The sequence below is a fragment of the Spinacia oleracea genome, chromosome 6 (assembly GCF_020520425.1).
Source record: "Spinacia oleracea cultivar Varoflay chromosome 6, BTI_SOV_V1, whole genome shotgun sequence".
Taxonomy (NCBI): Eukaryota; Viridiplantae; Streptophyta; class Magnoliopsida; order Caryophyllales; family Amaranthaceae; genus Spinacia; species Spinacia oleracea.
The window spans coordinates 128,060,942-128,203,906 of record NC_079492.1 but is presented as its reverse complement, the minus strand read 5'-3'; the positions used below and the strand labels follow the sequence as shown (position 1 = coordinate 128,203,906).

Sequence of the window (142,965 nt, the reverse complement as noted above, 5' to 3'; positions counted from 1 at the left end):
TTGTGTTTTTGAAGATTTCATTTTCGAAAACTGAGGACCTGCGCGGTTAGTGACGCAGACCCCGCCCGCTGAAGGTGGGCGAGCCTGTCCGCTAAGGGTGGACGCCCCGTCCGATAGAAGTGGACGAATCTGTTTTGTTCTTGAAGATTTCTTTTTCGAAAACTGAGGACTTGCGCGGTTAGTGACGCAGACCCCGCCGGCTGAAGATGGCGAGCTTGTTTTTGTTGTTTTTTTTTTTTGAAGAATTTTATTTTCTTTCGAGGGATGCTCGGATTTAGTTGCAACCTGAATGTGGGTTGACAACGTGCTTAGACGGACCATTGTCTCGTGGTCATCATCTTTCATGGTTTTGAGCTAGTCTTTACGGCTCAATTTTGCCACTACTCGGGTCCTTGATTAGGGGACTATGTATAAGTATCAACGGCGACCTTTGTCTGGAGGTCGTAATCCGGTTTTATCTTTTGAGATTACACGGGACTTCGTACAACGTAGTCTGGGAATATTATTTTAACTTTGCATACTCTCTTTTGAAATATATATTTTCTTTCGAGCCCCCAAGCACTCATGCTTGACGGTCATTTCTTGTCAAAGAGGTTCCTTGGGGATACGGATTTTGTAATGTCCTTGATCGTGTTTGGGATCGTGCTCGTAAGTGCGAGCGATCTTTGTAGTGGTATGCTACTTTGATGAAGCCGTGAGGTGCGACTTTCAGTAAAGAAACCGGCAATTTTCGAGTTGAATGGATACGGCAGGGCCCTATAGAAGTCAGGGTTTCTTTTGGCCTTGGCTCATTTTCGGCGCCCAGGCCTGGGCGTTAGAAATAATTCACGCCCATGTGGGGCGTTGAAAATATTGCTTGGGCCGGTCTTTTGATGACACAGTTGGCCTCTTGTTCGTTCATTTTTTTTTCACTTGGAAATTCTACGTATTCTCTTCTCTTTTGTTTTTCTTTATTTTTGAAAGTAGAATTTTATTGGAGATCACAATGAGTTGAGCGACCGTGATGATTTTCTCGAGAAGCCGTAGCCGATTGGTGGACTACGGTGTTTGTCGCTTTGGGGCGATTATTTAAAGGAACTGTTGCTCTTAAGGTGTACAGTTATTGCAATAGTTGGGCGAGTCTATATGGCCCGAGGAACATACCTTGACGCGTAAGACTTTGATCGCTCTTGTTGTTATTTTGAACGTATATTTTTTTTTTTCTTTTGAACGTGTTCGTGAATGTTCGATACTTAGAATGTACGTGCGAACGAACATTCATAGAATGGCCGTTGCGTGCGGTCCATTAATCAGTTCGCTTGAATCATTTTTTTTTTGAGCAATGACTGATGTTGAATAGTTTGCTTAGAAGCTTGATAGGGTTCATGCCTATTCATGAAGTGGGCTCAGGCATCGTGCCCTTTTGATTGTTCAAACATTTGCTTTGAGACTTTTTTTTTATTTTGCTATGGTCGTTTCGTAGCTTGGAGCCCCCAAGCATGCATGTTGGGATGCTTCCTTTTGGCGTACGATTTTTGTAGGTTCTTTCGAGAAAGATGCCTTGGGGTTCCGCTCGTGTAGGTGCGAGCTATCCCTTCTGTGGTAGGTAATATTTTGCTACCTTTAATCCTTAATGTAGAAATCGTGTGGCTTGCATTTTGAATTTGGGCGATAAGTAGTATTTGCCTCTTTTACACATGCTCTTGGTCGTGCCCGTATTAGTGCAATATGCCTTTTTTTTAGACTTGTACCGTGGGATGGTTGAACTTATGGTGCGACGTAGGCTTGTGTGGCCTAACAACGTGTCTTAGAACATTCTTCCAGGTGTTGGGATATCATTATTATTTTTTGCATTGGAGTACTTCATCACGCCTCGTTCAGGTGTTCGAACAAGTGTAGCACCTTCTGTGTGGGTGTGCACGGCTTATTACTTCGTTTGATGCGAGGATTTATAGATGTTTTTTTTTATCCTTGATTTTTCTTTCGCTTTTGCTTTGGAACGACGTAGACTGTGTAACGGGCGCTTGTAGGGCGAGCGTTATGTGCAGTAGTTTGATCGGAGTTTTGGTGACTCGCGATTTTCAGTTACCCTTGTTAGTGGGGTGACTTTATATATTCTAAGTAGCGCTTAGAATTTGGGAGGGGTTGTAGCCATTCTAAGGTTCGTTTTACACGATCAAACCTTATGATTGTGCCCCTATGACGTGTGTATAGCATTAGTGTCGAGAATTTGCGATAAAATCGTCATTTCGAGCATTTTTAGAGTGTTTTTCTCAAGCCCCCAATTGTAGCTACGGGATTGGCTTGGTGCTATAATGCTTGGCATACGTTTTTATGCATTCATGGTGACATGGATCATGAATAGTTTGAACCAGACTCGTTTAGTGCGAGGTACGTTCGAGTAGTGATTTGCTACTTCTCTTGTAAATGTCGTATTGTGCGACATTGCCATGGTCAAGGTAGTCACATGTTGAAGTGTGCCTTGACCAAAAACTAGGTGCCTTTCTTTACCCATAATCATATTTAGAAATCTTTTTGACTCTCTTGCAACATCGAGATAAATGCATACTTAGCTTAAACCAACAACACTTTATTATGTTCAAAGAAGTCTTTGAAAATTATTTGAAATCCGAGTCCTACTGTGTACAATCCGAGGTGTCCTAAGTAAGTTGACTTTTAGAAGGGTTCGTACAAGATTACATGAGTGAATCAAAATACTGTTACGATTTTCGGAATGCTGTCTAAGGATTTGCTGGAAGCCAGGGTGCAGGCGTCAAGATATTACTTGTGCCCGTGTGGCACATGCTTTTAGGCTTTTAGGGCCGTCATTTCCAGAACTGCAGGAATATAAACCGTTTTCAAATTGACTTAGATTTACTTGGTGTATGTCTGCACAAAAGGTCAAGGTATACTTAGTTCTTTTCCCTAGCTCTTTCATTTCAATTTTTAGCTCCCAGTTGCTATTATGTCTTCTCATTAATGATGCTTTCAAATTTCGATTTTAGATGCCCGTGTCATATGTCTGAGTAGGGTGAGCCATGGTTAAGTGTCAAGTCCTATTGACAATGTCTGATTTCTTCAAAGGGGATTCGCAAGCATTTGAATTACCATGAACGGGTGCCCTGAGTTCGAAGGAACGATGGGGCGATGCCGTAGAACAATCCTCTTTATTGCAAGCTTACTGCCTCTACTACTTGTTGGCGATTATGATTGTGTCTAGTGGTGAAAGAAGATCTTTAAGTGAGTTACTTTGCTTTAGGGAGGGTTAAGTCGAGTACTTTAGAGGTCATGGACGCTCGCGTTAGCCCCCATTCAATTGAGGCAAAGCGATCTTTTGAGTATTGGCTAAGTGCCTAGGAGTGTGAGTGCTCCTTTTGGCAAGGTTACGTGCCCTTATTATTTTTCGATGTGTGCTTATTTTGGCATCTTGATGACTCGGATTCTTCTTTTGACTTAAATTTTTCTTTCAGCTTGGATTTCAATAAGGGACTCTATTCTTTATTCTTGTTATTCTATAGGTTTTAATATTTTTGCAAATTGGTTGGACCGAATCATGGATTGCCTACGTATCCGCCTTAAATAGATTTAATTTGGAATCAGGTCTTGCGTAGTTCTTAGCCAGAAAATGGTTTCTTAGAATGCCGATTTTAAACAAGTACGTCCGAGTGGAATCGTAATGTTTGAAATAGGGTGAAATAAGTGTACGAAAATTTTGGAGCGCGCATATTTTGCGTATTTTATACGATCTTCTGCCCCCCAAGTGTTCGTTATTCTTCCGCATGTATATAGGAAAATATACGAACACTTTTAGGAATTGGGAGTTGAAAGGGATAAGCAAGAACGGCGCCCAGAGCTGGGCGTTATTATTTTTGGCGCCCATGCCTGGGCGTTGAAAACGTGTTCTAGGCTGCTTTTTTGCGCTGCTCCTTTTCGTTTTGTGCCAAATATTTGCGAATCTTTTTTGTGCGCTAAATGCTCTTTTTTTTAGACGTATTTTAAAGGCGCTTTGCAAAGTTTTTTTTTTTTTTTTTTTAACGTTAAACGTAGAATGTTCTTTTCATTTGTCTTTTTTTTTATTCGTGACTCAAGACGGCTTGAAAGATGGGTTGAATGAGATAGGATAATTTGTATAGGTATTAGTCAAGCATGAGGACCGGAAAGGGTAGAAGATCGTAGAACTTCATGTAGTTTTTGTGGTATGATTTGGATTGGTTGACTCAATTCTTTTCCTTCGTTTACTTGGGTAAATTTCGCACTTCGGGAGGTACGGGCTAAGTATTTCATGGCTCGCTCTTTTCGCTCTCCCTTTTCTCTTTCTCTTTTTTCTCTTCTTTTTTTTTTGCTTGGGATTTCTCCCCCTTTTTATTTGGGCTAAAAGGTAGATGGTTGTGGTCTTTGAGTCACGAGGCGAGACTGAGTGAGCCTCGTTTGGTAGGCCTATAGTGGACCTTTAAATTTTCTTACTCTGCAAGCGTATTTAGTAGTTTCTTAAAATGTGCGAATAGCGTAGATTCAAAATGTTGTTTTTACTTTATTGAAATTTAACGAAAGAATTACATCGAAAATAATTTTTTTTGCTTCTTTTCAGATTCCAGTCTCCGAGATTTAATTGGAAGTTGTGATTTAGACTCGAACTTTCATTAATTTTTCGGATTATAACCCGTGTATGAATACAAGGAGGTGGCCTAAACTCAAAATAATGACGTGGCGTAAGCCTATAATACTTGACCAAGCGACTCTCAGACTTAGGCTAATTGGACCATAACTTTCGTTGGTTGACACTTTAGATTTTAACCCTTGGGTGTTCATTTTTCATGCGCCATTTTGCTTAATGTTGGCAAGGTAGTTAGTTGGGGAGATCGAATTTTCATTTCTGCAAGACTAGAATCATTAGTGCGGCTTCCCTCTTAGTGTGTATTGCTTTACCCCGATGGTAGCCCTATGGCATGCCGATTTGGGTATTTTCATGGTTCGTCATGTTGCATTCATGGAAAATCTTTTAGCCTGTACTTGGGAGTACTTCAAGGAGCGAGTGGCTCGAGAGGACTATGATAGTCGTGACCCAATGTGATCATAAGCCTTGAGGCCATTAATTTTTTTTTATGCCAATGGTATTGACACCTTAGGCTCACTTTGGGGGTTGTGCGACTATGGGGGAATGATTTTCAGAATGTGACTGTTTCCATTTTGCAAATACTTGAATTACATAATATATTCTTTTTGTTGGTGAGAGGGAGATTGAGGCCGTAGATTCTTAGCAAGGGATGACAATTATATATGGGTGCTTATTGATTTCTTTTAAATGTTAGGAAGGGAGACTCAATATGGTTTAACCTTTTAACTTGCAGAACGACACCAAGCATTAGGACCGATTCTATGTATAAGACAACTAAGACTTAGGATTTAGATTGTACTTTGGCATAGCCTAGTCTAGACTCGGATTTATTTATTTTTTATTCGAACATTATTTTTCTTTGAAAACTTTATTTGAACATCATTTTTTGAATATTTTTCCCATGTGACATTCAAGGTCATTTAATCAGCGTGCTCGGTTTTGGTGCCGAACATTGTCGTCATAGGAGGCCTAATGACGACACAAGGAGTTGTTTATTTTATAAGTCGTTCTTAGAACCCAATGCCTTTTTCCATACGTCCTCGTAGCAAATTTGTTACGAATTTTTTTTATTGCTACGTATACTTTATGCGTGGGCACCGAGGCTGCTGTGCCTGACCAAAAGGCCAAGCAGCAACTTTAGCACCCAGCTCTGGGCGTTGAAAATGATTGGCGCCCAGCCAGGGGCGCTGAAAATGCGTCCCTGACTGGTACTCGTATTCTGTTCGCGTATCCTTTTTTCGTATATACGACTTAATTTTGCGTGCTCGCCTAATAACGTCCTTTACGCGTTGTGCATCGTTGTGGGATCTGTCACAGGCTGTCCTGGGCGTCGCTTATTTTCGTGGCGATCGCCCGGGGCTACGGAGCACGTATTTTGGTATAACTCCTTGGCCAATTGGTGTTTATGAATGTTTGGGAAATTTTTAGGGTCGTCGGTTTTCTAGTATTATTTGCCACACACAATCACAACACAATCACATAATTCGCTACACATAACTAGCATTACAACATGAAGAAAAAAATAATATGTCACGTAGTTTATGATAGGCTTCTATGGGTAATATTTGCGCCCGCTTGGTACCGCTTCTATCGTAGATCCAACACATGCCCCGGTCGTGGTAGTGCATTCAACAGACGAATTTCGTCCCAAGAGGCCAATCACGATGTAAGCCAAGGGGGCATGCACCAATGAGAGGGACCTAGTGGGCGAGCGATTGGGTTTGGGACAGGTGTACTACTAGCGAAAGTGCCGAGTGGACAACATTCGAAGCGTATGCACCCCCGAGTGGCGATGGGTATCCTTAGTCCCAACTCCCGAGATGAAACACACCAAGGGAGCCAAGATTCGTTATGCGGTTCTGTCCGTTCACATTAATATGCTGATTTTCAGGTCGTCCCAACTTGATAAGGAAATAAACACGGAGTAGGATCGTTTCACCCTTCGGCTATTTTGATTACCTACGAGCACGAGTATTTCATTAACGTTTCCCAGCGGAGTCGCCACTGTGAGGGGGTCGAAAAAGCACGAGGCTAATGCGTGACCTCGTCCCTCGTGGGCGTGACGTTGTCAGATCAAGTGTAATTGGATTTCCTGTGAGTTTACACCCAATCGACTAGTAATATAGGAGTCGCCATTCAGTTTTTAACGACAATGAGAAAAACTGACAAAACCCGGTTATCGTGACATAAAGGGAGTGCAATTATGTTCGACCATGATGAATCATATTTATATAGGGTATTTTAGGCTCATTTAGGTTGCATTTCTAGGCATTTCTCTCATTTTTGTTGCATTTAGAGTCATTATTGCATAAGTCGTCGTTATCGTACTCTATTACGCTCCGTTTGTGTTTTCTTTGATATTTCAGGTGATTTTACAATCATTTGGATGTTTCTGGAGATTTAGAGGTGGGTCGAATGGCTATCGGATGGTTCGTATTGAAAACGTCGTGTTTGATCGGAAAATGAAGTTTTCGGAAATGATTTGCGGAAGTTCCGGTTCACTTAGCTTGAGTTATTCGGCCATCGAGGCAATTCGTTATTTTGGATGACATGAAGCTAGTTTCTGATGCTCGCCATAAAATCTTGGTAATGTGGGAAGCATCATCGCAACATCGTACTTGAATCGTGCAATGTGGCCACATCGAAGTGCTTTATGCCCATATCTAGAGCTTTGTGGCCGCACCCAGCCCGCAGCACCCCGTCGCTTCACTAAACATCGTCTGCCATGCTCACAGCGAAGTGCTGCGCCCACAGCGAAGTGCTGCGCCCACAGCAAGAAGTGCTGCGCCCACAGCAAGGGTTGCTACGCCCACATCTCACTCACGCTTCACTAAGCAGTTGCTGGCTTGCCCACAACGAAGTGCTGCGCCCACAGTGCGTCCAGGCCGACGAATCCATATTGTGTATGTCTTTCATGCCATCGACCAATCGTTGACGACTTCTATTTTTATTTTCTCATTTATTTATTTATTATTATTTCAGAAATAGGAAACCTATAAATATTGAAGGGAATTATATTCCTAGGGCTCTTATGTTATTTTTCTTAGAATTCCTTGAACGTTTATTTTTATTGTCGAACGCTTTTCTGAATTCATTCATTCATCAATCTAAGGTAATTTCATAATTTCTTTTTCTCTAATTCAAATTTATTATTTTTCGTTCCTTAGATTAATTCGTTCGTTGATTATGAATTCCATTATTATTATTCGTTTCATGATTGTTAAATTAATTATGAGCGAGTAGTCTTTTTCTAGGGCTAAGTAAGGGAAGCCATGTTTATACCATAATCGTTATGCATTAAAGTTCGTTAATTTATAGATTATGATTGAGTAATTCCAATTGATTTGTTCTTAATCGTTGATTCATGTTATCGGCCAATTTCATTGATTAATTATCTAGCTAATAGGAATTAGAATCGAAAGATCGTGTTTTTAGAGGCTTTGTACAATTGGCAATTCTGATTATGTTAGCGATCGTACTGCATATGTTGAATTGAAAGTGTTAAGACCCGATCGTAGGATTAGCATGTACTTTAATTACTCGGCCTAGTTTATTCGTTGTCGAATTGAATTGTGTTATTGGATTGGCATAAGCATGGTGAACCGAACAGACGCCCTAGACCTTTAATTCATTGATAAATTACACATTTTTATTATTGCTTTAGCTTTAGTAGTTAATACTCAAACTCAACTTTCGTTATTGAAATAGTTCGTATAATTGGGCAAAAACTAATAGAACTTGTCTCCCTGTGGGATCGACCCGTATTTGCTAAGTATCTGCTAACAACAGACACCGTGCACTTGCAGTATCACTTTTTAACTCATCAGACCACGACGGCCATAAGTTCCCTTGTGATCCCTGGTGTGGGGATCACTCAACGTACACCCGCAGGGCAGAGATTGAGAGTTCGGGGGACTGTAACTACCGAGAGGAGTGCTCATCGATAACTCCAGAGGCAGGTTATCCTTACTAGCTCAGCATAAATAATTGAAGGGACATGCGTTAAACTATTAAACTATTCTGAATTGATTTTAGCAATATGCAACACATAACACTAAATCGATCGTGATTATCTTATTTAGATTGATTTAAGGTACCTAGCATGATAATTCAATTGTCCAAGGTATTATCTTATTAGGCGTGATAGATCAATCAAGTTAATAGTTCGACAATTTTATAAAAGGGTGATGAAAGCGATTAAATCATATGAGGGACACATTACAACGCATCCTTGAGAGGTGCGTTACGGTTCTCAGAAAACTTAACCACTTGGCTTTGCTATTTCTCCTTTTATTTAACGAATCTCGGGTTTCCAAGCAATGTTCCAGTATTTAGGCTTAATTCATCAGCTACAAGGGGCAGGATGCGTTCTGTTCGACTTTTGGGTCGATTGCGACAGAACGCCGGATCAATTTTCCAGCGTGAGGTTAGGCTTAAGGCTAGAGTCAATACTCAGGTTATGGAATTGTGTGTCCTCTTCACGTCGGTTTTGAGTGCGCTACACAATCAGATAGGGAGGGCGCTTCTATCAAATCCGATCCATTCAACTCCTTCCTCACACACCAATACACCATAAGGGGCCATAACAATGTTTCTCATAACACTGCTGGTAACGTGATTGGATTTTGAAAAGGAAAACTTTACAAAAATTAGAATAGTCTTCTCTCAAGATTATAATTTAATTTATCTAAATTAAGAAATAAAATATGAAAATTTACTATCTACATATGGGTCTATAACTTAATTGGTGTACATTTGACCGCAACATAGTCTGATGCATGCATGGTTAGCTTCTCGATAGACATGAAGTGATTTATAATTTTCAAAAGCGTAAGCAGTTGTTTGACATCATCCATAAGCAGTTGGATTTTCCACGGACATCGTGCATTATTGTACAAAACATGAGTAATTAGTAAACTATCTCCCTTAATAATATGTCTAGTATTATTTCAATTGCTAATAGTAGTCCATTGCGGAGGTCTAAAGTTTATGCAGGAAAATGGGGAAAGGTTTGTAGATTATAGGAGCTACTAGCTATATTATTTCCTAGGTGATGTCTGATAACTCCCTCTGTTGACCCAAGTTATGACGAACAAAGCCATCAAAATTAAGGTTTAGGATACAGGGGGCCGGGGGTGTCCAAGTAACAAGAATACAACATTGTCCCCTTTCCAGGTGTATTAGTAATTGGACGCATGTCTAAAGAGTCCAAACAAGTACGAATATTCCATTCATTGAATATTTTAAGAACTCTTATAATAGAGATAGGACTTTGTTTAAAAACTGTTGCATTTTTTGTTTTTCATATGTTCCAAAAGAAGTAATAATTTTCTTAATTGGCGAGTCAACATTATTTCGCATGCGACAAATTAGTAGTACGCAACCACCGTTGCAGGGCTAGGTTCCCAGTATTGTTTAGTGACTAGGTAGTGTAAAAACAAATGATATTGAGTTTCATTCTCAGTGGTGCAGAAAGCGCATCCGCTACTACGTTCACCAAATTTAGGTAGGCAATAAACATTTGTTAAATAGGGGTTCCCAAGGGAGGGGTGGGTGAAGCTGAACACCGACGGGGCAGCTAAGGGGAATCCAGGTATAGCTGGTGTAGGAGGTCTGATAAGGGGGCATAGAGGGGAAGTCCATGAGGCATTTGCATTCAATTATGGGAAACGTACATGTACAACGGCAAAGTTAATGTCAGTGTTGAAGGGGCTGATGGTTGCGTGAGATTGTACTCAAAGAAACGTGGAGGTATCTTTGGACTCGAAAGTATTTGTTCGTATGTAGGTAGGAGAAACATGTACCAACTCTCCATATGTTCATATAATTTGAAACTGTAAGGCTCTCATAGCTAGAAGAGGGAGGGAGGTTACCATGGTACGCTATTATAGGGAAGCTAACGGATGACAAATTGGGTAGCCAACTATGGCGTACATTCAGATAAAAAACTACTCATGTTCAAGGCGATCCCAAAGGATCTTCATACTATTTTATTGGAGGACCTAAGTGGGGCGACGTGACCAATGTTAGTTCCGGCGAAGTCTCGTGGTCTTGACTAAGCTGCACCTTAGTTTGACTCTAGTTGCTTTAATTTCGTTTATTTTCATTTCACATTGTTGTACTTTTTTTTGAGGCTTTGCCCCCTTTTAACCCAAAAAAAAAAAAAAAAAAAAAAAATATTGAGCAAAAGTTGCTACTGAAACTTTAAATTTGGGAAAATATCCAATATCTAAATTCAGTTTAACTCCCATTTTATATTTTTATAGGAGAAGTGACAAGAGATTGTAAATTTAATCGTTTATAAGGTGATCGGATAAATCGAAAACACAAGGTTCGCACATATCCGATTTGACCATATGCAATGCAACCACAATGTGAATACACCAAATGGCCAAATTAGTTGTAGGGTGTTCATTCCCCAAGCCGTCGCTACCACTACGGCTCTACAAGTCACGATCCCTGGCACGAGTCGCACGCCCATGAGTAGCAAAACCAACCTAATAATCTAAGCAAAAGATTCTAAAGAGTCACACCCACGCGCAACAAAGACGCGTGGCTAAGTATGGGGGTTGGCCCTTTCAACATTGTTTATGGAAAGATCAGCCAATAAGCCAAAAACTAAGGCCAAAACCCACCCTCGACCGTTCACTTCTCGACGCCGGTGATCCATTACCACCCCAAATTCAACCTATTCTTCATTATTATTGCTATTTCGTCACCTTAATCTCGTCCATTTTTCTGGGGTTCCTTCCAATTGTAAGGTATGTTTTTCTAACCTATTTAATTTAATTTAATTATTTATGTATAATTTCATGTAGCTCAAATGAGCTAAAAATTTGGTTAAGAATATGATTTTTTTATTAAATTGATTTGATTTTCTCTAATTTAATGTGGGCAATGAGATATTATGCAATTTGATTGATCTGGATTTGTTTCGTCATCTGGGGTTTTGGGATTGAGCTTGTGTACGACTTTCTGGTGACCTCCGGTAAAGGATTTAGTAATTGTTCTGAGTTTTTTGTGAAATTTCTTTTACAAGACGAATTTACCTGATAGTTTGTTTTGATTATGCATGTTATTACTGATTTTGTGAATGTTTTAGGTTATGAGGAAGGATGTTTTTGTTATTTTGTGAGTTTTATTGTAAAAACCATTCCAGCTGAATGTGAACATAGATAGTGTTATGACGAAGGGTTTGCCAAGTTTGGTTGAGTGTTCCGAGCAATGAGCAAATGGAATATGGTGAAGTAATCACCATGTACGACGGTTAATTTGAGAACCTATAACTGTAACTTAGTGACATGACAACTTTGAAAGGGATTAACTTTGTGTCTTCGTGTTGTTGTCGCATTAGCTGGGAGCTTCAATAGCAGAAAGTTGCTTAGGAACTTGTCATTGGAACAACCCTGAAATATGAATCATCTTAACATTTCTTTTAGGTTATCTACTGCTTAATTTATGTCTGTTTATACTATAGAACAGATCCTGTTCGTTTATGTCCGTTTATGTCCGTTTATATAAAAAGGTTAGAGTTAGTTATTTTAGTAAGCAGACAATACCCTAATTTGGTTTCCAGTTTGTTGCTGTGCAATGATAGGTTGAAGTTCAAACTTCTGGAGTAAGTTCTATTTGACTATCCATGTAACAATCTAAATTCATAGAAGTATTGGTGTTAGGAGTTTTGTTCTACCTCTGTACTATACCCATCTAAAGTCATCCGTGTCAAGAAAATATGTTGCGATTATAAAAATACGCAAGTACTAATGCTAGCTATACCACGGAATGGAATAATAAAATAATAAAAAGGTAGTAGACCACGGTCATCCTAACATATCCATAGAGAGCTAAATCCCTTGTTGGATGACATAATTAGGAAAGGGAGTGGATGATGTTGCTCCATACCCATTCTCACCGTTGTTGTTCATTCCCTTCACATTTCTATTCCCAACCGCTTTTCAATAGTACAAGTGTGTTTATTCCAACCACAAAAATATAAAAATAAATAATGTGCTAATTCTTGTGTCTCCGTATTAGTTACACGGAAAAAAGAATGAAGTGTTGCATTTTGTTTTGTTTTCTTTAACTGTTGCTCCGTAATTTCAATTCTTACTACATGATCAAGCCTACATAGTATCATCGTATAACCAATACTTGTATATGCAGAAGTATTTTAGGTTGTCTAAACAAACTTGTCACATTTTTATGAATTAGTAACCGTTTACTTAATAAATGACGAAGATAGGATTAGCATAACACCTACTATAACGTTTTTTTTTTGTTAGATCATGTCATGGGAAATTAAGATGGGACAATGTAACAACTAATATCGAATGTAGTAAATGGAATATGGTGGAGTGATCACCGTGTACGGGTGTTAATTGGAGAACCTAGGACTGTAACTTAGAGACAACTGCTTTTCAATGGGGAAAAGGGATCCACTTTGTGTCTTTATGTTGTTGTCACATTATCTGGGAGTTTCAATAGCAGAAGAAGTTGGTTAAAAATTTGTAATTGGAACAGGCCTGAAATATGACTCATATTAACATTTTCTTTTGGATTATCTCCCGTGTAGTTTATGTCCATTTCTATAAAATCATTAGAGTTTCTCCTACGATAACCACCTCTTTATTAATATGACAGGAGTGAGATTTCTTACATGTGAACCTCCTTGGACTTTGTCGATTATTGGGTTTATTAGGGTTTGTTATTAATTTTTGTTGTTCTTCAGAGTTGAATAAATAAAAGATACTACAAATGAGGTTTTATGTTGAAATTCCCTCCCAAGCTAGTAGAAGGAAAAACCATTGATGTTGGAACACCTATGTGTTACAAAACTCACATCTCAAGAACTCTAATCTGGACTCTTAAGAGTGTTTGCAATCTCACCATGTTAAGCCATGTTTTACACCCCGTACATTACAACCCCTCGTCTCAAGACTACTATCTTAATAGTGTTTGCCAGCTCTCTTCATGGTGTACATGATAAATGACGCCATCTTTATATAGAGTTGGAATCCTACTCCTCCAAGTAGACAATATTCTAGACTTTTCCAGCTCTAAAATATTAGGAAACTTACATAAGATAAGAAACTAATATCCTCAACTAAGAGCTGTAATCTGTTTTTTTGCTGTTACACGTCGTCCGTTCTGCACTTTCTGCTAGTTGCTGATTTCTAAAAGTTTTTTCTTTATTACAAAATTGAAACTTAATAAGATTTTAAGTTACTAACTAATTATATCCTAAACTAATAAACTAATAGCTATTAAATTGAAAAGAGTCTCTTAGAATCTAATACACTAAGCGTTACATAATAAGCAAGCATATTTGCATGCCTACGTCCGTAAGCTGCCCGCAACACACAAGAGTGTCGACGCGTGATGTTCGCGACAGTCCCACGCTTAGTTTTAAAAGGCGCGAGGCGCACAGTCCCTGGAGCCTAGGAGCAAGGCGAACGGGTGCGCCTTTCTTAGGCAAAGCGCCCGATTTTTTAAATTTTTTTGTGGTATTTATTTTCTGTAAAAGTAACTCAAAATAGTATTACTTGCTGTCACGATGAGGTAAAATAGTAAAATTAAAAGCCTTTTTGAGGGAAAATAAACAAAGAGGGGACAAAAGAAGGTTCAAGTAACTTTTTAGTCACTAACTCGGCGCCACTCCTTGCATAAAACAGTTACTTTAAAATAGAAAAAGGAGGAGTTTACATGACATGTCGTTGAAAGAAACGACAAAAAAAAAGAGTAATTTGTGCTTTTATCTCTCCTCTTTTCAATATAGTAAATTCTAACTGTTAGGGAGGCATTAAAGTCACGTGGTTTTGGCCACCTTTTGGAAAAAAAAATTACTTGTCAACAATTGGAGCCTTATTATCATAAGGCTCTGCACCTTGAGCCTGGGAAAGGCGCTGCACCTTGAGCCTGGGAAAGGCGCATAAGGCGCTCGCTTTTCGTGACAGTCAGGCACCAGGACTTGTGCCTTGAGACTTGGTGGCCAAAGGCACGCCTTTTAAAACTCATTCCCACGTCACACCCGTGACTTCAAGTCACATCCAAAAAAAATTGGCCATACCTATGATCCTTCACCACAACTTAAATCGTAATTCGGACCTACCTCGTATCTCCCGGGCCTACATCGGCATTGGGCTTGCAAACCAACTTAAATATTGAAAGTTTTGTTCACCATTTCTCTTTAGTGCTGTAAATGTAATAATGTTATGTGTTATGTGTCTGAATTAGTTCAAAGAGAGAAATAGAGTTATAGAGGCATGACATAATAATAATAAAATAAACCCAACTCTGTAATCTTTTTATTATTATTTTCAACTGAAGATTCTTGGATTGAATTTCGCTTGATTGTATACGGCTTTCGTTGCTTCTAAGCCAGGGAATTGCCTAACACACAAACTCAAATTTTGTTGTTCACCTTTCCTTTAAGTGCTCCTTTAGTACTGTTATGTGTTTGACTTATAAAATGATACTAGTGTATAGTATTGCATTCATCAAGTATATGGCACAGTGACCACAAGTTAGAAATGACATTTCTTGTATCATGCTGTGACTATCTCATTATGAGTCTCCTTTCAGATCTCTCGCGTGCTGTTCAATTTTACTTTATTTGTTAGCCTTTCTTTATGCCTACTATTTTGATTTGTCCTAAAAATGGAGTTTCATCTTTACAAAATCATGTCTTTTCCATGCCAAGAACTGTTTATATGCATGTAAATCAATATTATCTGAACTTCTAAAGTTTTGGTGTTTATGGTCGTATTGGTCAATTTCTCCAATACTGCAGAGAATGTTTGTGTTCACTTGTGATTAAACCATTTAGTATTAACATTCCAGCATTCTCTCCCTGGCCTTTATTTTATTCTCTCTGAACGGGTGCAGTCTTTTTTTTACAGGGGCTAAAACTGGAAGGATATCCCAGAATTTTTTAAAGGCCAAATATGGATGGACACCCTGCTATATCCTTTCAGAGATCTGCTCCAAGACAATTGGGTGCCTCTGGAGCTCTGTCTTCATCCTTGCCAGTCCTTCCCAACACCTTGGAAGAGAAGTATCCTAAATTGCCCGACTCCCAGCAGGTGTCCATGGAAAGAGAGCTTGTTACTGATCCTTTGGTCTTTCATTCAAATACATTGTCATCCAGCAGTAAAATTGCTGGTCATATATTCTCATCTTCATCAGGATACTCTACGGATGTTCATTTCTCTTCTAACTCCCATGAAAAATATTCAAGTAACTGTCCATATATTTCTCCACCTGCTAGCAACGGATCATCATTGGGTTTAGTGCCTTCTGTTCACACAGAACTTATTCATTCATCGGCTTCTAGTAATTATACTAGAGGACACAACAACCTCTCGTGGTGCTCAGATTCAGGACCAAGTTTCCCTGATTTCCCCTCCCACACCTCCATGCCGAATGGTCACATCCAGGAAAATGGTGATTGTGGCAGTAATCTTGTAACACATGAAGACCTTGTCAAGCGAAATGATTGGCAAGAATGGGCAGATCAGCTAATCACTGATGACGAATCTTTAAGTTCTAATTGGAGTGAGCTGCTTATTGATACCAGTGCTGCTGACCATGGCATGAAGGTTGGTATCCTGTATAAGATTTTCCGGTCCTTTATTTTTTGCTTATGAACTATTTCTACAAAAGAAAGCTGGTTTATTTGCATTAGTGTTTGTTAATCACTGGCCGTAACTGTGTCTTTAGATGTCAAACCAACTAGTTAATTCGACCTCAAATTTGTTGTTGCACCCAACGCAAAGTCAGCAGCAGCTTTCTGCATCTTCGGCAGAAGCAGCTGCAGTTGCTGGCCCATCTTCTGCAGCTAGTGCCTCATCCAAGGCACGGATGCGCTGGACACCAGAACTTCATGAAGCCTTTGTGGAAGCAGTCAGTAAACTGGGTGGCAGTGAAAGTCAGTCTCTTTAATGCAATTATTTTCCTTTTTTATGCAACGGATTCAGCATCTTATTTAATATAAGCACTTTGACCTGTAGGAGCTACTCCTAAAGGTGTTTTGAAGCTGATGAAGGTTGAAGGCTTAACCATCTATCACGTAAAAAGCCACCTGCAGGCATGTAGGACAGTTGTCCTTTTATTCCGAGATCAGTTCTTTCGTCTGCTATTCTCTATTTGTGGTTTCAAATGCTATCATAGTCCAATTTCTTTTCTCTATACCCTCCTATTTACTCCTTCACATAAATCCATATGCAGAAATATAGAACAGCTCGATACAGGCCAGAGCCCTCTGAAGGTGTGTCCTAGACTCCTAGAATCTCTTCTAGCTCCCCCTTCCTGGAACACTCTTGTTGTTGTTCTCCCACTTTTCTATTGAATGGAGCTACTGAATTGATTATGTAGATTATTTTTGACTGTGAAAGGTGGAATAAGCAGGGGAGGAAGGGGAGCATTACTGACTTTTTTTTAACCTTATCTTAAGTTTCCTAGTTTTGTAGCATATAGTTTTGCATAAAGAATTTGATCTACTGAGTGGCACTTACTTTGGAAAAGAGGGTCTGCTTGAAATATGAAAGATTTGTGCTTTTCAAGTTTGTTTGTTAGTACTACCTCCGTTTCAAAATGCTTGCATCATTTCTTTTTTTCACGTATTCCAAGTTCCAACACGCTTCTTTAGACATTAATATCTCTAATTGCATATAAGTAAAAATTATAAAAAGTTGACATTTGGAATCCTCGCATAGTCGCATTGATACAAATTTAACAAGATCTCACTTGACTATGTTTTTTCTTACATAATGGTGATTTTGTTTTTGTCAAAGTTGGTTGATAAATAGTGCCCAAATGAGAACCGATGCAAATATTGCGAAACGGAGGTAGTGATATTTTTTTTGGGATCAGTTTAAGTGTTTCTGGATAGTGGAAATGATGGGTTTTGTTATCATATGAAATAAAGAGTTTTATTTTTAGGACTTAGCTGTGTTTAGAAAGTTAGAAGTCAGACACACGACTTTTTCATGGTCCAGTGTCTCTGGCATATCCTTCAAAGGGGGGTTTACATAGAAATGATATCTTCTAGCAAATAGCAATCTGAGTACCGTTTTCTGCTTTTATGTTTCTGAACCAATTCTGCATGAATTTTGGTCATGATGCCATTATATTAACCTCTGGTCCCTTAGCATTCTTTCATTCTTAAACTCTCAGCCTAGGTGCTCACTGAGTATGTGGGGTTCTGTCATCTGTTTGCAGGATCGTCTGAGAATTTGTCAACTCCTCTTGCGGACTTGTCATCCCTAGACTTGAAAGCGTAAGTTGTATTCATTTTATCCTTCTACATGTGTCTCTTTACTTGTCTTCCTGCTGGTGACAATGTTGTTTTTTAAACATATTTGTTGCAAAGTATGTTTTGACTTTTTCTATATTTGGTATTAAAAAAAGCCAAAGAATGGTTGGTACAGCAAATTTAACTGATCTATCAATATGAAGCAATTTTTGTTCCTTTTGTATGTGATATCTTGTATGAATGTATGATTGTTTAAAGCAATTTTTGTTTAAAACTGGGGAACTTGGCATGTCTTTGGAGATGATAAGATGTACATAGCTGGTTCTATTAGTGGATTATTATCTTAATTGTGCCTTCTGGTATTGGTTTGTCACTCTCTCAGATGACAGATTAGTAGTGGATATGGTTCTTGTATGATGAACGTGCAATTCAAGATTTTGAAAGTAGGTTCACTACCTCACAATTGGAAATTTGTGTGGGAAAGTAACCGTATTATCTAAGTTAATTTTTTAAAGAAAAACCGGATAGCAGAATCTTCCCTGATTGATGAATTAAGGCTCCTTTCAGCCAATGTTGACATTAGGTCAACTGCCACTGCTCCTGCAAACTGGAAAGATTGCTCAATTCCCCTATTGTTGTAAGACTTGTAACAACACTGTATTAACTCAGGACATATGCTGTAATGTGACTATCATAACCACTTGCCTTTGTGCTGTATGAAAACAAGAATGCCAAAGAACCCATTCAAGTCATGGAAAAAAATGTCACTTAACATCACATCGTTTGAAATTGCTATATTGTCTCCAATACATTTCCTGCATGAAAAATAAGAAAATGTTAAAATTTGCTTCCAAAATCTTTCTCTAACTAATTCAACATAACTTCTTTTGTTTTAATTTGAAAGAAATCATCATATTAACTTCATATTAAAAATTTATAGATCTAAAAATTCTTTATTCTGGGAGTATGGTTACCCACAAATGGGACCTTGATGTCTGTATAGGATGAGTGTATCGTTTAGGGACTTAAGTAATATGAATGCCTCTTGACTTACGGGAAAAATTGGGATGCAATCATAGGAGGTAAGGTGGTTTACATGGATCAAAGCAACATAGGATGAGTGAAGAGCAATATGAGGTATTCATAATATTTTGTGATTCATGGCCTTTGGTCCATATTGTGATCATAGAACTTTTGAGTTGAGCTTTAAAGCATTCCTTAGCGACTTATGAGAGTTCCAGTGAACAAGGTTAACCTTGAAGAGCTCTATCTTATTTCATAGTCATTGTCGAAAGGAAAGTGGAAACTCATTTGAAAATGGAATTTGGGATATGTCTTTCCAAAGAATGGCTATGTGCTTCATTTGATTAGTTATGGAAAGACACCTGAGTTGTTGAGTGGCAGAAGCTAAACATGGGAAGAGGTTTCTAAGATAAAAGATACGATGATTTTGATAATTAACAATGCTTTGTTGAGTTAATTTTGTGAAAATTAATCCTGCTTCTACCTTTAATTGTTTTTTCTGTTGTCGTTTTCTGACTGTGGATCAAGTTTCATACCGTGTTTGGTGTCACAACAGGGGTATGGATCTCACAGAAGCATTAAGGCTACAGATGGAAGTTCAGAAGCGCTTGCATGAGCAACTCGAGGTATAGTATTGCCTCAATGTCTTGGTGTTTTTTGTATAATTTTTTAATTTTTTACTTTATGATATGGATTATGTAATACTTCCTTTGTTTTTATTTAGATGATACACTTCATTTTGGCACAAGAATTAAGGAGTGAAAAAGAAAGTCCAAAGACAATAATGCCCCTAATATACCTACCTAAAATACTCACTTTTAAAAAGTAATGTGGGATAAGGGTATAATTGAAATAGCATCTTACAAAACATTCCCAAAAGAGAAACATGTCAACTGAAAAAACATCCCAAAAGGAAAAAATGTCAACTAAAACAAAACGGAGGAAGTATCTAATTGGAAATTGACACTATCAGTCCCAACTATTAGAGGTCTTCTGTAAACAGTCTCAACATTCGATTTAAGGGGGTCCTAACGAAAGGGGGTTTCTTCTCTTATCGAACCTAATAAAACCGGTTTAGCAGGTAAACATGGCAAATATCAGCATCTCATTGGCTCTTAGCATTTTTTTGTTTTACTTTAGTAAAAGCTCCAACCCCTCTTCCTTTCTCCATCCTCTTCATTTATCCACTGAGCCAAGACAGGCCGTTACGACCCCACCAGTCCACCCTCACCCCATCAACTAAGCCACCACAGCCTCACCCTTTCTTGCCCCAACCCACCCAACTGCACCTTCCCTTCCCAGAATAATCCCAAACTTTCTACCTGCATCCAGTCATCCCTTTTGTCGCCCACATTTCTCCGCCATTGCCCTAAACCAAAATCCGACCTATTTCTCAATTCTCTCTCTGGAAAAACAAAGGAAACTAATGTACAAAAAGCTTAGATTACTTTAGCTCTATAGTCACAAACGAGAGAGAAAGAAGGTTGAATAGATTGGTGGTCAGTGGTGGGCGCCATAGAAAAAAAGTCACGGATGCAGTCACGTTCGTGATGTCTCGGAAACCGCTTGTAACGGATAAATAGAACGGATCGCGCCTAATGCGGTGTGAATTTTTTCTAAAAGTTCACATTAGCAGGTTTAAGCATTGTACTTTTAAGTTTAAAAGTATTATTTCAACTCGATGCAACTAAATCGTAATATGAGTGGGTAACATATTTTGCGAACAAATAATCACTCAAGTATCATATTTCATAAACTACATAGTAATTACTAAAATATTTTTTGCCAATTTGTACAAAAGAATGGTAACATACAAAAAAGTGTTTTACCACGGTGAGTCACCGTTATGTAACGCGGTTTTACGGAACGGAAAATCTAAAATCCGGCACATAACAACCGTTACGTAATGGAACGACCGAGTTTAATTCCATGGTGGGCACCGTTGATTGAGTTGACGCTGGGTGATTGGTAAAGGAGGAAGGGAGGGGAAGTGAAGAGGAAAATAGTAAAAGGTGCGTGGCGGTAGAGATGAAGAGATTGGTGATGGGGAAGTTGAAAATGAGTAAGATCATAATGAATTGAGTATGATATGAAGTATAATTATTAATAATTCACAATTTTTTTTTGGGTATGTTTGGGAAAAAATGAGGCTGAATGATGTGCCATTTAGAAGGATTGAAGAGTGGAGACGGATGGAGTCGTGATGGGTAGGGGAAGGCCAAAGCAAACATGCAAGAGGGTGATCGGGAGTGCTATGAGTTTACCGGGATTGAGGAAAAATGGCGTTAGATAGGGCGAAATGGAGGGAGATAATACATGCCGACAACTCAACAAGACTTCTTTTCCCTCTCTCTCTAGTTTCTATTTTATTTGCAAACTTCTCTCGTTTTCATATTTTTATTTTTATTATTTTTTCAAAATATATTTTGCCTCTTCATGTTTTCGTGTTACCTCTTTTTCATGCCTCGTGTTTACTCTCTTTAACATAACCTTTTATTTCTCTTACTTCACGTTCAAGTCGACGGTTCCTTATGACGGTTCATGTTAGCCGACCCCAATCATTTTGGTACTAAGGCTTGGTTGTTGTTGGACATGTTGGAAAAGATCAGTGGGAATTACTCAATTACGGGAAATTGAAGGGAGGGGGGATGGAGAGAGAAAGTGAGAGAAGGCAGAAGGGGAATTGGAAAAAGTAAATGGAGAAAAGTTAAAACAAAAAAAAAAATCAATTAACCTGTTCTGCAGGTTGTAAATTACAAAGCCTGCTTAGAGTTGACATCTTTAAAAGTTAGAACTGCTCCTAGTTAATCGAAAGTTGGGACCTTTTATAGAAGATCGTCCATAGTAGGGGTTGATAGTGTCAATTGTTCTTATCTAATAAAAATAAAAAGAAAATAGATTATTTGCAGAGTTTGCTTATATAAGAAGAGTCAGATGCTGTTGAATCAGTTTATTAACTCTGTCAAATTCTTGCTTCACTACAACAACAACAACAACCACCAAGCCTTAGTCCCAAATCGGCTATGCTGTTATAAGGAACCGTCAGCGGACATGAAATAAGAGAGAGAAAAGAAAATAAAAAGGTGACGTTAAAGAGAGTAGACACGAGGCACGAAAAAAAAGGGAACAAGAAAACAAGATAGGTCGAATTAAAAAAAGAGGGGAAAAAATGTTTTGAAAGAAATAATGGAAAATGCGAGAAGTTTGCTAAGAAAATAGAAGAAAGAGAAAGAGGTGGAAAGTTTGCTCAATCTTGTATAAAAATGTCCATGAGGTTTGTGCTTTATACCTTCTTTGGTGACAGAAGAAGGGGCTATTGTATCAATAGTTTTTTGCTTGGATGTTATATGAATGATGAACTTTTAGTCTTTTAGACAATAGATACCGGTGTTATATTAATGGTGAAATTTAGAAAATAGATACCGGTATATATTAATGGTAAAATTTAGATAATAGATACCGTGTTATATACTCACATTAATGATGAACTTTAGACAATAGAATGATTCCCTATTAGCATTTGCCTCTCTTCCAAGTCCTTTCATATTATTTTAGGAATAGAATAACCACATTTTAGATAGTAAGAAATCCAAGAAGGGCAAGAACATCATTAGACCTTAATACTTGTGATTGTTGTCATGCTTTTAAATAAGCCAGATCTTTGGAGAGTCTATCCCCACGACTTCAATCCAGCGTATAAAAAAAGACCGTGCTGCAAACTTTTATAGCAAAGCAAGTATGTTTCCATACAGGCTGTGATTTAGTATGTATGTGATTGCTGATCATCACAGTCCAACATTAATTGCATTAAAGGACATCTTAAAACAGTTCGTGTGAAAGTGCATTTAAAAGATGGATGAAATACAGGGATGCTTGGATTATTCGCTAGCTTTTGATCATTGTGAACCTTTGGTCTCCGAGGAAGACATTAAAAACAAAGAATAAAAATTCTTTTGAATAGCTTTAGAGATACAATTGTCGGCGTGGTATGAATTCTTGTTCCTTCTTTGATTTACCGCTCTCTGTGCTTGCATAAATGCTTTTTATAAGGTCATAGAATGTGTTTCAGTTGGTGGTGGTATATGGATCTGTCATATATATTGCCATTTGTTTGCAGATTCAAAGAAATCTACAGCTGCGGATAGAAGAGCAAGGGAGATACCTCCAGAAGATGCTGGAGAAGCAGTCCAAATCTAGTGCTGACAAGCTCAAGATTGGTTCTTTGACAGTGGAAGAGTCTCCATCGCAGACATCATCACCAATAACTGGGCAAGGAGAAAAAGGTCCAGAGGGTGCATCTTTTCAAGATCAAAATGACACTGGTAAGTCAACTGATGCTCCCTCAACTCCTGGTGACACTTCTGAGAAATCGGGAAGGGGAGAAGAAAAGGCACCCAGAACCATAATTGTTGAGCATCAAAACCCTTATGATAAAGAATTGTCGGATCTGCAACCATCAAAACGCAGTAAAAGGACCGAGCCAACTTTATCAGCATCTTCAAAACCCCCCGAAGACTGAAAAAACCATATCACCATTGCAGGAAATCGGTGTCTTCTGTTCGATCTTAATCTTATGTAGTGTGGTAACACGAGTTATAGTAGTAACTCTTCATTGACTTCAGTACCACTGAATACTGATGGAGTAAGATGGGAATATGCAGACGTTCCTTTCCCTAATCTACTTGGAAATTCCATCTAGATAAAAGGAAATGTGGGCAGTAGTTTTCTGTATTTTAGTTGATCATGGCACCTGATGGCTCATTTATATTTCTGAGCCTGTAATTTATACTGTCAAAGTAAATACTGAGTAATGCAGTTCAGGTGTCACCTAGCTGTTTTCTTTTGGTTTACTAGAGATTATTATTATTATTATTATATAGTAATAAAGCCGTAGCACCATATAAACAAGTTCTACGTTCCCCTGTACAGTGATTATGTTTCCCATGGAAATGAATGAGATGACTTTTTGACAGATGGTTATTGTGCTTTAATTAGTTTTCAGTATTTGGTAACAGCTCCGCGGTCTCGGCATTCTGCCACAACAACAAATAACGAGTGAAAGTAGTAGTAGTTATACTTGATCATTCTATCTTAACTTTCTACATTTACTGTCAACGAGTTTGTTGTACGATCAATGTCATCCGCCAAGTAATTTCTCCTTTTGTTAATTGTCAACAAGTGAATCTTGTTTGCTTAGATAAAGTTGATGTGGGAGGGAACCTATGGGCTAAATATGGATATTTGACCCGGTTTTTGATATAGGGTTAGTTATAACAATGGCATAACTTCCATCTTTCCCCACCCGAACCACCAGTTGACCCGTCACCACCACCCGAACCACCAGTTGACCTTCATTGACCACCGAAAGCACGCGAATTTGATTGGGAACAAGACTCACCGGGTTGTTGTGTTTCCGACGACAAGGCAGGGTGGTTGCCCTTGGAATCCGCCGGTGCTTTGGGACAAAAACCAAGGAGAAGTCAGAAGTGGAGCACATAATAATAAGTACTTGTACTTTAATGAGGAAAAAGTGATATAGAAAACGGAGGTTAGAACAAAAAGGGAAGAGTTTGGAAAATGGCGCCAACCTTTGGACATACTTTGAGCCTAAGTTATGAATAGCAAGCAAGCCTCTCTAATAGTATTTGTTATTTCAGAAACAAACTCACTCATCTAACTTCTCTTTGAATCAAACCAACGACCTCCCAACTATCAGTTTGGTAGAAAATTACACTCCATCTTCCTTAGCTTTCTATACTTCACTTGTTATTTTCCATTAGATATCATCACTTTCACCTTCTTTAAAGCCCATCATCTCTTCCTCCTTTCCCCCCTCACCACCTCTTCTCCATCCACTGCTCCGCCTTTGCCGTGGTCTCTTTTGCCATGGCTGGCCTCATTTCTGGTCCTTTCTCTGGCACCGATGAGGTATTAACCTCCCTTTTCGTCTCTTCTTTGGTATCCTTTCGAGTTTTTATTTTTTGGTTTAAAAAACTTTAAACTTTGGCCAAGAACAATCCCTTTTATGTATGACTCTTCAAAATTTTGATATGGTTTTCACCCAATTGAAATTATAACTTTTAGCTGCAACAATTCATTCAAAAGTTTAGAATCAATATTTTGCAAATATGGGAAGTGATTTTGGCATTCCCGTTATGAGAGCCAAGTTTCTTGTGCTCTACTTGGAAGGAGGTGTACCGCAATTAATTTCCAGCAAATATTGATAGTTGGATAAAAGTTACCAATTGTTTCAAACGGTTCAAAAACTACCTTAAGCGCGTTATAATCCATATCAGCAATTTAATCTAGGAGTTAATTTCGTGTAGTGGTGGTACATACAAATGTAACCACCATATGAATCTAATAAGGTGTCTAGAGATTGGTAAAATGTCATTTTACCTAATCTCAAGTACTCATAACCAGGAAAAATGTTATTAACATTGATATTTGTTGATCATTACCTTCAACTAAGATCTTACAATAGTTATATATTGTTTATTTTTGATAGCAGAATCATCCTCCAACCCGGCAATCAGGAGGAAGAATATGCAGGGTTTGTGGTGATGGTGTAGAAATAAAACAAGACGGAGAACCTTTTGTAGCATGTCATGAATGTAGGTTTCCTGTCTGCAGGCCCTGCTATGAGTATGAAAGAAGTGAAGGCACTCAATGCTGTCCTCAGTGTAACACTCGCTATAAGCGTCACAGAGGTTACTTTAACCAATCTTCTTCTTAGTCATTTAATCTTGGCTTGATCATAAGAGGATTATGTTAAATCGGACTTTGGTTTAATTTTATGTATTAGGCTCCCCAAGAGTCGAAGGTGATGAGGAAGAAAGTTTTGATGTTGATGACTTAGATGATGAGTTTGAGAATAAGATTAACCAACACCATCCTACCATTCAATCTGTGAGTTAAACTTTGTAAACAAATATCATTGAGTATTTTAATTCCTATATGTACATGATTAATGGAATATACTGTACTAATCAAATGGAAGCTATTTTTTTGTAGGAAAATGGGGAGTATAATAAACAGCATTGGCAAGCTAATGGCCATCCTTTTTCTAGTTCTGTTGCTGGAAGTGGTAAAGAGCTTCGGTTTTTCCTGTTTCTTGTATAAGCAAAGCACTCTGATCATCCATAGATTTTCTTGTGCTGTTTCTAATAAAACATTTTGTTTTATGGTGGTTGATTTGTGTTACAGTTACTGGAAAGGATTTTGATGGAGAAAAGGAGGTGAATGGAAAGGATTTTGAAGGAGAAAAGGAGATTTATGGTAACAGTGATGAATGGAAAGAGAGAGTAGAGAAGTGGAAAATCAGGCAAGAAAAGAAAGGTTTAGTTAGCACCCATGAAGCCGAAAATGATCAGGCTGAAGAAGATGATTTCCTGTAAGCAGTACTAGTTTTACTCTTGAACTTTTCTTCTTCTTTTGAATTCTTGCTTTATTAATACGCGAATTCATCTTAGGATCATCACTACTGACTGCAAGCCTTTTGTTCCTTATGTTTCACAATTTACAGCACATTTATAGTATGCTAAGGGTGTTAAACAAAGCTAATAATTTGAATACTTGTAAAAATTTGCATTCAGCTATAACTTGGACCTGACAGTTTTCATCAGGGATAAAATAGAATTAATTATAATGGACCATGGTAATTTACTCAGCAGTCAGACTTAATCTACCGAGAAATTTGTGTTAATTTGTCATAGCTTGAACTCTAGCAAATTATTTGATCATCAGAAATAATTATTTGTCAGTTTGCACATCTAAACTTAAGCAATTCATCCATTTTTCAGCATCTGAACTTCTGTACTGATTAATGTGATTTGTACTGTTAAATCTGTAAAATTGTGACAGACAACGGGAAAACATAAAAGATACATCACTAACTTGCATTTGTTACTATCATCATTACTGTCTAGTTGTATAACAAGAAATAAGCATTAACAAGTTTCCATTTCCCAGGATTGCTGAAGCAAGACAACCACTATGGAGAAAAATCCCTATCTCATCTAGCAGAATCAACCCTTACAGGATTGTAATAATCTTGCGGCTTGTTATTCTTGGCTTTTTCCTCAGGTTCCGAATATTAACTCCAGCAGAAGATGCCTACCCTTTGTGGCTCATCTCTGTTATTTGTGAGACTTGGTTTGCTTTTTCTTGGATACTTGATCAGTTCCCCAAATGGTTTCCTATCAACCGAGAAACTTACTTAGACCGGCTTTCATTGAGATTTGAACGTGAGGGAGAGCCTAACCGTTTAGCCCCGGTTGATTTCTTTGTCAGTACAGTGGACCCTCTTAAAGAGCCACCCATCATTACTGCAAACACTGTGCTATCCATCTTGTCTGTTGATTATCCAGTTGAAAAAGTCAGCTGCTATGTATCAGATGATGGTGCTTCAATGCTTCTGTTTGACACACTGTCTGAAACTTCTGAGTTTGCGAGGAGGTGGGTCCCCTTTTGTAAGAAGTATAGCATAGAGCCTAGGGCTCCTGAGTTTTACTTCTCTCAGAAAATGGATTATTTGAAGGATAAGGTTCAAGCTACATTTGTCAAGGATCGGAGAGCCATGAAAGTAAGCAAGCAAGAAACACTATAATTTTTCTTGTATTTTTTGCTGTAAAGAAGCCTTGACAAATTTTAGTTTTATTTTATTGATTAATAGAGAGAATATGAAGAGTTCAAAATCAGACTTAACGCATTAGTGGCAAAAGCAGTAAAAAAACCAGAAGAAGGGTGGGTTATGCAAGATGGAAATCCATGGCCAGGGAATAACACACGTGATCATCCTGGGATGATTCAGGTTTAGTAATTTGCTCATATATATTCTAAGATTTTTGTAAATAAATTATGTTATGTTGTGTAAGTGCGTACTAAGAACCATGCATGTGTTCAGGTTTATCTAGGAAGTGAGGGAGCACTAGATGTGGAAGGTAAGGAGTTGCCGAAGCTAGTTTATGTCTCACGTGAGAAAAGACCTGGATACAATCACCACAAGAAAGCCGGTGCTATGAATGCAATGGTTAGATCCTTCAATTTTCAATATGAAACATTTTCACAGTAATTTGCAATCAACTGAACTAACCTGCTTGCAATATTATCTGCTGTTGGTTTACAGGTTCGTGTTTCAGCAGTACTTACAAATGCACCATTCATATTGAATCTTGATTGTGATCACTATGTCAATAATAGTAAGGCTGTAAGAGAAGCTATGTGCTTCTTAATGGATCCTCAGTTTGGAAAGAAGCTATGTTATGTCCAGTTTCCTCAGAGGTTTGATGGTATTGACAGACATGATAGATATGCTAATCGGAATATTGTGTTTTTCGATGTAAGTTCAACTTGTTATTCAAGGAAAATACAACAACGTAACTATATATATCCTGAACTGTTGTAAAAGCCTTACTCTTTTTTTCTGTGGTGCAGATTAATATGAGAGGGTTAGATGGGATTCAAGGGCCAGTTTATGTAGGAACAGGATGTGTATTTAACAGACAGGCATTATATGGATATGACCCTCCAGCATCAGAAAAGAAGTCGAAGATGACATGTGACTGTTTTCCTTCATGGTGCTGCTGTTGCTGTGGTAGGAGGAAAAAGGCCAAATCAAAGAATAAGAAAGGAATTAAAAGCTTGCTGAGTAGGTTATACAGCAAGAAGAAGAAGACGATTATGGGGAAGAAGTACACGAGAAAGGCATCCACGCCTATCTTTGATCTGGAGGACATTGAAGAAGGACTTGAAGGGTATGAAGAATTGGAGAAATCATCCCTCATGTCTCAAAAGAACTTTGAGAAAAGGTTTGGTCAATCACCAGTTTTCATTACTTCTACACTTATGGAAGATGGAGGTCTTCCTGAGGGAACAAACTCTACTGTTTTGATTAAGGAAGCCATTCATGTTATTAGCTGTGGGTATGAAGAAAAGACTGACTGGGGAAAAGAGGTAAATTAAACACACAGTCACTTATTTATAATCTGGTGAATGTTATACTACATGTTAACATAAGATCTGAAATTACTGGTGATTTTTTGTCTGCTGGTTTGCAGATTGGATGGATTTATGGGTCGATAACAGAAGATATTTTAACCGGTTTCAAGATGCACTGCAGAGGATGGAAATCAGTGTACTGCATGCCAAAGAGACCAGCTTTTAAGGGATCTGCACCGATCAATCTGTCAGATCGGTTGCACCAAGTTCTGAGGTGGGCTTTAGGATCAGTTGAAATATTCCTAAGCCGACATTGTCCTTTGTGGTATGCATGGGGAGGAAAGCTCAAGTTACTAGAGAGGCTTGCTTATATTAACACCATTGTTTACCCTTTTACCTCTATTCCTCTGCTTGCTTATTGTACCATACCAGCAGTCTGTCTTCTTACAGGGAAATTCATCATTCCAACAGTAAGTATTCTTCACCATTGGATGATCATACAAAGGCTCCGTTCTATTGGACTTATTTTGTCTGAACTTATCTGAACTTATTTTGTCTGAAATAAGTCGAACAAAACAGACCAATACTCCACATGAAGTGTCTTTTATGACTGATGGTTGTTCCTGTGTTTTTCCTTACAGCTGACAAACTTGGCAAGTGTATGGTTCTTGGCTCTATTTCTGTCCATCATAATAACGGGAGTCCTCGAGTTAAGGTGGAGTGAAGTGAGCATAGAAGACTGGTGGAGAAACGAGCAATTTTGGGTGATCGGTGGTGTATCAGCTCACTTGTTTGCAGTATTCCAAGGCCTGCTAAAGGTACTAGCAGGGGTAGACACCAACTTTACAGTGACTACAAAAGCAGCTGAAGATCTCGAGTTTGGAGAACTGTACCTTTTCAAATGGACTACACTATTGATCCCACCTACCACCTTGATCATACTCAACATGGTTGGTGTTGTAGCTGGTGTATCTGATGCCATTAACAAAGGGAACAACTCGTGGGGCCCGTTATTCGGAAAGCTATTCTTCTCCTTTTGGGTGATTGTTCATTTATATCCTTTCCTGAAAGGTTTGATGGGAAGACAAAACAGGACACCAACTATTGTGGTGTTATGGTCTGTTCTTCTTGCATCAATCTTCTCCCTATTGTGGGTTAGGATTGATCCTTTCTTGCCTAAGCAAACGGGGCCAATTCTCAAACAATGTGGCGTAGAGTGTTAGCCAAGTCATGCTCCTTAATTTGCTACCTGTTTTTACTTTTTACTTATACACACTGCAAGAAAATTATATCTGTTTTTTGTATCAAACTACAGTTATATTTTTTGGTTATCCTGATAAAAGAGCTAGAACAATTCTTTTCTACTTAATTTGCTTCGTACATTTGAAATTTGAATAGTCAAACAATTAGGTTAGTACTCGTGTGATGCATTGAACATGTTTCTAATTCAGATAATTAGGGTGAAATGGTTGTATTGGAACTTGTTAATGTTTTGGTTACAACTCACTCCATCCATAAAATATTGTCTCATATTTCTTTTTCAGGCTTCCCTATTTGTTATACCTTATTTTAGTACTCCGTCCGTCCCTAAGAGATTGACCTATTTGACTTTTCACGATCTCCAAGGCACAACTTAAAACGTAAATATCTCTAATTCTACATGCGTAAAAGTTAAATAAATTTACATTTCAAAAATATATATTGAAAAGAATATAATAAGACTATTATTTACTATAGGGTAATGGAAATTCATGGTAAAAGTTTTCAATATGAGCCAAAAAATTGTAATGGGACAATCTTTTAGGAACAGAAGGAGTAACCTTTTTCACTTATTTCCTTTTTATCTCTCTCCTCAAAGACCAACTTCACCAATCCTTGCACACCTTTATAAAGTAAAAGTTGCTTTACGGGACAATCTTTTAGGGATAGGGGGATTACAATCTTAGATAGTTCCAATAATTAGAAGTCACATGTTTAGTAATAAACGGTATGTTGATAAATATTACTATTATACTGTATTAAATTATTATAATATCATCATTCTTTTTATAAAATGTACGTATTTATAGGACAGTGAATACTCAGTACAGAACAGTTCTGTTTTTGGTCAAAAAACAATCCATTATAATTTTATAACAAGTGAACATGTGAAAAACTAGGGATGTCAATGAGCCGATACGCTCGTGAACAGCTCGTGAACAAGCTCGGTCAAATCTCGGTCAAAGCTCGTACATTATTAAATAAACGAGCTTGAACAAAAAATTTAAGCTCGTTTAATAAATGATACTAGCTCGAACAACCTAGTGTTCGGCTCGTTTAGGCTCGCGAACAACTCGTTCATGTTCGTTTCCAAGCTCGTTTAAAAGCTCGTTTAAGCTAGTTTATATTAAATTTCTAAAAATATATATTTATAGTAAATATAATAAAGTATTAAGAAACAATATATTAATGATATTATTCATATAATTATGCTAAAATTAAGGGTAAGAAATCAACTACATACTAGCATACTACCAAAACTACCAAAACCATATATGCAGGGGCGGACCCATGTAGACCTCAAGGGGTCCACAGGGGCCCCCATTATTTTAAAATAAAAAACAGAAAGTAAAGACAAAATTAAAATCGCAGCTAAATATCTGGAATTCTGGATTAATACTACAGAGTACTGTATTGTGCATAGGGAGAAGGTAAAGTAGGAAACAACCCAAAAAGCACATTGCACGTGAAACTGTGAAAGTGGAAAGAATAAATAAAATATACTGTATATATTTACTTACAATCAAGGGTATATTAAAATTCTTAAAGGTCAAAACTCAAAAACCCTAAGTTTATGTTTTTAGTATTTATAATTTTTTAAAATCGTTCTTATTTGTTATTAAGGCTCTTTTGTTAAAGGCTCGTTTGTTAATAGTTCGGCTTGGCTCGAGCTTGAACTTAAACAAGCTACTCGTGAGATAAGCTCGAACAACGAAAAAACTTAAACGAGCCAAGCTCGTACAGGAAAAATGATAGCTAGGTTAAGCTCGGCTTGAGCTTGAGCTCGAAAATTTCTTATCAAACCTAGCTCGAACAGCCAAATACTCGTCTCGTTGACATCCTATGAAAAACTTCTGAACATCAATTCTTTGATCTCAAAGGCTCCATACTCCACAGCCCAACTATACCAAAGTAAGGTATTTTAAGATTAATTCTTTTACAACTTTTGTCCTAGCATATTAGCTACGAACTTATTTGATGCAGCTGAAAGATAAGGCGTTTTAAATTAATCTCATGGACATAATCCGTATCAGACAGCGTTTCACATATGAACTGTATTGTTATTACTAAAATTCCATTACAACAAGTCAACAACTTGAACCCGCAACCTGCCAATTTTAACAGTATTTGCTGCTCGCTAACTAACTAAGTCTAAGAAACCATGATAGATATTGTTACAAAATTTTGAGGCAAGGAATCAAATGAATCATCAAAACCCATAAATACAATATCTCTTGCATCCTGGCACCTTGATTAAATAGTCAAAATTGAATAGATTTTACAAGATGCAGTAGACAGACACACATCCTACGATGTAAGCTTGAACGATTGCAAAGCAACCCCATTTCTAGCTGTAGGTATACGATCCCACCTTCCAAGACGTGGTTCCTGCGTTCAAGTGGACAGACGAATTACAGGAACCATAATTTAAAAGATATGGTTTCAATTTATTAAAATAGCACGCCATAATGTTAACAAGACAACGACACAAATACGACTTAAACCTAATGCAACAGAGTCAGTATGCAGAACAAGCAGCTAGAAAGAAAAGTCAGTATTCACTCCGGTGTTCACATAGTTGTCACTTGGGAAAATACAGCTTTAAAAGACATGATCAGCAACCTGGGCAAGTCAAGTAAGGCTCACAGATGCAACAAATGTGCAGTAAAGCAAAACTTCACCCAGCCAAGTAATTCATCCTCACAGCATTATCCTATATTCCTATTTGTTGTACTTGCTCATTCTTCTACTTTTTATACTAGGTTACTGCTCTTACTGATTAACACTGTCTTTTACAGAGTACTAGATAATATTTCTTCCATGCCACTTTAATAAACATAATTAGAGATCATTTTTAAGGAATCTGCTTGAAATTATTACAATTTCCATTACTATCTCCTTCTACGTTTTTTGCTCTACCCCTTCTACTTGGTTCCATTTCTTTCATCTCTCTTACCTTATCCATCTACTTTTACATCCACCCGATTTTAAAAAATTTACTGGATTGTGAATATACAGTGAGTAGAACTAAAAAAACGAAGGGAAGACAATTGTGGTAATCTTGTAAATATAGTAATATACTTGCGCATTCCATCCTAAGAGTAGTAAGAGTACTGTGAGAAAAATCATAATATAATTTATTCGATATGGAGAGTGGTCAATATTGGGATGTACCAAAACAGAAATGTAGTCTATTAACTTGGGAGAAAGGGAGTTTTTTCAGAAGCATAAGAAGTATAGTGGCTTAATGGTAACTGGTAAGCACTAAAAGTAAACATTATCAAACTAACACTTGTAGTATATCACTTCTTCTTACTCAAAAGACTGCAATAGACAGCTAACAGAACAGAACGACAATGCCCTTGTATCGGACTAACGGTTTTTCTGCAGACGAGGGCAAGAAGCAGAGCAATGTATAAAAAGGCTCAAGGCGCAACAAGGCGATTTAGAGTTCCCAGCGCCTTAGGCGCGCCTCGGTGCGCCTTGTTGAAGTGAGGCGCCCTAATAAAAAGTTAAAAAAAAGTGAAAAATGGTGTGTCTCTTGGTAGGTACGCCTTTTTTGCACCTCAAAGTGCGCCTTTGTGCGCCTTTTTGCGCCTCATTGAAATCGCCTCGCCTAGACAATAAAAGGCGCAGGCTCCAATCGCCTCGCGCCTCAGAGCCTAGGCGCGCCTTTTTATACACTGAAGCAGAGTCGCAGACAATTCACTTAAATTCTACAAGATGAAGAGGATGGGCTTAAAAATATACTTTCTACCATCAAAGATCCTCTTGATACAATGAGGCAAAAGAAATTTCCCCATATCTCTTTTCACCTTACTGAGAGCAACTCTAATGGTTGTAGCTAGGGAGTAGGGACTTGCTTGCAATTTGAAAAAGTCTCAAGCTACTAGCTTAACCATTGGAGTGATTTTGATAAATTAGCTTGGCCAAACAAATTAGCCTTTGCAAGCTAATTTGCTTGGGAAAAAACTGTCCAATTGGGAGGTGAGTTATAATTAAAATAAAAATAAAAATTATGTAAAAGTAGAACCCATTAAATAGCAAGCTAGTTTGGTAAATTAGCTTGTCATTGGGTTACATATTAGCTAGAAAGTAAATTAGCTTAAAATCTTAGGTGCCATGACAAGCTAATTTGACAATTAGCTTGCCATTAGCTCTAAGCTAGGTAGCACCGATACGGATACGGGAACGGATACGGGGACGGAAAACGGCAAAACCAAAATTTCTAAAAACGGGTACGGCATGGATTCGGCAAAAAAAATAATAATATATATATATATATATATTTAAGGTAACATATATATATTACCTTAAATATATTACTAATGATATATTACTAGTAATTACTCCGTATAAAATTTCTACTAAAATGGTGGTGGGCCCCAACGAATAAAAAGCTACTCCTAGAATATACAAAGTATTTAAAATTAGTTTAAATAATAATAAATAAAAAAGATGAGTGGACTTTTTGACCTACTTTCTTTAATTCACTCACCTTCTTTTCTCTCTCTCCTCCTTCAATCAACCGACCACCTTCTTTCTTTTCTCTCTCTCCTCCTTCAATCAACCGACCAAATCCTTTCTCTCTCACCTCCTTCAGCCATCGACCAGTCGACCACCTTCTTTTCTCTCTCTCGGCGGCTGCGACTCGAACTCTCGAAGCCTCGAAGGATCCGAGAGTTGAAGAAGAAGACCGGCAAGGAGAAACGGCCGGCGGCGACGAACACCAGCTACCCAAGTCGCCAACGGTCGAGATGGGAGAGAATTTGCCCCAATTTGGGGATTTTGAAAAATAAACCCTAATTTATGAATTTAGGCTAACATAATACTCTGGGTACGTGATTTCAAGCCCGAATACGTATCCACCCGTCCCCAAAAACGAATTCAACCGTACCCATTTCCCACCCGCGTACCCACTATTTAGATTTGGCCCGGGGACGTATTTGGGGCGTACCCGTCCCGTACTCGTACCGTACCCGGTACGGGATTCGGCAACCGGGCAACGTACCCGTGCTTCAAGCTCTAAGGCAGCCATACATGTTCGGAGCACTCCCTCGCAAATCATTATCATACACTGTAACGAAGTAGTTTGCATCCTACTGAACAGGTAAAAAGACACAAGCATAACACTATAATTAATTGTTTCAAAAATCACCTGCCCAACTCCAGCAACCAGAAACCTGCCAGATTTAGCGATAGCCAAAGAATTCACATACCCCACCTGCGTCAAAAGAAACAAAAGGACAATATGCAATCAACAAAAATATTCAGAAAGCATAAAAATTAAAAATAGGAACTACTTTAAGCAATATTTTGTCTCTGACGTACAGTATTCTTCTTAATAGGAGAAATATCCCAGAAATATGTGGAAGAGGGAAAGGTCAAGAAAAAATTAAACCTTTCAAATGAAGAGTTACATTAATGTGAATGACAGTTTTAATAAGTAAAGTGGTAACCAATCCCAGAAATCTTGCATCATTTAGCTAGCCAAAACCCCAGAAAGAGTAGGATTAACCCAAACAAGATAATAGGTTCAAAATCCCCCAACCACAAATTCATCATCTTGAAAACTTGTTAACAAAAGTTGGATTCATGCTCTAAAGCCTAACAAACATCCTTTGTCTCCCAGAAATTCCAAAGGACCTAAGCCAAATGAAAGATCATGCAATACCCATAAGCACATCCCTAAACTCCTGTCATAATATGTGAAGGACCGTAATAACCTTATCTAACTCCTCCCTAAAAGCATGAACATACTCTTTCCAAAAGAGGTCTCCTTACCCAATCATTACCTTCATGGAACTTGGACTTCAACCCCAAAACATTAAATTCGGATAAATACAAACGTCGCAGAAGCGTACACCACATCTTATTTACAGTAAAGTTGACGCTTCTCAGAAAGAAGGTTATTGGCTTGCTTCATCGCTAAAATGGATGCCCTAAATAGTACTCCCTCTGTCCCAATTTAGTGTGTTCAATTACTTGGGCATACAATTTTGAAAGGTAAGCTGGCATTGGTTAAGTAGAGGAGATAAGAGATGTTTTTAGCCTGTTGGGAGTCTTGGGACAGGGGCAGAGGAGAAAGGTAATAAACAACAGTGGATTGTAACCAAAAACAGAAACGGGCATACCAAAATGGGAAACATAAAAAAAGGAAGTCAAAAACTAAATTAGAACAGACGAAAATATTGCCTCCGGTTTTTGGTTTGTAGTTGTCTTTTTGTTCTACTCAATGTAATTTATTCCATTTTTGGCATACCATCTCTACCCTCTTACTCTCTAACTTTACAATATTACACATTTACACCTTTTCACACACACTCTCCTACTTTATCTAATACCTATCCACATTTTTCTTACACATGCCCACCTTTTTACCCTCCTACTTTATCTTACACCCACTCATGCTTTCCACAATTTTCCAAAGCTTTGTATCTACAATGAGTAGAACAAAAATAAACAGAGGTAGTACAAATCTTGTTCATTGTTTCATCTCCATTTTTTCTTTGTATGACATGGTATGAGAAAGAATAGTCTATACAACTTCGTCTGGTTTTTTTATTGTTCCACTTTGACTTGGTACCTATGTTACTTGGACTCTTCATTTTACCTCAAGTACCCATGTCGGATCCTCGACACTCGGCATGAGTATGAACATTGAACTTCATTTTGGACCAAAGTCGTGAATTCGGACATGGGTACCCGAGTCCGAGTAACATAGCTTGGCACAAACACTCAAGTTTGACCGTTATTATCTTTAATTATCAATTACTAGTGTTTATACACGTTATGTGTGCGTGATATTTCATATAAATATAGTAATTTTATACAATTAAGTAATGGAAGACTAAATATTCTTTAAAATAAGATTTGGTATGTGTTTATATACTTATTAAAAAATTTAAGTTAACGGACGTAGTATAGTTACTTCGCAAGGGGGACATCAAAAAGCCAATATTAGGTGTTCCCTTATGGGATAGAGATTAAAAATCGTATACTTCACAAGGGGGACACCAAAAGGTCAACCTTAGGTTTCCCTTGTGGAATAGAGATTAAAAATCATACTTTCCCCGTTTTTTTTATTAATTGCACCATTTGCCTTGTTTTGAAGTTGCATATTATTGCACCATTTCCTTTTACGGTATGAGTTCATACTCCCTCCGAGATTTTCTATGTCCAATACTCTTGTTTCGAGGAATATTGATTGAGTGTAAGAAAAAAGTGGAAAAAGTGAGAGAGATGTGATAGATTAATGGGCAATAGTGGGTAAAGTAAGAGAAAGGTGATGAAAAGGTGTAATTATTATGGAAAAAGGGGGTAAGTTGGTAAAAATTTATTGCCAAATTAGAATAAAGTAAAAGTTGATACATCAAATAAAAACAACTTTTTTTGGAAAGTGGATATATTAAAAGAAAACGGAGGGAGTATGGTTTTGGGTGTGGCAGTTCAAACACCAATTACGAACTTACCTATTTTTTCCTTTATGCATTATTTTATATTTACTCTTGTTACCTAACATATTTTCTACCCCTCAAAAAAAAACCAACATCTTTCCTCTTTTTTGTTTGTTATCATATGGGTATTCTAGACATATGCTTCATTTCTTAATATTTATGCCCAACCAAAATGGTGCAATTAATAAAAAGAAAAAGGAAGTATCGATTATTAAAAATCAAAAAAATGTTGATATTTATAAGATATGCATTGGACAAATACACTAAAATCATACATAAAAACATTTTTTAATAAGGAGTATATTACTAAAAACAATATGGGACAGGGTGAGATATGTGAAGGTTCAAAAAGTGAAGGTGGAACGACTATAAAAACGAAGTAAAATATCCGACAGTTGTCATACGGTTCATGATAAGCAAGAAAACTCACAGTAAACATTATTAGAGAACTCTCAAATTTAAACTCAAATCATTAACTCACCAAAGGAACATCAAATAAGGGCGAAATGGCTTTGGTCTCACTATTGATTTGCCATAATCGAACACACCCATCTCCAGCACCAGATGCAGCAAGGTCGCTATTCCTGCATACAGTAACAGAGCCGACCCAGGATTGTGCACTGGAGCTTGGATTATTTGCTTTGATTTCGCTACTTTCTGCACAATTGGAAAGAAAAAAAAGTCCGTTCTTCAGCAAAGAAATGGAGTTCACCAAAAATTATGTTTAACGAGAAGAAAAGGAAAAAAAAAAAAAAAGGCAAGGTGGCCAAACAAGAATACATCCGGTTTTTATCAATTATCAATTAGACTAGGGTTGACAATCCCTGATATGACAGAGCAACACATGTATACACAGTCTGAACCAGACAATTCTAATTACATAATGTGATTTATGTACTGTTTAGTGTTTACATAATATTTGTACAAATGAAGCCCAATCAGAAACTAACCATGAAGCCAAGCCTATTTACTGAGGCTACACCCATACACAACAAATACTGGCACATATATATATATATATATTATGAAGCTTCAAGTTTCTTTCATAACACACATGGCACCAAAATAGCTAGACAAACAGCAATCCTGACTAAATTACTACTGACATTGCATTGTTTTATTTCTTTATATTTTCCACTCTGCACTAGAACATATTTGCAGTAATGCAGTAATTTGAATATGTTCAAATGACAACCAAATATATGCTTCTAATACTTATAAATAATGAAAACCTGCAACTAATAAGAGGCTTTACTCTTTTCGCCTTTGAAATACCAAGTTTCAGAAAAAATAAATTATACTTCGTATAAAGACTTGATATATACAAGCATAGGTAAGTTAAAAAGAAGGGCTACTTAGCTCATTACACGACAAGTTCACATAAGTTCATATAAAGCATTTCAGGTGAAATTTGAAATAGGCCATGCCAACTAAACTACCATTAGAGCAAGTATATTTGGTAACCATAACTCCATATACCCAACACACATAAAGTACGAGTATGCTACATAATTCCATATACCCAATGCACACAAAGATAAGATTATTTTTACCAATATGACCATTCGACATTGTCCCGTTGTAATTTAGATCTACTTGCTTCTTCAATGCAGATAGAGTATGAGCATTTTTAACGATTGAAACTGGCTTTTTCCGCAATACGCTCCACAGCTCAATGCTTCCGTCATCAGATCCAGATAGGAATTCATCATTACCAGCTAAACAGCAGCACTCAAGAGCGGAAGTAGAAGAACGATAGACGAGACGTGACTCCTCCGGAACCTTTCACCATGATAAAGTAGGAAGCATAATTAGTAAAATACGAGGAATTAACCTCTGTACACCGAAAAGGAACTAACATTATAATAACGCTTGTACCATTCAACAAAATTGCTAGGTTTCAAAATGAAAAGCAAAAAAGTTGAGAGAATTTAAAAAGAGAAAACAATGAAGACAAGACTTTATATCAAAGGATTTTTTTCACTATTTAGCCTATCCCATGCTTTTTATCCATTAAGGATAATCTGAGGTAACATATCTATTTACAATAGCAGCTCCTTTACAGCCCAAACAACATACTTCGTATCTAATTAGTCGAGATATATGTTAGCTCATAACTAACAAGAAATTCCTCAGCCATTGAACTAATTTACTTTCCTCCCAAAATTCACAATCCAAAGAGAGCTTTTCCCATATCCCTCTGCAGAACTGGATTAATTCCAGGAAAATAATAGTATAGCTTAAGTTTAAAACAAGTCAAGAAGCATAGAACTTGCATCAATGCGTGGTTGTATGCTATTTCTCATCTTTAAATTATTAAACTCTCTTGATCAGAATTTCTCTACCCTCCTTACACCATTTCATGGGAAAGAGTTGCAGTAGGCCAGTAATTTAAACTATCCTTACGCACAAACGTGAAGGTTACATGGTGTAACATCAAAAAATGTCCTCGTTCCCCTTTAATCAGTATGGTCCCCAATGCTATTTTTTGAACGGCTATATCTTAAAATGAAGCTGGCATGTTCTTTTCTCCAAGTTTAAGATTCAGAATATGATAAAAGAAAACTTTCAATATTCAACAGAGATTTGGTAAATCAAAGTTGAGTTTGCAACAAGAAGAATAGAAAGGGTATCCTTAATACAAACACTAATAAACTTATGAGTTATAACCATATAGTGCAGTAAAACCAATTATATGCCAGTTATGTAATAGTATATAAGTATTTCACTAAGTAGAACACAATCCAACTAAGTGGGCAAGAGACAAGCATAAAATAGTGAAGAGTGGAACCATAGGAAAAGAAGCAGAAAAACTACCTTGTACAGCTGCATGGTTCGATCACGTCCAACAGTCAATACCCGTTCCTTTCTCATGCAATCAATGGTTAACACCTCACTCTGATGACCAAATAAAGTATTTATATACGCCCTATCTTCAGCATTCCAAATCCTAACAGTTCGATCAAATGAACCAGAAAATAATTCTGAAGTCCCTTGCCTAAATGTCAAACATGACACAGGCCCTCTATGTCCTGTAAAAGCCTGTCAGTAAATCAGATGGGCTGTAATGGATACCACAAAAGCCAATAGTAGCTACCACCATAGGACTGCCGCAATCAGACACAAAATTACAGATGACCTAACCATATTTGAAAATGCGGGTGTCCAAAAGAAATTTAACTCAAGGAGATGACAACCATGACAGCTATGTCAACCCACAAAATCATGATTGTTTAGCAAAGATAAGATATTTTGAAGTTACCTAATTATAATCTACAAGAAAGCATGTTGCAACTTGCCAAACTCAACTCCCCCCCCCCCCACCAAAAAAACCATAGTGAATGTTCACTTTGCTTATTTTTGGTTGTCTCGCGAAGAAAATTGATTTGAGAAAACCATTTCCAACTCAATTTATTAATTGTGAGTTGCGTCATATGATGGACCACAGAAACAACTGAACCATTCCTGAATTGAAGTCTGCATACAACAATGACAAATAAATCAACATCTACCTGAATGTGTTCCCGTGTCCGAGTATCCCATAAATGAACATGACGATCCAAACCACTTGTAGCTAGATAACGGCCATCAGAACTAACAGCCAATGCTAGGGTATGCTTACTGTGCTTAATTACTTTACCCTTTTTATTTGATTTACCCTGTGGATCTCTAACACCATGGGACTTCAAGACTTCCTCAGTGGGCCAAAGGTATTTTTCTGCTTTTCTAATTTCAACATCCCACTGGGAAATACAACCATCCTTTGAAGCTGAAAACCCTCTTCTGTCGTCATCAGATAGAGCCACAGCTGTTACAGACTGCCGATGCTTTAACAAAAACTCTGCTTCTTCCTTATCTCCTAGCTTCTGTAACCTGCACATAAATTGCTTTTAAGCATCCCCACATTATAACAAATAAACAAACCACAAAGTTTTAAATTTGATTCAATTTGCTCCCTTATAGCCAATACACTTCTCACCGAAAAAATGCAAAAATTATTATACTCCATAAGTATGTTTTTTACAAAATTAATGAGCCTAATGCCTAAAAAAGTAAGGAACAATCGACAATATCGGCTGTATTTCACCTCGAGGATATCGAGGAATCAAGCATCCCATTATCAAGCTCGAACGCGCTCGATAAGATGACACATAGAACAAAAACCAAATGGTAGAACAATGAGGCACTTGGATACAATTAACAATGCCAGCATAAAAATGGCATTGTTAAATTGTATCCAAGTTCGCCCTAAAAATGGCAACCCAGAAATTTTTTAATCCTTCAAATTCAAGCCACAAATAACACTAAAGTACTTCAAGTTTTAATCTTTCACATAAAAATCGCAACCCAGCAAAATACAAGCAAAAAAAAAATCCCAAATCATACAAAAACCTAGAAAAATAACTCAAAAAACTCACTGGGAAGCAATTAATCTACGAGTTCGCCCACTCTCTTCAAGCTGCTCCTGCTGCAAAATCTTAACAACAAGAGAATCCCTATTACCCTCTCTCTCCTCTCTATCATCATCATCACTATCTTCTTCCTCATCCTCCTTCCTCTGTTCCTCCTCGCCTTTCCTAACTTTTTCAACAAGGTCCCACGCTAGTCGCTTTCGCCGCTCTTCAACAGTTTCTTTCTCCAATTCATCCTCTGACTTATCCCTACCATTTTCATCCACGAAAAAGTCATCCCCACCATCCGACCTATCGCTCGAAATCTCTGCATCAAACCCATTTTCTTCTTCTTCGTCGCTGCTATCGAATTTGCGTCGCCTTTTCGAATTGTTCAATGAATCCTGATTTGCATAATTCTTCTTCGATTTGCTGCTGTACATTGAGGAAGGTTTTCGTTTAGGGTTTTTGCCCTTCATTTTTCTTGCGAATTTGGGTCTTTTTTTTGCTAGGGTTTAATGGAGGTTTAACAAGAAGTTGCTTTGAGAGTTTGAGCAGTTTGTGTCTGAGTCTCAACTTTGTTTTGGGCTGCTAGGCTACCACCTATGTTAACATTGTTTATGTACTTTAGGGTTCAAACTATTAAATTAAACTATTTTTTAAAGTTTTTAAAAACCAACCAATATCGATCAATAAATCTGAATCTAATCTAATATTTCCTCAGTTCTTATTTATATGACACAATTGCGTTTGTGACACTATTACACATGCTCCTTTGACTTCCTTTTGTGATTTATGCGTAAGAAAAAACATAATCGTATGAGCTCTTATTAGATTCGTCTCAATAAATATTTTCTAAATATCTAATTTTTATAATTTTTTCTTATCCATAATGGAATATATAAATGTTTGAAATCGTGCATTGGCAAACGCGCCTAAATAATTGTGTCATTTAAAAAAGAACAGAGGAAGTATATAGAGAAAAAGACTCTCGTAAAAACATTTTACTCAGTAAGAACACTTCTTACGGTAAGAACACTTTCTAGGCCGTTGGATTGTTTCTAATCTAACCGCCCAAAATGAATCGATTTTAACAAATATGGACCTTTAAATATTTTACGGTTAGGAATAAAAACATTTTTTTTTAGATTTCTTTTTCTTTCTCTCTCCATTTTCAGATTTCTTTTTCTCTCTCTTCACTTCCTCTTCTAGATTCAAATTTTTCTCTCTCCACCACCAACGGCGCTGCTCGTTCTCGCCGGTCGCCTGCCCGTATGCCGTCGGTAGCTGCTCTCCGGTCACTGCTCGCGGTGGTGGTTCCATCGTTGCCGCGAAGTCGAAATCAATTGATTTCTCAATTTGAACGAAATCGAAATCGAACCAAAATCGAACGACAATTCTCAACCGGCATTCAAACCAAAATCGAACGAAATTGATGGTGTCGGCGGTTTTCATTATTTCCGGCGCTCATTCTCTCTCTTCAATTCCTCTCTCTCTCTCCTTTTCGAACATCACCAACATCCGGCCTCGCTTGCCGCCGCCGCTACTCGACTCTCGCCGCTCGCCGCTGCTCTCTGCATTTCAATCGCCGGTCGCGATGGTTGTGATTCGCGAATCAGATTTCGATTACAAATTTTGGTGTCGGTGGTTTCAGCAATTTCGGTTATAAATTTCGTTCGCGGTGGTTGTGGTTCTTGAATCAGACTTTAATTTCGGTAAGATTCTTCGAAATCAATCGATTTCGATTTCGATTTCTTCGATTCTAAAATCAATCGATTTCGATTTTCTGAGATTCTAAAATCAATCGATTTTAAACTCAATCAATTTCTTCGATTCTAAAATCAATCAATTCTTCGATTCTTAAATCAATCGATTTCTCAATTTAAAAATAAAAATCAATTTCAATTTTGGTGGCCGCGAATCAGATCTCGTTTGAGCGTATATCAGGATTTAGAACACTATTGAATGAAGTTAGAACATGTTTGAATGAAATCTGAACACGGTTGAATAAAGTTAGTACATGCTTGAATAAATTTAGAACATATTTGATTAAAGTTAGAACATGCTTGAATAAAGTTAGAACACTGTTAAATAAATTTAAAACATGCTTGTATAAATTTATAACATGCTTGAATGGATTTAGAAATGCTTGAATAAATTTTGAACACTGTTGAATAAAGTTAGAACATGCTTGAATAAATTTTGATACATGGTTAAATAAAGTTAGAACATGGTTGAATAAATTTATAACATGTTTAATAATTTTAGAACATGCTTGAATTAATTTAGAACATGCTTGATTGGATTTAGAACATGCTTGAATAAATTTAGAACACGGTTGAATAAATTTATAACATGTTTAATAACTTTAGAACATGCTTGAATTAATTTAGAACATGAGCTTGAAATTTTAGAACATGTATATATGTATGTGTTGGCTATGTTCCATGTTCTAAATTTAGAACATTGTTGAACAAATTTAGAACATGGTTGAATAAAATTAGAACATGCTTGAATAAATTTAGAACATGAGCTTGAAAATTGAGAACATGGTTGAATAATTTTAGAACATGCTTGAATTAATTTAGAACATGAGCTTGGAAATTTAGAACATGGTTGAATAAAATTAGAACATGCTTGAATAAATTTAGTACTTGGTTGAATAAATTTAGAACATGGTTGAACAAATTTAGAACATGGTTATATAAATTTAGAACATGCATGGTTGAACAAATTTAGAACATTTTCGAATAATTTTAGAACATGGTTAACAAAATTTAGAACATGCTTGAATAAATTTAGAACATTATATTGAGAGTGTGAAAGTGTTCTTATCGTAAGAAGTGTTCTTACATAAGGAGGTGTTCTTACTAAATTATTAGAGTGCCACGTAGGAAATCTAATGATTTCGGCCAATGAAAAATAAGATTTCTAATTTATTTTTGAATTAAAAAAATCGAGTACCACGTAGATAATTAATTAGGTGTCACATAGATATTTTAATTAATTAATTACTAATATATACAACTCCATCCAAAATCAAACACTCTAATAATTAAAAATAAAATCTAAAATAAAATTCATCCAAAATTAAACACTAATCTGAAATAAAATTCAATCCAAAATCAAACACTTATCCAATAATAGAGCGCCATGTAGGAAATCTAATGGTTTCGGCCAATGAAAAATAAGATTTTAAAATTATTTTTGAATTAAAAAAGTCGATTGTAAGGTAAATAAATAATTAGGTGTCACGTAGATATTTTAATTAACTAATTACTAATATATACAACTCCATCCAAAATCAAACACTCTAATAATTAAAAAAATAAATCAAAATAAAATTCAATTCAAAATCAAACGCTAATCTAATCTAATATCTCTATTACATAAGGGAAGAGGGGAGGGGCAACAACGTAATCACACTTTTTGTGTCCCCTATAGAAAAGACTATAACACCCTTAATAATAATTCAATAAAAATAATAATTCAATAAAAACAATTGCATTAAAAAAAGTTTGAAAAAAAGAACTGATTTGAGGATTGTAATCAAATCTAATTTGTGAAGTAATTCACGTAATTCACGCACACAACAATTATTAGGGGATCCCATAGTTTAGGAAACAAAAATCTTTACAATCATGTAATCAATTCTAATTGCCAACTTATTGCTGAATATATTACGGTTAATGGAAATCAATTCCTTGAGTGTTACTGATTGACAGTCAAACGATTATATACAAGCTAGCTAATATACATAATATTCTCCTTGATTGATTCCTATAATCAAGGAGGTGATTGATCTGATTGCCAACTTATTCAAGTAAAAGAAGAAAGCCTCTTCAGGTGGTAAGAAAGAGATTGGTTATATCTCCCTTTTCCTCGAGTCTTGACAACCTAATCACAATCAAGAGATGCAAAATTAGAGGATATTTGAAGAAAACGAACATAGTTATGACGAATTAAAACGCAATGAATCAGTAAAAGGAAGGGAAAGAGGCAATATATAATTGGAGATGAAAACGATGAAATGAGATAGAGGTGTAACTGTGTACCTGACTACCAGAACACAACGGCCAAGGGTGATGGTAACTTCCGGCAAGGACATAGTTTGGAATTATAGATTTTGACTTTTGAGTGACTGTAATTTCTCAATCTGCCTACCCCGTAGGAGGGAAGAAGGAAGACTTGAGTTTTTCATATGTTAGCGGATCGGGTCAAGTGAGAGACCAGTCTTACAATCTCCCTAACTAAGCGATGAAGATGAGGTGGGTTTGGTGGACTGGTGGGTTGGGGATAGATGAAGATTAGGTGTCCATCATAAGTGATGGCACATGTATGAATTTTAAGGTGGTCTTTTTATGGTATTTGTATTTTTGTTGGAAATTAGACTAATGCACGTAATATTCTCCTTCTTTTACTAATTGCATATTGCTCAAATCGATTAGCTATTTTCCCTTTTGCAATTCAGTTAAGTTGAAGCAAAGAATTTAGAAAATTTTGTGGTATTTGTTAATTGTGATGATTTATTTTGATTTTGCAGTACATTTGTAAAAGGGGGTTAAAATAGAGTCGCTACACCGACAACGGTTGTAATTGTCTACTCTATATATCTTTGATGGATTGTTTATTTATTTTAGCTTTAAAAAAAAAGGAATAGAAAACGATTGTGTAATGTATCACAATTCTCTATTATAAAAACAAAAGAGAAATATTAAATATGGTAGTTGTTGTGTACTCCTTCATTGCCTGATTCTAGGAAGGGAATAGAGAACGGTCAAGTCAAAACTAGACATAAAACGCCCCTTTATAGGATATTGAAAAGAGAAAAGTCTAAGGTGTTTTATAAATTATCACATGTTGGGTTATATGTAATAATACAAATCTACTTTCTTATATTCGCACGCATCACGTGCATATAAGACTAGTATAAAATATAGCAGTTGTATAGGAGTTTAATTTTAACTTAACAAAAATTCGTGCATCGCACGGCCTAAAATCTAGTTTAGGATATTTTTAACTATTACGATAATTATATGAAGTACATTCTTTTTATTATTATCCAAAAATAAACAAAAATTAAGGATTTCACTAATGTGAAAATCAGATTAGGTTGTGCAAGCATTGATCTTAATAGATTTTCAAAACATTAATAAAGTTATGATATATATTATGATTTTAGAAATATTATTTATGAGAAATAAAATTACCATTGAAAATCAAATAGATAAGGAATGATAAAATTTTAGTCAAAGATATTGAATCTTTTCCATAAAAAAGTATAGGGTAAATGAAAGCTCGGTTAAGCTCGGCTCGAGCTCGGGCTCGTAAGTTTGTTATCAAGCCTAGCTCGAATAGTAAAATACTCGGCTCGACTCAGCTCGTTGACATCCCAAATAACCATTAGTGGCTAAAGTACTGCTTTATTTCAATATACTACTTCCTTTCAGATAATATGATTGCACGACTTAATTTATGAGATCTATAGTAAAAACTTAGCCTCATATTTATAAAAGTTAACCTTATTCTCCAAAAAATATCCTTATTTTCAACACCCTAAACATTTGCAAATTTTACCTAATAAAACTATTACCCTATTTTATGCGCCTCAAGTGACAACTCATAAGATGAAAATGTATCAATAAACAAAAAATTCAATTAAAATATACTTTGTAAAGTTTATTTTCAACAATAACAACTCGGTCAAGAAAATAAATCAATCACTATGCATGTTAGGTCCCGTGCCATGCACATAATTTTTCTTTTGTTCCGCGCTAATTTATTAAAAAGATTTTTTCAATGAAGTACAATAAAATTGTGTTTTGCCATGTGTTTTTGAGAAAATAAAATAAAATAAAATAATTGTTTATTCGAATTACAAAGTGATAAGTATAATTTAAGAGTATATGATTACGACAAAAAAAAATGAAGTTGGGAAAAATGATTACCATATCATTAAGTACTCGTTGCTTTTAAAATTGAATACTTCGTATATCATTGACTGTACCTGCTATCCAAATATTTGGATATGGTATTTGATCTCATAATCATATTGCTTAGAATACCCAATTTTTCTAAACAAGATATTCGACCGGGTTTCGAATATTTAGATAATTTTGTGAACCCAATTTTTTAACCTATACTCTACACAAATTAATTATAACAAAATGATGATTTATTGTTTGGTTATGAAAGCCTAGCAACCATCTTTCTTTTTCATTTTTCCTTTTTTTTTTTAAAAAAATATTGTAGTCATTCTCTAACGTCATTGAGTAGGCTAAGAATATTATGATTTTCTTTTTGTGAAAATCATAATATTTGTAATATTTTACTACTAGATTTTAGCCCGTGCGATGCACGGATTCTATTAAATTGTTATGTTTAAATAAAAATCTTATGTATATACCACTTTTATATATTAGATTAGATTAGTTTTTGATTTTGCATTGAATTTCATTTTAGATTTTTTTATTATGAAAGTGTTTGTTTTTGGATAAAATTGTATATGCGTAATATTAATAAATAATTCATAAAAAATATCAACGTGAAAGTTAATCATTTCTTTACGTGGCACTCGACTTTTTTAATTCAAAATTAATTTTGAAATCTTATTTTTCATTGGCCGAAACCATTAGATTTTTCTATGTGGCGCTCTAATATTGGATTAATGTTTGATTTTAAATTAAATTAAATTTATTTTATTTTAGATTATTGTTTGATTTTGGATGATTTTTATTTTAGATTTATTTTTTTAATTATTAGAGTGTTTGATTTTAGATGGAGTTGTATATATTAGTAATTAATTAATTAAAATATCTACATGGCACCTAATTAATTATCTACGTAGAAATCGATTCTTTTTTAATTATTAGAGTGTTTGATTTTCGATGGAGTTGTATATATTAGTAATTAATTAATTAAAATATCTACGTGGCACCTAATTAATTATCTACGTGTCACTTGATTTTTTAAATTCAAAAAGAAATTAGAAATATTATTTTTCATTGGCCGAAACCATTAGTAATCCTAGGTGACGCTCTAATATTTCAGCAAATATTCCTCCGTTGGCGGAAGCCATTAGATTTTTCTACGTGGCGCTCTAATATTGGATTAATGTTTGATTTTAAATTGAAATTTATTTATTTTATTTTAGATTATTGTTTTATTTTGGATGAATTTTATTTTAGATTTATTTTTTAATTATTAGAGTGTTTCATTTTAGACGGAGTTGTATATATTAGTAATTAATTAATTAAAATATCTACGTGGCACCTAATTAATTATCTACGTGGAAATCGATTATTTTTTTTAATTATTAGAGTGTTTGATTTTCGATGGAGTTGTATACATTAATAATTAATTAATTAAAATATCTACGTGGCACCTAATTAATTATCTACGTGGCACTTGATTTTTTTAATTCAAAAAGAAATTAAAAATCTTATTTTTCATTGGTCGAAACCATTAGTAATCCTAGGTGGCGTTCTAATCTTTAAGCAAATATGCCTCCTTTATATATGTATATTAGATTAGTACGTAACATACTATTTATAATAGAAAATCATAGTACAAAAAAGTATGATCTTCTTCATTCCAAACGTATATTCTTCAAACCAACATTAATAAGTTGTTTTAGATTCTTACTATAATACATACGTCAATATCTAAAATAAAATAATATCAATAAATAAGTGGCATACAAGTAGTACACAAATGGTGAGATAGAGAAGTAATTAAGAGATACTTAAAAAATCTCTCGAGGAAAAACTAGGGTTGGCTAGGGTTTGCCTTGTATAGCCGTTTTCTTCCTTCTCTTAATTGAGGAGTGAGACTTTCAATCGAGGATTAATTGGACTATATTCCACAATTTTATCTCATTAGTTATGGTGGAAATCCTTGTGCAAAAACTTATGGGCATGACGTTGATGGAAGAAGAGGAGATCATAGTCTGTAATGAGGAGGAAGATGAGACCATAAACGAACAAATGTTTCTTTGTCTAGTGTGGGGAAGTTGCTAACGAGTAACCCTTTCAGTTTAGAGCCGCTGAAAAATACGATGAGATCAGCTTGGAGACTTAATAAAGGGATGGTTGTATGGGAAATTGAACGTAACACCTTTATGTTCTAGTTTTTCACGCTCTCTGATAAGCTAAAGTGTTAGAGGGGTTGTGGACCTTTGATGGGGCACCACTTATATTGCAGGAGGTGGAGGGGGTGTTCAACCCTCTGAGCTAGTATTTGACACAGTCAGGGTGTGGGTGAAGGTAGAAGATGTACCCCCTAACAAGAGAACAAAGTCTATGGCGGTGTCAATGACATCGAGCATGGGAAAGTTTGTTGAGTTCGACGAGTCAGACCCTATAGACTGGAGCATATAGACTACTACGGTTTTTATATTTCTTACATTTAACTTAGTTTCTGATGAATAATTTCAACTTTTTCTCAAATAAGTTGAAAATAACAGGGTCAATTTATATTGTACGTGTGTACGAAATATAACACCGTTCTTAATTGACCAATTTGAACTAACTATGTTTTACACAAATTCAAAATTTTAATACATTGCTATTTTTAATTTGTATTTTGTATTTTCTCAATCAAACATAACAAATACAACTAATTTATTTCATATTTATAAATTAATGTTTACGAGTAATTAATAACACTCCGTAAACAAATTGGAGAGTTGATCATACACATTTTGACTTTTCAGTAGCCCGGCCATGACCCCTTTCATTGCATACTCAATTTTGCAGTAATTATACCAAATAACCAAAATGATGCAGTAATAGAAACTTACAGGGTGATCAAGAGAGTTGTTAGTGACATTATGGATAACAATAATTGTTGATGTGCACGTCATTGAAAGAACCATGATTTGCACCATCACTAAAACAATTGAACGTCTATTCCCCAACCTGTAAAACCCAACACGATAATTTAAAAAAAGAGAAAACCATAAAGCTTAACATCAAAAATCTACTTCTCGTTAGTCAATTTCTGACGATTTTCCATGAACCCCACATTAAGTTTCTTCCACCAAGAACCTTCAACCAAAAACCGGTTTCAAAGTATAATACTTAAAAAAAAAAAGTGAGAGTTAATGAAGAAACCAAAACAGCTCAAGCTTACATTTGAGAGAATGATGAGATGTAGATTGACTTTTGATCTTGTTAGGTGATGATTGGTTTTCATGACTACTTTCAAGATCCTAGTCAAGTTGACGCCATTATCTGGAGAAAAATACTTTACAACTTTTTCATCCCCATTTATGAGTGGTTTTCGTCCGCCATTCTCACTAAGAAGAAGTGTAACAACTTATTTCTGAAGAAGCTTATTTCTAAACGAATAAGAATGGAAAGTGTTAATTTTACTTTACTTATTTACGGTGGTTAACTCAGACATTAATCTTATTTATATATATTCGACCCGTTGAACCCTGATGTGTTTATCCAACCATTTAAAACCCAAACCGTTTTAACCCGCGAGATAGAAACCAAAATCTGATCCGATTATATTCAACCCGAATTCGACCCCACCCGTTAATATTGATCCGATTAAAATTCAAAATTTGATAACTGACCAATCCGTGACAATCCGAATCCGCTCAATCTGAACCGAAGCGATCTGAAACCCGTTTATGACCCGATCCGTTTCAACCTGTGAAAAGTTCATTTAATCCGATCCGTTTGTAACCCGTGATCCATGTAATCTGAACCATTTCAACTCATGACTCGTTTAATCAGAATTGTTTTGTAACTCGTATAACCCGAGTTCTTCACAACCTGTAATCCGTTTAACCCGAAACATTTACACCCATAACTCATTTACGATTGCAAGTATTTGTTTCTTATAGTCTTATTTTAAGGTATTTATTGGAATCTCGTGATAGAAAAATGAAGAAAAATCAATCTCTTCCGACAATTCAACTTTTTTTTTTCGGAAAGTAAAAATTGAAAGTGGTATCGTCTACTAAACTTATTTGAGTCGTTGTTTAAATTTACCAGTTATAAATTCACCATTATCGATTATTATTTACTTTATTAATTAATTTAATACATGCTTTATTAATACAAATTAAGTAATAATAAATTTTATTATCTAGTTATTAGTTCGTCGTTATCGATTATTAACCAAATTATACACAATATATTCACTAAATTAATTATACTATTGATCTTAAATTCTTAATAATTTAAAAAGTTAGTTATCTTCTTTGTCTTCTAACTTAGTCATCGAAATTATAATTTTAGTCATATATATTGAAATATAACTTAGATTCGAATTGACTCGAAGCGGGTCACAACCCGCTACGATTAACTCGATCCGATAAGAACGCAAAATGATAGGAACACGAACCCGTTGTAAAACTTATTTCAATCCAATTCGTTTCAGTCCTCTACGCGATTAATCCGATCCGATATGAATCCAACCCGATATTAGTTTGACCAGTGTGAACCCTAACCCGTTACAATCAGGCTAAACCCTTTAACAACCCGACACGATCCAACCCAATCTGACCAACCCAACTACAACCCGACCCGTTTATAACCCGTTCCGATTCGAACTCGTACATAAAAAATCTGACCCGATCTGATCCTTTAATTTTCAAACCTGATCCGATTTGGCCGACTTGTTAGCCAAATGAACTCATATTAACCTGATCTTTTTCAATCCAAACCCAATATGTCGATCCGTATTGACACCCTAATATATACTAGCTAGTTGTTGCGCGCATATATACTAGCTAGTTGTTTTGACACCCAAATTTGTTTTGAAAAAATGTTAAGTAAAAGACGAGTATTTACAAATTTATAGTAAATGATAGAACAACTATGCTAATGTTCCATTTGCATGCCATAGACAATATCAAACCATAAATAAATATACAAGGTAGGAGTCATTGATAGTTCAATGGTACAATAAAGCTTGCTTGCTTGTAAAAGGCATACACACACCATTAAGCACATGCTTGCAAATGACTTATTTCACACTTGTAGCTTGGGAATGAGCACACGGAAAATAGGGATGAAGAAAGCATTCATTCCTCGTTGATTTCATCATTCACGACCACTTGGACATTGCAGAGAGAGATGATGTTGGTCCAACCTTCCTATGTTAAAACCTTGAATATTATTGAAGTATTTTTTATGCACTCTTTACAAGTTTTGGGTATGCGAGTTTGACTCTTCTTTTTTAATAACTATTCGGAAACCGTTTATTTAATTTGGATATGGCAGAGTATTATACGCAGTGACAGATGTTCTATATGGCTCGGGTGGTCCCGGCCTTCCCGGCGGAAGATTTCCCGGCTAAGAATTACTGGCTTAGAAAATTCAATACAACTCCATACAAGTCTACAACTCTACAAGTATGTACAAGGCTACTCCAAAACACCTCTACTTTACCAAGTTACTAGAGTTTTAATGATGCCAACAAATCAGGCAACAATCATGGATTGCTATATTGTCCTAGACTTATAAGCATGCCAATGTTTATTGACTCGAAAGGGTCTGAAAACAGAGCTTCTTGAGTTTGGGACGATAGTTTCTGAGCCACATTTAGCATGGTTGGTCTTGACTCTGGAAAATGGCAGGTGCATCTTAATGCTGCAGAAATAACTCCCACCACCCCAGCTTCCAGTTTGGGAGGTGGTGGTGGAAGTCTTTGATCTAATATGTCCTTCAAGCACATATCCTGGATATCAAGCGATATAGCACCCGAGAAATGTGAGGATAATACCTCAGTTGGGTGTTTTCCTATCATAACTTCCAATGCCACAACCCCAAAGCTGTATACATCAGATTTCTCGGTCACCTTCATGGTGAATGCTAACTCTGTACATTAATGAATTAAGCATGTCATTGTGTCAAACAAATGGATAATATGATGGCCAAAAAGAGAATTAATGGCAATAATTAGTAAGAAAAACTACAAGTAAAGGATCTTTACCTGGAGCCATATAGCCATAAGACCCGGCAATGTTGGTCCAATTGGCTGAACCAGAGACCAATAACTTAGCAGTACCAAAATCCGAAAGCCTAGGCTCAAATTCTGCATCAAGCAACACATTGTTCATTGATATGTCACGGTGCACAATTGGTGGAGAGCAGTCATGGTGCAGGTAAGAAAGTGCATTTGCTAACCCTTGAATGATTTTTAGCCTTAAACCCCAGTCTAAAAGAGATCCTTCCTTGCCATATACTGCTCCTCTTAGGCTACCTCTTTCTGCATAGTCATAAACCAGATACAAGTTTCCACTTTTGGAGCAAGAACCATGCAGCTTAATGATGTTCCGGTGCCTGATCTGAGTGAGTGCCGCGATCTCATTATCGAAGCTCTTGAGATCAGTCAATTGGGTGTCACTGGAATCGGTTTTATTAAGTCTTTTAACTGCAAGAATTTGATCCTTTGGCAAGACAGCCTTGTATACGCTCCCGAAACCTCCTCTCCCTATACAATATTTGTCATTGAAGTTCTCGGTTGCTCTGACTAAATCTTCGAATTTGAATCTTCCTTTTGCAGATCCCCAAAGCAGCATCTCGAAGTTATCATAGTAGGAAGGAAATTCCCTGTTCTTCTGCAGTGTTGCTTCCTTTTCTTCCATCCTTTTTCTCCTTTTGTGCCAAAATAGAAACATAAATACTCCCAGAACACTTGCAAGAAGCAAGAGGAAACTGAGGACAATAGCTTCAATCAGTATCTTCCTGTTATGACTAACTGAATTCTTACTTGTACACTGAGGAAATCCTTGTTTTTCTCCACACAAACCCACGTTCCCAGTAAACGCTGTTGAAGGTGCTTTCTGGAAGACATTAATATTGGGAACTGGACCATTCAGTTTGTTGTAGGAGAAATCAACTGACTCTAAGCTGATCATGCCAGAAAAACTGCCAGGAATATTTCCTGAGAGATTATTGTGAGAGAGATTCAGATATTGCAGACTGGTGAGCGAGCTAAGACTCTCAGGTATGTTTCCTGAAAAAGCATTGCCACTAATGTCTAAGAAGTACCGTAACTCAGCCAATTCACCAAGCTCAAATGGAATTTTGTCTGATAAACCATTGCGGCTCAGATTCAAGCTTGACAGGACCTTGCAATTTGCAAGCTCAACAGGAAGTTTTCCTGTTAATCTGTTCTCTGATACGTCAAGATCCTTCAGATTACTCAAGCTCCCTATACTTCTCGGAACATTTCCTGTCAAATGATTTTCTCTTAAGCTAAGTTGTTCTAGCTGTTGCAGCTTTCCGATTTCTGTAGGAATTTTTCCACTCAGCTCATTTGAGTTCAGATTGAGAACCACCAATTTTAGCAAGTTTCCTAATGAAGCTGGTATTTCCCCAGAAATCTTATTTCCTGTCAGCTCTAATCGAGTAAGATTGGTGCAGTCTCCCCATTTAGGAGACAGTGTTCCTAAAAACTGATTGTGAGCAAGGTTCAGAAAATCAAGACTCGGATGAACCCCAAATGTCAGAGAAATATTGCCCTTAAACTGGTTTCCCTCAAGCCATACTCTATTCAGCTCCCTGCATTTCCTGATGCAATCTGGAAGAGATCCTGTGAACTTGTTGAAATGAGCTGTAAACTCAACAAGCGCAAACCCACTGCATAAGTTCTGCGGCAGCTCTCCTGAGAAACTATTGTATGCAATACGAAAGTTGTTCAAGGAGAGGCTATACTTACCAAAAGTCTTTGGGAATTCCCCCGAGAAGCTATTGTTGAACAAAGAAAGTGTTTTTAAGTTCACGAGATCAGCTACGGTATCCGGAAACTTCCCTTGCAGCCGGTTTATGCTAAGATCAAGAATTTGCAAGGATATCATGTTGCCGGTCTCAGGAGGCAAAGTGCCATTGAGACTGTTATTGAAAAGTTGCAAGATGGTAAGGGTTGTGAGATTACGAATTGATGAAGGAATAGGACCGGAAAGTTGATTACTAGAGAAGTCTAACTGATTCAAAACCTCTAAATTTCCAACTTCTGATGGAATTGAACCAGAAAATTCATTATTGTACAAGAAAAGTGTGTCGAGTTTTGTTAACAGGCCGATCTCAGGAGGAATTGTCCCACTGAACTGATTGTACTGAAGTTGCAACATGATCAACTCAGTCCAATTGGTAAAAAAGTAGGGAGACAGATTTCCTGAAAGTGAATTTTCGGAGACATCTATTTCAGATAATAGCCTAAGATTGCTCAAGGACAAAGGCAATTCCCCGGTGAAAGAATTCGAAGCCAACCCTATGTATGACAAGTTACTGCACTGGCCTAACTCAGGAGGAACAGTAGAATTCAATTTGTTCCAACGAAGATCGAGTCTTTGAAGCATTTTAAGGTTCCCTAAAGAAGAAGGTACACTCCCTTCAAATGAATTATTATACAACTCTAATATTTCAAGGCCAAAGAAATTACCAACTTCTTCAGGGATCAACCCACTAAAGCGGTTATTTCCTAAGCGAAGATCCTTAAGAAAATTAAGCTCAAAAATGTTTAATGGCAAAGCACCATGAAAATCATTTGTTGTAAGATTTAGAAACTCAAGTTTGGAAAGACTACTAAACAATGAGCTAGGCAAGAAACCTGTGAATAAATTCTGTGTTAAATCAAGGTAAGTGAGATTAGTACAAGTAGCTATAAAACTTGGGAACTCAAACTCAAGATTATTGAGATAAAGGCTAAGATGGGTGAGAAATGGCATTGGAGCAAACCTCGACCAGTCAGAAGACTCTAAGTAATTCGCGCCGAGGTCTAAGTGCCATAACTCCTGAAGATTGCTAAGTTGATATGGGACATTCCCTGCAAGACTGTTGTCACTCAAGTCTAAGGAAGTCAGGCTCGAGAGGTTGCCAATACTTGATGGTATTGAGCCATTAAGGTTGTTTTGGCTGAGATTAAGGATCTTAAGAGTGGGAAATGAAGTGAAGTTTAAATGGTTAAGTGTTCCACTAATGCTGAAGTTGGCAAGATTTATTGCTAAAATAGAATTTTGCTTCTGATCACATATGATTCCTTCCCATTTGCATAAGTTATGGGCATTGGAGAGTGTCCATGATGAGAGAGTTGGTGAAGAAAGGTGGTGTTTCCATGATAAAAGAGCTTGAATCTCTGGTTTTAGTGATAAAATGGTGTTGTTTAGGAGTAAGAAAAACAAGAAAAAGTTGAAGAAAAAGGTTGAAGGATTTGTTTGAAACGGCTTCATGACATAGGTTTAGTTTGAAAAGGATAAGATAAAGATCAAGAATATTGAATCCATATATATATAGAGAGAGAACATAATATCTTGTCCTGTTACAATGGAGGTCATTGTTTTGCTAGGAATTTGAGTCAAGCAATGATAAAAACACTTTTAGGTATTGGACATTTTTTTCGAACTCCAGGAAATATTATGATACATTGGTTAAAAACGAGAAGACATTATGGGTTTTCCTATTACCAAAAAGGACTATGGTTTTGGAAATAAAAACGCTTGTGATTGGACGTCTCGCTTTAATGCTATTGTGTGTTTTTCCACTCAAAACATATAAGGTACTCCACTCTTAGGGATAGCAATAAGACTAGGGAACAAGAATTCCCACACAAACTAAAGGCAAAAAGATGCAATCGTTTTATGATTGCTTTAAAGAAAAAGTCATGAAAAAGATTATTTCCATGTTTTTGCCTTTTGGATCACTCTTTGAATGGTCTATTCACCTTATTTGATATTATTTGATCTGGCCCTCAAAGATACTACTGTTCTAGGGTAATGAATAATGATATTTTGGTCATATTCAAGGTGTAATAGTATAAGAAATATTTTAGACTGTATGTAATTTTACTATGTTCACTATAGTGTCCCTTGATTGGCACATTTCGCCAATCATGGAGATTGTCTGGACGATGCTCTCGCTTGAGCCAACTGCCAACCGCCCTGTCCCAACTATTGTAAGTTTGCAACCACTGTCGTCGCCGTCTCACAGCACCATCCATGACCCACAAATTGAGAAGAGAAGCAACAGTTTATTGAAGTTTCTGAAAATGTTTTCCCAAAATTGAAACTAACCACGACAACAACAGGAGCAAAGGAGCAACAATTTTTTGAAATTTAAGATAACTGCAATTGAAATCGGGCTGACTGGAAACACTAGAACCGTTGCTACAAGCATTTTCAACACCAGCTTTCCGCTGTAATTTTTGGGACAATTGAACTTCAAATTACCATAGTTAATTCTAAATTCAGTTATGAACTCAAATCCTATGCCATTCTAGAAATTCGATGCTAATTGAATCCATAATACAAATTGCAGACAATTCAATTTTAGATTTTAAAAAATCCACATTTTTGCCATCACCAAAATTGTTAAACAGGAGGAGAGAGAGGGTTGTTACCTGAGAAGAGAGTGAATGGAGTCGGAGGGAGCACAAAGATGCCATTCTTCTGGGAATGGAGAAGCCAAAAGAATCACGTTCACAAATTGGAATCGACTTTAAAAGACAAAGAATAAAAAAAAAGGAGTACCACCATGAAATAAGGCAGCAAGAGCTTGAGGATGAACCATTGCGTTTTCTGGGTTTGCTTTTCTCCGGACTTTGCTGTTTCTAAGACTTGAAACTGTGAGTGATGGTTGCATCTGGGTGGTTTTGTGGGTCATCGGTGGCGCTGGGAGGCGGCAATGACGACGAAGATAGCAACAAGTGGGAAGAGGTGGCTAGCAGTGGGTTCAGGCGAGGAGGGAAATTGTTGATTCCTGAGTTTTTACACTCTACTAATTGTCGAATTAAGGATTGACAGGAGCAAGTCACTATAAGTTAGGACAAGTACGCAACAAGACAAGAAGTGAAGCAGCATGAAGATTAAGTCCAACCTCGTGGAGAATACAAGTCTAAAGAGTATGGACGAATTAAATCATGGGCCGAAAAGAATGAAGCCCAGCAAGTCAATTAGGGTCCAGAAAGGTATAAGATCAGTAGAAGCAAATATTGCTTAGTATGAGAACAAAGTATTTCAAAGAGTCCTAATTAAATCCTGAATCTAAAGAAAATCGGTTTTTGTTTTTCAAGAGATAAACATCAAAGATTAAACCTGATTTTACTATCCTACTTAAAGATATACTCTTAAAGGTTTTTAAGTTGATTTGCAACTCTCAGATTAATAAAGATAGAATTTGTCTAGAACGCGTTTTTAGAAACTGTTTGCGAAAAACTATCTTTCGAAAAGAGTCCTAACTAGTGTAGGATTAGAATCTAGGGTAAAAGCCTGGATTCTTATAAATAGACCTTAAGATCTTTACGAAACTTTTATCAGACTTATTTACATCAACCGGAAGCTTTCAGGTATCACCCTTAAAGTTTTAATCTTTATAAGAAGTCTGTTCCTGTTCCCATATAAGAGCAGTATTTGTTACGTGGTCTTGTATCTAGTATTTAGTGTTAAGTTTAATATTCTTTGATTTCAGTTAAGTGTTGAGTTTTTGTATGATAAGCCTGAGTCAGGCTTACTTGAGCAAGAGAGAAGATCTCATAAGAGATCGGTGAGGAGAAGCAGTTGAGGGACTGTTTCTGTAAGGGAAGGAACAACGAGGGGTTGTTCCTGGTCATCTGTAGTCAGAGGCGACTAACAGATTGTGGCCCGAGTAGATTAGGCTTGTAAAGAAACTGAGTTGTTTTGCCTAATTAGTGAATGTGTTTAAGTCCCCAAAAGGGGCCGTGGTTTTTTCCTCTCTATTGGGCCTAGAGAGTTTTCCACGCTAAATCTCGCTTGCATATTTTACTGTTTCTGTTCCTAGTAGTTTAATTTTTGTAAAACCGTAAAATATCAATTCACCCCCCCTCTTGAGGATCTCTGTAAAACTAACAATTGGTATCAGAGCCAGAACCCTTTAACTGCAGGTAATTCTGTCGGGAAAAACGATTCTGAAGCTATGAACACAACTGAGAAACTCGAAGAGGGATACTCAACTCAAAGACCTCCAATGTTTAGTGGCAAATACTATTCATACTGGAGAAACAGGATGGAGATCTTTATCAAAGCTGAGAACTATCAAGTATGGAGAGTCATTGAAGTTGGAGACTTCCAAGTTACCAAGCTAAACACCTATGGTGAAACCGTTCCTAAACCGATTGCTGAATTTGACAAAGCCGACTATGAAAAGCTCGAACTTAATGCCATGGCTGTCAAAATTCTTCACTGTGGACTAGGACCTAATGAGCACAATAGAGTAATGGGATGCAAAAATGCGAAGCAAATATGGGATCTGCTCCAAGTCACTCATGAAGGAACAAATGAAGTCAAAAGATCAAAGATTGATCTTTTAATGCACCAATATGAACTGTTCACCATGAAACCTTCTGAAACAATTCAAGACATGATCACCCGCTTCACTAACATCATCAATGAATTGAACTCTCTGGGCAAAATCATAACCCCTGAGGAACAAGTTAGAAAAGTTCTAAGAAGTCTTCCTCAAGATCCCTGGATGGCCAAGGTAACTGCCCTGCAGGAAACTAAAGACTTTACCAAGTTTAACCTGGAACAACTAGCTGGATCCCTCCTGACTCATGAACTGCAACTAAATGCACGACCTTCATAGAATAACAAAAATAGGGCTCTTGCTCTAAAAACTGAGAATGATGAAAACTCTGAAGAAGATGAGGAAACTGCTCTATTTGCTAGGAGATTCAGAAGAATGTTCAGGAACTATAAAGATGGAGATTACCGAGGGAAACCTAACCGGAAATTCTCCAAAACTGATACTGGATGCCATAAGTGTGGAAACTTGGAACATCGCATCAGGGAATGCCCTCTCTGGGATCAAGAACGAGGAAAAGGAAAGGAAACAACCAAAGACAGATTCAAAGAGAACAGAAACTCATTCTCCAAAACTGACGTAAGAAAGGCCATGATTGCCGCATGGGGAGACACTTCTTCGGATGAGGAACAGGAACAACCCAACGAAGAAACAGCTCACCTATGCCTTGTAGCTGAACATGAAGAAGATGGATCTGACTCAGAATCTGAAAAATTCCAGGCAAGTCTCACTCAAATTAAAAATAAACTTGAATCTCTTTCAAAATTAGAATTGTTTGATCTACTTTCCTGTCTCACTAGTGATTATGAGGATCTACTGAAAGAAAAGTTAGACTCTGATAAAGAACACCAGACCACCATAAAAGAACTTAGGAATGAGCTAGAATGGACAAAAAATACTAACATAGATATAGACAAACGGTTCTTTAACCTCTTTGATCAGAACCTCCACATAAAAGAAATCTGTGAAGCCTTACGAAGTGAAAACATCTGGCTAAAACAAGAACTAATTGATCTAGAAGTGACCAAGACTAAAAACCTTTACAAAGATGAACTAGAAAGAACTCAACTGGAACTAGTTAAGATTCACCAAGAAAAGACCAAACTAGAAGATGAACTAGCTAGAAAGACTAGACACAAAATAGAAGGAACACCTAAATGGATAGAAGAAGCTAGAACCAAACGCACAGAAGGACTAGGTTTCAACCATAAGAAACGTCAATCTAGAAAGACTAGAGTAGATCTCTATAGTGACATAATATGCTCCTTCTGTGGCCTAATTGGTCATTACAGAAACACTTGTCCCAAAAACCAACGAAGCTTGGAAAAGAACATAGAACACACCAGGACTAAATGGGTAAAGAAAAGCGATTTGATTCCAAGCAAGGAACCCAAGCTATGCTGGGTTCCTAAAAACTCTAACTAAAAATCGAATGCAGGTCGAAGTGAGGGGGAACAACACATGGTACCTAGACAGCGGTTGTTCCAAGCACATGACAGGAGACAGAAACAGATTTCTCTCACTCACGACCTATGAAGGTGGAACTGTGACTTTTGGCGATAACAAAAAAGGTAACATCATTGGGATTGGTAAGGTCGGTAAGTCAAAGTCTCACTCCATCGATAATGTATTTTTAGTTGAAGGTCTAGGACATAGCTTATTAAGCATTTCTCAATTTTGTGACAAAGGAAATTATGCTAAATTCTTCTCAAATAAATGTCTGATTATCAACAGTAACACTGATACAATGATCTTAGAGGGACAGAGGAAAGGGAACACCTATGTGGTTAACATTAACTCCGTTCCTCACTCCAATCTGACCTGTCTCAGTGTTATTGAAGATGATGCATTATTGTGGCATAAAAGACTTGGTCATGCTAGTTTCTCTCTAATGAACAAGTTAAATTCAAAAAATTTAGTCACAGGTCTTCCAAATACCAAGTTAGCAAAAATATCAGTATGTGACGCCTGTATCAAAGGAAAACAAGTGAGAACCTCTTTCAAGTCAAAGGGAATGATCAGTACAACAAGACCACTGGAGCTGATCCACATGGACTTATGTGGACCAATGAGAACTCAAAGCAGAAGTGGAAAAAGATATGTGCTTGTAATTGTAGATGATTTCTCAAGATACACATGGGTAATCTTCCTAACCAGCAAGGAAGAAACATTTGAAGAATTCATGGCATTTGCCTCTAGAGTCCAACGACAAAGCAATCACAAACTGGTCCACATCAGATCAGATCATGGTACTGAATTCCAAAACAAAAAATTTGATGACCTATGCAAAGAATCAGGAATAAGTCATAACTTCTCTGCACCTAGAACCCCTCAACAGAATGGTGTGGTAGAAAGAAAGAATCGAACTCTTGAAGATATGACAAGAACAATGCTGATTGCTAGTGGACTTCCAAAAAGTTTCTGGGCCGAAGCTCTAAACACAGCATGCTATGTACTAAATCGAGTGCTGGTTAGAGCAATCAAAAACAAAACCCCATATGAATTATATAGAGGAAGAAAACCCTCCATAACTCATCTCAGAATCTTTGGATGCAAGTGTTTCGTCCACAACAATGGAAAAGACCAACTGGGAAAATTTGATGCACGAAGTGATGAAGCTATATTCTTGGGATACGCTTCGAACAGCAAAGCATATCGAGTATTCAACAAAAGGACCATGTGCATGGAAGAAAGCATACATATTATATTTGATGAAACTGACTCCCAAAACTCTGTTGCAGGTACAACTCCTGAAGGAAATTTCGAACTAGGACTCACAAGAAAAACTGAAGACGAGGAAGTAAAGAGGACTTCTCAAATAGAAGAACAGACACAGGTTGTTGAAACACCAAAAGGAGGAACAGTTGAAGTAGAACAAACGCAAAACGAGGATCATACAGAACAAAATGCTCAAACAGAACAGCGTGCAGAAGAAGCCTCTACACCATTCCAACCCAGACCTTGGAAACATCAAAGCTCACATCCTCTTGACCAAATAATTAGTGATCTTGGACGAGGAACAACAACGAGATCACAACTTAAAAACTTTTGTGCTTTTTATGCTTATTTGTCAATGATTGAACCAAAAAATTATAAAGAAGCACTAACTGACTCTGATTGGATCATAGCCATGCAGGAAGAACTCAATGAATTCGAAAGAAACAAGGTATGGCATCTTGAGCCCACACCTTTAGCCAACAGAGTAATAGGTCTAAAGTGGGTATTCAGAAACAAACAAGACGAGCATGCAACCATCACTAGGAACAAAGCCAGATTGGTGGTTAAAGGATACAATCAGCAAGAAGGGATAGATTTTGAAGAGACATTCGCTCCAGTTGCAAGAATGGAAGCAATACGTATACTTATAGCGTTCGCCTCATACATGGGATTCAAACTCTATCAAATAGATGTAAAATGTGCGTTCCTAAACGGACATCTGAAGGAAGAAGTCTACGTGGAACAACCACCAGGGTTTGAAGATCCAGAATATCCCTCACATGTATATAAACTGGACAAAGCACTATATGGATTAAAACAAGCTCCAAGAGCATGGTATGAACGACTTTCTCACTTCCTACTAGACAATAAATTCAATCGAGGTAAGGTTGATAGAACCCTGTTCCTTAAGTCAAGAAATACAGATATACTAATAGTTCAAATTTATGTTGATGATATTATATTCGGTGCTACTAACGAAGATCTTTGCAAGGAATTCTCTGACCTAATGCAGAAAGAATTTCAAATGAGCATGATGGGAGAACTTAACTTCTTCCTAGGTCTTCAAATCAAACAAACGGAACAAGGCATCATGATACATCAACAGAAATACATAAAGGACCTCATCAAGAAATATGGAATGGAGTCGGCTAAAAGCAACCACACACCATTGGGAACAACTACAAGACTAGATGAGGATCAAGAAGGTAAGAGTGTTGATCAAACAAGATACAGAGGTATGATAGGCTCTTTACTTTATCTTACAGCAAGCAGACCAGACATTGCATTTAGTGTAGGTGTCTGTGCCCGCTTCCAATCTAATCCAAAGGAATCCCATCTCACGGCAGTCAAAAGAATTCTAAGATACCTAAAAGGAACAGATGACTTATGTCTATGGTACCCTAACTATGATCACTTTGATCTCAAAGGATATACAGATGCTGACTATGCAGGTGATTTAGTGAACAGAAAGAGTACATCAGGGACGGTGCAGTTCCTAGGAGCATGTGCAGTCTCCTGGGCTTCCAAGAAACAAAACACCGTGGCATTATCCACAACAGAAGCTGAATATGTAGCTGCAGCTTCATGTTGTTCCCAAATGCTGTGGATCAAGCAACAACTTAGAGACTTTGGTATGAAATTAAAATGCGTTCCTATCATGTGTGACAACACCAGTGCTATCTGCATATCAAAAGATCCAGTCCATCACTCAAGAGTCAAACACATTCACATTCGTCATCACTTTCTAAAAGACTATGTGGAAAAGGAACTGGTCAAACTTGAATTCTGTCCCACAGAAGATCAGATAGCTGACATCTTGACCAAACCGCTTAACAGGGACAGACACGACAAGCTAAGGTTAGAACTTGGTATGATACGAATACAATGATTACTGTTGCCCTTACTTACTTTCTAACTTCACTGGATATCAAAAAAAAAAAAAAAAAAAAAAATTATTATTATTTATATTTTAGTTACGTTTTTTTTTCTTCTTGTTTCTATTTAAAACCTTCTCTTCATGAATGGACTAACCATCAGACTCAGATTGCAAAATCCAGCTGTGTGCATTACCACAGCCACGTCTGCACACTATTAAGGTAATCGCACTTGTTTCCAATACATGCTTTCAATTCGAGGTCTAAGTGGGAAAACTAAAAATGAATGGAAAGCATTTAATTTGATTCGGTGAATCTTACGAACACGGTGCATGCATTACTATTCATTTTTGTTCACTCATACACGCTTCCCACAAATCAATTCCCAACAAAACCTTTTCAGCTCCCAAATCATTCTCCCTATAAACTTCGCCGATTATTCGCCAAACCCCAGAATTTAAAATTCAAAACCCCTCTCTCTCTCTCATTATCCACTCGCCACCCACCTCTCCTATAAATAATCATGACTCTCTACAAACTTCAATTCCCAAACCCTAGAAACTCTTCCTCTCCTTCGGAACCGATAATCACAATTATCCCTCTCCAAACAGTATACCCAGAATCCATGGCTCCAAAGCAACCCACACCAAAACCATCGGCCGCCAAGTCCACCGCCAAGCTGACCACAAAAAGGAAACTCGTTCTACATAAGGAGGTAGCTGCACCAACTCAGGGGGAACCAAACCTTCCAATGGAGAAAAAGGTAAAACTTGAATCCTCAAAATTTCATTATTTTCCCCCCGATCGCATGCTCCCTGGGTTGAGTATTGATTTTGGTTGGTGTCGTGAAGTTGGTTTTGTTGAGTTACTAGAATCTATTGAGTCACAGGGGTGGACATATCTGTTTGAGGTGTGCTCAAAAGCTTGCATGTACCCTGAGGCTATGGGAGAATTCTGTTCAAATTTTTCAAACAAAGGGGGGGTTTGTTAGTCGGAGGTAAATGGGAAGTCATTTAGTTTTGATGCTGAAAAATTGGGGAATTGGTTCAAGGTTCCTGTGCTGGGTGAGGAAGTTTACCATAAGGGGAAAGGTCCAATTGAATTGGGGGGTGCTACCATGGAAGACGTCTACTCTTATTTTGGGGGACAGGGCAAACACCCAAAAGCCCTAAATCAATCTCTTCTCACTCCCTTTCAGAAAGTCTTATTCAATGTGGTACGTCGAGGACTTGTTCCGCGTCACGATAAACGAGCCCTAGCCAGTCGTTTAGACCTCATTTACATCTTTCTTCTTGAGTCTCAACGCCAAATCAACTTTCCCATGGTCTTCATTGCTCACCTAACCCACAGCATTTCTCAAAACAACATGATTGGATACGGCTCCCTCTTGACCTTTATCATGCGCAAAGTGGGGGTTGATCTCACAAAATATACATCTGAACCACATACTCCAGCCCACATTCTAAACAAAGCCTGTCTACATGGTGTAAGTCTGAGTGTTGTTGATGGGGTTGTCTGCGTTGGGAAGCTGTTGGTTGGAGACACAGCCCAACAGGAGGAGGATGATTTAGAAGGGGTAGAAGAAGAGCTTGATGAGGGAGATGAACTGTCAGATGCGGAAGAGGAGGCACCATTTCCTTGCCAGGAGACAGAGGGTCAGACAGAGGGTGTTCCTGTTGACCTATGTCCAAAGGAGACAAGTCCAATCAAAGCCACCTCCTCTCCCAAGAACATTCCAACCACATCATCTTATCAGCCTATCCGTCGCAGTAGCCGTCTAGCCAGCTCTTCCAAAGGAATTCCTCCGGTCTACAGGGTCGAGGATTCAGATTCAGACAAAGATGGTGAAACCCAATCTGCTGCTCCCTCACCAGACGGTTCAGTGCAGCTCTTGATGGCTAAAGTGGATCAACTGCAGCTGGACAATGTGGTTCTGTTGTCAGCTGTTACTTCTTTGCAGGAGCTCATTCACAAGATGCAGCAGGACCAGGCAGAGTTCTTCAATGACATGACAGAACGTCTTGCTGACATGATCATAGAGGAGGTGGCAAATGATGATAATGCTGCTCCTGGATCACCCCATGCCTGACCTGCTTCTTATGCTACCTTACCCCACCCCATATATTTTGCTCTCTGATAAACAATTTCTTTCTTTTGGTCCTTTGAACAATTTTTTTTGGATATTTTGGATGCGCCAAGTTTATGACTAATGCTCATTAGTGCGCTTTTCCTACGTTCTGATAGTTGACCCACATTGACTTGTAAAATTGGTTGTTTGTATTGTGCTCTTTGTTGCGTTTTCCTTGTTTTGCTTGCAGGGGTGCGGTCAAACTCGTTGACCGACTTGAGCTGCATGATGACACTCTGCTTGGAAGGGTAATATAATTCACATATGTTCTTTCCTCTTCGTCGAGAAATCGTTTTTCCTAGCCCCTTTTTGATAATTCCAAAGGGGGAAGATATTAAGAGGGGCAACATGTGAAAACTGTTGGTGTCTATACATAGGTTCGACACCTCAGTAACTCTTCTGTACCTGGCTAAGATCTTGGTACTCGACTGTCAGGTTACATGTTCCATTCCTCAGTCATTCTTATATATTTTTTAAATGTTATTAATCTGTAAGGTTGTCATCATCAAAAAGGGGGAAATTGTTGATTCCTGAGTTTTGATGATGACAAGCTTACACTCTACTAATTGTCGAATTAAGGATTGACAGGAGCAAGTCACTATAAGTTAGGACAAGTACGCAACAAGACAAGAAGTGAAGCAGCATGAAGATTAAGTCCAACCTCGTGGAGAATACAAGTCTAAAGAGTATGGACGAATTAAATCATGGGCCGAAAAGAATGAAGCCCAGCAAGTCAATTAGGGTCCAGAAAGGTATAAGATCAGTAGAAGCAAATATTGCTTAGTATGGGAACAAAGTATTTCAAAGAGTCCTAATTAAATCCTGAATCTAAAGAAAATCGGTTTTTGTTTTTCAAGAGATAAACATCAAAGATTAAACCTGATTTTACTATCCTACTTAAAGATATACTCTTAAAGGTTTTTAAGTTGATTTGCAACTCTCAGATTAATAAAGATAGAATTTGTCTAGAACGCGTTTTTAGAAACTGTTTGCGAAAAACTATCTTTCGAAAAGAGTCCTAACTAGTGTAGGATTAGACTCTAGGGTAAAAGCCTGGATTCTTATAAATAGACCTTAAGATCTTTACGAAACTTTTATCAGACTTATTTACATCAACCGGAAGCTTTCAGGTATCACCCTTAAAGTTTTAATCTTTATAAGAAGTCTGTTCCTGTTCCCATATAAGAGCAGTATTTGTTACGTGGTCTTGTATCTAGTATTTAGTGTTAAGTTTAATATTCTTTGATTTCAGTTAAGTGTTGAGTTTTTGTATGATAAGCCTGAGTCAGGCTTACTTGAGCAAGAGAGAAGATCTCATAAGAGATCGGTGAGGAGAAGCAGTTGAGGGACTGTTTCTGTAAGGGAAGGAACAACGAGGGGTTGTTCCTGGTCATCTGTAGTCAGAGGCGACTAACAGATTGTGGCCCGAGTAGATTAGGCTTGTAAAGAAACTGAGTTGTTTTGCCTAATTAGTGAATGTGTTTAAGTCCCCAAAAGGGGCCGTGGTTTTTTCCTCTCTATTGGGCCTAGAGAGTTTTCCACGCTAAATCTCGCTTGCATATTTTATTGTTTCTGTTCCTAGTAGTTTAATTTTTGTAAAACCATAAAATATCAATTCACCCCCCCTCTTGAGGATCTCTGTAAAACTAACAATTAGGGACAAAGAAGGCGAAAATAGAGACACGTGCTTTATATGCAGAGGTGAACCCCGAAAAATACCAAGTCAATGCTCAAATTTCGGTGAAGGTATTTGTCAACAACCTAAATTGATTGAAGGTCCAATTTACAACAATTTTTTTCAATAGGTCAATTTGTGATATAAAATGTTATTTCTATTATGTAGTCGCGTGTAAAAATTATGAGAATTTTGTAGTTTATCACTAACTAGTTAGTACCTTTTGAGGGATAAACAAGTATACTTGTGATTTTAACCCGTATATTCTAATGAACTCCTTGATTAATATAAGCACTACACATTTGCCCCCCCAAAAAATACTTTTATATATATTATATTAAAATTTGGTGTATTTTGTTATGCGTAAAAGTTGTTATTTAGACGTTTCATGATGCTAATTGTTTAGTTTATTTGTGAGTTCATAATTATTTCAATTTACGGATGTTGGTTAAAATAATCTAAAATTATCGAGACTATTACGAGAAATTGAACGTTTGATAAATTTTAATTTGACTTTGAAACTAATGATCCATGAAGGGTGGATGTTCTTCTCACATCTCACCCAAAATAAATAAAACTATTGTTTTTTAACACACTTTTTTTTTTTTGGGGTGCGAATGAGCCACAAGGGTGGGGTTGATAATCGATCTCATGATCACCTGGAATCGGTAAAAGATACCATCTATAACTGAATCAAAGTCTTTATCAAATAAATTCGAAAGGGTAATATTTATTGAATAAATTAAGTGAATATTTCAAAAGGTTTTGAAATTAAAAATGTGAGAAATTCAAATTTATGGTAGGGAAATAAGTGTAGGTTGACCCTTAGAACGTAATTGTCAAGCTGATAATGATTTGAGTGCTATGAACATTATTCCTAATGACAAGTTACATTGTAAGCATTGTTTTTGTGGATTTTGATTGTTGCAACACACTAACTAATGAAATTATAGTGGTTTCCACACACCTATTTTTTTGATTTGATTGATGTAGTATGTTTAATGAATTTAAGATGTCATGAGAAGTGAAGTATATTAGTGTTGATATAGAAAAAGGCGGGAGACACTAAAATAAAGGTGTTGTAAAAGGAGCGATTTCCTTCAATATTGCATAAAGATCCAATAATTCCCTAAATACGTTACTTTCTAAGTTATTTCCCACCATACCGTCCACGTAAGTAAGGGAAAAAGAGAAGTAATTTTTTTTTTTCCGGTTCAGCATTGAACCGCCATATGAGATAGCAGTTTTGTTTTATGTTATAAACCGCTATTTGAGCTAGCGGTTTGCTTTAAAACAAAACCGCTATCTCAGATGGCGGTTTGCTTAGTTGTAAATTATTTTTAACATGAATTACAGTTTAAATAGAAATATAACTTAGAAATAACCTCTTGTGACATCAATTGCGTCTGTAGCTCAGTGGTGGATAGAGTGTTTCTAAGCAGAAGGTTGTGGGATCGAACCCCACCTGATGCGCTTATTTCTTTTTTACCATTTCTTAATATTAATTATAAACATTACCAAATTTAACTTATCAACATTAGCGTCTGTAGCTCAGTGGATAGAGCGTCTGTTTCCTAAGCAGAAGGTCGTAGGTTCGACCCCTACTTGACGCGCTTATTTATTTTTTACCATTTATAAATAGTGATTATAAACCGCTATTTCATATAAACCGCTATGAGATAGCGGTTTAGTGCCGCTTCGTTAAAAAAAAAAGACCGATTTTAATGCTGACGTGAACGGTATGGTGGGAATTAAGTTAAAAAGTGGCGCATTTTGGAAATTTGACGTTCTTTAAACAATATTGAAGGAAATCGCTCGTTGTAAAGGAAGAAAGGTCATAAAACAGTCTAAATTGAAAGTATTATTGCTATTTGTTTTTTTCCAAAATCATGTACGAGAATTAAGATTGATCATGGCTTTAATTTGTTGTTAAAAGAAATTTTAATTAGTTATGTTTCTATCTTGTGTGTAATGTTATACTACGTGTGTTTTTTAATTTATGTCATATTGCCATTAAGGGGTATATATAAAAGGTTCATATGGGCGACTAGAGCTGTCAAAACTGACCCAACCCAAAACTCCAACCGAACCTATAATCGACCATAACCCGAATTTTTGGTAAATAGGTAACCCGAAACCCGACCTGAAAAAATCGATAATCGATTTTAACCCGATGTTGTATGACCCGAACCCGACACCCGAACGAAAGATGACAAATAACCGAACTGACCCGACCGAACAATAATCCGAACCCGATTCGATACCCGACCCGACAATGATCTTAATCCGATTTTTACCACTTAACCTGTTAGTGACTCAACCTATAGAGTACATATTTTACGCTTAATATTTTGAGATGACCAAATTAGTTATTGACTAGATCGATCTTAACCCGTGTCGGAGAGTAACCCGACCTGAATTTTAACCGACCCAAAAATTATCCGATCCGAACTTGAACCAAATCCGAGATTAAATGCTATAAACTCGATTCAAACCCGACTGTATAAGTCCAAACCCGAAATTGAACCGACCATAACATGACCGAATCCGAACACGATTTGTACCCGAAATGGGAAAAAAATCAAATATGACCCGACCGAAAACCAACCCGAATGAAAGTGGCCCGATAAGACCCGATATGATCATAACCCGAGACCCGAGATAACCCGACCCGAATCCGACCCGACCCTAATAACCTGTTTTAATCGCTCTATGACATGACTCAAAAGTCAAAACTAAGGACTACATGACTATATCCCTAAGATAGACAAAAGGTGCACACTTAGTTTTCGCTACGTACGGAGTATATTAAGCGTTACAAGGTTAAGTCGGTTTCTTTTCCAAGCATAACTTCAAGGATAGGGATGGAAATATCTAGTGGATGATCCAATAATCCGGTCACCCGCTCTAATTAAACGGATGAAAATCCGAAATAAATGGATGGAAAACGGGTGATGGGTGAAGCGGGTGATGGATGCGGGTCGGATGCGGGTGATGTTTTTTCATCCATCACCCGACCCACCACCCGTTTATCACCCGATCCATCACCCATTTATTTTATATATATTATTTTTATTTTTGTTTTAAACATAAAAATGTGTTAGTAAATCCATTATTTATTAAAGTTAGTGTTTGTTTAATTTTTTTGGGTTACAAGTTATGCATGATGAGAAACAATTATATGTTTCGGTAGTAAATGTAGGTATATAAGATTTTTTTTTTGGGTTAATTATTATGCATATTCTTAGGTGGCGAATTTGTAGTGGTTAATAGTTTTCACCCGAATATCACCCGATCCACCCGGTTCACCCGCGGGTGATGGATGGACGGAATGCGGGTGATGAGTAAAGCGGGTGACGGATGGACCGAGTGGAGTGGATGAAAGCGGGTGATGGATGCGGGTGATGCTCCACCCAATCCAAATTCCACCCATTTTCCATCCATATTCAAGGATGTTCATTCTTTCATGAGTTATATATGTTTCATCAGTTTGATTTCTCAATATTATTGAAATAGACATTCTCTGTTTCATGTTAACTTAGATTTTTTTTTCCATATTACTGTCAGTTTTCAGTTTTTTGGTTTAGTAAATCATATAATTAAATTAAATCATGAACTAAAAAATAAACATAAAATCATGTTGTTGTTGAAAACTAACACACACAAAAAACCGAAAATTATTTTTTATGGTTTTCATATTTTGTGTTTTAGTTTGTAAAAAATAGAAAACTAAAAACAAAAAACGATACCGAACAAACCCTTAAATATTGTCAAATTCGCTTTCTATATCACTAAGCGAGGTATTCATTGGAAAGATCATCCATGATTAAGAGCATACTCCTAATGCACCATTTTCATTGCACAAGCTTATTTGCCTTTTGTATCAACATTGTGATTTACGAGTTTATGATAAAAGATGTGGGAACTTTTGTCGGTGTTGTTGTCACCCTTTCTACGGAGGTATCAGGCATGCGCTGATACTGTCTTCTTACAACCTGCAAAATAAGAATGTTTCCGAATGAATATTCCCTTCGATTCCTAAGTAAGTATTTGATAGAGAGACACTAGTAGAAAAAACCCCTGTTGCAGCCCCCTTGTTGCAGCGTACATGTATTAATACGCTTCAACAACCAGTAGGTCAACGCGGGTCAAACCCTGTAAAGGGTTATTGCAGAGTACAAAATAAATTGCCCGCTACAAAAGAGAAGTTAGAGCAGAATAATTAAGGTAGGTGAGAATGAATTGATTGCCCCTTTTGCCTTGGGATCTGAGTTATTTATAAGGCTAAGCTAGGGCTTTGGGATTTGTTCCCAAAACCCTAGTTTACCTGATTGGCTAACCTTGGAGATGAGGACATGTGTCCTCATCAGATATGGAGTTAGGGGATTCCAATGGGCTGAGTAGTGTTTGGGCCTTCTCCTGTATTGGGTCGGTTTTACCTTGAGGTTTATATCATGTCCAGAGTGTAGGACACTTGGCATGGAGGGTGCCACATGTTGCGTTGCAATTGGTCTAGTGTGGACTATTAAATTTAACCACATCATTTACCCCTCAAGAAGGGTGAAATCCCCTTACTTAGTTTTTACCCTTGTTGACTCCTCCTTTGACGTAGTGACGCGTGGCCTGAATCTTTCACTCTTACCCCTCTATATATATCATGCCATTTTGAGTTTTACTCCCTCTCATTTTCTCAGAATCTTTGAGAGCTATTTGGTGAAGGCGATTTCCGGCGTTAATTGACCACCATCAGACGATTCTCGACCACCGTAAAGTTCATACTTGCTCTAAGGAATTTCCAATCTTCCAATTCGCAAACTCAAGGAACCTTGGAGCATTTTCCTTTTGATTCAAAAGGTAATTCTCTTGTTTCGAGAAAACTGTTTATTATTTCCTTGTTTTTCTTTCTTGTGGCGAGCCGTTCTGGATGTTTGAGGACGGCGGCCTTGTATCAACTGCTCCTTCTTAGCAAGGCTGATGCCCCTCGTCTTAAGTCAACCCTTCTCCTTGTGCAAGACATCATGGTAAGAATAAGCGAAGACCCTAACTTTGAGTGCGAGTCCTCGTCTCAGGTGGGGGACGAGTAAATCATGGAACCAAGACGCTCTGGGAGAGCGGCGTCTTCTTCTTCGAGGAGTGAAGAGGGAAAAATGGAAATCAAGTTAAGTTGTTTAAGATTTTTAATTGAAGCAATGTTGAGATGACCCAACCTTGCATGCCATAAATCAATAGATTCAGCAATATAAACAGAAGAAGTACTAGCATTCATATTCATAATTTCAAGTTTGACATCAAGAGTAAATAAACCCCCATTACAAAAACCCTTTCCCACAAATTCCCCATTGTGAGTAATAACAAGCCTATCAGAATCAAATGAAAGCTTCAGTCCAGCCTTCATTAGCAAGCTACCAGAAATCAAGTTCCTGCGCATTTCTGGAACATGCAACACATTGGTAAGAGTAATAAGCTTTTCAGAAGTAAGAGTGAGAACGATCTTCCCTTTGCCTTGAATAGTTACAGAAGCTGAATTACCCATGAAGACATTTTCACCATCAATTTTTTCGTAGGTATTGAACATGTCTTTGTTAGTGCAGATGTGTCTCGTTGCTCTAGTATCAACGATCCATTCAACAACATTACCCGTCAAGTTAGCTTCTGAAACAACATCAACAAAATGGTTAGGATCAGAAACTTCATTAGCTTCAGCAAGATTGGCTTGGTTCTGATATATCTTCTTCTTGGATCTGCAATCCATAGACTTGTGACAAGTTTTCCCACATTCAAAACATTTCCCCTTGAACTTATACTTCATTGGTTTCCCTTGAGGCTTGAAAGGACTGCCCTTTCCCTTGAACTTATCAGAATATGAATTAGGCTTGGGTTCTACAAGGTTAGCCTTAGCGGAACCAGAAAATACAGAATGACCCTTATCCTTAATACGATTTTCCTCCTCAATTTTCAGGAGACCTACAAGCTCCTCTAAGGTAATGTCTTTCTTTTTATGCATAAACTGATTACTAAAATATTTCCATGATGGGGGGAGTTTCTCAATCAACACAATAGCAAGAGTAATATCACATATTTGAAGGCCTTCAGTAGCCATAGAAATGCACACATTCTCACAGGTATAAAGCTGATCTATAATTGGTTTATCATCCTCAACTAGAAAACCTAACCACTTACTAAAACAATAGCGTTTAGTACCAGCATCAACAGTCTCATACTTCTTATCTAACGCATCCCAAATATCTCTAGCATGACCAAAACTTAGAGCTGATCAACGATGGCCCGACCCGCTGTAGACACCTACTTTTGTCCCCATTCCCGAAAGGGAAGGTTCGATGATGAGAACATAAAATCTCCACTTGGCAACACATCTCCTATAAAATAACGAATCTCAATCACCCTTTTCATTTCACCCGAAACCTGCTATTTATAGAAACCTGCTATTTATGGAAACCTGCTAAAAATAGTAACTGTCGTAATGGGTAGTTGTTAAAAGTGGCAAGTCATAAAAGATAGAAACCTGTCAGAATTAGGTGTTGCACTCCAACATAAATCCTAAAAGAGATAGAATTTGCAAGAGGAATCCTGTTCCTAGTATAATTCGAAAATAAGAGTTACGTATTAATTAAAATCCTAACGAACCTAGAGTTCGTAACGGGCCTAGACGCATTCCGTCCTAAAGTTAATACGCGCTAAAAGACTCGGATAAGTCTCAAACACTCCGGATTCTAAGAGTCCAAATCTGACAAAGAATTCGGCCCAAACATCATTTTCAACGCCCAGCCCTGGGCGCTGAAATTGCCTGGATCCCATTTTCAACGCCCAGAGCTGGGCGCCGAAATCTTTAACGCCCAGCCTTGGGCGCTGAAATTACCTGGGTACGTGTTCTCTCCTAATTCTTCTTGGATTAGAGCTCTACAATTCTATCTTTCCACGAACTCTTCCCTATAAATACAGCCCCAAATTCGACGTGAACACAACACACAATTCATATTCTGAGTATTGACTCCAACCCCTAAGCCTAAGCCTCACGCTGCGAAATTGATCACGCGTTCTGTCGCAATCGATCCAAAAATCGAACAGAACGTATCCTGTCCCTTGTAGCTGAAGAATTAAGCCTAGAAACTTGAGATACGTTAAATAAAAGGAGAAATAGCAAAGCCAAAGTGGTTAGTTTTCTGAGAACCGTGACGCACCTCTCAAGGGTGCGTTGTAATGTGTCCCTTCGCATGATTTAATCGCTTTCCTCGCCCTTTTATAAAACTGTTAAACTATTAATCTGATTGTTCTATCACGCCTAATAAAGATAATATCTTGGGAAATTGAACTATCATGCTAGGTCCCCTTAAATCAATCTAAACAAGATAATCGCTATCGATCTAGTATTATGTGTTGCATATTGTTAAAATCAATTCAGATTAGTTTAATAGTTAACGCATGTCCCTTCAATTATTTATGATGAGCTAGTAAGGATATCCTTCCCCTGGAGTTATCGAAGAGCGAATACTCCTCTCGGTAGTTACAGTCCCCCGAACCCTCAATCTCTACCTTGCGGGTGTACTACCTTGCGGGTGTACGTTGAGAGATCCCCACACCAGGGATCACAAGGGAACCTATGGCCGTCGTGGTCAAACATAATTGCACTCCCTTTATGTCACGATAACCGGATTTTGTCAGTTTTTCTCATTGTCGTTAAAAACTGAATGACGACTCCTATATTACTAGTCAATTGGGTGTAAACTCACAGGAAATCCAAATACACTTGATTTGACAAAAAGAAACGTCACGCCCACGAGGGACGAGGTCACGCATTAGCCTCGTGCTTTTTCGACCCCCTCACACCCGCTGACCCGACCCGACCCGAAAATTACCCGGTTTTGGGCAGAATTTTTCGGCCCAGGTTCCGGGCCCGGCCCGATTTTTTAAAAAAAATTGCGCGCTTTGGGCAACGTAAAACAACAAATTTAGTTATAAATTTGACCCGGCCCGAAAACCCGCTATTTTTGGCACGAAAAATCGGCCCGAAGTTTGGCCCGGCCCGACCCTGCCCGACATAATGGGCAGATTTTTATGCCCTCGACCCGGCCCGGCACGCCTTTTGATCAGGTCTACCAAAACCCAGATATCAAGTAATGCATTCGACATATGATGCAGCAACATGCCCTTACATGTCTTATCATCTTTAGCAAATTTCAACTCAAAAGCATGCAATTCAGTTTCATCATCAAGTTCGACAACATCATCAATCACATAAGCAACATCAATTTGTTCTAAATAAAATCGCATCCTAACAACCCAACGTTTATAATTCTTGCCATAAAGAGGTTCTAACTTAGACATATCAGGAATAAAGAATTTCGAAGTCATAGCCATAACAATCGTCTTTTAGATTGTTGCGATTAAACCAAAATTAGAACAAACCTATCTGATTTGATGAACTGAATGAAGAATAATTGTTGCGTCATAGACCGTCATTGTCCGATTCCGCGCTACCTATCGGTGCAGTAGAACAAATGGTAGGCCGCAACAATTATTTTTTTACGAAATGCCTTTCATATTAAAATTATTATTTTTACTTTTATTTTTTTTTAAAAATATAATAGACTGTATATGCAATATAAGGGGGATTAAAAAAAAATATATATATATATATATATAAGGGGGATTGTTTAGGAATTTTGCCTGAAATCGATCATTGCACAAAACAGCTAGCACCAATTGTTATTGAGATTTTTCTTGACCAGGTGTTAGATGAAAAGGATTATGCTAATCCCATATTTAGTGGCGATGCATAACTGCTTAAGGGATAAGGCAAATGTCAAATGTATATTAAATTGCACTATGACTTGTCTGATACTCCGTATTTGTTTTAGGAACTACTTCGTATAATAATAGTCAAATACTCAATGACAACGGAGTACTCCGTATTTGTTTCAATTGGAGTTCCTGATCAAACCCTCTTTCCTACACATCCTCACGTCAGTTATTTGCCGTCTTTTCTCCCTCTCTTTCTCTCTCTCTCTCTCTCCTCCGTTTTTCCTTTTATGAATGACGGGAAAAATTGTGATACGATCATCAGAAATGACTCAAACTCCTCCATCCGGAACCCTACCTCCACCGGAAACTCCTGTGAGGACTCGAAAAAAGTCGTTATCGAACGTCGGAGAAGTCGCTGGAGGTACGGCGGCGAACTGCGTTGTGGTTTCATGCTGTTGTCCGTGTGTTTTGATGGAGTTTTTCATATTGGCCGTTTATAAAGTACCGGCGTCTGTTTGCCGTCGGGTTTGGCGGAAGAAGCGACAAAAAGTGTTGATGAAGAAGAAGAAACGGTTTCTGGAAGAGGCGAAGGAGGTGGGTTGTTCTAGTGTGGGTGAGGCGCATAATAAGAGTTACGTAGATGAATTATCGGACGTTGATTGGAAGGCTTTAGAGATGATAAAGGTTTCTACGGATGGGTCAGCGGTGGAGTTGGATAGACAAATGTGGGACCAGTTTAGTAATATGGGGTTTTGGAGAAGCCCTTCTCAAAGGCATAATGTTTCTGATGTTGATCAATGATCAATGATTGATTGTTTTATGGGATTATTGTTGAATTGATTAAATTCTATGTTGCACATTTGCATGGAGAGATTGAGCTAACACAATTGCAAGTATCGGAATATGTGATTGGGTTGAAAACGTATTGTTATTTGAATGGATATCGGATTCAGGACATATTATTTACTCATTTTGTACCTGGTGTTCGTGGTATCCGACTCTAAAATTGAAGTTTCGCCACAATTCGTGTTGAATTTCTTGACGGTTTTGCGTGTGGTATGGAATATGATGTGCTACGCTGTTCCAAGTAGTATCTATATATTGGTTACATTTCGGCTTATCTTCAGAAGAATGATATCACAACATTCAGTGAGTGAATCCTCTTCTCTATAAAGGCTAACTACTCTATTCCAAATAATGTAACTTTACTTGTGCATAGAAAATATTGTAATTTTCAAGAAAATATGCATGACCAGAAAACATTGAGACAGCTAAACTTGTAAACAAACTTACTTATTGCTCCATTTGGTCCGTTTGGTAGGGCGTAAAATGTTTTTATGGAAAACAATTTTCCCCTTTTCAATCATTTTACATTGTTTCAAAGGTGAAAACCCTTTTTCCATTTGAAAGGGAGAGAAATCATTTTTCCTTTTTTCCCCTCCTTACCTCCCTCTCCTTTCTTCCACTCAATCTTCGCCATCTTCTCTCATTTTCCTTTAAGGTACCAAACAAAGCAAACTAGTTTGGAATTGTATTTTTGTTTTCAATGGAAAATCATTTTACAATGAAAACGTTTTACGCCTTACCAAACGGAGCCATAGTGTTAGTGTGTTACTCTTCTGAAGGCAGTGGTTTAACTTTACCACAACAGTGAACAACATTATCACGAGTTGTGGATCTCTGTCTTGCTAAATAAGCGATTTATTATAATTCCTTTGCAACATTTGAATTTGACCAAAAATGAAAATGATTTGTAAGTACATAACATCATGCCAAATCCCCATCTTGTCATAGTTATATGATGTGGTTATCAACAAGTGATGGAAGTGCTTGTCATTCTGTTGGTCGTGTTTTGGTTGTTACCGATGAATGGTGTCTGGTATAAGAGTAATGTAGGATAAAATTAAAAGCACAAGGCATATCAGAGTTTTACGAATATCAAGAAGAATATGAAGAGGATGCTTTTGAGGCTGGGTTTCTCAAGACCTGGAAAGCTGCCAAATATGAATTTCTGTTTTTCAGAAAGTCATAGGATTCAAACTGCTGCAGAAGAAGTCAAATTTGATTGTATGCAGAAGGCAGATACACTGATACTGATAACTATTCTGATTTCTGAACATGTACCAACCCAGAAATAAAAATCCTTACAAAAAACCTATATTGAAACTGGGTTGTCATTCTACAATTGGAGGTCTATAGAACTGTACAAGGGGCATCACATGAGAGATAGTGTTTTTTTCCTTCGTTCAAAAGATTCATATTTAAAAAAATCAATTTGTTGAATCAGTGTTCTGCAGCAACTAAGGGATAAATTGTTTTTTAGGTTTTTCATGTGTGGGTATCCCAAGGTCTAATGAGCTGCCCGGCCTTTTTGGTTTCTGGGGCTGCTTTAAGATTCATTTGACTGTTTCTCATTGATCCATTCACAGCCACATTACAGATAATCATGACAGACATTGATAAACCTCTACCACCAAAACATTATTTTAAACTCTCAATTATTTAATATTGAACTGTTTCCTGTCAAGCTATTAGATGAAAAAGACTATGCTTACATCATACAGATTCCAAAATGTCCAATATATACTCGTTGACTTTGGACAATTCAATACCGATTCAAAATATGAAACAGCCATTGCACAAATTAACATCAAAGAGGTACCTGTTGATGTTAAGTTGGCTATTCAACTCTTTCATTTATTTATTTTATTTATTTTCGGAACAAGAGTAAGGGAAAGGAAACTGTAATTTTCATATACACGAGTTAAAACTTAAAAGTTGATGGATATTTTGAGGCAGTGTTATTCAGACTATGTAATTCACATCAAATACCTGTAGGATCCTCAACACTCCGTCTTAACACTTCATTTTGGGCCAATACCATGGAATGTTTTCACAAAACAGTCGGTCAGACACTTGGACACTTACACATGCCGGACATGAGTATCTGAGTGCGGGTAACACAATTCTGGAGTAGAGAGCAAAATTCCAACTTCCAAGTAAGAAAATTAGCACTAAACAGGATCTAACCCACTTTTATATCAGAAATTTTTGGTGATGGGAACTTGACAGAAGAACTTATATGAATTGCCACATTTAAAGATTTAGCTGCTATGGCGAAAATTTGGAGTCTACTAAGACTAAACAAGTTCCCATGAGCTTTGTCATACACAAGTTGAGCAAAGTGAAAAAGTCATGCACACTCAAGAACAACAAGGATCGTAATTAACTTGTGCACAAATTATCTACAACTGCAGTAGGTATCACATCAAAGTATCGTCGTTACCTTAGCAAACCAGATGAATTCACACAGTAGACAAGTTAAATCACTTCATAGTTTATGAACCCTTGAGAAGAGCACCATCTACTTCCTAACATTACAAATATAGTCATCGGTCAATTTCATAAAACTATAAAAGTAATGCAATTAACATTCATGAAGTAGAAAGTAAAAAAATTGAAACAATAACGTCAATAATTCATCAACAAGAAATTCTTCAATGTAGTTAGGAGAATCAGCTTGACTGGCCCATGCTTTGGTTTAGTTGAACTACATCAGCAAAGACCAAAGGCCGATTTCTTTCAATCACTCTGAATACCCATTCATCTTGCTGAATGATAATTTTTCAAAAGGCTCGGAGAGGTAATCATGTTTTTGAGCCGATAGTTCTTGAGCAACATAACGCATAGTGGGTCGTGAGTCTGGTTCTGAACTTGTGCACAATAGAGCTAATCTGACTGCAATCACTACTTTCTCTGCTGCATGCCCTTTGGGTGGTGACAGTTGTTGGTCCAAAATGTCTTTCAGTAGCATATCCGGCCTACTGGCTGAAGATGACAAAGAATACAAAATTTCTCCTGGATGCTTCCCCAATAAAACTTCCAATGCCACAACTCCATAGCTATAAACATCACATTTTTCTGTTGCTCTCATTGTCAGAGCCAGCTCTGCCAACAACAAACAAATGGAGAAAAAGTTGTTATTTTAAGTATCGGAAAAAAAAAACAATAACGAAGAGAGAAAGTTTGATCTTCAACAAATGGTGCTTAAAACTAAGATTATAAAGATGGGAATGAGACATACCAGGGGCCATGTAGCCATAAGCTCCAACAACTGCTGTCCAGTTGGATGTATCTGACTTGAGAAGCTTTGCAGTGCCAAAATCCGAAAGCCGAGGCTCAAATTCATAATCAAGTAAGATATTGTTTAAAGATATATCGCGGTGAACAATAGGAGGGGCACAATCATGGTGCAAGTAAGCGACTGCATGAGCCAGCCCTCGCACAATATTAATTCTTCTTTCCCAACCTAGTTCCATTTTGGTTTGTGCACCATACAACACTTCCCTCAAATTACCCCTTTCAATGTAGTCATAGACTAAGTACATGGATTGTTCCTTGGAACAATACCCGTATAGTTTGATGATATTCCGATGTCTGATTTGTGTCAATGCCTTTATCTCATTCATGAAACTCTTTCGATTTGTTGATGAAATGTCGCTAGATTCTAACACATGGAGCTTCTTAACAGCAAGTATAAGACCTGATGACAAAGATGCCTTATATACACTACCAAAACCTCCTTTCCCAATACAGTAGAACTCATTGAAACCATCAGTTGCCTTTTCAATTTCTGTAAATGTGAATCTTTCATCAGTCTCCCATATCAAAGACTCTGAGTCACTAACCTCCAAAACTTTGCTCTCTGTATCACGTTCTTTATTCTTACGGCAACACAGTAAATAAACAACACCTACCCCAAGCAACAAAAGACAAACAACTGGTATGACAACTGCAATAACAACCTTTATGTGAGTATTACGCTTATCACAAGAGGATAGTCCAGTAGCATTTCCGCAAAGGCCAGGATTTCCCACGTATAATCCTTTTTGAAAAAAATTGTCCCTTGGAACTGAACCTGATAAATTGTTGTGGGAGATATCAAAGGACTCAAGGCTATACATTTTTGATAACGAGTGTGGGATACCCCCAATGAGATGATTATGAGATAGATCAAATTTCTCCAAGGATTTGAGCTTGTCAAGGCTTTGAGGAATTTGACCTGAGAGAGAATTTCTACTCAGATCCAAAAAGTACCGAAGTTCATCCAAGTTGCCGAACTCATTTGGAATATTTCCGTGCAAGTTGTTGTGACTCAGGTTTAAGCTCAACAATCGTACACAATTTCCAATCTCTACAGGGATTTCTCCAGACATATTATTTGCTGATAAATCAAGATACTGCAGAGAATGCAATTTGCCTATGGTTTGTGGAATATGCCCCATCAACTGATTACTGCTCAAGTTAAGGTTGTACAACTTGCTTAAATTACCGATTTCATCAGGAATTTCCCCACTTAAATCATTTGAGCCCAGAGTTAGAACACCCAACCGTGATAGTTTCCCTAGCTCAGTTGGTATTTCCCCAGAGATTTTGTTTCCATCCAACCGAAAGTCTGTCAGGTTCTTACATTCTCCCCACTTGGGGGAGATCTCGCCAACAAACTGGTTGTCACTCATGCTGAGATAATAGAGGTTAGGGTGAATGCCGAATGCATTAGATATACTCCCATTAAACTGATTTCCTTCCAACCGGACTCTAGTTAATCTTGAGCAATTCCTCAAACAACCAGGAAGGCCCCCAGTAAAACTGTTATTATTAGCTGTCAAGTACTCCAGCTTGAAACCATTACATAAGCCAGGAGGAAGATTCCCCGAAAAACTGTTGTTTGAAAAGCTAACATAAGTAAGAGAAGGAAATTTTTCACCAAATTTCTGAGGGATCTTCCCAACCAAACTGTTAGTATAGACAGAAAAGTCTTTGAGTTTCCGAAGGTTAGACAAGGTATCTGGCAACTCCCCATGCAGGTGATTGATGTTGAGATAAAGAGTAGTTAATGAGGTGAGATTTCCAATTTCTGGTGGGATTGTTCCTGTAAGTTGGTTGTTAAAAAGGGCGAGGACAGAAAGATTGCCTAGGTTCCCAATTGTTGGAGGGATTGGACCTGAAAGTTTATTTGTTGAGAGGTCCAGCCCAAACAAGACTTTCAGATTTCCTATCTCTGACGGTATGGAACCACTGAAACTGTTTTGGTAAAGATAAAGATAAGCAAGTTTTGTCAATTGGCCAATTTCTGGAGGGATTATCCCACTAAAATTATTACCATAAATCTGTAAGGAAGTCAACTTTGTCCAGTTGGTCAAGAAATACGGGGAGAACTCGCCAAACAGTTTATTTCTAAATAACTCAAATTTTGATAGATTTCTGAGATTTGTCAAGGACAATGGTATCTTCCCACTAAGTGAGTTTCTAGAAAGATGCAGAGCAGTAAGGTTTGTACATGACCCAAGTTCGGAAGGAATAGTAGAACTCAATTTATTGGAATAGAGAGCAAGGATTTTCAGGTTTTTAAGCTGACCCATGGACGGTGGAATTCTCCCTGTGAGTAGATTTTGGTTTAGATGAAGAAGTTCGAGGCTAGAAAAGAACCCGATGCTTTCAGGAATTGAACCATTGATCTGGTTAATGCTCAGGTCAATGTGAGTCAGATTGGAGAGATCGGAAATCTTAGGTGATATTGGTCCTGTAAATGAATTATTACTTAGAAACAGACGGGTAAGGTTTGTACATGACCCAAGTTGAGAAGGAATTGTAGAATGTAATCTATTGGAAGAGAGATCAAGGATTTCAAGGCTCTTAAGCTGACCTATGGACGATGGAATTCTCCCTGTGAGTAGATTTTGGCTTAGGCGGAGATGTGTGAGGCCAGAAATGGACCCGATGCTTTCAGGAATTGAACCATTGAGCTGGTTAATGCTCAGGTTAATGTGTGTCAGATTGGAGAGCTCGGAGATCTTAGGTGATACTGATCCTGTAAATGAATTATTACGAAGGTAAAAGTACTTAAGCTTAGGGAGACTGCTGTAAAACAATTCTGGTATCAATCCCCCGAAATTATTATTTGACAGCATGAGTTCCGTCAAGTTCTTGCACCTCAAAATGAAGCTTGGGAACTCTCCATTTAACTCATTCGATGACAATTGTAAGGTTCTTAACAAAGGCATGGTATTAAACATAGACCAGTCAGGGTTTGTAAGCTTATTTACTCCTAAGTGTAGGTAATGTAGCTTCCCCAACTTACTAAGGTCGACAGGAATTTTATCACCTATACTGTTATTAGCCAGGATAAGATACTCAAGTTGTGACAACTGACCTATTTCAGGAGGAATAATCCCATCAAACATGTTGTTTGCAAGGTTTAACATAACGAGTTGAGAGAGGTTACCAATGCTCGGTGGTATTTGACCTTTAAATTTGTTGGTGTCAAGAATGAAGCTTGTGAGATTGGGAAATGCGCTGAAATTGAAGCTGGTGAGTGTGCCAGAAAGACCTCTTTTGGATAAGTCAACGTGGGTAATGGATGTAAGGTTGCTGCAAAAAATGCCAGTCCAGTTGCAAGGGTTTGGATTGGAAACATTCCATGATGTGAGATTAGAAGACTTAGACATGGAGTCTTTCCAACTGAGAAGTGCTTGTGCTTCTGTTAACGTTGCTGCTGATACAGAGGTAATCTGTATTAGAAGCAGAAGGCAGGTGAGAGTCTGGTGAAATACAAGAAGATAACAGGGAGCAGAAGGTTTATCAGAATTTTCCATGGTTTATGGCAGTCTAAGAGGATTTTTTGCCCCTAAAAATAGAAAGGTTTATAAGGATGATTACTGCACTGCTTAGAGTTCATTCCATATTCAATTGAACATTTCGAGCATTTGTTTCTGTGGCGAGCACATTAGAAATACTCGCGATGCATTGACATTCTGCTGATGAAATAACAGTAGAATAAACTGGCCTATTGCCACAACTTGATCAACTTGCAGCACATACATGATACAACTTGTAATAATTTGTTATTCTAACTCTTTTCTGGTCAGCTCGTAGATGAGAAACGCTAAACCAGCATCAAAAAAACAAGACTTAGTGGCGAAGCATAACACTAATAACAATTCAACCTAGAAACATTCTACACTGATACTGATTCAAAATCCAAACAGTCACATATAACGAGCATCAGAGTTTCTGCACTAGGGTAAACCTATCATCCCCATTCCCTGGTTATCTAAGCTCGAAAGCTCTGAAATAAACGAGCATCAGAGGTTTCGGGATTGTTTGTTCTTTATTATCTATCCATAAGATAATTGACCCACACAAAAGCAAGTTGAATTAAAATAAATAGTCAACTTAAACCACAAGAGAAACAAATGATTACTTTGCCATCAAAATGAAATCATGAAAACCATAGTCAAAGACTCAAAGTTCCTTTCATGCGCACATTTAACCCTAACAACAAAAATAAATTAAAACAAAAATCCCCCACTTTCTATTTGATGAAGTCAAGACTGTTAGATGGATGCCAATACATGAAATCCAATACTACTTATGTAGCAAGCTGTAAGTTCAACAACAAGGACGAATTCGGCAATAGCATTATTGCAGAATAGTCTTGTACTCTTGTTAATTCGTGCAGTTGAATAAAGTATACTATATTATTTCATGCATAATACTAGTATGAAGCCAAGAAGGGGGGAAGATTATACCTCCAGACATTGAAGGCTTACCCGTGCATTTGTTCACTTGGAAATTTCCACAAACACCTTACGAGCATGAAGTATTGACCACTTCAACTCCGGCCCGGAAGAGTTGCAGCATGCTTGAACCAGTGATAGATTGAGTGGTGCAAGCACAGTAATAGATATCGTCTACTTTTACGTCTGAAATTCCAGATTCAGATTTTTTGATGAGACATGATGCTAAGACAGGGTTCTGAATTCTGATCATGTTTCAATGAAAGATCATAGGCATAAGGCATTCTCCGTATTTTGTTAATGTTTTTTCTATGAAAAATATCAACTAAGATTAGGGACGGAACTACATGTATTGTCCGCATTCTTTAAAAAAGTTGATAATGGAGGATGTTTGGTTGCAACTTGCAAGTAAATAATTCTTAAAAATTGCATACTCCTAAGACAAGTCGCAAAGGCTACACATACCTTTGGTGTATGTGGGCCAGCTATACCTTGCTGTTAGTCATTATACTAAGTAGTTCTTTTGTATAATGAACTACGCGTTTTTTGGATGGAGCAATAAAACTCAGAATTCAATTCTCGTTGCACCTTAAAATATTGATCTAATCCAGCTGCATCAGAATCCTTAAACCTAGACTTACGACGTTCAACACTTATCGCATTTCTAAGGTCCCTCTGGTTGAATGAGATATTGTCAAACCCACCCTTTTCAATCAATTGGGTACCATAGTTTTTGGTAATGCTAACACCACCCATGTCATTAATCATCGCTCTTTTAAACGTCGTACTATCAATATTCCTATAGTTAACCATCATTCTACTACAATCTGGATTTAGAGCATGGTTGTGTTTCAACTCACACTTCAATATGGTAAACTTATCATCCTTATTTTTACCATAAATGAACATTTTACAACCAGTTACATTGGACCCAACGTTCGTGCCTCCCTTCTTACATTTTAATCTAATGAATTCCATCATGTGAGGCTTTGGCTCAAGCTCTCCAACACCTTTCCTATTCACTCCTATAGCCTTATACTCTTGTTTCAAAGTATTACTTTTCATAAACATCTCAAAACCTTCCTTAAACGCATACATATTACAAAAATCGAAAAATTCTTGACCCGTTAAAAAGCACATGCCTTCGGTAGGGGGATTGGAGTTCGTTTCAGTTGCACCAGTATCCACAATACAATCTTCAATTGTTACAGTTTCATTAAGGTCTAGTCCTTCCATGGCACTAGGGTATAGCACTGTAATATTTAACGGAACATTATTAAAAACGTGATGCATTTAACATTTAATTTAATATAACGAAATATATTTATTACTATGTCAGTAAGTTTTACATTAATATAATGACAAGTTTTTTTATATAATGAAACGCATTAATTATTAACTAAAATCTATTTCACTGAATTTTCAATAAAATACGTACTACAAGTTTTAATACTACGTAACTATAAACCCTAAAATAATAAAACAACTTCGTAATATCCGCCCAATATTCACGAACTCATATCTGATTTTCACTACGCAGCAGTTAACATGCATTCATTATGTATCACAAAATCATAATGTCATCAAAATATTCTCAGGATTTACATTAAAAAGATAAAACACTAAACTTGGTTGAAAAAATTACTGAGCTTAGTCTTCAATGCAAATGTCAGTTACGAACTACCACTTCGTCTTCACCTTCACAAAATTACCTGAGCTTCGTCTTCAAAAACCAGACAATTTGCGACCCAGCCAAAAAACGTTGAAGCTCAGATCTATTTTTTAATTTTTTTTTTTTTTTTTTAGAAATGTGAGGTGAGCTGAGCGGGAATTTTTTTCCAGGAATTAGGCGGAAATTCTACCGCTCAGCAAGAGTGAATGGCGCAATTCCAGCCAAAAATTTCCCCCCCTGTTTTAACCCAATTCCCCCCAAAAATGAAAATTATTTTGCTGAAATGGCCCAATCAAAAGCCAGGGTATCATGATACAACATACCCCCAGGGTATGTGTATCATCTTCCGAGATGTGCTGTTTATATATCTCCGTACACAAGGTCGTGTACAACGTCTGCGTATCCGTAATCACCATCCGGACCTTGATCGGATTTTAATGCCCTGCCAATGCTCTCTTGATCCCAAACGCGAAGGCGACAAGCGTTTGGCATGATGTTCAAATTCAGTGCTGACGATGCGAGCCTATCTATGTAGATTATCTGTTCACATGACACTAAATCAGTTAAAATAGTTCACAACACTATATTGGCATAAAAAAATTGTTCAAGTTTGAGTACTTACGAGCAAAAGTATTGTGCATCCACCGTACCCCTCTTTTGATGTGTCCATTTTTTTCACGGATTTCACCAGCCAGTCTAACACATACCTCGCCCAATTAAACTCTGCCGCGTTAAACGCTTTGTCTAACATGTAGACATGCAACGGGCTTATGGAACCACATCTTTCGATTGGGCAAAGGATCGTACCAAGGACGTACAACAAAAAGTGTTTGGTGAAGGTTTTCTTATCTTGTGGCTGTTCTATTAGTTTCGCAAACACAGCATCCTCAGCTATATATATGACTGCACAACGTATTTTGGTTGTACTGTCTAATGGTTTCTAAGGCAATGCTCCTTTCTGATTTCTTCGGGATTGCCAAATTATCACCGGAACGTAACCCTAATACCCAACCCACCATCTCCTCGTCTATTACTACCTTATAATCATCTCTAATTTCAAGTTCTAATTTGCCAGGATCAAATCTAGAAGTAATCCAATACCCGAAGGCGGGATCAATATTAGTGATCTGCGTAAACAACAGCTCTTCGAATCCCATTTCCTTAATCCACTGTTTTTGCTCATTGGATAAATTCTTAACAAAGTATGCAAACTTGTTCAGACCACAACCCACTCCAGAAATCTGTATTAATGTGAAAACGGTTTACTAACTTAAACTGATCAAATATACCTGATAAGTTTGCAACATATGTGTCCGTGACTATCAATTTACTGAAAAATGTCAATCAGATAATTTGTCAAATATTTATGATGGCATACAATTGAGGTGTTATTGAACTAACCTTTGTTGAACTTTCCCCTTTTTTTGACTAGCCCGTACTACGTTTATGCAATGCAATTTTCTGGAAAATATTTTGGTATATAATTTTAACATTTTGTAAAATAAACCCAATAATAAATGAACATAGATTGTGTCACCAATATTAAAAATTAAAAGGGATAAACATACCTTTCCCTTTTGTTCTTGAGGACGGCTCAAGGACGAACGCTTCCGATTTGAAATCAATTTCTTTTCCTCTTCAATTTCGTCATTGCAACAGTGCTGGACTATTACGTTTACATAGTTCCTATTGACCGCTAAATCAAAAACCCTATCAAATTCGGCTTCAGATTCTGCCAAAAAACCTTCCTCCCCAAATCGAGTTATATTGCCCACAAACCAGATCTTGTAATTTTTGTGACCCAATTTGTTAATGATTTTGACCATTTTCTGCCAGGAGATCAGACTTCGCCTCATAAACATCATCATAGTCTTCCCATTTCCGTATTCCCTTTTTGGATGGAAAACAAATTTCCCTTTATGCCAAAAAGTCATAACAACCAGTTTATCATCCTTCTCTGTCCTATTAGAAATCAAATATAAACAATTCCAATTTAATTAAAAGGGGGTAATCTAGAAAAGAAATCTAAGTATGAATCACTTACATAGTTGTGGTTGTTGTAGTCGCCATTTTCAGATTTTTTTCGCTGCCACGGATTGTAGATCTGTAAAAATGTTGTTTATTTTATTTATTTGAGTATGTGTTTATCTGGTCTTTGTTGAAGATGGCTATGTCTTTGTTGCTAAAACCTAATTCTTTGGTTTGATGGTGATGTGAACAAAGTTAATGACTTAGAAAATAAAGTACGGATAAAAAAATAAAACTTAAATATAAGTCGAATATAATACTGAAAATGTTTTGGTGTTGTTACCAAAAGTAGATAAAACTTTTTAATACATAAAAAAGAAAGTACATAGATTGAAATACTAAAACTGATAAGAGGAACATTAAACACAATCACATTTTAATACAACATCATAAGCTAGTCATCAATGGTTAGATCTATAAATGTGATTTTCTTTTGTTTCCCATTGCTAATTAGAGATTCATCCTCTTCCATTGGCTCCCGTTTCACTAGTCGATCGTCAACTTTAGCAACAGCAACTATACGTTCACCGTTTCTGTTTGGTTCAATGTCGTTGTAAGACCAATTTTCCAAAATATACGAGTCTCGCTCTTCCATGAACACTTAGCTTACATTTGGAGCGTAGTATAGTTCACTTAGCATTTTTGAGGTTTCGAAAGGGCCAAGTCGTTTGACAACCAATCTCATGAATCTCCTCCAGTCCACCTTGAACCTCTCTTGTTGAATTTCAACAGCCATGTACTTAGACCACCTCCTTGTCGGGATAACATCTGCGTATCATATACAATGCAAGGATTTTAGTAGTTAGTTTCGTTAATCGGATAGCATAGTTCTAAAAGGGACAACGCCAAAATGTAAGTACATCATACCTTTACCATTCACTGTAATTGTTGAATTTTGACTTGAAGATGATGTGGATTTGCCTTTGGCTGCCCTCTTAGTTGCTCTAGTAATTGCCATAGTAAGATTTGTATGCCTTTGAAGTTGAAAGAGTGGTGAATGTCGATAGATATTTGGAAGTATGAGCTGAGTGATGGACTAGAAACCTAGATTGAATGAATTTATATAGATGCATGACATTGTTACCACGAAGGAATCTGGCGGGAAATCAGTTGTAGTGGCCATAATTGTAAACAATAAAAACGTAATTTGTAGTAACTGGGATTGTAGTTGCTGTTTTATTTTAATTGAGTGAACATAGGTTAACGAATTAACAACAATTATTTTCTTTAATGTTCACGTTTTCTGTTTTTCCCGCCAGATTTTAGTGGCACCTATAACTATAAGTTCCCAGCTTTATTGGGCTAAGTAATGTCAGAAATTGTTGGCAGTTGTTTGCATTTATTACTCACGTAATTTACAGTTAATAGTACTAGATAGATATAATGTGAAATTTGGTTTGTATTATATAAAATTCTTTTACAATTGCTTTATGAAAATGAAGCATGACTTTTCGGGTTGCTTTTCGGGTTCGGAATGTGACCGTTTATCCTAAGCAATACGGGAAATGTGACCGTTTATTCTAAGCAATTGAACCTCTTTTCTCAACCAATCATATGGATCCCTATATTAGGTTAGATTAGTTTAAATGTGACCGTTTGTCCTAAGCAATACGAGAATCGAACTTCGTAAGTCGAATAATGTAACCGGTTGTTCTAAGCAATTGAACCTCTTTTCTCAACCAATCATATGGATCCCTATATTAGGTTAGACTAGTTTTATTGGTTGACCGGTTATCCTAAGCAATAAGAGAATTGAACTTCGTAAGTCGAATAATGTAACCGGTTGTTCTAAGCAATTGAACCTCTTTTCTCAACCAATCATATGGATCCCTGTATTAGGTTAGACTTGTTTAAATGTGACCGGTTATCCTAAGCAATACGAGAATCGAACTTCGTAAGTCGAATAATGTAACCGGTTGTTCTAAGCAATTGAACCTCTTTTCTCAACCAATCATATGGATCCCTATATTAGGTTAGACTTGCTTAAATGTGACCGGTTATCCTAAGCAATAACAGAATCGAACTTCGTAAGTCGAATAATGTAACCGGTTGTTCTAAGCAAATGAACCTCTTTTCTCAACCAATCATATGGATCCCTATATCAGGTTAGACTAGTTTAAATGTGACCGGTTATCCTAAGCAATACGAGAATCGAACTTCGTAAGTCGAATAATGTAACCGGTTGTTCTAAGAAATTGAACCTCTTTTCCCAACCAAACATATGGATCCCTATATTAGGTTAGACTAGTTTTATTGGTTGACCAGTTATCCTAAGCAATACGAGAATCGAACTTCGTAAGTCGAATAATGTAACCGGTTGTTCTAAGCAATTGAACCTCTTTTCTCAACCAATCATATGGATCCCTATATTAGGTTAGACTAGTTTTATTGGTTGACCGGTTATCCTAAGCAATAAGAGAATTGAACTTCGTAAGTCGAATAATGTAACCGGTTGTTCTAAGCAATTGAACCTCTTTTCTCAACCAATCATATGGATCCCTAACATAGGTTAGACTAGTTTTATTGGTTGACCGGTTATCCTAAGCAATAAGAGAATTGAACTTCGTAAGTCGAATAATGTAACCGGTTGTTCTAAGCAATTGAACCTCTTTTCTCAACCAATCATATGGATCCCTATATTAGGTTAGACTAGTTTAAATGTGACCGGTTATCCTAAGCAATAAGAGAATTGAATTTCGTAAGTCGAATAATGTAACCGGTTGTTCTAAGCAATTGAACCTCTTTTCTCAACCAATCATATGGATCCCTATATTAGGTTAGACTAGTTTAAATGTGACCGGTTATCCTAAGCAATACGAGAATCGAACTTCGTAAGTCGAATAATGTAACCGGTTGTTCTAAGCAATTGAACCTCTTTTCTCAACCAATCATATGGATCCCTATATTAGGTTAGACTAGTTTAAATGTGACCGGTTATCCTAAGCAATACGAGAATCGAACTTCGTAAGTCGAATAATGTAACCGGTTGTTCTAAGCAATTGAACCTCTTTTCTCAACCAATCATATGGATCCCTATATTAGGTTTAGTAAAATTTGTTAGTGTAGTTTTAACGTGACCGGTTAATCTTGACGACGACCATATGTGAATACAAATGACTTAAGTCTCTAATTTAAACCTTTCTATCAATTGATCAAGTACGTGTGACAAACGTTTTGTGTCGTGAATTTTCGTTAAAGGTATATTAATTATTTAACTAGTTTAGTACATTTATAACAATACGATAATAAATTATATACCAAAATAATTGTGAATAATAAAAGTAGTTGTAATCTAATTTGGAACCGGTGTAACTTTTTCTCAAAAAGGTCCTAACCCACGCTTTCCTAAAAAGTCGAGAAGGTTAGAAAATGAAAAAAAAAAACACTGACATTGATTTTGTAAAAAGCTGGTGTCAGGCATTAATGAATAAGTTTTTAATTTTTTTTCGTTTTTTTTAAATGTGAAAAATTATAACTAATAAATTGTAATGTGAAGAAGTATTGACTCATTTCACACTATCACCGTTCTCAACATTGTTAGGGAAAAAAAATTGCAAGGCTACCAAATCCTCCAAGGCAACGCTGTTCAACACCAGCAATTTCAATGTAAGTAAAATCCCCAACCCTTTCAACTTGGCTTAAATTCGACTTAGTAATTTCTCCCTAGAACCAATATTTGTTGATTACCCTTATGAAATTGGGCTTTGTGATATTGCTGTGAAATTTAAGGTTTGCATGTCATTTTTATAGAATTAATCTTCAAAGTTTTTCCAATTGTATGTGAACAGGGAAATTGATCCGCCGATCAATCAATTCGCAGATGTAATTGAGATTACAAAGGAGTTTGAAGATGAGTGAAATATTGAAGATGATGAAAATGGGGAAGGGGAGAATCCATTGGACGAAACAATGGCAATGGAGGTATTTAGTTTTAATTTTGATTTACTACAAATTTTTTTGTTGAGATGATTAACTGATTAAGTAATAGTTAGTCCTAGAAATTTATTTGTTTCATTGTTTTCACTCGTAGCTTGAGAAAAATAAAGGAACCAACGAAAAGTTCATGATTCCAATTGTGGCAGAAGAAATTAATCAGGTATTAATGAGTGTAACGAAGAAATTAGAGTAATAACATTGGTTTTTAAACATAAAGAACATAAATTTTAATACAAATTAATATGTTTGTAGGATACATTATGGAATGATGTTGACAAAATTAACATACCATCTGGAGTGTTAAATGAACAAAATGTCTGCTTAGTTGATTCAACACAAAATGAAACTGACGAAAATCCAATCAATCCCGGAGTTCAATCACAAAATCCTGAAAATTCAATGGGATCAGACCCTGTTGTTTACGATAATGATCCCGAATCTCGGTCAAATGAGGACCCAATTCACACAACTGAACACTCTAATGCGGCTGAAACCGTAGTGGGTGAAACTGTTGTTCAGCCAAACAAACCCCATCTTGGGCCAACTGCTGATGTGATCGCGGGTGATAAACCAACAGAGCAACGAGTTAATGAACCAGAAAGCAAGAGGAGGGGAAGGCCACCTCTTGCCCCGGGACAGAGTAAGTCTAAGAGAAAGCCAGGAAAGTCGTGGGTTGCTGGTGGACCAGGCAGACCACCAAACTCAGTAAGGGGTGGTGACCCGCCAAGGGCGAAGGTATGATTTGTTTTCATTGATGTATTTATAATTCAAAATTGAAAATTAGTAGAATAATATAGTTGGTGTATCCTTTGTTGCAGCACAATTCTTTGAGGGCGTACCCTGGTCTAGTGACATAATTGGTTGAAACCCTAAGTCCTCCATGACGTAGTTTGGTAGAAAATGCTGGTTTCGGGTCTATTTTAAATCTACTAGTTGACAAAGTGGATAGGCTATTTTTGACCTGGTTAGAGAAAAGGTGGGACTGGGAAAAGAAAGTGTTGACAATTCGCGATGGGTATGAGTTAGTGATAGACGAGAAGATGATCGAATGGATTACTGGCGTTCCAAATGGGGGGTACAGGTTCCATAAGCGGAAAACAGATGACAAGGAATTGCAAAAGATGTACGATGAATACATGACTAGCACTGGGATTGATTATATCAGTGTGTACAAGAAATGCTTCTCGGAAGAGGACCCTATTGCCTTCATCCGGCATTTCATCCTCTTGGTGTTCGGTTGTCTTTTTTGCATGAATACATATAATTCAATCACCCCTAAGCTATTGCCTATCCTAAAGAGTGTATACATGAGGTGTCCAAAAAAGTGGAACTGGTGTGGTTTCTTGTACGAGTGGATGGTTGGTCGAGATGGAAAGAAAGGAAGGGCATCAGCTTTTATTATTTTGGTAATAATTTTTTTGTATTCGTACATCTTTTGAATTCAGTTTTCAAATGCTTCACATGTTCAACTCTTTCAACTCCTTGCAGATTGCCTATTTGGACAGGCTAAAATTTTCTCAGACACCCAAGAAATGGAATACCAATGAGCCTCGCCTAGGTGCGTGGACACCAAATGACATTACAGAGCTCATACAACAGGATACGGGTCCAAACGGAGAATTCGGTTACGCAGAGGTAACAGTAACTCTTTTAGTACGCTCCTCCTAAAAGTGGTGTAATTTGTTTGATTTGAATTAATTGAACTTGTTGTTCCTGGTGTGAGTTTTTATCTAATTAGGTAAGTGACTATTAAATTAAGTGTGTTTACATTTTATATATTTAAATGATTGACTTTAAATGTAGGTGGTGGATAATGTAGTGTACGGGGAACCATACCCTGCTACACCAATTGTTCCGTCAACTCCATGGGTGTTGCCAAACAAAAAAAAATGCATTGGTATAACACGACTACAGTCTGATGATGTTGATGATTGTACGCTAGCGGACCTCCGTCATAGGAGAAGAAAGATAAGAAGAAGATGGGTGCAGGATAATGTAACCTTGGATCACACACCCAATATGGGGGATCATTCAAAGTCCGCCGCCCCGACAAATGCTTCAACTGAGCCAACCCCTGAACCTAATGAGAAGCATGACAAGGACTTTGAAGACCAAACTGAATCTGATGATGATTGGGCTCTGAATGCTGAAGGTGGTAACAGGACGCGTGTTAATCCTACACAAAAGAAGTTTTCCGATATAATTCTTCAAAGGAGGAAATTTGGTGATCAACAACTATTTGTCAAGGGGGGTTCCATACTTAGTCGGGATATGCTATACGACACCTTCAGGATAAAAGGAGAGGTGTCATTGGAGGTATGATTTACAAAACTCAATGTTGTTTGCATTTATGAACAAATTGCGTAATATAAACGACTTGTATTTCTTCATTCGAATAGGTGATGACTGCTTGGTGTAAATGTTTGAACCACGACCTCTTCCAAATGCGCATGGACGTTCATATTATCCCCCCGAAAATCTCGGTGAGCAATAATTTTTTATTTTCAAACAACTTTAATACAAATTTCATACTAACGATTTTTTTTTTTGAAACTAGTGTGAATTTGCAAGGAGTGATCTGACTGATGCAGAACTTGCTCTATGCACTGAGGAACTTGAAACGCATATGAAAACTCAAAGTGCCAAGGGTCTAGATTTTGCTACAACTAAGCAGGTTATTAATGTCTACAATAGGTGTTATTATTTGCAGCTCTGGTTACCATTTTGCTGAAAATTTAGATTTTAATTTCTTATTTGCAGCTTTACATACCGATTTGTGACGAGGGTCGTTGGATTGTCTTTAAGGTTATCAAAAAAACTAAGGTGTTATTGTATCTTCATGACCCAAAACAGACGTATTGGTTATCAAAAAAGAAGTCTGCTACTCAGCAAGGTTGTGGTGAGGTTTTAACGGATGTATTGATTCAGCTGGTAAGTTTGGAAATGTTGTTTTTGTTTTTGGTGATCTTTTTCTATGTAATTGGTTGTAGGATTTTAATGCAATTATAAATTTTAAATCTTGTGTAGGATGATGCATTTCGTAAGCTGGTTCCAAAATTTGGAATAAACAACAAAGTCTTTCGATTTAGTGTAGGGAGCGTGAAATTGTATGAGGGTCCTTGGAAGCAAAGAGTAAAGCAAGATGGGGGCTTGCTGTGTATGGTTTACTTGCTCACGAGCCTGGAAAGTGTCGGAGAGTGGTTAAAGGTATTTCTAATAATCCAGTAAAAAACGTCTACCAATGCGTGCTAATAAAGTCAAAGATGCATTGACATTGCGCTGCGTGCTTATATTGCAGGTTTATAGAAAAAAGGCGAGGGACCTCCGCGCTTACATCCTTGGACGTCTACTTGGTCACGAAGTCAACACCATCATTCCAACTGAAGTTCTTAGGATTGTCTCAAACACTGCTGGATAAGGATCAAATTTAACGTTCCAAAAACAATTTCAATGTTTATGTTGTATTTCGGATTTTTGATTTCACACTATTGCCAGTTGAATGTTCAACTTCATTTTGGGTTTTGGATATTGGAAGTTGAATGTATTTCGTCATTTTGTTATGAATGACACTTGTTTTGAACAATCAGATTGTCAAACAAAGAATGGTTTTCTTTTGTTTGCTAATGAAAATGGCTTCATTTCTATGCTAATGAAGTTGGTTTTAAAGAAATTTGCAAGTGCGTTAACAAACCGTTGTAAAAACAAATTGTACGTTATGTAAAATGAATACTCATATTAATAATAACTCAATAATAAATGAATCTTTAAAATGAATACTCATATTAATAATAACTCAATATTAATTCTAGGAATTATAAAATACATATGTAAAATAAATCTTTACTACTCCATAATAACAGTAATTGTAAAATTTTGGAAAAATTCTGTAAAATAACTTGCAAATTGAACGTTTAACTACAATTGGTATTCATAGTTGCCACTGGCTTTGCCTCACTGTCAACTTGGTCTCACAACATGCCTCAAAATAGGTCGCGCTTAAGTCAATGGTCGTGGGTTCGAATCCAAGCTGAAGCATTGAAAAACTATTACTACCCCCCTCCCCCAACATTTTTTTGCTGCATGACTAGTAATAGAATTTCGATTTCGTTTTTTTGAAAATAATTCAAGTAACAAATTAGAAAAAACTCAAAGTAATATATTTAATTTAAATCCTTGCATTACAAGACTGAAAATAATTCAAGTAAGGTACATTAGTCTTGAGTTAGGAAAAAAACAAAAACTACTACATTAGTCTCGTGCACCATGGGTAACTCCCAACATTACTTAATGGTTGTGAATTATCTTGAGAAAAGTTAATTTGGGAGCCTTGAGGAATATCTTCGAACAAAACTCCGTTGTTCAAGCTCGTAACCAGACACGGTCCGGCAACGTTAGTTGCGTGCTCACGCCTAGCACGATAACTAGGAATGTTACCAAATGCGGAATAAATTAGTGCCTGTAATAATCATATAACAAAATTAGCCAGACATACAATTTAATAAATTCTGGAAAAAATATATATTTTCAGTTCTAAGTTTTGCACAAAGTAGTTACCTCTTTTGCGACTAATTCCTCTTGTTTTGTTGTTTGGTTCTTCTTCGACGGGCCAGCAGCACTCTTATCAAACGCAGAATTTCTTTTAGTCTTTGCCCTTCCAGTATGCCTCTTGTCAACGGGGGTTTTTAGGACGTCATCGTCAACAACCTCCTCAACGTGTATCCTTTGTTGAGCCCTTTCGTTGTATTCTCTTGGTCGTAGCCTACGACGACCAAAAACATTACGAGCATCGGGATCCCACCAAAGTATTGAATCGTCACCCGTGTCACCCGTTTTCCTGATTCCGATTGCATCCTCCATTTTAAGACGAACCACATCCATAGCCTCTTTGTACAATTTCAAAGCTACCTCACTACGCATGGCCATCTCATACAGATAATTATGCCTTTGTGACAACTCTTTGGCTTTCGCTAAACGAGATGACTCTAATGGGTCAAAGTAAGAAACCTGAAGACTTTCATACGACCTCACTTGTTTCATCCAACGTGGTAAAATATATTTTTCAGGAAGAAATTGAAAATCTTCAACGTCCATTGCCTTCAATATGTGCCTACATAGTATGCCCGTGAATTCAAACAAGTTACACGAGCAATGTAATTCACCCTTAACCTTATCCACTTTAACGTTGTACTGTTTGAACCTTTTTCCGCCAGAATGGGGATGTCAATTTCTCATCTGCTCTATAGAATGACAAGGTCCCAAGAGCATCGATTTTAGTGACATTAGTGTGCGTCAAACCCTTACGCTCTGCCACCACCTCCGCAAACTTCTCAATAGTGTACGACTTAACCAACACATATTCAACTAACACACTCTTATCCGGCTCAAGCCGGGGAATCTTATCAATGCTATCATAATTATCCTGCTTCTCTTCCTCAGCTTTAATCCTCATGCACCACTCATAATTTTTAATGAACAAAACCAAACCGCATTCTAAGTTAACATGAGTTTTAAAGAATCGGTTCATACCTTCACTTCTTTGTGTAGAAGACATACCAGCCCAAAACTTTCCTCTATTGTACGCGGGAGCCCACTGACACCTCAGTTCGTATGCATCCTTCATCCACCCAGGACCGGTTAGACCGTATTCTTCCATCACATGACACCATGCTTCATCAAACTCGTCAGGATCAAGCAAATCATGTATTGCAGTACGTATTAGGGTATCAATCTTCGGCCAGTCCTTACGGCTACCAAGCGCTTTCGTAGCATTTTGGAGCATGTGCCATAGACATAGTCTGTGTGGCACGCCAGGGAAGACTTGCTTAATTGCTTTACCTGTTGCCCTGTCTTGGTCCGTTAGGATGCCCGTAGGAGCCTTACCCATACACTTCATGAACTCTTCGAACACCTAAACAAATGTTGGCGCATCTTCGTGGGATATAAGTGCTGCTGCAAATATAATTGACTTCCCATGGTGGTTTACACCAATAAATGGTGCAAAAGGCATACGGAACCTAGTACAAAATTGTTAACTAGTCAATTAAAACAACATACGTAACAAAATCAAAATAGCAATTACAAAAATCATAATTGTATAAATACCTGTTGCATGAAAATGTTGTATCGAATGTGATTACATCTCCAAAATACTTGCATGTCCCTCTACTTCGCGCATCGGACCAAAATGCGTTTGTAAATACACCATCATCATCTTTTTGGATGGAGCAATAAAACTCAGAATTCAATTCTCGTTGCACCTTAAAATATTGATCTAATCCAGCTGCATCAGAATCCTTAAACCTAGACTTACGACGTTCAACACTTATCGCATTTCTAAGGTCCCTCTGGTTGAATGCGATATTGTCAAACCCACCCTTTTCAATCAATTGGGTACCATAGTTTTTGGTAATGCTAACACCACCCATGTCATTAATCATCGCTCTTTTAAACGTCGTACTATCAATATTCCTATAGTTAACCATCATTCTACTACAATCTGGATTTAGAGCATGGTTGTGTTTCAACTCACACTTCAATATGGTAAACTTATCATCCTTATTTTTACCATAAATGAACATTTTACAACCAGTTACATTGGACCCAACGTTCGTGCCTCCCTTCTTACATTTTAATCTAATGAATTCCATCATGTGAGGCTTTGGCTCAAGCTCTCCAACACCTTTCCTATTCACTCCTATAGCCTTATACTCTTGTTTCAAAGTATTACTTTTCATAAACATCTCAAAACCTTCCTTAAACGCATACATATTACAAAAATCGAAAAATTCTTGACCCGTTAAAAAGCACATGCCTTCGGTAGGGGGATTGGAGTTCGTTTCAGTTGCACCAGTATCCACAATACAATCTTCAATTGTTACAGTTTCATTAAGGTCTAGTCCTTCCATGGCACTAGGGTATAGCACTGTAATATTTAACGGAACATTATTAAACACGTGATGCATTTAACATTTAATTTAATATAACGAAATATATTTATTACTATGTCAGTAAGTTTTACATTAATATAATGACATGTTTTTTTATATAATGAAACGCATTAATTATTAACTAAAATCTATTTCACTGAATTTTCAATAAAATACGTACTACAAGTTTTAATACTACGTAACTATAAACCCTAAAATAATAAAACAACTTCGTAATATCCGCCCAATATTCACGAACTCAGATCTGATTTTCACTACGCAGCAGTTAACATGCATTCATTATGTATCACAAAATCATAATGTCATCAAAATATTCTCAGGATTTACATTAAAAAGATAAAACACTAAACTTGGTTGAAAAAATTACCTGAGCTTAGTCTTCAATGCAAATGTCATTTACGAACTACCACTTCGTCTTCACCTTCACAAAATTACCTGAGCTTCGTCTTCAAAAACCAGACAATTTGCGACCCAGCCAAAAAACGTTGAAGCTCAGATCTATTTTTTAATTATTTTTTTTTTTTTTTTAGAAATGTGAGGTGAGCTGAGCGGGAATTTTTTTCCAGGAATTAGGCGGAAATTCTACCGCTCAGCAAGAGTGAATGGCGCAATTCCAGCCAAAAATTTTCCCCCCTGTTTTAACCCAATTCCCCCCAAAAATGAAAATTATTTTGCTGAAATGGCCCAATCAAAAGCCAGGGTATGATGATACAACATAGTTACCCCCAGGGTATGTGTATCATCTTCCATGACAAGTTGTTTGATTGGCATAAGAGGGGAGTAATGGGGAATTGGAGCTTTTTGAAATTCATGCGAAATATGGGAAGTGACTTACTTACAGTGTCCTTGTTAAGTCACAATTCCCTTGAAATACAAATGTCCAAGTTAAGGCAATCAAACATCTATCAACCTATTCCTAGGAATTTAACAAGGGAATTAACTTTTAAAATGGAACTTCTCCTAAAACATCCAAGTGAACTAAACCAGCAATACTTATGGAAAGCAATCCGTGGACTATGGACCGTGGTGCACATAGAGCATGGTGCACCAAAAGAACATATGTGCATAAGCAAAAGAACATGACACTACGGCAAAAGAACATGCGATATAATATTTCACTTTTTTGTTATAAAAATAATATATTATTTTACTATTTATTAAAAACCTAAATTAAAAAAATACTCATGTTCTTTTCTTGTAACCGGATGTTCTTTCAATTATATATTAGTGTTCTTAAGGTGCATCATGCTCTATGTGCACCATGGTCCACCTTCTAAATTGCGCTTATGGAAAGTCAAGAAACAAAAACTAAAACTTATGGTCCCACCTTTAGAAAGAGGAAAAATAAATATTTCTTCGTTTCTTTTTAATACTCCCTCCGTATTTATTAAGAGATATACTTGGCCGGGCACGGGTATTAAGAAGAAGAATTGAATGGAATAAAGTAATAAAACAAGTGGGGTTGGGTAGATATTTAATAAGTAAAACAAGTGGGGACCATGTCATTTTAGGGAGTGAGGGGGTGGGGGTGGGGTGGGGTGTAGATATATTATTTAATTAGATGGTGGGGTTGATAAGTTACTAAAAATGGCAAGTGTATTTCTTAAATAAATACGGCCGGAAAAAGCAAGTGTATCCCTTAAATAAATACAGAGCAGTATGACATACTCTCTATGTCCCGGAATACTCGCAACGTTTTGACTAGACATGCTTGTCAATGCACAACTTTGACTATTAATATCTTTAATTATATATTATAAAAACTTATAAAATATTAATATTTTGAAAATATATATATAGAGTCAAAGTGAATTATGTAAATAGTGCAAAAAATCAAATATTTGTGAGTATTCCGGGACGGAGGGCCTAATTCTTTAGGCACGATTGCCAATGCATAATTTTATACGTTAATATCTTCAATTATTGATAAAAGAAAAAATTATGAAAAGTTGATGTGCACTCAATCAGAGCTATGATGGGCGAATTGCGTGCTATCCTTGTGGCACTTCAGATTATTGAGGAAAGGGGTTGGACTAGAGTGATTGTGAACTCAGACTCCCAACAAGCGATAGCTAAAATTCTGCAGGAGGAGGTCATAAACCCGGAGGTTGTTTCGGATGTTTTGATGTTATATATTAACTAAGACGAATCTAATAAGCACATGAGCTTGTATTAATAGCGTCAACCGCAACTAAGGTTCCGTCCATTAACATAGCCCAAGTAAGATTTCGTCATAAAACCAATTGGCAATATGAGGAGTAACTCACTTAGGCTATAAACTAGAAGTTTTTTATTTCACCGTCAGATGTGGGACACAATACTCACACTTATTTTCTAACATCTCTCTTTTTGGATTGTCTTCTGCTCCATTTTTCTTGAGGTTATTGGCATACAAGATACAACTTGAGTCCAAGTAAACCGCAGTAGGAAATAATTAATTTGCCATTGCATCTAACATTCTAACTACAATTATGAAAACCTAAACTCAAAGTTTCTTTAATATCAGCACATGGACTTTCTTCAACATTCAGCAAGTGTAATGGTTTCAAAGGGCACTGACAGCTGATTGTGTGTTCGAGCAGATAGTTTCTGAGCCACATAAGACATTGTAGGCCTCAAGGCTGGTTCTGTACTCGTGCATAATAAAGCTAATCTGACCGCAGGCACCACTTCTTTTGTTATATGATGTGTAGGTGGTGGCATACGTTGGTCTAAAATGTCTTTCAACAGCAATTCATGCTTCTGAACGGAATATGATAACGCAAATAGAAGTTCTCCTGGATGTTTCCCCATCATAACTTCTAAAGCCACTACTCCGTAGCTATAAACATCACACTTTTCCGTCACTCTCATTGTCAGAGCCAGTTCTGAAACCACCAAAGAAAAATGATAGAACATTAATTACCAAATGATTTTCCAAGAAACTGTCTGTATCTAAGTATAATCCTCGAAGACATGCATACTGATACCAAATACAGGATAATGATCAAACACTAATGCAGTACTAATATGAGACTGTAATCTTCAAATTCCCATTAAAAAAACTATATGAAGTACCAAACACAGAAAAATGATGAGATGAGAAAACAGAACAGGAGATGTTACACATTTATGTAAACTAATCAGTCACACATGGCTTAATGCTAACTACGAAGTATTTAATTTATGTAATCAATGTCAGAAATTTTGTCAGGTAATATCAGAGATGGAAATGAGATTTACCTGGGGCCATATATCCATGAGTACCAGCTACTGAGGTCCAGTTGGACGTATCCGAGCTAAGAAGCTTTGCGGTGCCAAAATCTGATAGCCGAGGCTCAAATTCTTTATCAAGCAACACATTGTTTATGGCTATGTCACGATGAATAATGGGTGGGGTACAATCATGGTGCAAGTAAGAGACTGCATGAGCTAACCCTTTTACAGTATTCACTCTTCTTTCCCACCCTAGTTCCACTGTGGTTTCTTCACTGTACAACATTTTCCTCAAGCTTCCCCTTTCAGCATAGTCATAGACCAGGTATGTAGAGCCCTTTGCAGAACAATAACCGTATAACTTGATTATATTCCGGTGCCTAACCTCTGTCAGTGTTCTTATCTCATACTCAAAGCTACGCCTATTTGTCAAGGGAAAGTCTGCCATATTGAGCTTCTTAACAGCAAATACTTGACCTGAAGACAAAGATGCTCTATATACGCTTCCATACCTGCCTTTTTCAATAAGGTAGGCATCACTAAAGTCATCAGTAGCAGTTTTGATTTCCCAAAATCTAAATTTTCTTTGAATTCTACATATAAAAGACTCTAAATTTCTTATATCTGTCATTATGGTCTTAACATTATGCTGCTTATACTTTTGGAAATATAACCAAACTGCAACTGCACAAGCTGAAAGAAGCAAAACAGAACTGATGGGTAGTGGTACAACTACAATAACCACTTTTTTGCGCTTTCTGTGAGAGTTATAATTGGAATCATGCTTTGTGTAAGAGTTGTTATAGCTGCAAGGGGATAATCCAAATGGGTTTCCACAAAGATAACGATTTCCTATGAACAACCCACGTTGTAGAAAAAATGTATCCTCCGGGACTGAACCCGAAATATTGTTGTAGGAAAGATCAAAGAACTGTAGGCTAATCATCTTAGATAGTGATTGTGGGATAATGCCTGTGAAATGATTGTGGGATAGGTTCAAGATTAGCAAGGATTCAAGGTTATCAAGATGCGGAATTGATCCGAAGAGGGAATTGCTACTGAGGTCTAACAGTAACTGAATCCCTTGCAAATTCCTGAGTTGTGAGGGTACCTTGCCTGATAAGGCATTGTGACTCAAGTTCAAGCTCAATAATTGATTGCAATTTCCAAGAACTCCAGGGATTTTGCCTGACAGATTGTTTGCTGATAAGTCAAGATACTGGAGACCTAGAAAATTTCCTATGCTTTGTGGAATATACCCTACAAAGTGATTATTGCTCAGGTCAAGTTTTTGAAGGAATCTCAAATGCCCCAGTTCATCAGGAATTGTCCCACTTAATTCATTTGAGGCAAGATTTACAACCAGTAAGTTCTGCAACTTCCCAAGTTCAGCTGGAATTTCACCGGTAAGTTTGTTAGAGAAGACAAAGAATTTAGATAGGTTCCTAAGGTGAAACAAGGCATCAGGAAACTTCCCATGGAGCTGATTGGCATACAGAACAAGATCAGTCAACCTGGTGAGATCTCCAATCTCCGGTGGTATTTTTCCTTTGAGTTTATTTGAAGAAAGGTTTAGGACAAAAAGGTTGCTAAGATTCCCAATAGTTGGAGGGATTGGACCTGAAAATTGGTTAGTTGAAAGGTCTAGCATTTCCAGTGCTTTCATATTATCAATCTCTTGGGGTATATTCCCACTCAACTTATTGGACTGAAGTGACAAGAAAGTCAATCTAGTCCAATTGGTGAAGAAATAAGGGGAGAGATTCCCAGACAGCTGATTTTGAGATAACTCAAGTTCTGATAAGTTCTTAATATTTGACAATGTCAAAGGTAACTTCCCAAAAATTGTATTTGCAGCAAGAGACAGATAAGTAAGCTTAGTACACAACCCGAGCTCATAAGGGATCGAAGAATTCAATCCATTATGACTGAGATCAATCCTATTGAGATTGGAAAGCTTAGAAATTTCACGAGAGATCTGCCCCCTAAACGAATTATAACTAAGATCAAGGTACTGAAGCTTAGGAAGGTTGGTAAAAAAGGACTCTGGGATCATCCCACTGAAATTGTTATTTGACAAATCAAGGTAAGTCAAGTTTCTGCACCTTAAAATGAAGCTTGGGAACTCTCCCTGAAAATCATTGTATCCTAAAGTCAAGTGTACCAACGATGTTATCGAGGCAAACATAGGCCACTCGGGACTGGTGAGCTTGTTGTTATTTAACAGATTAAGAAACTCAAGCTTGAATAAGTGGCCAATTTGATGAGGAACTAACCCATTAAACAAGTTATTGCTGAGGTCTAAGTGGATGAGTTTAGAGAGATTACCAATGCTTGGTGAAATTTGACCATTCAGATGGTTGGTATCAAGAATCAAGCTTGTCAGATTAGGAAATGCACTGAAATCAAAACTGGTAAGCCTGCCACTGAGGCTTCGACTGCTCAGGTTGATGTTTGTGACATAATTAAGGTTGTCACAAACAATACCAGTCCAGTTGCAAACATTATCAGCATCAGAAAGTCTCCATGATGAGAGATAATCAGGATGAGACAAGGAGTTTTTCCATCTAACGAGTGTCTGTGCTTCGACTATTGTTCTTGCTGATGTTGGAGTTAAACACTGTGTTAGAAACAAGAAGCAGATTAGCATTATTTTGTTAATCTGATGAAGAAACAGAAGTTGATCAGAAAAAGGTCTGTGACATTTTGCCATGACTTGACTTTTCATGGGGTGTAATACACTAATACATATAGCTTTCTTTCTTTTTAGGTGCAATCACATAGAGAATTGGATTTGAAAGGTTAAGGAGTTTCGATGGTTGCTAAATATTCAAGCATAGTATTAGTTAACTGTTCTGCATCTCAAATACTCTCCAACTAGCCGTAGAAGGAGGCAAGTCAACGATTGTTAATAAAAGTCTTTGTTGTAGAGCTGTGATGAAAAGTCAATCCATCCTCATATTATTGTTAAGTAATAAGTGTCTGTAAAGAAACTTCCATTCCCAACAATTAAAAACACCCCACCCTTATTATTCTGGCTTCTTAACCTGTATTCTTCGCTATTCGCTATCGACATTTGAAGATGGATATGCAACTTTTTAAATTTAAAGAACCTAAGCTGAATTTTATTGTTTCTTGTTGAAAAAAATGCTGGGATTATGCAGCTTCTGTTATTTTTAACATTAACCGTTGTAGCTTATCAAGATCACATAAAATCACACAGAAGGATCCGACAGCTACAAAACTACTGCTGATACCAAACTTCTTAAACTGTGGTCAGATTTAAGCAAAGGGAGAAATTGCTAAAAGAATACATTATGATGTTACTATGTATAAGAGAAAAATACAGATGATAATAGCATACTTACGATATTGCATAACTATATACATTTTTTTTTGGTAGCTCTCTCTGATGATAAAATCATATTTACGATGTCTGTAACTCTGTATAACCAATAATCAAACTAATAAAAGAGCGAGTTTCCAACCCCCAACCCCCTCCCAAAAGAATGATGACTATATTGAGTTGTCACCTCTTTGATTTTGATCATCTTGGACGATTATCATTCAGTTTCCCGAGTGTTACAGTGCCAAAAGGCTCAGAGAGGTAATTGTGTGTACCAGCAGATAGTTCTTGTGCCACATACCGCATTGTAGGTCGCCAGTTTGGTTCTGTACTTGTGCATATTAAAGCTAATGTGACTGCAATTACCACTTCCTCTGCTAAATGCCCTGTTGGTGCTGACAGTCGTTGGTCTAAAATGTCTTTCAGTAGAGCATCCCGCTTCTCAGCTACTGAAGATAACGAGGAAAGAAGTTCCCCTGGATGCTTCCCCATCATAACCTCCAACGCCACCACTCCATAGCTATAAACATCACACTTTTCTGTCACCTTCATTGTCTGAGCCAGTTCTGCAGGGGAAAGAATGATAGTATCAAATACATTGTACAAGAAAGTGTTCAAACATTATCTATATAATATAAATGAGTATAAACTTCAGATATTAGATATACAAATGAATATGAAATTTGAGACTTACCAGGAGCCATATATCCATAAGAACCAGCAACTGTGGTCCAAGTAGAGGCATCAGAAGTGAGAAACTTTGCCGTGCCAAAATCTGAAAGCCGGGGTTCAAATTCATTATCAAGCAACACATTGTTTATGGATATGTCACGGTGAACAATAGGTGGGGTGCAATCATGGTGCAAGTAAGTGACTGCATGAGCTAACCCTCTTACAATATTCACTCTTCTTTCCCACCCTAGTTCCATTTTGGCTTCTTCACTGTACAACACATTCCCCAAACTGCCCCTTTCAACATAGTCATACACCAAATACATAGAGCTCTTTCTGGAACAGTAACCATACAACTTGATTATATTCCGGTGTCTAACCTCAGTTAGTGCCCTGATCTCATTCTCAAAGCTTTGTTTGTTTGAGGAGGGAATGTCACTAGAATCTGACATGTTGAGCTTCTTGACAGCAACTATGTGACCTGACAACAAAGATGCCTTATATACACTGCCAAAACCACCTTTCCCAATGCAATAGAAATCACTGAAATCATCAGTGGCCTTAACAATCTCCCTGAAAGTAAATCTTCCTTCTGTCCCCCATATCAAAGACTCTGAATCGCTGGCTTCTGAAAATGTTTTGCTCTCTAAATCTTGCTGATTAATCTTTCTGCAACATAACACTGCTGCAACTACACAAACTGCAACAAGGAAAAGGGATGCAATTGGTACCACAACAGCAATAACAATTTTTCTGCGGCTGCTGTTATGATCACAGGTGGGAATTCCTGTTGCGTTTCCACAAAGGCCAGGATTTCCCATGTACAACCCATTTTGGAGAAAACCGGAACTGGGAACTGAACCTGATAAGTTGTTGTAGGATAGATCAAGAGATTGTAAGCTAAGCATGCTTGATAGTGACGGTGGGATTGCCCCTGAGAGATAGTTATGAGAGAGATTGAGGTTTTCCAAGGAAATGAGCCGGTCAAGGTTTTGAGGGATTGAACCAGAGAGAGAGTTGCTACTCAAATCCAACAAAACTTGAATTTGATCTAAGTTGCTGAGCTCTTCTGGTATGTTTCCTGTTAAGCCATTTTGACTCAAATTCAAGCTTAATATGCTGCCACAATCCCCAAGTTCTCGAGGGATTTCTCCTGACAGGTTATTTGCTGAAAAATCAAGATGCTGAAGATACTGCAACTTGCCTATGCTGTTTGGGATATCTCCTGCCAAGTGATTCCTGCTTAAATTAAGGTTGATCAACAAACTCAAATTTCCCAGTTCAGCAGGGATCATCCCTCTTAATTCATTTGAATCAAGAGTAAGAACACGCAAATTATGCAGCTTCTCAAGCTCAGCTGGAATTTCCCCTGAAAGGTTGTTACTGTCCAACTGAAAGTTTGTCAGATTCCCACACTCTCCCCACTTGGGTGAGATCTCACCAACAAACTGATTCCCACTCAGGCTAATAAAGGTGAGATTTGGGTATACACCGAATGCTTCCGATATATTCCCATTGAACTGATTTCCATCCATTCGGACTCTAGTTAACCCTGTGCAATTCCTCAAACAATCAGGAATGTTGCCGGTGAAGTTGTTGCCATTAACTGTTAAGAGCTCAAGCTTGAATCCACTGCACAACCCAGGAGGCAATCCCCCATAGAAACTGTTGTTTGAAAAGCTAACATTGGTAAGAGAAGGGATATATTCACCAAAGTTTTGTGGGATTTCCCCCCTCAAATTATTGGTGAACACAGAAAAAATTTGCAAATTTGTGAGGTGTGATAAGGTCTCAGGAAACTCACCATAGAGCTGATTGGTATTGATATCAAGAACAGTCAACGACGTGAGATTTCCTATCTCTGGTGGGATTCTTCCAGTGAGATTGTTCGAGAACAATTGTAAGGTCGAAAGGCTGCTTAAGTTGCCAATAATTGAAGGAATAGGTCCGGAAAGTAGGTTCGTTGAAAGGTCAAGCTGTGTCAGGTCATGTAGTCTTCCTATCTCAGAGGGTATAGTTCCTGTGAAACTGTTATTGTAAAGATAAAGAATCTGAAGTTTTGACAGTTGCTCTATTTCTGTTGGAATAATCCCACTGAAATTATTGTTCTGGAATTGCAAGGAAATCAACTCAGTCCAATTGGTAAGGAAATGTGGGGAGATTTCACCAGACAGGTTGTTTTCAGATAAACCAAGATCTGTCATTTTCCTAAGATTGCTCAAGGACAATGGTAATTCATCAGTCAGTGAATTCCCAGCAGCAGCAAAAAAAGTAAGGTTTCTACATAAACCAAGCTCAGAAGGAATACTCGAGTTCAATCTGTTCATATGGACATCTAATGTCTCGAGGCTCCTAAGTTGGCCTATGGAAGAAGGAATGCTACCAGAGAAAGAATTATTAAACAACTCAATAACTTTGAGTCCAGAAATCGAACCGATATTATCAGGAATTGCTCCAGATAATCGGTTCGTGCTCAAACGAAGCTCAGTTAGACTTGAAAGCTCTGAAATGTTGTCTGATACTGATCCACTGAACAAATTAGAACTAAGATCAAGGTACTGAAGATTTGGAAGACTGTTGAAAAGGGATTCTGGGATCAACCCAGTTAAATGATTAAGTGACAAATCAAGGTAAGTCAAGTTCCTGCTCCTAAATATGAACCCAGGAAACTCCCCAGTTAACTCATTAAGCCCAAAATTCAAGTGGGTTAACAAAGGCATAGAACTAAACATAGACCAATCATCAGGTGTTTCAAGATAATTAGCTCCAATATCTAAAAACCTTAATCTCCCCAAATTACTAAGTTCAACAGGAATAACATCACCTATGCTATTACCAGACAGATTAAGATAAACAAGTTCCGACAGGCGACCGATGTCATTAGGAATAAGCCCTTCAAAATAATTGGTGCTAAGATCTAAGTAAACAAGCTTAGAGAGATTACCAACAGTTGGTGGGATTTGACCATCAAGATTGTTGCTGTCAAGAACCAAATTTTCCAAATTTGGAAATGCACTGAAGTTGAAGCTGGTGAGATTCCCAGCAAGATCCTGGCTGCTTAAACTGATGTTTGTGAGGGAATTAAGGTTGTCACAGACAATGCCAGTCCAATTACAGAGGTTTTGTGTATCTGAAAGTGTCCATGATAAGAGAGATTCGGGTTCAGGTGATAAGGTGTTCTTCCACCTGACAAGTGCTTGTGCTTCTGCTACTGTTGCTTCTGAAGTTGAAGCAAAATTCAGTGCCAACAATATGGAAAAGATCAGAACTTTTTTGTGACCCATTAGAAGAAGAAGAAAAAGAAGTGGGTTTTTTCCCTCTAGTTTTGGTGCAGTCAAATTCTGGGTTTTTTATGCATGTTCATTTTAATAATGTGGTTGGTGAGTCAACCCTGCATTTCAGAATAGATGATATATTCATGACTTCATGTTCATATGGCTTTGAAATCTTGAATTGCTGAAAAAGATAGATGGTGAAAATAAATGATAAGAATACTTTAAACAATGTCAACTTGCAATATTTTGGAAATTAAAGAGCAGTCAACTTGGTATGTTCTTTGACCATTTCTTTTTGTCTTCTTTTCAGTTCCTTGTATGAACACTCAAAACTGAATAGGGTAGGAATGTGTTAAGATGGCAATTATGACTTGTTTTGCTAGAACTTTTTTTTTTTTTTTTTTGAGGGGAGCTAGAAGAGCTAAAAGCCAATACCTTTTTGTCCAATACTACTACTTATCTAGAAGTATCGTCTTAAATTACTCGAAACATTTCTCAAACGGTAAAAGAATTTTATCATCTAATCGATCGAGTAAATGAAACTCCCCACTTAGTCTTGTTATCCAAAGAGTTTTTTTCCTTTTCGGCACTTCTTGAGGATCGAAAAAATATTGATTCAAGTTCACCCTAATACGGCACGGCCATGAATAATTGATTATACAATATAGAATATGGCATAAATAATTGATAATTTAAGTATGAAGATCGAAATTCAACGCCAATTTTTTTTATGGCAGAAAATGCCCAAAAAAAATTATTTCTATTGTATTTTATTTTTGGTGTATGGATTGACAGTTGCGTTGGAATAAATTGAACCAAGTTGAAATCTAAAACAATAAAATTCATATTTCAACCATCTTGGGTATCAAATGTCCCCCCAAGGCCGCAAATCAACCATAAGTAATTAAGTATACATTACAGTTAAGGAGAATACCAAGAATAGCTGGATGGATAAGAGGACAAAAAAGTCATCAAATGTTCACACTACATACAGGAATACAGGATACAGCCCCCCATCTTCATAAATAAAACACATACTCCGTAGGTGAATGGGTATGAATCTCATTAAGAATCAACAGATTTTCAAAATATGAGGAGATCCCAACTTCCCAAGTACCCGTGTTGGATAATCGACTTTATAAGTACATATGGATTACACTTTATTTTTTCGAACAAAAATATGAAATTTTTTATGAAATAGCCAAATCCTAACCTTGGGTGACATGTAACACTACTACCACGAACAGTTTAAAGAGGTATTGTACCACGAAAAAAAAAGAGCTTCGAGCAAAAAGATAACTTTTTTTTTCTTTACAAACAAAATGATTAAAACCACAGACAACTCGAAATCTACATTATTGCCTATGGGCTATATTAACAAACCAATGAAGAATTACAACCCACTATTATTACCACTCCACACACACAATGGTAACTGGTAACCTCGTTAAAATTCACAGTATGATGTATTTGCAGCATATATGACAAAACAACAAAAGAGGAAGACCAACACACACACTATCAGGGATAATCCCATAAGCTCTATAAACACACACGGCGACTAGCATGACCCTCGTCGACCTCAGCAGCACCTCTGTTCAAAGCTCTCTCTAACCTTGTTTCGAAAGGAGTAGAATGCCAATTCACCCTATTATCCTGAAATATTGCAGAATCCATCAGTTCCCTGAAAATAATTCAAGGGCAGAACATATTGTATTAGTGGATAAGCTCACTTTATGTATACCTCTCTGTATTTGCTAGTGGTATTTGGTATGCCTTTAAATGAAGAGACTGAAACAGGTTCTTCATCAGGGGTCCTGTCATTCCAATGCACACCAACAGTGCCAAATAATGGCCTCTCGTCTGGGCTTCGACTAGGTGATCTTCTCGGGGAACAAGTGGCGGAGAATTGCTTGAGCTCTTCAACTGTTAATGCACCCAAAATCGGTCTTTCCTCCTGTCTTCTAACAGAGTTAGAACCATGTGAAGATACACTTGTCCCAGATAATATCGGTTCGGGTGTAGCCTTACTAAGTGGTGTTTTTTGGGAGGAAATTATCCATGTAGATAGACTGGCATCAACTGCTACTTCATGGTCACTTTGAGGTTCATCCAACATTGGTTTAGACTTTGTTGAAGGTTGATCCACTTGAAAATTCTCCTTCTGCTGCTCTTTTATGAGTGGTATTGCTTTTACTCTTACAGATTTCCATTGAGCTGTGTTCTCAACAGGATTCAGCACTGAATGAACATAACCAGCTCTATCTCGAGCACCACGGTTGAACCCTACAGGAGTTATAGTTCCTCCCACCAGAGCTCCATGATCCAACACATGGTCATCGTGCACATCATCAACAAAGCATGTCCCGGAACTTTTAGTTCCCGATTCTACAGATGAACACAACCTAGCTGAAAACTCTTGTCTTAGATGGTACTCATCATCACTATATTCATCATCATAGACCTCTTCTTCATTATTTTCATCTTCATCTTCATCCAAATCACTGACTTCACAGTCAAGTTCTTCATCCTCGTCATCACTCTCTCTAAAGTTTTGATATCTGTGATTTGGAGGGAACGATCCCAAGCTGGACAAGGTTGAATCACCTTCAGATACTGGTTTTGTGCTACTCTCATCAATCACTGTGACGCCTTCCTTTTCACTCTCCTGGACAATAATCTCCTGTGGCTCATATTCTTTAACATTTGAATTGAATGTGACCTTCTTTCGTGTGACCACACTCAATTGTTCATCTGGCTTAACATCTGAATCAAACGCGACTTTCTTTTGTGTGACCAAACTCAATTGTTCATCTGGCTTAACATCTGAATCAAACTCGACTTTCTTTTGTGTAATCAGACTTGATTTTTCCTCTGTCTTAACATTTGAATCGAAGGTGACCTTCTTTCGCGTCCCCGGACTCAATTGCTCCACTGGCTTGACATCTGAATCGAAGGTGACTTTTTTTCGCGTCCCCGGACTCAAGTGTTCCTCTGGCTTAACATCTGAATCGGAGGTGACTTTCTTCAGTATCCCAGAGCTTGACTGTTCCTCTAGCTTGACATCTGAATCGAAGGTGACTTTTTTTCGTACCCCCAAGCTCAATTGTTCCTCCGGCTTATCCCTAAATACAAAACCCATATAACCAAATTGAAAAGCTGAAAAAAAAACCAACAATAGAATAGCCAAAACCGACATCATTCTTGATCAAGCAAGAGAACAGAAAACCCCCCAAACACTTACTTGTTAATCAAGCTTAATTGATCCTTCTCCTCTTGCTTAACACTACAGAACAACACAAAGTAGCACACGATCAATGTCAAAATCTCACGATCATAACCAAAAGCCAATAATTGCAAATTAAGCACAAAATCAGTAGTCAAATACACAAGGAGAACATCAGCTTGGCACGAAATTAGTAAAACCCACAAAATAAATTATGCATACTCCCCCCCCCCCCCCCCTCCCACCACCACCACCACATCACCTCCAAAATAACAATCCAGCACGAAAACCCTAATTTGACACAATATCCTTTCCAAATTTGAGCATAAACCCTACCAAAATTAAGCGAATTTGAGCATAAACCCTAGAAAAAACAGAACCCCCCGCCAAAAAACCAAACAAAAAAATCCAGCACAAAAACCCTAATTTGACACAAGACACTTTAAAAATTTGAGCAAATAAGATCACGAAGTAAAATTGGAGCAGAAAAATTAAGCGAAATTGAACAATAACCCTAGGGAAAAAGGGGGTAACTCACCAAGATTTGCGAACCGGAATATCAATCGGCTTCTCTAAAATTTCCTGATTCGGAAAAAATACAGTGGGAGTAGGATAAACAGGATTGTACTGATTTAGATCATCCTACAACAATCAAAATAAATTCTGAAATCTCAGCAAAACAAAAACAGAAAGAAAATCGACAAATTATAAAGAGGGAGCTTACGCACCTGAACTTCTGGGATTTGATGAGAATCGAAATGCGTATTTTTGCGACGCTTAGATTCATCCTTGGAAGAACCGAAACACCCAAGAAAACAGCCCATTTTGTGACAATTCAACACTCTCAGTACAAAATATGATTGAAAAGGGCGATTAAGAAAAAGCGACGAATTTTGTATTTTGAAGAGGAAATTAGTGTCAGTTGAGAATTTCCATTTTTCGAAAAGAATTTCAGACAAGATTTGGGGAAAAAGACAGATTAGAGGAGCGTTTAACGAACAGGAAAAGGGGAAAAAACGGTAACGAAAAAGGGTGGGGAAGATGGTGATTTAGGGTTTAATGTGATTGAATTTGGGGAAAAAGGAAGTGACCGTTGGGAATTGGGTGTAGTGGAGGGAGTGGGGGGAGAGCTTGAACTTTTTTTTACTTTCTTTAAATGGATTATTTCGTTATCTTGCAATGGAAGCTCTTACCATAAATCTTTTGGAGAATTTGAGTACATAAATACAATTTTTGAGGGATTTGTCAAAAAAAAATCAAGTTTTGATTCTATGGATATTATCATTGTTGGCAATGTTTATCTAAAATGGTTTAATCAGCTCCAGCAAGGTATAAGTTGTCTAATAATTCTATCTCTTTGTCTTATTCCTCCATCTCACTTTACACTCACTTAACATTCTAACCTCCGCGATTTATTTGTTGCTTCTCATAATGTTTTTTTTTTTTTTAACGAGTTGTTTCTCACAATTTTTAAGTTGTTACAAAAGGTCTTGCATGCACAAGGTGTACGATAAATTTATTGTACACCAACATAACTTTTACCCAGTTTTCTCTAACTTTTACCATGTTTTATCTAACTTTTATATTATTAAAAAAAAAGTTGATAGATAAACATTTTAAAGGGTGCAATAATTAATTTTATACATTATTTGCGATTTTGAAGAAATATTTTTTATTAAAATAAAAAATTTCATTACTTAAAAAATATATAACTTTTACATATATAAGGGCAGCTTTTAAGCATTTTACATTAACTTTAACTTTGGTGTACAATATTTATCGTATACCCCATGTAAATAAGAATTTGTGAAGTTGTTAAAGCTAGCCAGAACTTTATTAGGATACTCAATACATGTAGTATTTTACCTAAATGCAAAATAACTTAATATCACATAAATATTATTTTTCCTAATTGTCCTTATTCTAATAAAACCTCCTTCCACTCAAAAATTATGTAATAACTCTAATATTCAATTACTTGTAAATTAAGAACTCTACTTTCACCCTATTCTACAAATCAATGGACAACAATGATAAATTACTTAATGAGGATTACTTTGCGGTACGTAATATTTGCAAGTCATAATTTTTCCCCAATTTTTTTATCGGGCTATTGTTGATAGTCGAACACTGTTGAATAATGAATATCAACCAAAACACATATCTCTAGCAAAATATACCGGTCATCCTTCCGTACCTCCAGATATTAATATTGGCGCTACCAACAAGCCTCCGGAAGGCCTAACCAAATATGTACCTAGACCTTCGGAACATAAACCCGACAACCTAGCCTAACCTCCGGGAAACCTATCCGACATTATGGTTAATTCTCCGGAAAAACTATCCGACATGTATGTTCAAGCGTTGGAGCCCTGCACTTTAGGGTTTTTTTTATTTTTAAAAAAAATTAAGAAACACTACCCTTATTATGTTCTATAGGAATAATGTTTTTTTTTCTTTTTTAATCTTCTTTTTTATTTTATTTGTGGTATGTTAGTTTATAAAAATAAAAACCAATTCAAACATTGATTTTTTTTCTTTTGTTTTGGAAAGCTTTAAAATTTTAAAGGGTGTTTTTATCTATTACTTATATTCTAAGTCATTAAATGACTCTGCATTAAAAGATTTTTGTACTGTATTTAGTACTTATTTATCTTTTGCTTTTTGTATGCCTTGCCATATTTTCTCTCTTCTTTTTTGTTTATATTTCGATATCGTTACTTAAATACTCTAATTAAATCTATACCTAATACGGAGTATTTAAAATCGAAACCACTAACATCCACGTGTCACTGTAGACGGCTACATTTGACCTCGTCCCATTCTGAAAAGTTCGATAATGAAATTATAACCCACTTGTCAGCAACGCGCTCTAATTGGACGACGAACGGCCCTCGACTGACTGAATAGATCATCCGGAGCATAAACTGCTAAATATAGTAATTATTAAAAGTAGAAAATTATCCTAAATGAACTAAAACTTGTATATAGTCGCAATCACATTCCAATATGTCTTTGTTACGAAGTGAAACAGTGAAATAAGATAGAAAGTCGGAAATTAAAGATAGAATTAGTGTGTGGCTCGGGCGATGCCCCGATTGCTACATTGAATAGTTAAAATTTTAGATTTTTTTTTAGCAAAATATTTGATAAGATACATGTATAGCATTAAGTGAAAGTATTCATCAAGTTCGTAAACTACACAAACACGCTAAGTCATTTATCATGAGAAATAATTTTTCAATTGCATCATCTTACAATTTATAATTTGTTTTCTAGTGAAAATAAGTGATTCAAAATTAACAAACACAAAATTAGACATATGCAGTCATGCAAGGCATTTCTGTAGTTGATGCTTATGAGACTTATGACATCATGTTTATTCATGGTTGTCCTAATTCTTTAATTATTATTTTTTTCCAAAATAGTCAATAGAAAATAAAAAGTCACATAAAAGTTTAGTTGTTGTAAACTTCATGTTAACATTCATTTATAAATTAATGTGAAGAGATATACCACGAATGGTTGTTGGTTAAGATGATAATGAGAGTTATCCTCCACACTTGAGGTCTGGAGTTCAAACCTCATTGTACTTATTGATTTTTGGTTGTCCATGATATGACATATCATTTGGTGAGTGGATGATGTGGCGCAAAAGGAAGAGTACTATGTGCCACATGGACATTTTTCTCAACGCCTTTTAATATATTAGTATAGGTTAAAGTTGTCACGGAAATAACCCATGTTGCACAAAAATTTGCGCTAGAAATCCAGCGCAGAGCTGTCAAAACAGGTCATCGGGTCGGGTTTGGGTCGGGTCATCCCGGGTCTCGGGTCATGATCAGGTCGGGTCGTGTCGGGCCAATATTTTATCCAGGTTGAATTCGGGTTCGGTCGGGTCGATTTCAGGTCGGGTCATGTTGGGTTTTTTCCTATCCTGGGTTCAGGTCGGGTTCGGGTCGGGTCACATTTCAGTCAGGTTTGATTTCGGGGTTCGGGTCTTAATGGGTCGGGTTTAAGTCGGTTTGTAGCAGGTAATTTCGGGTTCGGGTCTTATTGAGTCGGGTTTAAGTCAGTTTGCAACACAATTATTTTCGGGTTCGGGTCTTGGTTTGGATCGGATAATAATCGGATCAGATAGAATTCAAGTCGGGTCACACTCGGGGACAGATCAAACTCGGATCTGATAATTAATCTATAAATTTTAATTATTTTATATTGTAAAAAATATTCTTTAACTTATTTTGGAGTTGAATTTTTCAGTATCTACTATCTAGTAATAAATAATTAAAATAGATTTATCGTTAAAGTTAATATTTGATCGTGTCAATGACAAGTCGGGTAAATCGGATAGCGGGTTGTCACAGGTCGGGTCAATAGCAGGTTTCATCGAGTTACAATCGATTTCGGGTTGACATCGGGTCGAGTATCGAATCGAGTTCGGGTCATTGTTCGGTCGGGTAAGTTCGGTTATCGATCATCGACCGTAAGGGGAGACACAACTTTGGAGACACAACAATATATAACTTAGCATGGGAATTTCATCGCAACAATATAATCACTTTTTTTTTTTTCTTGATGATTCAAATTTCTGAGTGTTATTGTTGATTTAAAAGATATAGATCTATGTATAACGCTTATGTATGAGAGAATATTATATACAGTTCTCCATGGTTAGGATTTCGGATGACGTTAATCCTCTTCTTTGACGAGGTTTTATTGTCATCTACTTTATTTGTTGACCAAATTGATTAAGAATTTTTTTATTGAATTCATAACTTTTTCATTTGTGTATTTGATTACTATAATTTCCCTAAAATATGTTTTTATGTGTTGATTTCATCAAGTACTAAATGCAGTAAAAAAAACTCTAAATGGAGAATTGTTTAATGACTTTAAAAATTCTGGTTTTGGCCGGATAATACTTTATAAGTCTTAAAGGGTGAAAATTAAAATTTTGAGTTCCAAACGGTGAAAAAAGAAAAATATAAGACCCCAAAATTATGCTTAACTCATTTATAAAAGGGCGGAATGCACATCATAATCATAATGTTAGGCGAATAGAACAACTCTAAACATGCAAAAGACCTAATTTGCTTTGTCACTTCTTCGATGAAAGAACTTACCCAAAGTTTGAAAAAATGTCACCACCATCGGAAGCAAAAATTGGCACCAAAGTTTGAAAGTTTTCGAATTATTTCGAGAATAAATTTCCCGGCAATATTTGGGAACCTTGAAAACATTTGGCGGGATATTTAGCGGCAATTTCCGAGGAATACAAAACAACGCTCAAATACCCTACTTCTTCAATAACCCCTAACCCTCATTTCTCTCACTAAAGTCACTCACTTTCTCTCTCTAGCTCCCACTAACTTCAACAATGGCGGAATCTCAGACCCATGCTCATTTCCTCAATCCATGGGTTCTTCATCTTCAGAAATTAGAACTTGAATTGAAATGCTCTCTTTGGTATTTTCCCCCTTTTCATTTTGCTTTTTTTTTTTGTGTGTATTTTAAATAATTTAATTCAGAAAATTTCCAGTGTTTAATGGGTTTTTCTTGGCAGTTTGAAGGTGTATAATAAGCCGATCTTGCTACCTTGTAACCACATTTTCTGCAGGTATTTTTTTTTTAATTCCTTTTAATTTTCATATTTAGAAATATAATTTTATTTGATTTTTGGTGTAAAATGGAGTTGTGTTGATATGGGGTTTTCAATTGATTTCAGTTCTTGTGTACCCAAATCGAATTTGTTTGGTGGGTTAGATTGCCCCCTCTGCAAAATATCCTATTTTGAACAAGGTAATTATCCTAACTTTATTCTCCTAATTTTATTTAATTGATTTACATATGCTGATTCTTGTTGCATTTAGATGCGAAAGTTGGGGTAGAATTAATACGAATGTTCATTTCTTCTTGAAACATTATTTTTTCGCAAAATTAGGGAAGTTGTAATTGATGAATGATTTTTTTGTTCATAAGTTGGTCTTTTTAAGGGAAAAAGGTGTTCATTTCTAATTTTACCAGGTTGCCCTTATTTTCAATGTTCTATCTTTAAACTTGGTTGAAATCGTTACATCAACTGCAGATTTGAGGCAAGCGCCTTTTGTACAAAATGTGGTGAACATCTATAGGAGTATGAAGGCATCTACTCATATGCTTAATCCAGGTTCGTTTTTGGCTAACTTGATCATATTTTCAATTTCCGAGGTTTATTTTTTTTAACTTCTCCACATATTAAAGGTTGCCTTTTTCCCTTTGTGATTGAATGGGTTTAGATCTTGGAAGAGTCAAATCTGAAATTCCCAATCAAATAGCCAAGAAACAGATTGATTGCTCTCCACCCGGAAACTCGAATAGTGGGACATGTGGGAATGTGGAGCAACACGAGGATGTTGACGTGGATGTGAACCAGATCGAGTCTTCATCTCAGGACAGCCCTCCATCCTCAGGAATTAGCAAGGGTGTCGATGTTGATAGTCGTGATCCAGGAAGCAGCTATGATGTAAGAACCTAATCTAACCTGTTAATTTAAAGTTCCTTGACCTGTTGGGCTTTGTGTATCATAATTGCTTGAAGTGGCCTCTTATTAGGCATTGGTGGATTATAACCAATGCAATCAAAATGATTTAAGCCATCCTGCATTGACATTGTATAACTGTAACAATATCATTTCTGTTGGTAGTCCAATCATGCTTTCAGATATATAATTTTCTACATTTTAACATATACACAATACACTACATTTAAAATCAGCAAATTCTGATAAAAACAACTAACCCAAATCCAATGGTGTAGTTTAATGGTAGAAACAAGTACTTTTTACCATTATTTTCAAATCCTGCAAACCATCACAAAGTAGCTGCTCCTCTGAGCTATAAGAATCGTGGGCTATGTGGCACACTAATTGCTCTAATCAGCCAACTTTCTGGTTTTGTAGAAGCCAGCTTATGCTAGTATCTTGTCCTATTTCATTTTGTACTTTCAATGAATTCTTCTTCAAGGAATCAAGGTGTTAGTTATTAACCCATAAGAACCTAAGGTATCATTTATCTTTGGGGAGTGTGCCTACTGCCTAGTGTCTAGGTATATATTCCCTGACCAAATACTTTACCTTTGCTTATTTTCTGACTTTAAATTGCTGTTTCTATAAATTATGCTTGTAGACTGCGGGTAAACTTCCATCCAAGAAGTCTTCCAAGAGAAATGCTGATGATTTTAAAACCAAGGATAACAGTCATGATCAATCTGGCAAGAAGCAAAAGCAGTTTCTAAGCCAATGTCTACCACAGCTTCGCCAGGGTAGTACATCATCACTAGCTGCCGATCTGCAAAATGCTGCTTCTGCAGGTTCTGAAATGGCTAATACTGGGAATGATCCTGGAAACCAACAAGCAGTTGAATCTGATTCTGCAAGTTTAATAAACTTCTTTTGTGCATTCTGTCAGAGTTGGAAGATAACAGAGGTAACCCATTTTGATACTTCATCATTTTCAGGTTATTTGAATATATGGTTGCCTCATTGTAGTTTATTTGTGTAACATTGTGTAAACAGTAGGGATTATCACTCTTCTCTTATACCTTTTTACCTTCTTTACCCATATAGGGTAGTGGACCAATGCAGCATTTTGACAAGGGAAGGCAAGTTTTTGGCAGTGAGGCTGGCCGTTCTTCCGTCTTGCATGTGCATCAAAGTTGCATAGAATGGTGGGTGATCTCTTTACACTACTTTGTTTGTGATTATGCTTATCTTGAGAGTTAAGAGATCTGATTGATCGATTCCAACAATCTTGAATGAACCATGTTTTCGTTTTAGTGGATCAGTATGAAGATAATCTGAGTGTACAATCTCCAGTGTCACCTTGTTGTGTGTCTTAGATAATTAGTTTGTCTGACCATCAGATCAATCTTGATTTTGATATTAGTAAAAATAACTAAACATTACAGATTTGGAAGTCAAAATTTATTAGCAAGAAGGCTGAATAATCCTCCTTAATTTACAACGTGCTTGACTTTCCAAGAAGCCTAATAACACATAAAGAAATGAATTTGTTTGGTGATGTTTGTTATTACGCTCCTCTGGTGAGCATACCTTGAGCTTGTCTTGTCATGAATCAGAACACTTTTGTGGCTTTACGATGATGCTTAGTCACTTGTGCATAAAAATCATACAGAGTAGTTTTATTAATGTAGCTATATTGCCTGGATATGCTCTCGGTTCACACAAGTTATGCTTTGCTGACCACCTGCTGAATCAAAATGATTTTAAATACATGTCAGTAAACATAACATAGCCATAATTATCTGTGACTGCAGGGCACCTCAAATTTATTATGAGAATGACACTACAATGAAAAATTTGGATAAAGAACTTGCCAGAGCAGGAAAACTTAAGTGCACCAGCTGTGGGGTCAAGGGAGCTGCCCTTGGCTGTTTTGCAAAATCCTGCCGGAGAAGTTATCATGTTCCTTGTGCGTATGAAGTTACAGGATGCAGATGGGATATGGTGAGTTGTCCTTGCATATTTTGTATATAACATAATTGCTTCTATTACCAATAAAGAGAAAGAAAGGAAACAGAGGCTAATTACTCACGTTTGTTTTGTAGGATGATTACCTAATGCTCTGTCCTGCTCATGTTTCCAACAAATTTCCGAGTGAGAAGTTCAAAAAGCCTGCTGTAAAAAAGTGTTCGTCAGCAAAAATGTATGAATTTTGTCCGTGAGCATTATCTTGAAATACTTTGGAAATTTGGCTTCTAAAGATATGTGAATAGGCTTGGGTGAACCTAATTTTTTTTCCTTCCTGTTGAATGTCCATCTTGTCTGCAAAATGCACGGGCAAAATATTCACTTATGCCTCTGAGATCTACATTCAGTCACAATCACAAATAATGTACATCATCATGTCGATAATAACAAAAATAATTTGTGTACCTGTTTGAATACTCAATATACTCCATATCATATATGAATTAGTCTATCTGTTGAAAGAATCTGAAAATTCAGTTTTGTTATTAGTCCATTGATGCACTTTTACCTGGGTATTTTTTTTATCAAATTTTGAAGATATTTGAAACCTCAATTGGTCTCTACCTAATACATGCAACTTTTAGATATAGTTCATCATTTTTTTACATTTGGCTTTCAGAGTTGTTGAGAAGAAAAGCGTGTGTGACACTGATTTTTGGGCTAAATCATCTACTGGAGCCAAGAATTGGGTTCTATGCGGATCTGCCCTTTCTGCGGATGAGAAGGTTTGTGTTTAACAACATATACATGCTCTCAATCTTTTCCTTTGTTTCTTAGAGTTAATAGCAAATTGTCCTCTGCTCATGAATTATGTGACGGGAAGGAAACCTAATCTATTGCGCTTTATCTTATTTGCACAGCCTAATATTTCTTTTAATTGATCAAACTTTGTAACATGTTCCATTCAACCTGTTCATGCAGTATAAGCTGGTGAAGTTTGCAAGCTCATGTGGAGCAACAGTGACAAAGGCATGGAACCCAGATGTTACTCATGTGATTGCGGCAACAGATGCAAATGGGGCTTGCAGTAGAACACTGAAAGTTCTCATGGGCATTCTTAATGGTAGATGGATACTTAGTATTGATTGTAAGTTCCCTCTATTCCTCTTACTTTTTGCAGTAAGTCTTTGTTTTGATTGCATGAGGCTTTATGGACATGGACTTGGATGATCAATCTAATGATCAAACTCTTGTGTGATCAATCTAATGATCAAACTCTTGTGTGATCAATCTAATGATGTGGTGTTAGCAAACTATGATCTCCTTAACTCTAGCATAAAACGAAGACTTTCTAAATAATCTAGTAACAGTGCTGTGGTTTGGTTTGTGCAGGGATTGAAGCATGCATGCAATCAAAATGTCCTGTAGACGAAGAACCTTATGAGATTATCTTTGACAATCATGGCTGCTGTGATGGCCCCAAAACTGGCAGACTCAGGGTTTTGGATAATGTAAGTCCCTCTCTTCTCTCAGGAACTGTTTTGTGACCTTAAGAATTATTTTCCTTTTCTTGCAAAATGGTTGGTTTATTTAATCTGACCTGAAAATCCAATAATTTCTGCATACTACTGAAGTTACTTTTGCATATATTGTATTATATAATGATTACTTTTGAATTGTCATTTAGCAAAATATATACTCCACCACGAAGTAAGATTTAAGCTAAAAAGTACGAGTAGTTTGTATTCCATAAACCACATCCAATTAAGTGATGTTCTGTTGACAGGCACCGAAGCTTTTCAGTAGCTTGAAATTCTTTTTCATGGCTGGGTTTGTGGAAACATACAAAAATGACTTGCAAAATCTGATAGTAGCAGCAGGAGGTACCATCCTTGAAAGTGAAGCACAACTGCAAAGATCTAACGATAAACCATGTCATCCATCAACAACAATACTAGTTTACAATGACGATTCAACAGGAGAAGTTAACGGGGTCGTACAACGACAGTTAGTGGTAGAGAAACTGGCTTTGGAAACTGGTTCTCAAGTAATTGCTCATACATGGATCTTGGATTCCATTGCTTCAGGCGCATTACAGGCCTTTTTTCAAAGGTAAAAAAGGGGGTAAATCCGTAAATGTATAGGGTTTAGTACTAAAATCTTTGTTTAGATTAGCTAGCTATAATTTGAGCTCTGAAGGAAGAGGGTTCTGTGCTTTTGTCCTCCCATTTGGTTAGTCACTGCTAATAATTTACTGATAGGTATTGTTGTACTAGTAATTTTACATGATCAAGTTTTTGCAATAATCTAGTTAGCCAAGTCGATTAGTATGAGTGTATCCGTCATCTTTTTTTCTTTCTCTGAAATGAACACTCATTCAAATCTGCATGTACAAGGATTGTAACAGACTAACAGCATTTCAATTTAAGGTATCTGTGTTGTCTCATCATGAACTTGAAAAATGATTTGAATTTTGGACAAGATAAAGAAAGGTTAATTTGCTAACTAGGAGTGGAGTAACATTTGTATATTGGACATAATTTACTTGTTTGATCAGCTAGGAACGTTAGCAATTTTGTAGTAACTCGTTGAATTACTTCTGTAAAGATGTATGATCAAACGAATTCTAAACGACATTTTTATTAGCAAAGTTGTCAGACGTTGTTTATCTCTTTCTAGTTTCTAGTATTTATGCAAGTACAAATTTCATCATGGGATAATCTTGTGCAAATTGCTGAAACTATTGATATTCCCCGGTTAACTATTGGAGATTTTAATGATGTAATCAATCAATCAATCCCATTAATAGAGTTAGAACTCAGGTTTATGCAGACACCATGAATTCTTGTAAGTTAATTGACCTAGGGTTCGAGGGACCCAAGTTTACATGGACGAATAAAAGGGGGGTTAACCCAATTCTTGATAGACTTGACCGGGCATGGGCAACGCAAGACTGGGTAGGGATGTTTCCAAATGCTACCTTGCATCACCTCCGACCATTGCCCCCTCCTATTAAACTTGGACAACCCAATTGCCCTCATAGGTGTCAAGCCCTTTCGTTCCGAACCAATGTGGCTGATGGAGCCCTCCTTTGTTGATGTTGTTAGGGGAGCGTGGGAGAGGCAGTATGATTAGGGATGTCAATGGGGCGAGGCGGATGCGGATGTATGTCCCTCCATCCCCATCCCCACCTAAAATTTTCATCCCCATCCCCGCCCCATCACCCATGGCGGGTACAAAATTCATCCCCATCCCCGCCCCAACGGGTATAAACTAAAATCCATCCCCGCCCCACCACCCAACTGGGTATCCATCCCCGTCTTATCCCCGCCCCATCACCCATGGCGGGTACAAAATTCATCCCCATCCCCGCCCCAACGGGTATAAACTAAAATCCATCCCCGCCCCACCACCCAACTGGGTATCCATCCCCGTCTTATCCCCGCCCCATACCCACGCCAATATCCGCCTAATTTTTCTTATTAAGCAAACATTTTCCATATGTACGAAGTAATGAAAGTTAACTTTAGAAAAAAAAACCTTACAACTAAAGAGACACATATAATCGAAAAAATACCCGTCATAACAAAAAAAATCTAAACAAAAAACTTAAAATTCTCACCCAAATTCATATTATCACCTAAACATGCACATAAATACAAACTCACCCCATCGCCCATGGCGGGTATGAAGCGGGGCGAGTGGGGATGGGGCGGGGCGGGCGGGGATGGGGCGGGGCGGGCGGGGATGGGGCGGGTTCAACACAAAATCCACACCCGCCCCATCACCCATGGCTGGTACAATTTCTATACCCATCCCCGCCCCATCACCCGCCAAACCTACCTCCATCCCCGCCTACTTGGGGCGGATGCGGGGCGGGTCTCCCACGAAACCCGCCCCACTGACATCCCTAAGTATGATGACCTAGGATCTAAATTGGTATCTCTGGGAGAGGAGTTTCAACATTGAAATTTAAATGAATTTTATGCCCGGAATAAACGAGTTCTAGCTAGGTTAAATGGAACCCAACTCTATCTTGAAAAAAATCCCTTTTTCTACCTTCCACCAGAACCTTGAGCGTGACCTGCAAGCTGAAATGTTACAAATCCTAGACCAAGAAGAACTCTTATCGGATTAGGAGTCTTCAAAATATGGTGGGTCAAACCTTCTCTGAACAAGCTCAAATTGCATCCCTCATCACAGATTTCTTCACCTCCCTATACACAACAAAACAACAACCCATTTAACATAATTTTGAGGTAGAGAACCCTACTCTTGTGTTGGGCTTTATTCCCTCAGAAACTGAAATTAGAAAAGCCCTTTTTTCTATGCAACCACTTAAAGCACCGGGGCCTGACGGGTTTCACCCAATCTTCTTCCAGCGTAGCTGGCACATTGTTGGCGGGAGTTGTGTCAGCACATCCAGAACTGGTTTACTACAGGCTCGGTACCGGTTAATGTTTGTCAAGCTTTAATTTGCCTCATACAAAAACAAGATAACCCCACCCTTGTGAAACACTTTCGCCCCATAAGCCTTTGCCATACGGTGTATAAAATGGTCACAAAAGTTCTAGTTAACATGCTAAAACCACATCTCCCCAACTTAATCTCTCAAAACCAAAACAGTTTTATAAAAGGAAGGGGGCCGGATGTAAACCTTGTTGTTGCTACTGAGATTTTACATTCAATGCATAAGAAATGAGGTAAATGGGGTTGGTTTGCTCTAAAAAAAGACCTAGAAAAAACTTATGACTGGTTAGAGTGGGGGTTTGTGAGGACTTGTCTCATCAATATTGGCCTAGATAAACCCACTATCTCCATTATTATGGAATGCATTACACACACTTCATCCTCCATTCTCATAAATGGTAGGAAATCAATGTCGTTCACCCACTCTCGAGGGCTTCTCCAAGGCGACCCGTTGTCATCCTATTTGTTCAATATTTGTTTGCAAGCCCTATCCTCTACTATTTCACATGCCTGTGACGCGAGAGAGTGGACCCCTTACTGGGTTAGGCCGAATAAAGTCCCTATTTCACATATATTATTCGCAGATGACCTCATGTTACTTGGTAGAGTGGATGAGAAAACAACATTTTCAGTTAGAGATACCCTAGATGAGTTTTGCTACATATCTGGGCAAAAGATAAACACAGATAAAAGCCGCCTCACATTCTCTCACAACACCTCTACTGATGTGAAAATCCTTTTCCAGGAAACCTTGTGTGTAAAAGACAATGAAAACCTAGGTCTGCACCTTGGCATCCCCATATCCCACAAGAAACCAAAAAGAAAAGATTTGCAATTCATTGTAGATAAAGTTCGTAATAGGCTCGCTAAATGGAAGGCCCAATTCCGTTCCAAAGTGGGACGGTTAGTGCTTATTCGATCAACCCTAAACACTATTCCGAACTACTATATGTAAGAAACTCTTCTTCCTGCTACCACTGTAAATGATCTTGACAAAATCTGTAATAATTTTTTGCGGGGAGTGAATGAAGAGGGGAAGAACAAACTACACCTTGTAGGGAAACACATTACCTTCCGACCAAAGGAACAAGGGGGATTGGGGATTTGAAGCCATAGATTGTTGAATATGATTTCAATGGCCAAGTTAGGATGGAATCTTTCTCAAGGTCCTCTCTGATAGGTTATAATACATATGACAAAACATAAATCACGCGGAAAAACCTTAATGCCAGGAAACATATTATTTACACATAATCATTTAGCATAATTTAGGAGCATACACTTTGTAGCGTGCCCTCCCTAGCTGCGCCCGAACCGAACAAGAACAAGCCTTTAGGACTCCAAATGTCGTCCCTCCGTAGATAGTCCACAATACGTCCGGATCCGCCTCAAGTTAGACCAACTAGAATCGCCCTTAAGGTTACTAGGAAATTCGGTTAAGTGTTTGCAAGTGTTTGGCTTATTTTTCTTTCAAAACTTACCCTTAGAATACTTCAATCCCATGTACATAAATTATGACCCTAGGCCTTTATTTATAGAGGTTTGGAAAGGGAATTGGAATCCTAGTAGGATACGATTTAATTAAACTTAGAATCCTACAAGGACTCTAATTAATTAAATAATCCTTTTAGGAATAGGAATTTAATCATACACCAAATCCTAATAGATTTAGGAATTGTGCATGGACACAAACACACACACGCACGGCAGCCACGAGGGCCGCCCATGCGCGTGCGCTTGGCCCACGCTACGCAGCCATGCCTTGGCGCGCTGGGCCTGCCTCGCGGTGGGCCTGGCGCTGCCATGGGCTGTGCGTGTTGGCGTGCGTCTTGCTTGCTGGGCGATGGCCCGACTTCGTGCTGGGTCTTCGTCCGGCAGGCCTCGTCCGATGCTAATTCGTACGATACGCTTCCGATTAAATTCCCGATTCCGGAATTCATTTCCGATACGAACAATATTTAATATTTCCGATCCCGGAATTAATTTCCGTTTCGAACAAATATTTAATATTTCCGTTTCCGGAATTATTTTCCGATTCCGATAATATTTCCGATTCTGACAATATTTCCGTTTCCGGCAATATTTCCGATTCCGGCAATATTTCCATTTCCGATAATATTTTCCGATACGTACCATGTTTCCGTTTCCGGCAACATCTACGACTTGGATAATATTTATATTTCCGATACGATCCATATTTCCGTTTCCGGCAATATCATCGTTTCCGGAGTATTCACTTGCTTGTGACGATCTCAGCTCCCACTGAAACCAAGATCCGTCAATTCCGAATATCCATAGATAGAGTATTTAATGCCATTAAATACTTGATCCGTTTACGTACTATTTGTGTGACCCTACGGGTTCAGTCAAGAGTAAGCTGTGGATTAATATCATTAATTCCACTTGAACTGAAGCGGCCTCTAGCTAGGCATTCAGCTCACTTGATCTCACTGAATTATTAACTTGTTAATTAATACTGAACCGCATTTATTAGACTTATCATTGAATGCATACTTGGACCAAGGGCATTATTTCCTTCACTCTCAACTTAGCAGTTAAGTGCATTCAATCCAAATACATCCACATGAATTATGTTACAAGTTTTAAAAAGGGTTCCCCTATTTGGAAAAATGTAGGAACTGAATGGAAGTTTCTTGCTTCAACAAGTTTGTTGCGCATTGGGAAGGGGTAGGGGATCTATCTTTGGCATGATAATTGGATGGGGGAATGGCACACTCCGTAGCTTAGTACAGGAACCCCTCCTTGAACATGAGGAAAACCAAACACTTAGCAGTTGCATCACTGAGGGGGAATGGGACTTTGACAATTTGGGGTGCGAACTGCCCATCCATGTTACCCAGCGCATTATGAGCTTACCTCCCTTGAAGAATAACACCATTGACTCACCAGTTTCACCCTTTGTCACCCAAGGGAAATTCTCCCTTGCTCTAGCCTACAAACATGCATCCTTTGACCCCCACCACCCCAACCTTGGGTGGCTGTGGAAACTGAAATTTCCACCAAAATACTCCTTCTTCCTCTGGCTTACATGCTGGGATAGACTACCCCATCGAAAACTCCTCCATTTGTGAACAGTTACTGATAACCCCCATTGCCCTCTTTGCCCTACCCTTTTGGAAGACTCGATTCATATATTGCGTGATTGTCATGTTGCAAAAGCTGTGTGGGATGCCCTCCAACCACATCCCTCCCTCATAGTAGGGGATACTTGTTAGGTTATGATACATATGACATTACATAGATCATGCGGAAACAACCATTAACCCAGGACAACATATTATTTACACATAATCATATAGCATAATTTAGATGCATACTCTTTGTTGCGTGCCCTCCCTAGCTGCGCCCGAACCGAACAAGAACAAGTCTTTAGGACTCCAAGTGTCGTCCCTCCGTAGATAGTCCACAGCACGTCCGGATCCGCCTTAAGATTGACCAACTAGAATCGCCCTTAAGGTACTAGAAAATTTCGGCACTTTATGAGCAAGATGTGTGTTTTAATTTTCTCTCAAAAAACTCACTTTTGAATACTTTGAAACTTGTTATAAATTGTGAGCCCTAGCCTCATATTTATAGGGGTATGGAAAGGGAATCGAAATCCTATTCAGATACAAATTAATTAAACCTAGAATCCTACAAGAACTCTAATTTAATTAATTTATCAAATAGAATTAGGAATTTAATCATTAACCGAACTCTGCATGTTTTAGGAAACGTGCACGAACACAAACACTTGCACACACACGCACGGCAGCCACGATGGGCCCCCATGCGTGCGCGCGAGCAGCAGCCCACGCAGCGCCCGCGCGCGCTGCGCGCTGCGCGTGCTGTGCGCGTTGTGCGCGCTGCGCAGCCTGCTGGGCCTGGCCTTGCGCTGGGCCTGGCGTGGCTGTTTGTGCGGCGCGCTTGGCTTGCTGGGCGATGGCCTGGCTTCGTGCTGGGCCTCGTCCGGCAGGCCTCGTCCGATGCTTATTCGTACGATGCGCTTCCGATTAAATTTTCCGATTCCGGAATTCATTTCCGATACGAACAATATTTAATATTTCCGATTCCGGAATTAATTTCCGTTTCGAACAAATATTTAATATTTCCGTTTCCGGAATTATTTTCCGATTCCGGTAATATTTCCGATTCTGACAATATTTCCGTTTCCGGCAATATTTCCGATTCTGGCAATATTTCCATTTCCGATAATATTTTCCGATACGTACCATGTTTCCGTTTCCGGCAACATCTACGACTTGGATAATATTTATATTTCCGATACGATCCATATTTCCGTTTCCGGCAATATCATCGTTTCCGGAGTATTCATTTCTTGCCTGTGACGATCTTAGCTCCCACTGAAACCAAGATCCGTCGGTTCCGAATATTCATAGATGGAGTATTTAATGCCATTAAATACTTGATCCGTTTACGTACTATTTGTGTGACCCTACGGGTTCAGTCAAGAGTAAGCTGTGGATTAATATCATTAATTCCACTTGAACTGAAGCGGCCTCTAGCTAGGCATTCAGCTCACTTGATCTCACTGAATTATTAACTTGTTAATTAATACTGAACCGCATTTATTAGACTTAACATAGAATGCATACTTGGACCAAGGGCATTATTTCCTTCAGTCTCCCACTTGTCCTTAGGGACAAGTGTGCATTTCCTAATTCCTTTGTCGCTCGATGTTTGCTCTTGAACATAAGGTAAGAGTTGTCATCCTTATTATGTCCAGAGGTGTTCCTCGGTTTCAGAGTCCAACTGATCAAATAAACAGATAATCATAGCCTATGATTCATCCGAGCACGGCCATGCATTTCACAGTTTCTAGCTCTCCGAGTGGCCTTGTACAACTTTTAAGCATCTCATCCCGATTTATGGGAGGACAATCCCAATCTTGCGATCTTGAGATTAGACTTCGTTTGATAGGTGATTACCTGAGCGTTGCCTTTATAGCCTCCTTTTACGGTGCGACGGTTGGTCAACGTCAAAACAACCAGTTCTCAAACAAGTAATCTCAAATCACTCAGGTATTGAGGATTTAGTGTCTAATAATTTAATGAAATTTACTTATGACAGACTTTCATCTCTTACAGTAAAGTTTCATAGGTCTTGTCCGATACTAGTCTTCCCGAAGTAAGTATCTATGCAAATGATTATGACATTGTCATGTCCACATAGTTCAAGAAACAGAACTACTAGTCATCTTGCATTCTAATCGTCTAACGTTTTCTATGCGTCCAATTTTATAGAAAACTCCGATTAGGGACCATTTTCAACCTTTGACATTCAAGTTCACTTGATAGACATTTCTTAGTCACAGGACTGGTCCTGACAGTCTATCTTGAATATATCGTCAAATTGAAGGGACTCATCATTTAATAAACCATAAATTAAATGGAAAAATGAATTCTTTTCATTTATTGTGAATGATTAACCAATAATGTTTTACAAAGATTTAAACTCTAAAACTTTAAAACATTAAACAGAGACATCAAAGCCATTCTCCAATATGCTTGATTCCCATAGCTGCAGTGTGCGAGTTGTGCTTCGCCTGCGGCAGAGGTTTAGTTAATGGATCTGATATGTTGTCATCAGTTCCAATTTTGCTTATCTCGATTTCTTTTCTTTCAACGAACTCTCGTAGAAGGTGAAATCTACGAAGTACATGCTTGACTCTCTGGTGGTGTCTAGGCTCTTTTGCCTGTGCAATAGCTCCGTTATTATCACAATACAGGGCTATTGGTCCTTTAATGGAGGGGACTACACCAAGTTCTCCTATGAACTTCCTTAGCCATATAGCTTCCTTTGCTGCTTCATGTGAAACAATGTACTCCGCTTCAGTTGTAGAATCCGCAATGGTGCTTTGCTTAGCACTTTTCCAGCTTACTGCTCCTCCGTTGAGGCAGAAGACAAACCCAGACTATGATCTAAAATCATCTTTGTCGGTTTGGAAACTTGCGTCCGTATAGCCTTTAACAATTAATTCATCATCTCCACCATAGACCAGGAAGTCATCTTTGTGCCTTTTCAGGTACTTCAGAATATTCTTGGCAGCAGTCCAATGCGCCTCTCCTGGGTCTGACTGGTATCTGCTCGTAGCACTGAGTGCGTACGCAACATCCGGGCGTGTACATATCATAGCATACATTATTGAACCAATCAGTGATGCGTATGGAATCCCATTCATTCGTCTACGCTCATCAAGTGTTTTTGGGCACTGAGTCTTGCTTAGAGTCATTCCATGAGACATGGGTAGGTAGCCTCGCTTGGAGTCCGCCATCTTGAACCTATCAAGCACCTTATTGATATAAGTGCTTTGACTAAGTCCAATCATCTTTTTAGATCTATCTCTGTAAATCTTGATGCCCAATATGTACTGTGCTTCTCCTAGATCCTTCATCGAAAAACATTTCCCAAGCCAAATCTTGACAGAGTTCAACATAGGAATGTCATTTCCGATAAGCAATATGTCGTCGACATATAATACTAGGAAAGCAATTTTGCTCCCACTGACCTTCTTGTATACACAAGATTCGTCCGCGTTCTTAATGAAACCAAAGTCACTGACTGCTTCATCAAAACGTATATTCCAGCTCCTGGATGCCTGCTTCAATCCGTAGATTGACTTCTTTAGCCTGCATACCTTTTTAGCATTCTTTGGATCCTCAAAACCTTCAGGCTGTGTCATAAACACAGTTTCTGTTAAAACGCCGTTTAAGAAAGCAGTTTTGACATCCATCTGCCATATTTCGTAATCGTAATATGCAGCGATTGCTAACATTATTCGAATAGACTTTAGCATTGCAACTGGTGAAAAGGTTTCATCGTAATCCACACCGTGGACTTGCCTGTAACCTTTTGCGACCAATCTAGCTTTGAAAACTTCAAGTTTCCCATCCTTGTCCTTTTTCAGTTTGAAAACCCATTTGCTTCCAATGGCTTGGTAGCCATCTGGCAAATCGACCAAATCCCATACTTGGTTTTCAGACATGGAGTCTAATTAAGATTGCATGGCTTCTTGCCACTGCTTGGAGCTAGGGCTCGTCATAGCTTGCTTGTAAGTCGCAGGTTCATCACTTTCAAGTAATAGAACGTCATAGCTCTCGTTCGTCAAAATACCTAAGTACCTTTCCGGTTGAGATCTATATCTTTGCGATCTACGCGGGGTAACATTTCTAGATTGACCATGATTCTCACCAGATTCTTCTAAAGATCTCTGAGTTTCATCCTGAATGTCATCTTGAGCATTCTCTAGAGTTTGTTGTTCGACTCGAATTTCTTCGAGGTCTACTTTTCTCCCACTTGTCATTTTGGAAATGTGATCCTTCTCCAAAAAGACACCATCTCGAGCAACAAACACTTTGTTCTCAGATGTATTGTAGAAGTAATACCCCTTTGTTTCCTTTGGATAGCCCACAAGGATACATTTGTCAGATTTTGGATGAAGTTTGTCTGAAATTAATCGTTTGACGTATACTTCACATCCCCAAATCTTAAGAAAAGACACATTTGGAGGCTTTCCAAACCATAATTCGTATGGAGTCTTTTCGACAGCTTTAGACGGAGCTCTATTTATAGTGAGTGCAGCTGTATTTAGTGCATGTCCCCAAAATTCTAATGGAAGTTCGGCCTGACCCATCATTGACCTGACCATGTCTAGCAAGGTTCTGTTCCTCCGTTCTGACACACCGTTCCATTGTGGTGTTCCAGGAGGAGTCAATTCTGATAGAATTCCACATTCTTTCAGATGGTCATCAAATTCATAGCTCAGATATTCACCGCCTCTATCAGACCGCAGTGCCTTAATCTTCTTGCCTAATTGATTCTCTACTTCACTCTGAAATTCCTTGATTTTGTCAAAGGATTCAGACTTATGCTTCATTAGGTAGACATAATCCATACCTACTGAAGTCATCAGTGAAAGTGATAAAGTAGCTGAAACCACCTCTAGCATTTGTACTCATTGGTCCACATACATCTGTATGGATTAAACCCAATAGTTCATTTGCTCTTTCTCCAACTTTAGAGAAAGGTTGCTTTGTCATTTTGCCAAGTAAACATGATTCGCATTTACCATAATCCTCTAAGTCAAATGGTTCTAGAATTCCTTCCCTTTGAAGTCTTTCTAAGCGTTTCAAGTTTATATGGCCTAATCGACAATGCCACAGATATGTGAGATCTGAATCATCCTTTTTGGCCTTTTTGGTATTTATGTTATATACTTGTTTGTCGTGATCTAATAAATAAAGTCCATTGACTAATCTAGCAGATCCATAAAACATCTCTTTAAAATAAAACGAACAACTATTGTCTTTTATTAAAAAGGAAAATCCCTTAGCATCTAAGCAAGAAACTGAAATGATGTTTTTAGTAAGACTTGGAACATGGAAACATTCTTCCAGTTCCAAAACTAGCCCGGAGGGCAACGACAAATAGTAAGTTCCTACGGCTAATGCAGCAATCCGTGCTCCATTTCCCACTCGTAGGTCGACTTCACCCTTGCTTAACTTTCTACTTCTTCTTAGTCCCTGTGGATTGGAACATAAGTGTGAGCCACAACCTGTATCTAATACCCAAGAAGTTGAATTAGCAAGTATACAGTCTATAACGAAAATACCTGAAGATGGAACGACTGTTCCGTTCTTCTGATCTTCCTTTAGCTTCAAGCAATCTCTCTTCCAATGCCCCTTCTTCTTGCAGTAGAAGCATTCGGATTCAGAAGTGGGTTGACTGACCTTCCTCTTTGCAGATTTGGCGCCAGTTTTCTTAGTTGGGCTGGCCTTGTTGCCACCTTTCTTGGCATTCCTCTTCTTTCCAGATTTCTTGAACTTGCCCCCACGCACCATAAGCACATCCTGCTTATCACTTTTGAGCGTCTTTTCAGCGGTCTTCAGCATACCGTGAAGCTCAGTGAGCGTTTTGTCCAGACTATTCATACTGTAGTTCAGTTTGAACTGATCATACCCGCTATGAAGAGAATGGAGGATGGTGTCTATAGCCATTTCCTGAGAAAATTGCTGATCCAGTCGACTCATATTCTCAATGAGTCCAATCATTTTGAGAACATGTGGACTTACGGGCTCGCCTTTCTTAAGTTTGGTCTCAAGAATTTGCCTATGAGTCTCGAATCTTTCGACTCGAGCCAGATCTTGGAACATGTTCTTCAACTCAGTGATGATTGTGAAAGCATCTGAGTTGATGAACGTTTTCTGCAGATCCGCACTCATGGTGGCGAGCATTAGACATTTCACATCCTTGTTGGCATCAATCCAACGATTGAGGGCTGCCTGAGTGACCCCGTCCCCTGCCGCTTCGGGCATCGCCTCATCCAGGACATACTCCTTTTCTTCCTGCATAAGAACTATTTGCAAGTTCCTTTGCCAGTCAAGGAAGTTTTTCCCGTTCAACTTCTCCTTTTCGAGAATTGATCGAATGTTGAATGAATTGTTGTTTGCCATATTAAAAACTACAATTGAAAAGAATAAACAAATAAATAACCATTCACAGTTTCTCTTAATAAACTTAAATTCTAGCATACATGCATAATTCAATGTTTATTAAGCATTTTATTCAAATTATGTGTTCCGGCAGGTGTGAATAAAATGATTCCAAGATCCTAAAATCATTGAAGAACTAAGCACAGTTTGTCGACTTAATCCTAGAACATCTTAGGTAAGCAAAAGCCTTTTGCTAATAGTCTAGAAACTATTCTTGGTTGATAAGTACGTCTAAGAACTTATTAGGTAAACCTATCGATTTTGCCACGACATAAAAGGACTCCTTACTTATATCGTTGAGTTTCACCAAAACTAACATGTACTCACAATTATTTGTGTACCTTGCCCCTTTAGGACCAATAAGTAACACCTCGTTGAGCGAAAACTATTACTAGATTGATGTAAAGGATATCCAAGCAAGTGTATATTTTGGCATGGCACCTTTTAACTCAATTTTTTTAAGTTTGGAACTTAAGGCTCTTACTATGTTGGTTAGATTTTAAGTGAACTAAAATCCTTAATCATACAACATAATCAAGCTTTTGATCTCATGCATTTTAAGACATATTTAAAAGCAATAAATAACTTAAAACATGCATAAGATATTTGTGATCTAGTATGGCCCGACTTCATCTTGAAGCTTTAACTTCAAAGTCCGTCTTGAAAATCTCCGTGGGAGGCACCATTTTCTTCAAATAGGATAAGCTATAACTAATTACAACTATTTGATGGTACGCAGACCATATTTGAATTGAAAATTAACTTTGGTACTTCAGACCAATTACATTCAAATTAATGGTACGCAGACCATATTTTCTATCCTATTTGGGCCATACTAGTCACTTCATAACCTGCAAAACAGTACATATACAATATATACCATTCACCCATTCATTATCATGAATGGCCCACATAGCTGGTTAGTAAAACACATTATGCATCACGTAAACATTTGCAGCAATTAATCAAGGGCACCAATAATCTACCAATTATTCAGTCCTTATTAATTCTAATCAAGTTGTTTTAACCTTAAGGATTTGTAGACCTAATCAAGAGTTTATGACTAAAAAGCGCTCCCACTTAAACCAATAAATTCATATGCTTTACTGATTTTAAACATAAAAATGTATTTCTAGTCTAACCGGAAACATACAAATTTAATTAAAATTTAAAGCTCATATAAATTTATAATTGAATCCAAAAAGTTTAATTTAATTTCAGTCGTATTTAAATTAATTCATGATTTTAATTTTAGTAAAATAATTAGAGTAAATGACATTTATTATAATTACAATATTCAAAATTAAAATCCAAGAAAATAATTTAAATTATTAATTTTAAAATTAATTAAAATTACGTGAACTGGAATTTTCAAATTAAACATTCAAAACGATCTTTAATCGTAACACAAACACCCTACGCGTTGCACGCCCATGGGCCGCACGCACACAGCCATTGCTGGCCATGTGCGCGCAGCCCATGCGCTCGTCGCATAGCTGCTGCATCCCCATCGCAAGCCTCCGCACGCATTGGTGCTCGCTGCGCGCGCCAGCGCTCATCGCACGCGAGCTATCGCTCGCAGTGCGCGCGCGACATCGCTCGCTGGGCGCGCGAGCCATCGCTCGCTGGGCGCGCGACATCGCTCGCTGGGCGGGCGACATCGCTCGCTGTGCGCGCGAGCAATGCTGGCTGTGCGCGCGAGTCCTCGCTCGTTGTGCGCGCGAGCAATGCTGGGCGCAGCGCTCGTGGCACGCGAGCTTGCGCTCGCTGCGCGCGAGGCTGCGCGCTCTTGTGCGAGGCAGCGCGCGTTGTGGCGCAGCTCGCTTGCTGCCCACACGCGACTGCCTTGGCTCGCCCTTCGCCCATGCCCATTCGTCCATTGCTCGTGGCACACGACACAAGGCAGGGCTGCTGCCTTGTGCTCGTGCACTACGCCCTTGCTCATTGCATTCGTGCCGCACGGGCGACGAGCTCCCTTGCTCGTCGTCGCATGCCCGCATTATACAACACCCCTTAAGGGTAACACGAAGCGTCCATTGCTTCGTGTGTGCAAGTTTTATGAACGAATCGCATAAAAAATTTAAAATTTATATTTAAAATTAATGACAAATTAATAAATAATATTAATTTCATAATTTTAGGGCGAAAAAATCGAAAATTTATTATCCAATTGATTTCCGATTGTTATGGATTCAAGTCTAGGTCATAAAAATTTAAAATTTATCATAAATTTACAATTTTTATGGTGGTTTTTAATCATAGGTTTCTAATTAAATTACAATTAATTATGAAAATCAAATTAATTCTAAATTATTCTAATTTTCAACAAATTAATCATAATTACAAATTAGATTGCATAATTAACAAGACTAGGCATTCAAACTTGTTAAACATATGCAGTAGGTCAATCAAAAATTCAAGATTTATCAACAAGAATCGCAAATATTTAATTTAACATCTTAAATTTACGAAATTTTGCATTCGAAAAACTAAAACCTTCGAAAAGTCATAGTTAGGATTCGAATTTGAGAATTCTGGGTTCGGCAGAAAAATACTATTTTTGTCAAAATTTTAGAATGCCTTTTACATGCGGAATTGACACAAAAATCACTCAATTCGGATGAGTAACGAAGAAACTGCCGAAAAACTGCGTACGTATAATTAAATAAACGCAATTTAAAATTAATTAACAATTACGAAAATTAATCAACCCTTTTAATTCTTGCAAATTTGTAATATTTAACCATGTTCATGCAATTTAGATTATGAAAATAATAAGGGGCTCGTGATACCACTGTTAGGTTATGATACATATGACATTACATAGATCATGCGGAAACAACCATTAACCCAGGACAACATATTATTTACACATAATCATATAGCATAATTTAGATGCATACTCTTTGTTGCGTGCCCTCCCTAGCTGCGCCCGAACCGAACAAGAACAAGTCTTTAGGACTCCAAGTGTCGTCCCTCCGTAGATAGTCCACAGCACGTCCGGATCCGCCTTAAGATTGACCAACTAGAATCGCCCTTAAGGTACTAGAAAATTTCGGCACTTTATGAGCAAGATGTGTGTTTTAATTTTCTCTCAAAAAACTCACTTTTGAATACTTTGAAACTTGTTATAAATTGTGAGACCTAGCCTCATATTTATAGGGGTATGGAAAGGGAATCGAAATCCTATTCAGATACAAATTAATTAAACCTAGAATCCTACAAGAACTCTAATTTAATTAATTTATCAAATAGAATTAGGAATTTAATCATTAACCGAACTCTGCATGTTTTAGGAAACGTGCACGAACACAAACACTTGCACACACACGCACGGCAGCCACGATGGGCCCCCATGCGTGCGCGCGAGCAGCAGCCCACGCAGCGCCCGCGCGCGCTGCGCGCTGCGCGTGCTGTGCGCGCTGTTCGCGCTGCGCAGCCTGCTGGGCCTGGCCTTGCGCTGGGCCTGGCGTGGCTGTTTGTGCGGCGCGCTTGGCTTGCTGGGCGATGGCCTGGCTTCGTGCTGGGCCTCGTCCGGCAGGCCTCGTCCGATGCTTATTCGTACGATGCGCTTCCGATTAAATTTTCCGATTCCGGAATTCATTTCCGATACGAACAATATTTAATATTTCCGATTCCGGAATTAATTTCCGTTTCGAACAAATATTTAATATTTCCGTTTCCGGAATTATTTTCCGATTCCGGTAATATTTCCGATTCTGACAATATTTCCGTTTCCGGCAATATTTCCGATTCTGGCAATATTTCCATTTCCGATAATATTTTCCGATACGTACCATGTTTCCGTTTCCGGCAACATCTACGACTTGGATAATATTTATATTTCCGATACGATCCATATTTCCGTTTCCGGCAATATCATCGTTTCCGGAGTATTCATTTCTTGCCTGTGACGATCTTAGCTCCCACTGAAACCAAGATCCGTCGGTTCCGAATATTCATAGATGGAGTATTTAATGCCATTAAATACTTGATCCGTTTACGTACTATTTGTGTGACCCTACGGGTTCAGTCAAGAGTAAGCTGTGGATTAATATCATTAATTCCACTTGAACTGAAGCGGCCTCTAGCTAGGCATTCAGCTCACTTGATCTCACTGAATTATTAACTTGTTAATTAATACTGAACCGCATTTATTAGACTTAACATAGAATGCATATTTGGACCAAGGGCATTATTTCCTTCAATACTATGTACTGGGTTCATGCGAACCTTCATAGCAAGAACCAAACCAGTGGCCTGAACTGGAATTTTGTGTTCCCTTTCGTATGTTTCGAGCTTTGGAAACAAAGGAACAATCTCATCTTCAACATTGTGTCACACCAAGACCCTCCCATTCTCATTAATCGAGCTTTCTCCTTAACAAAGGAGTATAGAGCAGCACTTCCATGCCCCACACAAAACAAGTCGCAGCAACAAACGTTTCCAAACACAACCCCCTTCCATTCTTGTACAAATGTCTTGGTGGATGCATCCTTCACAAACAACAATTCTATCGTTGGCATTGCCAGATTCATATGCTCAGGATATGGAGTATGGTCGTACAGTTTCCAGAAACGTACCTATACTCATTACTGTCTTCAAGGTGAGATTACAACCATCATGGAGGGGATGAAATGTGCCCTTCAACAAGGCCATACAAAAATTGTGTTAATGTCTGACTGTAAAACAACAATTGAAAGAATTCAACAGGAGGATGTTGATAATGACATATATGTGGATCTTGTTTCTCATTGTAGAGAGTTATACCTGTGTTTCCAAGAGATTAATGTCAAGCACCTTTCAAGGGAATGAAACAAAGTAGCGGACTCAATGGCTAAGAGGGCAAGGACCTTTGAAGACGAAGTGAATGTAACTACATATTTTCCCCAACCCCCTAGTTACTGCCTTCACTTTTATTCGGCTATGTGTAATAGGCTTAACGCCATAAACTGACTATTTCAATGAATTTTACCGTTCTCACCAAAAAAAAAATCTAACTGTTCAACACAAGCAGAAAAAAAAGAGTGGGTGTCATTTTAAGTTTTAGGAACGTTTGTGGGAAAATATCTCTTTTATTGTTTGTGAAAAAGCACCTACGTTAATAGTTTTTTTAAAAAAAAAAAAACAGAAACACACTCTAAAGTCAGATTGCAGTCAAAATGTAAAGTTCTTGGGCGTTGACTTTCACTTTTCCCTCCAACTCCGGGTTTTAGTTCCTAAGATACTATGTAATGTTAGTAATTGTGTGGTAAATATATTTGGAGGAAAAAGTAGGCTCATTGCAAAAACTTGACTTTTTAGACGAAAACTTAACTTTTTGGTTGAAATATGAACTTAAGGTGTGTTTTTTAAAATTAATAAGTCCTAGCACCAAAAGAAGACAATTATACCGTATTGTATGCAAATCCGCAATTGACATGATCTGTTTTGGGGGTCGTTTTTTCGCATATCAGATATGTGTGGCAACAGTACATATCAGCTAAAAGATAAATAACTAAAAGACAAAAAAGGAAGTACCATTAATGTTTAAAAAGTACAATTCTGTAAAAAAAACAGTACCATTCAAATTCTCTTTTGTCGTTTTTTCCTATTTTATCTTTTGTTATGATATGTATTTGCAAGCACATATCTGATATGCGAAATACTTCCTCATCTGTCTTGCATAGTTATTAGTTGCACAAAAGGTCTTGTGCGCACAAGGTGTACAATAAATTTATTGTACACCAAGATAACTTTAACCCCTTTTTTGTAACTTTAAACTAGTTTTGATTAACTTTTATATTAGTAAAAAAAATTAATATATAAATATTTTAAAGGGTTAAATGATTAATTTTATACATTATTAGTTATTTTGAAGAAATAAGTTTTACTAAAATAAAAAAAATTTATCACTAAAAAATAGACAACTTTTACATATATATGCTTAAATTTTAAGCATTTTGAGTTAACTTTTACTACAGTGTACAATATTTATTGTACACCCATTGTAAATAAGAATCTGTGTTAGCTGCACGTAGACCTGTCAAACGGGTCGGTCGGGTCGGGTTGTAAAAAATTATTTTCGGGTTCGGGTTAGATCGGGTCGGTCACTTTCGGGTTCGGGTTTACAAATGCTTGTTCAAGACCCAGAACTTTCGGGTTCGGGTTGACCCAACGGGTTGAGAGATTTTAAAACGCGCATTATATTTTCATTAATTTAGGTGATAAATATACAAAATATGGGCACAAATTAACAAATTTTCCTACATAAGTTTATATTAGTCAAATTCAACCGTAAAATGGCGT

The 142,965-nt window shown here is 37.4% G+C and overlaps 12 protein-coding genes, 1 long non-coding RNA gene and 1 other non-coding gene across 24 annotated transcripts; 6 read left to right on the top strand and 8 right to left on the bottom strand.

Moving 5' to 3' along the window:
• The first annotated feature begins 11,102 nt into the window (after positions 1–11,102).
• On the top strand, positions 11,103–23,841 carry LOC110788266 (protein PHOSPHATE STARVATION RESPONSE 1). The gene is made up of 8 exons (XM_021992911.2): positions 11,103–11,355; positions 15,493–16,191; positions 16,313–16,520; positions 16,603–16,679; positions 16,820–16,859; positions 17,813–17,870; positions 19,426–19,495; positions 22,987–23,841. Exons 2-8 carry the CDS (start codon positions 15,538–15,540, stop codon positions 23,386–23,388), a joined length of 1,509 nt encoding a protein of 502 aa, XP_021848603.1. The 5' UTR covers positions 11,103–11,355; positions 15,493–15,537; the 3' UTR covers positions 23,389–23,841.
• Positions 23,842–24,639: 798 nt separating this feature from the next.
• LOC110788272 (cellulose synthase A catalytic subunit 4 [UDP-forming]) lies at positions 24,640–30,177 on the top strand. 2 transcript variants are annotated; one of them, XM_021992921.2, is made up of 12 exons: positions 24,640–24,797; positions 25,381–25,579; positions 25,675–25,778; positions 25,884–25,956; positions 26,076–26,262; positions 26,841–27,453; positions 27,544–27,681; positions 27,775–27,900; positions 27,997–28,209; positions 28,305–28,823; positions 28,928–29,278; positions 29,450–30,177. In XM_021992921.2, exons 1-12 carry the CDS (start codon positions 24,756–24,758, stop codon positions 30,029–30,031), a joined length of 3,147 nt encoding a protein of 1,048 aa, XP_021848613.1. In that variant the 5' UTR covers positions 24,640–24,755; the 3' UTR covers positions 30,032–30,177. The 2 variants fall into 2 exon arrangements, with proteins under 2 accessions (XP_021848613.1, XP_021848610.1); XM_021992918.2 differs by having other exon boundaries at positions 24,651–24,797; positions 25,378–25,579.
• A 1,930-nt stretch (positions 30,178–32,107) lies between these two features.
• On the bottom strand, positions 32,108–42,521 carry LOC110788288 (U3 snoRNP-associated protein-like EMB2271). Its single transcript, XM_021992922.2, has 7 exons — positions 41,944–42,521; positions 41,038–41,398; positions 40,343–40,567; positions 39,079–39,307; positions 38,007–38,182; positions 35,227–35,292; positions 32,108–32,456 (listed from the first exon to the last, which is right to left on the bottom strand). Exons 1-7 carry the CDS (start codon positions 42,393–42,395, stop codon positions 32,376–32,378), a joined length of 1,590 nt encoding a protein of 529 aa, XP_021848614.1. The 5' UTR covers positions 42,396–42,521; the 3' UTR covers positions 32,108–32,375.
• A 2,975-nt stretch (positions 42,522–45,496) lies between these two features.
• LOC110787923 (uncharacterized) lies at positions 45,497–46,451 on the bottom strand. The gene is made up of 2 exons (XR_002533206.2): positions 45,972–46,451; positions 45,497–45,813 (listed from the first exon to the last, which is right to left on the bottom strand). It is a non-coding gene; the product is annotated as an uncharacterized lncRNA (long non-coding RNA).
• A 6,728-nt stretch (positions 46,452–53,179) lies between these two features.
• Positions 53,180–58,656, bottom strand: LOC110788302 (MDIS1-interacting receptor like kinase 2). 8 transcript variants are annotated; one of them, XM_056833942.1, is made up of 5 exons: positions 58,409–58,656; positions 58,276–58,324; positions 55,600–55,772; positions 53,869–55,494; positions 53,180–53,753 (listed from the first exon to the last, which is right to left on the bottom strand). In XM_056833942.1, exons 1-5 carry the CDS (start codon positions 58,536–58,538, stop codon positions 53,368–53,370), a joined length of 2,364 nt encoding a protein of 787 aa, XP_056689920.1. In that variant the 5' UTR covers positions 58,539–58,656; the 3' UTR covers positions 53,180–53,367. The 8 variants fall into 8 exon arrangements, with proteins under 8 accessions (XP_056689920.1, XP_056689921.1, XP_056689922.1 ...); XM_056833943.1 differs by having other exon boundaries at positions 55,600–55,709; XM_056833944.1 differs by having other exon boundaries at positions 53,869–55,473; positions 55,600–55,709.
• Positions 58,657–70,129: 11,473 nt separating this feature from the next.
• TRNAR-CCU (transfer RNA arginine (anticodon CCU)) lies at positions 70,130–70,202 on the top strand. The gene has a single exon. It is a non-coding gene; the product is annotated as a tRNA-Arg (tRNA).
• Positions 70,203–77,441: 7,239 nt separating this feature from the next.
• LOC110787051 (uncharacterized) lies at positions 77,442–79,697 on the top strand. Its single transcript, XM_056831287.1, has one exon. It carries the CDS (start codon positions 77,641–77,643, stop codon positions 78,148–78,150), a length of 510 nt encoding a protein of 169 aa, XP_056687265.1. The 5' UTR covers positions 77,442–77,640; the 3' UTR covers positions 78,151–79,697.
• A 915-nt stretch (positions 79,698–80,612) lies between these two features.
• LOC110787066 (probable leucine-rich repeat receptor-like protein kinase At1g35710) lies at positions 80,613–86,376 on the bottom strand. Of its 2 annotated transcripts, XM_056831457.1 has the most exons (3): positions 85,941–86,376; positions 81,434–84,920; positions 80,613–81,297 (listed from the first exon to the last, which is right to left on the bottom strand). In XM_056831457.1, the coding sequence occupies exons 2-3, from the start codon at positions 84,855–84,857 to the stop codon at positions 80,936–80,938; spliced, it is 3,786 nt and encodes a 1,261-aa protein (XP_056687435.1). In that variant the 5' UTR covers positions 84,858–84,920; positions 85,941–86,376; the 3' UTR covers positions 80,613–80,935. The 2 variants fall into 2 exon arrangements, with proteins under 2 accessions (XP_056687435.1, XP_021847323.1); XM_021991631.2 differs by having other exon boundaries at positions 81,434–86,376.
• Positions 86,377–102,689: 16,313 nt separating this feature from the next.
• On the bottom strand, positions 102,690–106,222 carry LOC110787040 (MDIS1-interacting receptor like kinase 2). Of its 2 annotated transcripts, XM_021991615.2 has the most exons (3): positions 106,035–106,222; positions 103,734–104,222; positions 102,690–103,378 (listed from the first exon to the last, which is right to left on the bottom strand). In XM_021991615.2, exons 2-3 carry the CDS (start codon positions 104,152–104,154, stop codon positions 103,032–103,034), a joined length of 768 nt encoding a protein of 255 aa, XP_021847307.2. In that variant the 5' UTR covers positions 104,155–104,222; positions 106,035–106,222; the 3' UTR covers positions 102,690–103,031. The 2 variants fall into 2 exon arrangements, with proteins under 2 accessions (XP_021847307.2, XP_056687436.1); XM_056831458.1 differs by lacking the exon at positions 106,035–106,222 and having other exon boundaries at positions 103,734–105,327.
• LOC130463596 (probable leucine-rich repeat receptor-like protein kinase At2g33170) lies at positions 104,762–106,419 on the bottom strand. The gene is made up of 2 exons (XM_056832771.1): positions 104,966–106,419; positions 104,762–104,894 (listed from the first exon to the last, which is right to left on the bottom strand). Exons 1-2 carry the CDS (start codon positions 106,417–106,419, stop codon positions 104,762–104,764), a joined length of 1,587 nt encoding a protein of 528 aa, XP_056688749.1.
• Positions 106,420–107,009: 590 nt separating this feature from the next.
• LOC110787067 (MDIS1-interacting receptor like kinase 2) lies at positions 107,010–111,165 on the bottom strand. The gene is made up of 2 exons (XM_021991632.2): positions 107,747–111,165; positions 107,010–107,618 (listed from the first exon to the last, which is right to left on the bottom strand). Exons 1-2 carry the CDS (start codon positions 111,006–111,008, stop codon positions 107,254–107,256), a joined length of 3,627 nt encoding a protein of 1,208 aa, XP_021847324.2. The 5' UTR covers positions 111,009–111,165; the 3' UTR covers positions 107,010–107,253.
• Positions 111,166–112,246: 1,081 nt separating this feature from the next.
• Positions 112,247–115,493, bottom strand: LOC110787068 (uncharacterized). The gene is made up of 5 exons (XM_021991633.2): positions 114,954–115,493; positions 114,764–114,867; positions 114,244–114,285; positions 112,744–114,124; positions 112,247–112,655 (listed from the first exon to the last, which is right to left on the bottom strand). The coding sequence occupies exons 1-5, from the start codon at positions 115,047–115,049 to the stop codon at positions 112,542–112,544; spliced, it is 1,737 nt and encodes a 578-aa protein (XP_021847325.2). The 5' UTR covers positions 115,050–115,493; the 3' UTR covers positions 112,247–112,541.
• Positions 115,494–119,273: 3,780 nt separating this feature from the next.
• LOC110787069 (BRCA1-associated RING domain protein 1) lies at positions 119,274–125,141 on the top strand. The gene is made up of 13 exons (XM_021991634.2): positions 119,274–119,694; positions 119,792–119,845; positions 119,954–120,027; positions 120,314–120,394; positions 120,504–120,730; positions 121,392–121,691; positions 121,832–121,932; positions 122,542–122,731; positions 122,833–122,930; positions 123,375–123,480; positions 123,677–123,842; positions 124,088–124,206; positions 124,482–125,141. Exons 1-13 carry the CDS (start codon positions 119,606–119,608, stop codon positions 124,809–124,811), a joined length of 1,935 nt encoding a protein of 644 aa, XP_021847326.2. The 5' UTR covers positions 119,274–119,605; the 3' UTR covers positions 124,812–125,141.
• Positions 125,142–127,574: 2,433 nt separating this feature from the next.
• On the top strand, positions 127,575–130,257 carry LOC130463595 (uncharacterized). The gene is made up of 2 exons (XM_056832770.1): positions 127,575–128,015; positions 129,802–130,257. The coding sequence occupies exons 1-2, from the start codon at positions 127,575–127,577 to the stop codon at positions 130,255–130,257; spliced, it is 897 nt and encodes a 298-aa protein (XP_056688748.1).
• The last annotated feature ends 12,708 nt before the right edge of the window (positions 130,258–142,965 follow it).

Bases quoted from the DNA above. Each gene is read 5' to 3' on its own strand.
- LOC110788266 (XM_021992911.2), top strand. From the start codon at position 15,538: ATGGATGGACACCCTGCTATATCCTTTCAGAGATCTGCTCCAAGACAA. The intron at 16,521-16,602 runs GTCAGTCTCTTT...TTTGACCTGTAG, and splicing joins TAAACTGGGTGGCAGTGAAA to GAGCTACTCCTAAAGGTGTT. The intron at 16,860-17,812 runs GTGTGTCCTAGA...ATCTGTTTGCAG, and splicing joins CAGGCCAGAGCCCTCTGAAG to GATCGTCTGAGAATTTGTCA.
- LOC110788272 (XM_021992918.2), top strand. From the start codon at position 24,756: ATGGCTGGCCTCATTTCTGGTCCTTTCTCTGGCACCGATGAG. The intron at 25,580-25,674 runs GTTACTTTAACC...TTTATGTATTAG, and splicing joins TCGCTATAAGCGTCACAGAG to GCTCCCCAAGAGTCGAAGGT. The intron at 27,682-27,774 runs GTTTAGTAATTT...GCATGTGTTCAG, and splicing joins ATCATCCTGGGATGATTCAG to GTTTATCTAGGAAGTGAGGG.
- LOC110788288 (XM_021992922.2), bottom strand. From the start codon at position 42,395: ATGAAGGGCAAAAACCCTAAACGAAAACCTTCCTCAATGTACAGCAGC. The intron at 38,183-39,078 runs GTAAAAATAATC...CCAATTGTGCAG, and splicing joins AATGTCGAATGGTCATATTG to AAAGTAGCGAAATCAAAGCA. The intron at 35,293-38,006 runs GTGAGTTAATGA...CTTTTGACGCAG, and splicing joins CCTTATTTGATGTTCCTTTG to GTGGGGTATGTGAATTCTTT.
- LOC110788302 (XM_021992930.2), bottom strand. From the start codon at position 57,109: ATGAAGCCGTTTCAAACAAATCCTTCAACCTTTTTCTTCAACTTTTTC. The intron at 53,754-53,868 runs GTAAAGATCCTT...ATTAATGTACAG, and splicing joins TTATGGCTATATGGCTCCAG to AGTTAGCATTCACCATGAAG.
- LOC110787051 (XM_056831287.1), top strand. From the start codon at position 77,641: ATGACGGGAAAAATTGTGATACGATCATCAGAAATGACTCAAACTCCT.
- LOC110787066 (XM_021991631.2), bottom strand. From the start codon at position 85,004: ATGGAAAATTCTGATAAACCTTCTGCTCCCTGTTATCTTCTTGTATTT. The intron at 81,298-81,433 runs GTATGTCTCATT...TGTTGTTGGCAG, and splicing joins TTATGGCTACATGGCCCCTG to AGCTGGCTCTGACAATGAGA.
- LOC110787040 (XM_056831458.1), bottom strand. From the start codon at position 104,652: ATGATTAGCCTACAGTTCTTTGATCTTTCCTACAACAATATTTCGGGT. The intron at 103,379-103,733 runs GTAAATCTCATT...TGGTGGTTTCAG, and splicing joins TCATGGATATATGGCCCCAG to AACTGGCTCTGACAATGAGA.
- LOC130463596 (XM_056832771.1), bottom strand. From the start codon at position 106,419: ATGGCAAAATGTCACAGACCTTTTTCTGATCAACTTCTGTTTCTTCAT. The intron at 104,895-104,965 runs GTATATTCCACA...ACAATCTGTCAG, and splicing joins AGCAATAATCACTTTGTAGG to GCAAAATCCCTGGAGTTCTT.
- LOC110787067 (XM_021991632.2), bottom strand. From the start codon at position 111,008: ATGGGTCACAAAAAAGTTCTGATCTTTTCCATATTGTTGGCACTGAAT. The intron at 107,619-107,746 runs GTAAGTCTCAAA...TTTCCCCTGCAG, and splicing joins TTATGGATATATGGCTCCTG to AACTGGCTCAGACAATGAAG.
- LOC110787068 (XM_021991633.2), bottom strand. From the start codon at position 115,049: ATGGGCTGTTTTCTTGGGTGTTTCGGTTCTTCCAAGGATGAATCTAAG. The intron at 114,286-114,763 runs GTGAGTTACCCC...GTTGTTCTGTAG, and splicing joins ATTCCGGTTCGCAAATCTTG to TGTTAAGCAAGAGGAGAAGG. The intron at 114,125-114,243 runs GTAAGTGTTTGG...TTTTGTATTTAG, and splicing joins CAATTAAGCTTGATTAACAA to GGATAAGCCGGAGGAACAAT.
- LOC110787069 (XM_021991634.2), top strand. From the start codon at position 119,606: ATGGCGGAATCTCAGACCCATGCTCATTTCCTCAATCCATGGGTTCTT. The intron at 120,731-121,391 runs GTAAGAACCTAA...TTATGCTTGTAG, and splicing joins ATCCAGGAAGCAGCTATGAT to ACTGCGGGTAAACTTCCATC. The intron at 121,933-122,541 runs GTGGGTGATCTC...CTGTGACTGCAG, and splicing joins CATCAAAGTTGCATAGAATG to GGCACCTCAAATTTATTATG.
- LOC130463595 (XM_056832770.1), top strand. From the start codon at position 127,575: ATGTCGTTCACCCACTCTCGAGGGCTTCTCCAAGGCGACCCGTTGTCA. The intron at 128,016-129,801 runs GTTCGTAATAGG...GGAAAAATGTAG, and splicing joins TGCAATTCATTGTAGATAAA to GAACTGAATGGAAGTTTCTT.